Genomic DNA, 144,179 nt, shown 5'->3' on the forward strand with positions numbered 1-144,179 from the left:
GTCATCCTGTAAGTTGTGCAATATTTGTGTAAAAGCCGGTCTCATTTCTCTGCAGTCATACCTTGGGAATCATTTACTCTATTACTTTTTATAGCCGTGTTACCTTTTCTTTTTCTTCTCCTTTCCTCAATCCTACTAATAACTTTCAATGGCACACACACAAAAAAAAGAAACTGAGGAACAATGAGTTTTGTATTCAGTTTTAGAAGTAATCCTTTTTGGATTAGAGAGGAAAAGAGACTTAATTCTCTAAATTTTTAAGATATAATGACTTTTTAAAAAATTCTTTGGAATATCTTAAGTTCTGAAGTAGGAAAGAGCTTTAAAAACCTCAGATGTGACAAATAATGATACTTAATAAGCCCAGAGAAGTAAAGGAATCTGTTAAAAATCAAACAGGTGGGGACAGCTAGGTGGTTCAGTGGATAGAGCACCAGCTCTGAAGTCAGGAGGACTTGAGTTCAAATCTGACCTCAGATATTTAACACTTCCTAGCTGTGTCACCCTGGGCAAGTCACTTAACCCCAATTGCCTCAGCAAATAAAAATTAAACAGGTGATAAGTTGGAGAATGAGGCTATAAATCCATGTTCTCTGCTATCTTTGTCATCATATCCATCCCTGGATACTTAGGTAGGAATCATTTCAAGGAATCCTTATTTACATAAAATCATTATGGCTCTTCTTTAGGATTCTTTTCACCTCGGGAGCTCCTCTAGACTTTAGCTGCACCAAACCAAACCAAACAAACACAAAAACAAAACAAAAAACAAAATCGGACCCATGGAATCTTGGCAGCCCACAAGCTGCCTCGGGAGATCTTGGAGGCGTATCACAGTGCCAGCATTTCCCTGGCAAGAGGCAGCACGGTGAGTCAGAGTGCAGAGAACACCGTTCTTGGAGATGAGAAGACCTGAATTCAAAGGCTACCGCTCACCTGTGCTGGCTGGATAAGTAAATCTGACTGATTTGCATCTCTCTTACCCGTCTTCAAAAGTGGAAAAAGTCTCCATTGGGTGAGTTCCCGATGCTGATAAAACCAGGATCCTAATTAAAAACAAACACACACTCACAACATGTCACCCTCACTACTACCACAACAAAAATATTATAATTATTTAAGTAGTTTGCATTTACAAAAGTGTTATTATTCTACAGAAAGGGTTGCATAATATCCGACTCAAGGCTCTCCAGTTGGAAGGACCTCATTGAGATCTTTAAAACAATGAGAAGCTTTATATATACATATATATTGGGGGGGGTACCTTAATTCTTTCAAGGTCCTAGCACTTGCAAACCTCTCTCTTTGAACAAGAATTATGGCTCCATAAAGGCAGGACCCTGTCTTACTTAATGGAGAACTCTCCATAGACTTTGTCCCCTTTCCCGCAGATTCAGTATTCAGAGCATGCACTGAATGTATGTTTCTTGCCATAAGGACAATTCAGATGAAAGGAGCATTGGGCTGGATGTCAGGAGACCTGGGTTTGGCTGTTTAACTTGAGAAATCACTTATCCCTCTCATCTCAACTTCTTTATCTATTAAAAAACAGTTCTTTGGTTACCATTTCCTACTAGTTTCTGATGCTTTTTAAGACACTTTTTTTTTCCCTTAGAGAGAACTATCATTGTTTTTTATTGGATTCAGGCAAGAAATGATGGCTGATCTCCATCACATGGTATCCTGGGAATCTAAAACAGGTGAAGCAGCCTCCCAATGTGCCCAATCTAAAACTGGAAAAAACCTTATGCCTTAAGAAAATCTGATTTATTGAGAATTGTGAAGAACGTTACACAAATGCTATTTCTTTCTCTTTTCATATGTTTTTTCCATGTAAATTATATGTGTCCACATGGGTACATCTGGATGTGGCACACAACAAACTCCCAGGCTTTTGTTCCCTAATCTGTAAAGAGTATGAAGATGACCCCACTTTCTCCAGGTTCCCTCTTCCTGAGTTGGGACTGGTTCACTCAACTCAGCTATACCCAGGCTGGCAAGTTAGAAGAGTTCCCAGAGGTCCATGTAGTTACCATGGACTTCCAGCATCCTGGGGAAAACTATAGATCTAATCTACTACATATTATCATAAAAACTCCCAATCCCTCACCAGTAGATTTCCCAATTAAACAAATCAGCCAAGGTGACATTATTATCTGTAATTATTATACTGACAAAAGACAAAGTGATAATAATAACTGTCCACCAATAAATCTGTCATACTCTCCCCCAATATATACAATGAGAGAGCAAGCACAAACTTACAGAAACCTAGAATTAGTCAAATGAATAAGGAAACCTATATACTTAGAACACTCACAGTTCTAGGAACTTAATGGAGAACTTGGTCCCTTCAGCAATCCTACGAACTTTTAACAAGCACGAGGCTTAAGCCTGGGCTCCACATGCTCCCCAGATCAGCACTTTTGGCTCCCCACAGTAGCTGCATTATATTCTTGGCAGTTTCTTTAAGGTTGGGAGCAGCCATTTGAGTGTACTCTGACAGGGGTCCTCAAAGCGGGTCAGATATGGCAGCTGAGGACGATTATCCCCCTCACCCAGGGCTATGAAGTTTCTTTATTAAAGGCCCACAAAACAAAGTTTTTGTTTTTACGATAGTCCAGCCCTCCAACAGTCTGAGGGACAGTGAACTGGCCTCCTATTTAAAAAGTTTGAAGACCCCTGCTAAACTTTGAGGAAATTCCCCTTCTTGAATCATAGAAGGTAAAAAAGGGCAATGAAGGCAAGCCTCTGGATGGTTCCCCTACCTCAAATTGTGGACGACACTAGAGAAGCCAATCAGCTTCTCAAATGGCAGAGCATTGTTTTCTCAATGTTCCCAGAAACTGGACTTTCCTTCAGTCAGATCTCTGCTGTGCATCAACAATCAAACCTTGCTATCTTTAGTCACATAGCAACTCAACTAATAGCAGCCACTATCAACCTTTATCTTCTTCGTTTTCTGTTTTCTTTCTCTGTTTCTGTCAGCATTTGGCTTCTGCCTCATAATTCCCCTACTTTATAATTCTGTCTCTGAGCTCATGAGAGAAGGAAGAGACAAAAATAAAGACACAAACATCCTTATCACCAATTTTAAGGGAATTTTGGCTTGGACAAAAACATTCATCATAATGAGTTGGTGAGTCAAGAAACTGCCGGGTTAGGAAACAATCACCACAGAGAGATGTGATTTCCATTAGCGACAAAAATTTGAGTACAAAGTCATTTATTACCCATAAGACAAAAAAAAAAAAAAAGAGATTGACAGGAGACTATAAGCTATATTATCTCCCAAAATGTTAAAGAGTAGTGGAGGAGAAAATGAAAATATAGAGAAATTGGGGAAAGATTCAGCTATATTATCTCCCAAAACATTAAAAAGTAGTGGAGGAGAAAATGAAAATATAGAGAAATTGGGGAAAGATTCAGCTATATTATAATCACAAAACATTAAAGAGTAGTGGAGGAAAAAAATGAAAATATAGAGAAATTGGGGAAAGATTCAGCTAAGGCAAATCAATCTGGAAAGACAACAAATAACTCTAAAAGGACACAGATATTGCAGCATTTGTAAAATAATCTATTTCATTGTCAACATATGATGACATTGATACTCTTTCTCATTCGTGGTCTCTTAGTTTCTGCCATCTGAGTAGCCAGATTATTATTTGAGGAGGTAGCAACAATACTTGAAAAAAATAAAATAAGAACTAGTATCTAATACTTGAAGAAATTAATATTTTTTCAATATGTTAAACATTTTTATTTAAAGTTTTGACCTACAAATTCCCCGCCCTCCCTGAGACAGTAAGCAATCACGTTTAGGTTATGCATATACAATTATTTAAAACAATTCCCTATTAGTCATTTTGTACAAGAAGACTCAAAAGAAAATAAATGAAAGAAAGTGAAAAATAGTATCCTTCAGTCTGTATTCAATAAATATCAGGTCTTTCTCCAGAGGCAGATGGTTTGCGTCATACTTAGTTCTTTGGGATTGTCTTGAATCCTTACATTGCTTAGGATAGATATGTCACTCATAGTTCTTCATTGAACAATATTGCTTTCAGAGTGCAACATCTTCCTGGTTTTATGAACAGATTAATATTAAATCCTTGCCTGCCATGATCCAATTTTAAAGGGACTCAGGGATCAATTTTAAAACTATTTCAAAGAAGGAAAAAGTCTAGCATGAGAGAAAAAATCATTAATAGTTCTTTCTTTTCTCCTCCAAAACAGCAATGAAGATAACATTATTGTTATTGTTGTTCAGTCATGACTGACTCTTCATGATCCCATTTGAGCTTTTCTTGGCAAAAATACTGCAGTGTTTTGACATTTTCTTCTCCAACTCATTTTACAGATGAGAAAACTGAGGCAAACAGAACTAAATGACTTGTCCAAGGTCACATAGCAAGGAAGTATCTGAGGGCAGATTTGAACCCATGGAGACGAGTCTTCCTGACGCCAAGTCTGGTGCTCTCTCCACTGAGTCACTATTAGCAACTATCAATCCATACACACCTCTTGCTCATCTTCTACAATATCTTTACGAGAAAGATATATTCATACACTGAGGGTCTATATCAGAAGGTGGGAAGCAGGCTGCCTTTTTAAAATGACTCTAGACCACATCTTCACACACAGAAGATGGGAAATCCCCAAGATTTGTTGTCCATTTGTTTTATAAAGATAGCTAGAGCTGGATTTAATCAGGATTAAGATGCCTCTCTTTGGAGGAGGTGTCTCCTATGCATGTGTTAAAATACAAAAAAATTGTTTTGGGGTCACATGAAAAATAATTAAAAGACTAGATGTTTCCTTGCATCTCCATGACTCCTCAAATCTCTACAGAAATTCTGTGTCAAAAATAAAGTAAGTTCACCTGTTTTTATGGTCCAGGAAACCCAGAAATGTAGTCTAAAAAAGAAGTCTAAAAATTCATGAACTAACATTGAGCTCATTCAGCACCCTCATCCCACCTACAGCAAGGCTGCAGGAGTAATCACAAAGATAGGACATTCAGGCTTAGGCTTGCAATAAACTCACTCCCACCATGATCCTCCTTCCCTTTTTCTAGTGATTGTGAGTGCCCTGGAGCTAAGTCATGGAAATTTGCTCAGTTTCCAACAGAGCATCAGTGCAACCAACAAGTTGGTAGCACAAGTATGGCAAAACTCTGGGCTGCCAGCACTGGTTCAGAGAACTGAGCTGGTCACCAGAGTTCAGGACTCTGGCCATCTGGGGAGCTGGGCAGTGCTCTGAGGGAAAAACATAGTGTCTAGCTGGGGCCAAGTCTGGCCACTTTAAAAAAATTACCTGGGACAAAGATCGACTGGTGAACTACAAATTGCCCAATCTGGGAGAAAACAGATATGCTTTGTGATTTAGAACCTAAGGGAATCACCATCATAGAGAAGAGTCAGAAAATGAATAGGGGAAGTTGAGGGTTGGGAGCAAATTACCAAAGATCTCAGGGAGAAAACTCAAAGACTTTGAACATAGGAAGATACATCAAAAGGGAAGAATTAATGACAGAAGGAAATATGGCCTCCAAACCTAATAAAAGAGTTCAGGCATCTTTGAATAAATGTTGCAAGTCAAAGAAAAATGATCCAACAGTTAATGAAACAGAGGATCCTGAAGAATTTGAGAACACGGAACCATAATACACTATTCTTAAGCGGTCCAAAAGAAAAATTAGAATTTGAGAGCAGAATTTGTGTCCTACATAATCTTTGTCTTACCAAAGAAACAAAAGAGAGAACAATAGATTGGGAATGCAAGTACACAGAAGTGAAAAACTATTCAGAAGATGAGAAGCAAAAACTAGCAAATGTGCTTACTACACAAACCGTGTATATCAAAAGAGAGTTTATAGAGACAATCTAAAGATCATAAGTTCCCCAGAAGCATATAACAGAACTAAAAACCTTGAGAGTATAATGAAGGAAATAATAGAAAATTGCCCAGAACTTTTTAAATGTTGAAAATAAAATCACAAGCAAAAATACTTACATATTGCCTCCAGAAAAAAAAAAAAGAAAGAAAGAAAAAAGAAAAAAAGATCATGGCTATAAACTACAAAATTCATAATGGTTAAATTTAACAATTCAATTCACAAAATAATAAGTTCTACAAGCAATCATGAGAAAGACCTTTAAAACAAAGGAAAAAACATTAGAAAAATGCAAGACTGTTCTCCACTCACCAGAAAACACAGGAAGGAATGGAATCCTCTAAAGCTTAGAATATGGCCCAGGGTGACTTGTACTGAAAATCTTAGCTTAGCCATATAGCTAAGATGGGCCTTCATTAATTAAGAAAAGTATAAAACATCTCTAGAAAGAAAATTAGAACTGAAGAGCTTATTTGGTCCTCAAACACTCCAAATAAGAATGCAGGAGGATTGAATAGATCTGCAACAGCAACCGACAAAAGCAATACTGACACCAGAGAGAGCAGTAGGAAACTTTTCTAGCAACAAGCAGACAGTAGTGAATGCAGAAGGCAGCTGGAGGTAATGGTGAAGAGGGGTGTTTAAGATAATATTGACAGAACTGATAACATTCTGCCTGCAGGTAAATTAATAGTAAGTTTGTTTGGGGGAATTTTGGAGGGAAGTAATAACACATTACCACATAAGAAAGAAGGGAAGCAGGGAGAGAAATAAATGTGTCATATTCTAGAGTCAAATCAAGGACTGGTTATAAGAGAAAAATGTCCCTCATAGCCTTAGAAAGAGAACTACCTACACAGGGAATGAGTAAAGAAAAAAGAGGAAAGATTAAAAAGGAGAGGGGGATGAAACTTACTTTGGTGCTGGGAGGGCATTCCACTGATGACTATTCCTATGAAGGGAGAAAGGTGGTCTCTGAAGGGACCCTGTGTCAAATGTAGCCTGGAATATATATATATCCCAGACACTGGGCTAAAAACTGTGTATAAGGATTAAAAAAAAAAAAAAAAAAAAAAAAAAAAACTTCCACGATTTTGTTCTATTAGCTTATTTTTCTCCCTCCACAAGTAAGGTTTTTCTTACATATTTTCCAGATCTCATTAAAGAGAATGAGAATTCCCCCCAAAAAAAGTGAACCCCAAAAAAGAGGTAGTGAGGTCCCAAGATTCAAATCTCATTCAACATAAATATTCAGAATCCCATTTATTAGATTATCATTCTGTACCACCCCACCGTCACCCCCATTCTCTTTCTGATAGGGCTTTGAAACTTTCAGAGTCTTGTGGATCTGGGCCCTGGCTCTGTCAATAAGGAGGGACTGGTATGAAAAATGCAGGGACTGTATTTAGCAACAACTCCAATAAACGTTCCTCCAGCTGCCTGGGAGTAGCCAACCACCTTCTTAAATAGATGTGTCTGTCATCAGGTTTATGGGCTTCAGGTTGAAAGTGTCAGCTGTTGGTTTGGGGTGCAGGAATTTGAGTGGGTATAAAGGTTTTGTTTTTGTTTTTCTCAAAATGGATTTAAAAACAGACACACCCCGTAGCGTAGGCCTTTGTCACTGATAAGGAAAACCTTCTATGATTATGAATGTGTGAAACAATCAGAACACTCTTCTAGAGCCTGTTCTCATTTCTGAAGCCAGTTACCTGAGGGTCTTCAGGCTGCTGGAGCCCGTTGTACACACCATAAATGGCCCTCAGGAATGGCCCTCAGCAGGACTTGACATTTGATCCTGGCAAAGTTCCCAGTGACACAAGGATTTCTTAAACTAAAGTGCAAATGAAACCAGATCAACTTGGCATTGATACCAACTAAGGAAATATTACTTAATGTTTGATCCCAGGGGGAGGAAAAAAAAAAAAAAAACTTTAGGGCAAAAAAGGTGCCTTCTGGTAACATGCTGAATCCTGACAGTTTGCCGTTTGCTGGAGATGAGTTTTTTTCCTGACCAAAAGCAGGTATTTCCTTCTACCCAAGTAGAAACTTGGAGGTAGCTTCCTCCTCACCTGGCTTAAGATCCGGAGGTATCATCCAGAAGCTATTGAGCAAACAAAAGTTTATAAAACAGAGTCCTTATTCTGGGGGGGAGGGACCCCACTCACAGATAACTATAACAGAAAGCATTTATGATGGGTGTTGGGTGAGTAGTCCAAGAAAAATACTTAGGGTTTCAGAGAGGAGAGCTGAGTTCTCCTTCCTGGAGGAAGTGGAGTGCCGGGTCTGGGCCCAGAAGATGGCTGGATGTCAACTGATTGAGATTGGGGGTGGAGAGGGCGTCTTCGAAGGAAGGCACAATGTGAGCGAAGCTGTGGAGGTCCAGAGGTCTCAGCAGACCCTAGTGTAGTGGATCTCTGGGTTTGGTCTCCATCTAGATCCCATCTGACATCCTCAGTTCCTCGGGCTCTCTCATCCCCCATGTCCACTCAGTCAAGTCCTGTTTCTCCCTTTTTAACCACTCTTTGTTCCCTTTGCTTCTTTGTCATTGTCCCCACCCTGGGGCAGTTCACATCACCCCACACCTGGATCAATAGCCGGCTGATACAATTGCCTGTCTGATTTTATTGGACAGATATCGCTCGTGTCACTCCAAGAAAGTGCCCCACCCAAAGAGAATGAATATAAGAAAGAAGTTTGAGAGAGAAAAGAGGCAACCAAGTACTGAATCCAGCAATATGCATATAAACATCTACTATGTCCGAGGAACTAGCATAGGTTCCGAGCATGCAAAGACACGAGTGAATCCTGTTCCTGCCCTCCAGTAGCCTACTTTCAATAGGGGATGGCTATGCTTAAAGATATATGCAAAATAGATACAAACACATGTTATACACTCTATTAATCATTCTTTGGGATTTTTAAAAAACATAATCCAACATGATTTGAGCAATTTGGAAAGTGAAAAGGTTTTGGTTTTTTTTTAAAGAATTTTTATTTAAACAGAAAATGAGTCATTAAGGGAAACAATGAAAGCCTTATATCTAGCCTCCATACTCCCTGATTCATCTCCATGAGTGGGCATCAGGCAGTGCACAGCTCGGAGAGCTAGCCACAGTGCTGAGAGCCAATCCCTCTAAGCCCTGTGGGCTGAGGTGAAGTAATAACCAAAGAGTCATGGTGACTGATGCATGCCCATGGGCCCCATGACGAAATAACGATGGGATTCAAGGAGGCTCGGAACCACCAAACAAGCCACAGCTGCGAGGATGTTGCTGCTAGCACTTTCTCCTGTGGCTGCCCAGTGCAGGCGTTAAAACTTTTTGCGGCTCCAGGGGCAAGTCCCAGCACTCATTCTGTAGGCTGAGCTAGAGAGACTGTTTCAAAATCAAGAGAGGCTCTGATTTGGACTGCTCAGCTTAGATTGATTGTTCTTCTCATGATTAACCTAAGGAGGGACAGTGAAAAGAGCCTGGGGTTTGGAGATTGAATACTCGGCTTTGAATCTGCATCTGGCACTCATGAAGTCACTTCAGCCCTCTCAGACTTGATTTCTTGACCTGTCCAAAAGGGATAATAATATCTGTGCTACCCGCCTCTTATAGCGATGGGATAGATGGTGCGATGGAAATGGGGGCCATTTGTAGGAAAGGAGAATGAAAGTTCTACTAGCATCCCTAGAAATGACAAGGCTGTCAATGGAGTCAGTGCTCTGGGGCTACAATCCCAACTTCTAACAAATTGGGTCCTCAGAATATGGCTGTTATGTTTTCTCCAGGGTCTTAGTGTCATCCTTGGGACTTCAGGGGATGTCTGTAATGCTAAAGCTTGTAAGCTCCTACTGATGTATTTCCCACCATGACTATCAATTTATATCAATTAGTCAGCCAGAATCAATTTCAACAAATTGATTTCTCCCTTAATAATCAAAATAAAGTGATGGTGAAACACCATCATCTTGAGCAGCTTTTACTATGGCTAATTCCAGCTGATTCATATTTACTTTTTATTTTTTAATAAGGCAATTAGGGTTATTTGTTCCCAGATGATTGTGTCTTAATGCAGTTGGGGTTGCCTAGTGTCACACAGCTAGAAAGTGTTAAATGTCTGAGGCTAGATTTAGACTCAGATTCTTAGCCTGTCAGGCAAACCCCTCTGAGACATTCCTGGCTAGTTCCTCTATCTCGCTTGTACTTTCCTGTTTTGTACATTAGATATGGACGTTGCAAGAGAGATGGGTGAAGCTCAAATGAAACCAGTGGAGCGATACCTCATACGACTGACACATCTCTTTTTTCTCCTGGGACTCAGGTCTGTTTCCTTGTTTTCTATTATGGTTTTGAACACTGACCACAGTCAGTGCTCTATCCACTGCATCGTCTAGCTGCCCCTTGATTAACATTTACTAAAGGATAACATTGTACAAGATTTTGGGCTAAGAATGAGTCATATAAAGGCAGAAAAATGGGATGATCTACCATTTGAGGTAGGAGTGGGGATGGCATTTGACAGATTCCCTGATTACCAGCATAGCAAACAGGAAGTGAATGGAGTTAATGCAAAATCAGATGAAGTGCTCTAAAAAACTTGAGAATGGAGTATCCATCTTCAAGTGATGATGAAGGGAATATATAGGATAGTAGATAAGGTGAAAATAGAAGGTGCACAAGAAGAAGAAAGGAAGCTGGGAAGAAACAAACATGAGAAAAGAAGATAAAACAGAACTCGACACTCATTGCATCTTCAGCACTTGGGACAGTGCCTGGCACATAGTGGGCAGTTAAATGTTTATTGATGATTGAGTATCTGTAAAACAAAGGAGGTGAACTCTATTCAGCCAACCAACAGGTCTTTCTGTGTTTGTTATATATATGTATAGGGATGCTCAGGAAACACTGGCATCTTCAGAGTGAGGGCTGCTAAGCCACTTCCAGGTTTATTTTCCACCTTTAGTGTCCACTTGATTCACTAGCTCTCGCCTGTGGTTCTAAGAAACTGCAGCATGCACAGCAACCATACTCCAGTAAAACTGTCTCAGCAGATAGACTAAACCAGGTTGAGGGAAAGTGAGTTGCTGATTTAGAGGGATATCTACTCTAACCATGTGATGACTTTCTCTGGCAGAATGAGCAGATGGGAACATATTCTAACAGCCATAATGAGGGCTGAAGCAGGTCCTAGGGAGTTCATAGAGCATGGTCGGACATTAAAGAAGACAAGGTTATCTCCTGCATCCCAAGCCATCACCAGTTGTCTTGTCACTGAACTCTGATGGCTCTGGAAGGAAAAGGAGGTTGACAGCGTATCTCAACTACTCAGTACTGATAGGGGCACACTGGTTAGTGATAAGGCCATGATTCTGGAGAGATGGACTGAACACTTCCTTGGGGTTCTCAAGAGACGATGTTCTCAACAGACTATCATCAATCAACATAAAACCCTTGAATGTACATATACTACAGATTGAGGTTAATCCCTCTCTGGCTGAGCATCTTGTAGAGAAGGTTCTGAATGTCATTAAGGTCCTTTTCTGTAGCAAAACTCCATTCAAGCAGACACCTACAAGGCAGGGGGTTCACTGCTCATGCAAAAGCTCACAAAAATCTCTTAATTTATATTGCAAAAGAAGGTTATCCTTCAGGAATTATCTTCCTTCATTGTCTATTTCAATAAAGGTAAAGGGAACAGGTTGTTCCTTGACAATCACAGAAGAGTCTCTCTCTCTCTCTCTCTCTCTCTCTCTCTCTCTCTCTCTCTCTCTCTCTCTGTCTCTCTCTCTGTCACTGCTAAGATTTTTTGCCAGAGTCCTCCTTAATAGACTGATCCTTCATGTGGAAGATGATCACCTATCCAAGAGCTAGTATGGATTTAGAAAGGACTGAGAAAGATTCAGTATTGTGTTTGATGTCCAACAACTCCAGAATAAATGCCAGGAGCAGGGCAGGGGTCTGAATACAATATTCACCAACTTAACCAAGGTCCTGTCAGTCATGATGGCCCATAGAAGATCATGGGAAAATTTGGTTGTCCAGAGAAGTTTATCTGTATCATACATCAGTTTTATTAAGCTATGTTTGCATAGGTTCTGGATAATGAACAATGCTCTCACACTTTTCCAATCACTAATGGACTGAAACAAGACTGTGTGCTCACTCCCATAGTATTTAGGAAGATGTTTTCCATGACATGGTCAGATACTTTCAAGTAGGAAGAAAATGGCATCAAGGGCAGCTCCCTTGCTGAATGCAAATTATTTAACTTGAGAAGGCTAAAGCCCAAGACTAAAATAGAGGGAGAGCTGGTGCGTGGTTATTTTTTCACAGATGATCGTGTACTTAATGCAGTCTCTGAGACTGAGATACACAGAGTATGGATCAATTGTCTAGTGTTCATGCTAATTGTGACTTAACAATCAACACTAAGAAAACGCATGTTCTTTACCAGCTACCCTACACGGAACGAACAATTATAGCAAATGGAAAAACTTTGAATACTGTGGATAAGTTCATTTCTCTTGGCAGTATGCTTTCTAGGGATGATGATGTTGTTGTTGATGATGAAGTTGATACACACATTGCCAGAGCTAGCTCCGTGCTTGGGAGGCTCCAAAGGAAAGTTTGGGAGAGAAGAGTAGACTGCCTACCAAACTGCATGTCTACAGTCTCATGTTGATCTCATGTCATGTTGATCTCATGGTTGTATGCCTGTGAAACCTGGACTCTAGACCAGCTCCATGCCAGGAAACTCAATCACTTTCATTTGAATTATCTTCAGAAGATTCTGATGATCACCTAAAAAGATAAGATACTGAACACAGATCCTTTCTTGAACTGAACTGCCAAGTATTCAAACTCTACTGCAGAGAACACAACTCTGATGTGCTGGCCAAGTGGTTTGAATGACAAATGTAGCTTTGTCCAAAAAGACTATTTTACAGAAAATTCACACAAGGCAGGTGCTCACCTGGAGATCAAAAGAAGCATCATAAGGACCCCATCAATGTCTCTCTAAAGAATTTTTGTATCAATTGTGAGACATGGGAAATACTGGTATAGAACTGTCCAACATGACATATTTGAATCAAAGAAGATGCTATGCTCCAGGAGCAAAGCAGAATAAAAGTAGCTCCAGAGAAACGTGAGATGCAGATATTGAGACATTTTCATCTCGAATGCTCATGCAGACTATTTATGCTTGACCTGATCTGAGCAATCACAATTGTACACACTGAAGATTGATCTCAATAGCATGATGCCATTTTGGTTCTTTTCAAGCATGAAGGACAAATAACAATGTGCTAGGCATTATGCTAAGCATTGGGGAATAAAAAGAAAGGTAAATTTTTGTCCCTACTTTCAAGGAAATTACACTCTAATGGAGTGCATATAGGCGTATACAAAATGGATGGAAGATTGGAGAAGTCAAGATGGCAGAGTAACTAGAAACAGGGTATATAGAACACTCCAAATAAATCTAGAAATTCTGCCAGACTAAATCCTGATAGAGAAATCCAAGAAAAAGTCACAATGAAGAGTCCTTTTTTCCAATCCAGGTCAGCCCAGGAAAACAGTCAGAGGGTCTGTGGACACCAGGGACAAGAAGGCTCATCTGCCCCCAAACCTTTTTTTTTTTTTTTTTTTTTTTTTTAGCAATTCGTCCTAAATCTGGTTACTTTATGGGCATTTGACGTTCACAAGGAAAATGTTTGCATGAGGAAAACCAGAAAATTAAAACAATTTTGACCTTAAACGCCAAAGTCCTTTGCCCAAAATATGGAAATAGATTCAAGACCAAATCTGTTGTTAGTTTGAAATATGCTGGTAACTCTCCCCTAGAGAAAAGATTTTCATCATTCCCAAGCTTATCCATTCTATTGGCTTTCCTGCTCAATTTAGGAGCATCTGCCCTCTCATTACTGGCATTTTTCAGATAAAGCTCTCATTACGTTTTTGTTGTTGTTGTTGTTTGTTGTTTTGTTTGACTGGTGTCGAACTCCAGAACAACAAATGCAGTTACTCTGTAGATTGCTGAGCACATAACCCAAGTCAAAACCATTAATCAAGTAAGACCCTTTCCCCTCAGAGAAACAGTGTTGGTCATCAGTAAAGCAGATTAGAAGCAGTGTCTCAAAAATAACAATAATAAGTGGCATTTGTCCCAGATCCCTAGGATTTAGGGCTAGAAGGGGCATCAGATTCCTTTTAAGAGAAGCTATTCTACTACATTGAAAATATTATGAGATTTACAGAAATGTTGGAGCTTGAAGAGCTTGGGTGAGCTTTATCCATCAATTTTTTGATAGCGATTTCCTGCTACAGTTTCTGTGGCCTACCAAGTTTCTCCAGGCATGTGTAAAAATGTGGCTAGAGTTCACAAGACGTACTTGTCCAAGAATTGGAAGCAAACTAAATGCTTTCTAATGTCTACTGAAAAAGAACCTTTTTTTTTTTTTTTCTTTAAAAGCATATGGGAACTCCATCGAGCCTTTAAACAGGAAAACAAAACACTTCTAGAGTTTCAGACTTTACCAGGGAATTCCTTGCACTCTATCTCTGGAGGGAAGGGTGGGGAACTTACTGAGTTACAGGACACTCCACCCATAGCTATATCCCCTTGATTAATTATGTAACCAGAACTCCTTTACCATTATCAGCTTGCCAATCAGGTAATGGCGGATTATTCTGATGCTTGAGTAGGTTATCATACTTGAACCAAAAGGGGCCTATGAAAAGGAGGTTGCATTCAACCTGGTATTTTTCCTAAGAATTTCAGTACTATGATGTTAGATTTTTTTAGTCTCATTGAAATGTGATAATATCCCCCATAAGCCAAAGATTCTTAAGCAAAGGAGGAAATCAAGAAAAAATTCCCAGAGTCAAAAGCTCTGTCATAAACACTGCTGTTTGCCCATCTTCAGGAGAAATTCCAGCAAATTTATTGGATTATAACGTGTAAATGATCTCAGAAGATGAAGTAATGGTCAATAATTTTAGCCTGGTAAAGTTAAGATCTTTGCATTTGCAAGTATAATAATAGCCTGACAGCAACACAAAGGCTTTGGGTTTTAGCTTTGTTTTCAAATATCATGTGGACATTTTACTCTACATCCTTACAAACAAAATAAACACACACACACACACACACACACACACACACACAGACTCAAGAGACAGAAAGGGAGAGCCTGATCTCCTGTCTGCTTCCTATATTTTCAAATATTTGCCTTGTCAGGGATCTGGGTCAGTCAGTCACTCAATGAACATTTATTAAGCACCTCCTCAGTGCCAGACACTGGCTAACCACTGAATGCTTAATGAATCCATTACCTCTGCTTTTACTTTACAGTCAGTTTAAATATGATTCATACTCCCTTTTTTCATCCTTGGACAGAACATTTTTTTAAACTTAAGAGATGAGTTTCCCACCCCAACCCTTCATGTCTTCCTAGAATTCATTACTCTTTAAAGTTTGGCAAAACAGAAGATTAGTTTTTAGGACAAGATTTCATAATTATTTATATTTTCCTAAGCTTCACTTAGAGTATTGTTTTTGTCTTTTTCTACTCTCTGCATTTTTAGTTTAATAAACAGTCTAAGTTTATTTGGGAGTCTGCATTAATTTCTACCCTATAGTCTATATATAGACTATATTACACTAAAGTTGTATTTTCAACCTAACTAATTTTAAATGCCAAAGATTTTAAATGGAAAGATGCATTTGATTTTTGAGAAACTTTTTAATGGAGATGAGATATGAAGTCATCATATGCCGAGCATAAGAGTTTAGAATCTTCTTCATCAGATAACACTTCATGTCTCGATAGAACAGCTGACTGACTAGATATGTTGCTTGACTAAAACCCCAAGATTAGAAATAGGAACAAGTCTAATTATATCCTAGGAGGACCATCTCCAAGATCAGAATCTAACAGAAAAAAAAGGGGGGAAATATGCACGTCCACCTAACATATATATTTTTTTAAAATTTGCATTACTCAGTCCAATTCAATGAAACACGGTGATGATAGACTTCATTGACCACAGCGTGATAGGCTTTATGGGGCATATTGACTTTAGAGCTCATTTTGGGGCAGCTAGGTGGTGCAGTGGATGGAATGCTGAATTTGGAGTCAGAATGTTATTGGCGTTGTTCAATCATCTTAGTTGTGTCGACTCTTCACGAATTCATCTGTGTTTTTCTTGGCAAAAATACTAAAATGGATTTCTGTAATGGGCTGAGGCTCGAGTTGATGCACTGAGGTCCCAAGCACATGAAGCTAAATAGTAATTGGACCATACTCTATTAATATATAAGCTTGGAGAAAGAATGGCCCCCGTCCACTCTTTGTGCAAGTCCTGATGTGTTGTATAGGAAATGACGATTGTGGTGGGTGGAGGCAGGGGAGTAAAGAGGGAAGCGGAAAGGGAGACTGTTGGCTAGCATCTTGACACAGCTGCTGTCATTGCTATCACGACCACCCTTCACCTCCAATCCCCCTCTCCTAGCTGGCTTCCTGTCGCAGCTGTCCATATTGCTATCGCAATCCTTCTTCACCTCTTTAATAAAGATTGAAGATTTTCCCCTTAAATCAGAAACTTTATGAGCAAAACTACAAAACACTTTCCATACAAATTAAGTCTGATCTAACCAACTGGAAAAATATTAAATGCTCTTGGATTGGGCGAGCAAATATAATAAAGATGACCATACTACCTAAATTAATCTATTAATTTAGCGCTATACCAATCAGACTCCCAAAAAACTACTTTGATGAATTAGAAAAAATAACAACAAAGTTCATATGGAAAAACAAAAGGTCAAGAATTTCAAGGGAATTAATGAAAAAAAAATCAAATGAAGGTGGCCTAGCTGTACCAGATCTAAAATTATATTATAAAGCAACAGTTACCAAAACCATCTGGTATTGGCTAAGAAATAGACTAGTTGATCAATGGAATAGGTTAGGTTCAAAGGACAAAACAGCCAATATTTTAATAATCTAGTGTTTGACAAACCAACAGACCCCAGTTTTTGGGATAGAATGCATTATTTGACAAAAATTGCTGGGAAAATTGGAAATCAGTATGGCAGAAACTAGGCATTGACCCACACTTAACACCGTACACCAAGATAAGGTCAAAATGGGTTCATGACCTAGGCATAAAGAATGAGATTATAAATAAATTGGAAGAGCATAGGATAGTTTACCTCGCAGATCTGTGGAAGAGGGAGGAATTTACGACCAAAGAAGAACTAGAGATCATTATTGACCACAACATAGAAAATTTTGATTATATCGAATTGAAAAGTATTTGTACAAACAAAACAAATGCAGACAAGATTAGAAGGGAAACAATAAACTGGGAAAACATTTTTACAATCAAAGGTTCTGATAAAGGCCTCATTTCCAAAATATATAGAGAATTGACACTAATCTATAAGAAATCAAACCATTCTCCAATTGATAAATGGTCAAAGGATATGAACAGACAATTCTCAGACGAAGAAATTGAAACTATTTATAGACATATGAAAATATGCTCCAAATCATTATTAATCAGAGAAATGCAAATTAAGACAACTCTGAGATACCACTACACACCTGTCAGATGGGCTAGAATGACAGGGAAAGATAATGGGGAATGTTGGAGGGGATGTGGGAAAACAGGGACACTGATACATTGTTGGTGGAATTGTGAACACATCCAACCATTCTGGAGAACAATTTGGAACTATGCTCAAAAAGTTATCAAACTGTGCATCCCCTTTGATCCAGCAGTGTTTCTACTGGGCTTATACCCCAAAGAGATACTAAAGAAGGGAAAGGGATCTGTATGTGCCAAAATGTTTGTGGCAGCCCTGTTTGCAGTGGCTAGAATCTGGAAAATGAAAGGATGTCCATCCATTGGAGAATGGTTGAGTAAATTGTGGTATATGAATGTTATGGAATATTATTGTTCTGTAAGGAATGACCAGCAGGATGAATACAGAGTGGCTTGGAGAGACTTACATGAACTGATGCTAAGTGAAATGAGCAGAACCAGGAGATCATTATATACCTCAACAACGATACTGTTTGAGGATGTATTCTGATGGAAGTGGATCTCGTCGATAAAGAGAGCTTTAATTGATCAAAGATGGACAGAAGCAGCTACACCCAGAGAAAGAACACTGGGAAATGAATATAAACTGCTTGCATTTTTGTTTTTCTTCCCGGGTTATTTCTACCTTCTGAATTCAATTCTCCTCGTGCAACAAGAGAACTGTTCGGTTCTGCACACATATATTGTATCCAGGATATACTGTAACCTATTCAACATGTAAAGGACTGCTTGCCATCTGGGGGAAGGGGTGGAGGGAGGGAGGGGAAAATTCGCAACAGAAGTGAATGCAAGGGATAATGCTGTAAAAAATTACCCTGGCATGGGTTCTATCAATAAAAAGTTATTAAAAAAAAAAGAAGAAGAAGAAGAAGATTTTTCCCTTAACCTGAATTCCTGACTTTGGCTGGTTTTAAATACGCCATCATCACAGATTTCTATTTCCTTCTCCAGCTCACTTTATAGATGAAAAAATTGAAGCAAAAAGCCAAGGATCACATGGCTCTATTTGAACTCAGGTCTTCCTGACTCTAGTCCTGGCACTCATCAGGAAGACCCAAGTTCAAATCTCACTTCAAATAATTACTGGCTGTGTGGCTCTAGGCAAGTCACTTATAAACAATCTGCTTTGGTTTCTTCATCTGTAAAATGGGAGTAATAACAGCATCCTCCTCCTAGGGTTGTCGTGAAGATCCAATGAGATAATGGATGTGTGTTTTGCAAACTTTAGAGTCCTAAATAACGCTATCATCTTTTTTTTTTTTTTTGGGAAGAATAAACCAAAATCAATAACCTTCATGTCTCTGTCAAGGATACATAAGAAGCCGACTTAGAATTTAAACTCTATTATCTTACTTCAGCTCCACAGTTCTCTATGTTGCATCTTTTATTTTCTTCTTCCCTTGTATAAAGAAGCAAATAAAATGACCAAGTTTTGTTGTTAAATATTTTATTTTAACAATCAGGGAGTAAAAATACAGAATCACCCAAAGTTTGGATGCAAAATATGAAAACTAAAGTTTTTTTTTTTTAATCTTTTGAGTACATTCTTGCTAAAGTACAAAATATCTGCTAAGAAGAAAATGGGCTGGCTATGGAGGGAGGATGAGGGATTATTGCTGGATAGCCAGAATGCTCCACTACTATTCTTCCAATGATGGAAAAGATGAAGAAGGGCTTTAGAACGGTGGACACCCTTTGGTGAATTTTTGGGAGGACAAGGAAAAGAATCACTCAGTTTGATCAGTTGGCTTCATTGGTGGAAGAAACATGCAAATCTGTCTATGTGAATTCATTGGAAACTTCTCAAAATTACATTTGCCTAGGGAAAAAAAGAATAATTTAATAATCCCCTCCAGTAAGAAAAAAATTATTATATTCTATGAATTAATACATTAAATGTTTACTGTGTCAAAAATACATATATAGATAATGCACTTGTACAAATGGATGTTTGTTGGGATTTCTGAGCTTAGGTGGAGATTCTCCAATTTCTGTACAGATTTAAAACAGGTTAGTTTTTTCATATGCTTGGTGCAGTCAGTCAGCTAGTCAATAAACTCTAATTAAATGCCTTCTAGATACCAGATACTGGGAAGTGCTAGAGATACTAAGGGGCAAAGAGACAGTCCCTGTCCTGGAGGGGTTTACCTTTGGCTGAGTGGTGGGTCTACCTACAGAATCAGGTGACGTATAAAATCCCTTTTCCATTCAGAAGATTTGAATGTCTTCTCTCTTAGCCTTTGTAGCCGTTTCCATAAATATATCTTCACTACGTAAGCCTTGCCTGATCCCCTTAATTCTAATCCTTTCCCTCTGAGATTATTTCCCGTTTATCTCACATAGACCTTGTTTGTATGTAGTTGTTCTCATGCTGCGTTCCCTATTAGACTCTGGGCTTTATGAGGGCAGGGGGTGAGTCTGATCTTGCTTTGTATCCCCAGTGTTAGCACAGTGCCTAGCATATAGTAGGTGCTTAATAAATATCTGTGGATCAACTGATTTATCTGCATCTTGCTTTTAATTGTTTGAATATACAAAAGGAAATGGAGAAGTGGAGAAATTTTAAGACCGCTTCAGTTCACAATGCAGTTGCTTGAAGTAAAAGAGGACAATTTTTTCTTTGGGGGGGGGGAGGGCGGGCGCTGCACTATCGGACCTGATTTTTTTTACTTTACTATTTCAGAGATAATTCACCCCTGTGGAATCCCACCCACCTATGCAGATCTCCACCCCTCAGAACTTCATGAATAGTCTGCACATTGCTGGTCCTTAGACAACAGATACATCCTCCTCTCCACTTGGCCATGGAGTGGGTCCACTCTAAGCTACTCTGACACAAAAGATACTAAAAAATTCTCGATTGAGTAGTTGACCTGCACAGATGTCAGCAATCCAGGAACACCCGTGAACATTGGCTCCTCACTCCCCAGTTCTATTCTTTGAGTTCCAGCATTCTTTGGAATAGAACAAGAGTCTTTAGTTAGGGAGCCTTTGATGCTAACTCACCTGCTAAAACTAAATAAATCAAGCTACCAAGTCCCACTGGGGCCAGAGAACAGAACCAACCCACTGTGAGCTTCTCCTGGCCAGCCTGCCTCCTTCCTCCATTCTACCAGGAGCTTCCCCTTCCCCTGGAGCCCTGGATCCACTGAGGCTGTGGCCTCCAATCAGTCAATAGACATTGAACCAAAACTAAAATGGAAATCAGTGTGTGATATTTTGTTTGCAGATGATTGTGCACTCAATGCAGCCTCTGGAGCTGAACTATGGCAAAGTATGCTGCTTGTGCTGCATCAGCAGGTCTTTGGCCCATAAGTAACATCACGGATGCTCTTTGGATTATTGCTATCAGCATAAAACTGAATTTCATCTGCCTTTTTACTGAGCTAACAATCCTCTGTCCCTCTAAGTTTCAACTGAACTCTCCTTCTGATGGAATTGAATGCTGCTTTTTAGAGATGGATGCACTATCCTCTGGTACACCCAGAGTTCTCATTTTTCCATTTGGCAGTTTCTGAATTTCTTTATCATTTTTTATCAAACCAGTCTTGATGTTGTGTTTGACCCAGAAGAGCAAATGCAGGGCAGTAAATGAACCCCCTGAAAACTGCCCGTTGCTTTTCTGCTCCACTGTTGTCAACTGTGTCAACCGAGCCTCCAAGTTGACCACAAACTGATCCCTCTCAGAGAAGCTCTCGAATCTGTCGACATTAATTCTTCTGGTAGCCCTTTTGTCTCGGGGTCTCCGCTTTCCTGCAGAGTGAAACCCATTCATCAATGGAGTGAAACAAAGCTGTGTGCTTGCTCCCATGCTTTTCAGCCATGTTGTCAAAGGCCTTCAAAGGAAGACAAACATGGCATCAGAGTTAGTTACTGCGCTGATGGCAAAGTCTTCAATTTGACAAAGTTGTAAGTCACAACTAAAGCAGAGGGAGTGTTGGTGCGTGATGCATTTTTGGGGCAGATGACTGAGAACTCAATGCAGCCTCTGAAGCTGAGATGCAAACAAGCATAGGTTGGTTCTCTGCTGCTTGTGCCAGTTTTGGCCTAACAATTAACACTGAAAAAACCCAGTCCTCCATCAGCAGCCCCACACCATCCCTACGTAGTACCATCAGTTCCAGTAAATGGTGAAATTTCGACTTCCATGGCAGCACGCTTTCCAGACAGGTCCACGTTGATCATGAGGCTGACACACTCATTGCCAGAGCTGGCTCAGTGTTTGGGAGGCTCCGAAGGAAAGCGTGGGAGAGGAGAGTATCAGACTGACCACCACACAGAGGGTCTAAAGAGCGGTTGTGATGATCATTTGACTCTCCTCTATTTCTTCCAGATAACCAGTGACATCTTATTGTGGAAATAACCAAGACCACGGTTATTTGGCACTTCAGAGTTTGCAAAGTACTTTTTAATCATTATCTCATTTGATCCTTAAAGCAGACCCACAAGCTAAATGCTAACCTTCCTATTGTACAGATGAGAAAACTCAGACTGGGAAACATCCAACGAAATTGTGTAGAGAATAACTTGTGATTATCATTGTTGTCTGCCTGGAAATCTAGACATTTCCTGTACCACGCCAGGAAACTGAATCTCTTCCATCTGAATTGTCTTAGGAAGATTCTGAAGATCGCCTGGCAGGATGAGATACAAGACACTGAGGTTCCTTCTTGAAGGAAATCGCTCAGCATTTCCACTGTACTGCAGAGACCACAACTCCATTGGGCTGGTTACACTGTTAAAGTATGTTTTCCAAAAAGACCATTTTATGGAGAACTCACACAGGGCAAGCACTCTCAAGATGGTCAGAAAAAGTGATACAAGGACACTCTCAAGGTGTCTCTTAAGAACTTTAGAATTGGCTGTGTGACATGAAAGACACTGGGAAAGGGCCGCCCAGCATGACGTGCCCTCCTCAGAGAAGCAAAATTGAGCAAAGCAGAATTGATTTAGCCCAGAAGAAATGTGAACTGTGCAAAGCCAGAGAAGCCCCCCAACATTCATACGGACTATTTGTGTCCAGTCTGCGGCCGATCATTCTGAGCTCGTATCCGTTTGATCAGCCACATCGGGCACACTAATGACTCTAAGATGTCATTTTGGTCCTTTTCAAGAACAAAGGACAACAACTAAGTGCCAGACACTACGCCAAGTTCTGGGGAGACCATCTCTGTCCTCAGGGAGATTAGAATCTTGCCTCCATCCTCTGCAGTAGCCCTCAAAGTACTCAGGGACTCTCCTTTCTGCCCTGTCCCCTGAGTCTTCCACATGCGTCGTCCGTTCTAAGTGGGATGAATTCTGAATGGAATCCCAGAGAACAGATGTCTCCCCCTCCTGGTTCTGTCCCCATAACTCAGGGCTTTGCACACAGCGAGGCACTGAGGAATGCCTTCCTTCAGTCATGCAGTCATGTTTTCAGTTATCACGTTAATGGAGATATAACCGTCTTTCCTTGACCCTTTTTAACTTTGGTCCAGTTCAGTTTTAGGCAACACTCATACTCACATTTGGCTGCTTCAGATATTATTAGTGATATAGCCCTGGAAAATAATAACAGCTATTTTACACACACATACACACATAATACATGTATGTATGTGTATATATATATATATATATATATATATATATATATATACATATATATATATATTATTGTTAAGAGGATCAAATGAGATAATATTTTTAAAGTGACACTCCTGGAAAATAATAACAGCTATTTTACAATATGTATACATATGTAAAATATATATGTCTACACACATTTATGTAAAATAGCTGTTATTATTTTCCAGGACTGTCACACAACCCTGGCAGGTAGGTGCTATTGGTGTCCCCATTTTACAATCGAGAAAACTGAGGCAAACAGAGAATGAATAAGTTGCTCAGGGTCACAGCTCTCAGTGTCTCAGGCTGAATTTGAACTCATTTCTTCTTGACTCCAGACCAGACCCCACTATACAATTTCACTGGATATTTCTCAGAGTTTTCTCATCTGTACAATGGGAAGATTAGCACTTAGCTCTTGGGTCTGCTGTAAGCATCAAATGAGATAATTAGAAAGTGCTTTGCAAACTCTGAAGTGCCAAATAAATATGGTCTTGGGTATTTTCACAATAAGAGGATGTCCAGATTGCCTGGAAGGGATAGAGGAGAGTCAAGAGCCATGATGCTCCACCTGTTGTGAGCCTCATTTACCATTTAGATTCCCCTTTACATCTTAGAAGAAGAGATATTCTGCATTTCTGGTAACAAAATATTCTAATATGGACATTGGTGATCTTGAGAACCACAGATGAGCTGCCAGGCCTGGGGCTGGGCTTTAAAACTCTGGCTTTCTGGGCTTCAGATGTTTTGTCCGTTGTAATCCTGAGATCCCTCTTAGCACTTAGCACTTGAGGCTAATTAACAATTGGACAATACTCTATTAATATATGCTTGGAGAAAGAATGGCCCCACCCACTCTCTGTGCAAGTTTTGATGTGTCGTATAGGAAATGACGTAGAGACAATTTGGTGGGTGGAGCGTGAGAGGCAGAAGCTCTGCTGGCCAGATTCATGTCCTGACTGATCTCACTTCCTATTGCCATTCCCCCTTCACCTCCGCAAAGAATAAAGATCAAGCATTCTCCCTTATTCTGACTCTGGCTGATTCTAATATATCTGGGTGGTAAACATGGGCATCACAGTCCATGAGCCCCTTCAGTCTGCACTGGACTTGGGACTCCCATCTGGGAACCTCCCAGAGGTTCCTTCATCCACATCGTTGGTCACTACCATGTTTGCCAAGCCCAGCTCCCAGCTCCTGGTCCTTGCCCCCCTCCCTTTCTCCATTCGGACTCCCAGGCTACCATAGGTTGGTGACTCCCATTACCACACCATGATGTTCCACAGTCTGGCTATTTAAGTACCCTCCTCCTTCCCAGTTTGCTTAGTCATTTCCCTGCCATTGGAAGAGCAGGCAGCAAAGTCTAGGAGCAAGATCTGAAGTCAAAAGGCCTAAATTTGGGGCTTCTATGACTATAGAATATCACTTTACCTCTGGGAGGGTATTTCCTTAATTCTAACATGGAGCCTAGGCTTGGGCAAAGCATATGTGGGATTATGGGGGAGGGTCAAAGGAGACCAGGGGAGGCTATTTGGTGGTGGTGGGAGGGGTAGAAAGAGTTCCAACCAATGATTTAATTACTGTAGGAATTCCCAGTGTGGCAATGACTTTTGCCCCATCACTTGGAGCAAGTTATCCCAGGCTGCCCATGGCACTGAGGTTTCAGTGAGCCTGGGATGGTGGCACACTGGACTCGGAGGCCAGCTCTGCAAGAGCTTGGTGAGGGAGGATGGCACAAAGCCATTACTGCTCATTTCTTCTTCTTGCCAGAGATTTCCCCAGAGTAGCTTCACTCCTCAAACTCCCACTGCCACCTACCTTTCAGCTGACAATAGCAGCAGCCTGGGAGTCCTTGGACTTTTGCTCTTGCCTCTGGATTCCCCGGCACTTGGTCTAGCATAGGGGCGCAGAGAAGTTTGATGATGCATCTGCTGCTTCATGCAGAAAATGGTGGCTATCTCATGTGAATTCTCTTGACTTTTTACAATTTTTTACAACATCTGTCATCACACATCTTCGGCATCTCAAATTATTTCTAACTTTCTCGGTCTTTTCTTTCCTTCCTTTATTAAAGAATAAAATGTATTTTCTCATTTTCATGGTGAAACTCATCCTTTTATAAGCTTCTTGAGGGCAGAGACTGTATTTTGCCTCTGTGTTTGTCTCCAGTGTTTAGCACAGTGGCTGGCATATAGTAGACACTTAATAAATTTTTATTGATTGGTTGATCTCCTCTAGGATGATTCTATTGACTCCTTTCTCCTTGTCTCAAGCTGCAACTTATACAGGGTGAATAAAATTTAGGCTAAGAGAGGGAGGAAAAACATCCTTTTTTCCACTCCCAGGGTCACCTTTGTCCAAACTTTGTGGTTGGACTTGAACTCAGGTCTTCTTACCATCAGACCTAGGCAGTCTATCTACTGCACATCTAACTGGCCTGAGACATAGCTGCCTGACCACCACTCCCTTATAAGTGTTATGTGTCCAGAATGTGGACTTCTTAAGGACAGATATTTGCCTTCATTCAGCTTTTAGCAAAGTTTTTGGCCTATGGTAAATTCAAAATAAACATCTAATAAATATTTATCAGTAATAAACATATTACTAATATGTTAATGTTAATACTGATTAAATTTATTAAATTGATATTAATAATGAATACTTCTCCTGGGATCTTCAATTTTTCCTTTTCCCTTGAATCCTTCCTTTGAAGGCCTCCCCACTTCTTTCTCTTTTATAAAAGTTTAATAAGTTAATCCTTTCTCCCAATATCCTTCCTCCTCTCAGAAAGCTATTCCATATAACAAATGGCACTTATAGCTTTTTTTTTTTTGCAAATAGCAATTTTTAAATGCTAAAAAAGAAAAAGCAGAAAAAACAGCATAACTGATCAACAAATTGAGAGTCGGAAATAAGTGCAATGTACAACACTTTGAACCTCTCATCTCTTCAAAAAAGTCAGGTTTTTTTCTCATATTTCTTCCTTCAAGCCATGTTTATTCTGTAAAATGGCAAAAATTTGACTTTCGATTTTGTGTGTGGTTGTTCTTTCCATTTACATCGTTGTAGTTATCCCATCTGCTTTTTATTGACTCTGCTTAATTCATTTTGCATCAGTCTATATAGACCTGCTGATGCTTCTCTATATTTATCCCGTTTGTCCTTTCTTAGAGCACAGTCATCTTCCATTACATTCACGCACAACAATTTATTTAGCTATTCTCCAAGCAGTGGATGTTTATGAGCCTCCAACTCTTCAATGCAAAACAAAACAAAAAACAAAACATTGCTACAAATATTTTGGTGTCATTGGGGACTTACAACTCTATTGTTTTCTTATAAAAACAACCAAATAATAAGGAAACAAAAACCAAAAAAAAACCAACATCGGCCCCTGAAGCTCCTATCGTCTGTTTCTGTCACCACCAAAGTTTCCATAGAAGTAATCTCCATTTGTCTCAGCCACTCACATGCTTAGCTTTTAAAAAATCTAGCCACACACCACTTTACTCAACTTTACTCACTTTACTGGGAGGGTCACCAATCCCTGAACTGCCAGAGGCAGAATCATCAGAGGCCATCCAGCTTGTCCTACCTCCCACTGGACAAGTGGCTGGGAGCCCTCAGCCGAAGACAGCCATTGAGGGGGAGCCCCTGGGACTTCGGCTGGCTCAGGCAGGGAGCTAAATGGGCCTCTTAGAGACTCTCACCCTTTGCCCTTGGTTCCATTATTTGGCATCTTACAGAACGAGTTTAGTGTGTCTCTTCTGTGCCAGGCATTGTGCAAAGCACTCGAGATACAAAGAAAGGAAAAGGACAGTCTTTGTTCTTGAGGGTTTCACAATCTAACGGGGAGACACCATGCAAACCTCTGGGTACAAACTCCAGACGGGACCGATTCTTCCTCTGGGAAATACTTCAGAAGGGATGTCCGCTATCCGAAGCCCTCTCTTCCCTGGACTCTTCTCCGACTTGAGAGGAAGAACTTGGGCTACAAGGCAACAACCCGCCACTGGGTGGTTGTGAGACTTTGGGCGAGTCACTTCCCTCCTCTGTAAACTGAAGGTAAAACTAGAGACCTGGAAGTTTTCTTCACCGTTCTGGTGCCTCTGTTGGATGTTCGCCGGCTCATTAGCATCTATTCTAAAAAGCAGTGCGCAGTGACAGCTTGTTATTCCAATTCCCGAGTCCTCGTCTTCCTGCAGCGGATGACACCGCTGGGTCACTGTCCCCTTGGCCAGCTCCCTTTCCGGGCTCGCTGCGGTGGCTTCCTGCGGCTCTCCGATGGGTCCGGTTCCGAACCCTCCCTAAATGTGGTCGCTCCCGGGTCGTTTTCCTCTGCGTGTTCACCTGAAGCAGTCATCCACCTGTGACCCGGGGACTGCCCCGTGGAGCCCGTGTCTCTAGGGACCTGACAGGGGCCAACTCCGCAGCAGTGAGATGGGGGGATCTGGGCACGCCGGCTCTCCCGAAAAAAGCTGCAAGTTGCAGAAGAATTGGGATTTCTTGCTCTGATTTTAAAAGAAAAAATACACCACGGCCTCCTAGAATTGGGAGGTGACTGCCGTGGGCAGATCACGGCGGGATTACCATTCGGTCCTGAGTGGGACGCGTTAGGAAGCGGATGCCGAGCTGGGGACTTGTAGCTGACAGAGGGGATCCCCTTATTAAAATCCCCTCCGCGCCCGTTGGTGGGCCAGACGGCTCTGGCGGAGGGGGACTCCGCTCTCTGGCGGAGGGGGACTCCGCTCTCTGGCGGAGGGGGACTCCGCTCTCTTCTTTCAGCTTTAGCACGTGGCCCCCAATGATCAGATTCACAAATCAAAGACCCCCGGAGGACGCAGAGCTGAGGAGAGAGAAAATGTATTCCCACGCTCGCGGGAGACCCAGAAGGCAATGTCAGGGCCTACACGAGAGCCCGGGGCCAAGGCCAGAGCTCCCTCCCCTCCCCAGGATCCAGGAACCCTGGAGTCCCGCAGACTGCCCGGGAGCCCCCCCCACGGCCCCTGCATTCAGCTGTAGGGGACCGGAGCTCTAGAAAACAAGCTCTGTCTGCCTCTCTATGGGCACCGTCTCGGAGCTGAAGCGGGCATCGCGGGGTAGGGGGTCGGGCGGGCACCCGCCGTGCGTGGGCAGCTGGGCTCCCGCCCTCCAGGCTCTATGGGGGGTCTTTGCTGCGGGTGCCCTCCCGGAGAGGAAGCGCCCTGAGGGCAGGGACTGGAGCTTCCCACACTTGCGGGCTCCCCGCCCCATAGAGGCGGCCTCCGAGTTACTGAGGGGGAAATAGAGGCTTAGGGCCACCGGACCGAGGAAGTGGACTGAGCCGGGTGTGAGCCCACGTACCTCCCGCAGCCTAGGAGGGAAGCACACGTGCTTAGGATGCCTCAGGGGGGTGGGGCCACCGCATCTCCCCGACCTTACCAAGATGGCGCCGAAGGAGGGCCAGCAACCCGACGTGGTGACGCGAGCACGAGGGGGCGGACTCGGGCAGAGGATGGAGAGGGGGCGGGGCTCCCGAGGGCGGGGCTTGAGGGGGCGGGGCCGAAGGGCGCGGCTGTCAGGCTGCCTGGAGGTGGCCGGGCGGGGACGGAGTGCTTTGGGTGACTTGGTGGCGGCGGCGCCAGGAGTAACCTCGGCGGCGGCGGCCCTGAGATCCCGGACGGACGGACGGAGCCGGGGAAGCCCCTCGGGGCACCCACAGGCGCGGGCCCCCGCCGGACTCTCTGCCCCCAAAGTCCCGAGTGAAGCGGGGCTCGCGGGGGCTCCCGGGACTCGCGGGCCGAGGGAGCGGAGCCCTGTGCGCCTGCGCCCCGCTGTCCGCCCCCCCGCTGCGTGCACCCGCCCGCCCGCAGCCGCCGCCTCACCTGCGGCCGCGCGCCCGCCACCTGCGGCCGCCGGAGCCCGCGCGCAGCCCGCACCCTGCGGGACCGCGGCCATGAGCGGCGCGGGCGGGACCCACATCACCTACGCCAGCCGCAAGCGGAGGAAGCCGGTGCAGAAAACGTAAGAGCCCGCGCCCACCGGGACCCGAGCGGGGAAAGTCCGAACTCTCCCCGGCGCCGCCCGTGCTCGCTGCCCCTTCTAGGACTTCCGATCTCCGGCGCTGCCCGGGCTCGCCGCCCCCTTCCAGGACCCCTGGTCCCCACGCGCTGCCCGCGCTCGCCGCCCCCTTGTAGGACTCCCCGACAGGCGGTGCCCAAGCTCGCCGCCCCCTTCCAGGACACAAGCGCCGCCTGGGCTTGTTCCCTCTGGTGGGACACCCAGCCCCCGGGGCCGGGGAGAGTCTGACCCGCGACCGCTCTCCGGGCTTCGGGTTCTTCCTTGGAAAGCCACGGAGCGAGACGCCGGAGAGCGGCGGACTGGGGAGCGCTGGGAAGGGTCCGAGCCGAGGCTAGTGGTCGGTCCTGTAACCCGGGACCCGAGGGGAGTTGGCGGAGACTCCGGGAGTCCTCGACTTCCTCCCTGCCCCCTTCTGAGCCTCGTGGTCCCCTCCCTCAAGGGCCGGGAGAGAGGGTCTGCGGAATCCCTAGCTCGGGGCTGCCGGAACTTTTCCTGGAACTCTCCAGTCTCGGGCCTCCTCCCTCGTCTTTATCGTGGTTTCCCGGGGCGAGCAGAGCGGTGGGGCTGATGAGGACATGTTTCCGAGGCCGGGCCGGGCCGGGGGCGCTCAGAGCTGTCCAGCGGCGCTCCTTCGGAGCCGCAGTCCGTCCTGGGCACCCGGCTCGTTTTTTCCGCGACCGGTTTAACCTTTCGTGGTTGGGAAATAATGGTGCACCTTGGTGCAGGAGCCTCCCTCGAGCCTCCCTCGAGCCTCCCCTCAGTTTAGTTCTTTGGCACCGAAGTAAAAGCCAGAAAAAGACACCGGAGGCTCCCTATTCTTGCTGACTTTACACGGAAAGCTATAGCAAAGCTAGCGTCCCTCACCCCATTTCGTGGAAATTCTCTCATTGTTCAATCCCCAAACTTTGAACAAAGTTGGGCTATTTTTTTTCCCCGTTTCCTGAACTTGAGCATGTTCCAAGGGCTCTCTGTTCCTAGCACAAGAGGACAGATTTCTTTATGAACTTTTGAAAGTAGGGATTTTCGAGTGGTAAGGACTTCTCGGTATGAAATCTCCCTCCACCAGCGCAGATCTCTCACTCCTTGTCATTTTAGGCTGGGAGAGTTAGTTGGATTTCTGTGAAGTTGCTTAGGAGAGCTCAGCTGGTATTTATGAGAAGTGATTTGAAGCTGGCTCTTTCTGGGGCAAGCATTGCCCTCTCTCCACTCTCACACTGTGGGCGATTCAAATATACAGACAGATGAAGGTTATTTAAAAAGAAATCTCCTCGATCTAAAATTCACTCTTAGCATTAGCTGGATTCCTACATTTTCACTTGCTAATTTGCTTAGTTCACCTACATTTTCAGAGATCGATAAGCAGTGGATTTCACAACTGGACTCTAACATTGGAGGTGTCCCTTGTGCATAAACTTTCACAAAGAGTTACAGATGCATGGCAATTACATTGGAAGGAGCCAGAATGAACAGACTTTAAGGAAGTTTCTTTAAATATGCGATAGCTCATTTAAATTTTCATTTTTTCCTCTTTGCTCTCAGGGATCTTACTTAGAGTTAGCTCTGAAAAAATCCAAATTGACATTAACATATGAACTCCATAATAGTGCCATAAATAGACACTAATTAAAATAGCATGCACCAACTTTGACAGCAACATCTTTAGACAGTGTGCATTACATGAGGTTTTTAAGCTGAGTCTATGAATTTCCTGCCTGGATTAGGAGTATTGTGAGTTGGTGAATTGTTAAATGGATAACTTAGGAAAAAAAAAAAAAAAAAAAAGCAAACACTTTACATCTTACAAGCTATTTTATATTTGGGTTTCAAATTTTGCACATTTATGCCACTTAAAATATTGGTGTGTGCACAATCTCTGTTCATATGTTTATTAATAGAATAAATCCAAATCGTTGAAGTCTTTTAGATTTCCATAGATAATTTGGTTATTTTTGGATTTCAAATTTTGCTTATGCCATTTAAAATATTGGTGTGTGCACAATCTCTCTTCATCTGTTTATGAATAGAATAAGTCCAAATCGTGGAAGTCTTTTAGATTTCCATAGATGGTTTGATTATTTTTGAATTCCAAATTTTGTTTATGACACTTAAAATACTAGTGTGTGCACAATCTCTGCTCGTGTTTATTAATAGAATAAGTCGAAAGTGTTGAAGTCTTTTAGATTTCCGTAGATGCTTTGATTATTTTTTTTTCTAAATGTCAGATCAAAGGATTATGCACCTAAATAGTCTTTAATGAAATATTGATTCTTTTTAGGAAGGTTTTAAAAAATATATAATGTCTTATGTTTTTCATTGAATTCTGTAAGATGACTAGATTGCATAATCATTTTAGCAAAGTCATATTTTAATATTCTCTTTGTTATCCCCTCTGAGAAACAAAGTTAATTCTGAAGTTATAAGAAACTTTTGTTTAATCCTCAAAGAATAAGTATGAAAAATTCTATCATTTTTGTCCCATATAGCTCATGTTCTTTATTTTACATCTCAAATAGGACGAGTGATAAGCTATAAAAAAAAGAATGAATTGTTACTCTTTTCTCATTTCACCAACTTTTTTCCCAACTTCTTTGTTGTTAACTATGTGATGGTTTGCCACAATCCTTCAGTCTCTAAATAACACAAATACTTTCAGGCCTACCTTTAACACGTGATCTGCTTGGGTCCTGAAAAGTACACAGCCCTGGGATGCAGGGGATCCATTCAGTACAGACATGGGGTTTGGGCTCTGGTTATGTGTTCAGAAAAGCCATCAGTTGTCAGTCAAATTGTTCTTCACTGGCCAGTTCAAATTTTGAGGGGGGCTGGAGAGTGGGGGAGAAGGTAATCATAATTTCATTGACATTCTAATTTTAGGGATGAACATAAATCATCAGGTAATTAAAAACTAGAGAACTTTGGGGCTCACCCTAACTTCCAAATCTTTTCCCTGAGTTTTTCTTTCTCGTGGTATCAGAGTTTGTGCTTGGTGGGTTGATGGTTCTCTTAAGAGAACAATCTCTTCTTGGCTCTCTCAGTACCGTCTTGTAAGATCTCAGATCAAACCAGATTGAGGATATGAGTGAATTTCGCAACTTAACTTTTTTTTTTTGTAGAAGCTTAATAAGTTTAAATATATAGCACTTCTCATTTGAATATTCTTCTAGTGAAAATACTTTCTGAATGTGATTTTTGGCTACCTTTTTACTAGGAAAAAAAAAGCAAATAAAGTTCTTTGTTACATTGTATCTTAAAAAGTGTGGATTCAAACCCAGCCTTTCCCAGCCCTCTTGGTATATTTGAAAGATTTGGGATGGGTAGGGAAGGGCTGGAATTCTGGCCCTGTCCTTGCTCCTTGCCAGATCTCTGAGGACCCTCTTTCAGTTCCTAACTCCTGCCAGTGCCATGTGCTGCGGTCACTGCAGGCTTCAGCTCCCCCCAGTGGCCATCAAAGCACTTGTGACAACAGAAGCCTCATCCCGAGCCTCTGACTGACTCCAGTGAGTTGAGCAGAGTCCTGCCCAAATGGCTTGTTGTTTGGTTTCTCGGCGAGCCGGCCCTGGGATCCCAGCATCTCCCTCGGTGCAAAGGGACCTTGCAGAAGTGACTGCATCCCCTGCCTTCAGGATGAGTCCCTGCCTTGGCCATCTGGGCCCAATAAGAATCTATTTTTAGAGCTGGTCAGAGAAGGAGTTTCTACTACAGCCTGCCTTGACAACCCACTCCAGTGTTTAATAACAACATTTCTTCTTCTGAGTAGAAAAGACGTGCTTTTATGTAGCCAGCCCCAAATATTTGTGTGCAAACCCATTTTCTCTTTATTAGTGTTAGTGTATTTAATGCAGTGCTGCAAGCTTTACCTTGCACTGTCCTCCCTAGCTTTGAGCCCAAAGCACAAACTTTCTTGTGACATGACCCAATTTGGAAAGTTGATGGGGTCACAGGATTTGGCAAAGCATCTCCCTCCTGGACCTCATCCACCCTATCTATGGATCCCTGAGATGCTTTGGTGTTCCAAATCGGATCTGTGGGACTCGGCCGTGGAACTATCTTCTGCCTCCCTTATCCCACTGAGGAAACGGGCTTGGAGAGAGCCTGCGTGCCTTGCCCTGGATCACACAGCCAGGATTCTGTCTGAAGTCCAAACCAGTCCTGGTTCCACTTTCCATAGCCACTCGTGTTCTATCTTTAGGAGAGGAAGAAAAAGTGTTAGGGCTTTTTTCTTTCATTGAGGTTGTCATACTCACCATTATTATTATATTCCTGAATTTAGATTCTCCAGTCTTTTTCTTTCAGCAGTTCTTTTATATTATCTTTGTGTATTTGAGGTTTTGTGATTACAGAAGGATTTGAAGGACTCATTTGAGCCGATTATGAAAAAGATAAGACGCAGTGTTGAGATTCCTACATTTTTGCCATTTTTAGCATCAGAAAAAAGGCAAAATGTATTGGTGAATTACTTCATCTTCTACTTGCTTATATGTTTGCAAACCAGATTTAGTTGTATTCCCTTGTGGGTCTTCTGTGAACTCTGGATGAATGTTTATCTAGGGAGGATTCATTTTTGATCAGGTATTAAATTAGACAGTAAGGATTGAGTTGAAATCAGGATGTCGCCACCTGGCTTTTGGTGCAGTGTGATTACAGCTGCAGCATTTTCAACATGAACTTGAACTTGAGTTTCTTTGTCAGAACACTCCTTTGCTCAGACCCCCACTTTAGAAGTGGCATTGGAAGCATCAGCAATTCCAGGCACTTTAACAAGACTCTAACCTGAGCTGTTGCTTCTGCTTCCATCAATTTCCTTCCAAATGCTTTTGTTGAACAAGCCTACAAAGGGTATGGACGAACGAGTTCCTTAAGAAATTAGGCATATGAGGAAAAAAGTGCTATATAACTGTGAATTCACCCATCGGGGAAAAAAAAAATTCTATGAACAGATGAAAAATAATTATAATTTTTATCCTTTCATACTTGGAGCTTCTTGTCAGAAGAAGTAACTGCCCCTTACATCACCATTTGCCCTGTTCCTGCACACACGTAGGGTTTGCTGAAGTGAAGTGGTCTTCGTTCCGGGGCTTCTTTGAGCCATTGCTAGTTCCATCGGTTTGCAGCCAGAATGGATTTTAGACGTGGGACAGACGTCTGATCTCTTTATTTTGTAGATAAGGAAACTCGACACCTAGAAAGCTGAGGCATTTGCCCACACTGCCAGTAAGTAAACTGGCAGTGTGGAGATATGAATCCACATATACTCTCTCCAATTCCAAGGTTTTTTCACAAGTATGAAAAGGTGACACAGTGGATAAAGTGCTGGGCTTGGGGTCAGCTGACTCCTCTTCCTGAGCTCCATCTGGCCTCAGACACTTCCTGGCTGTATGAGCCTGGCCAAGTCACTTCCCTTTGCCTCAGTTTCCTCATCTGTAAAATGAGCTGGAGAAGGAAATGACCAACCACTGCAGTATCTTTATCACTATGTGACCCTAAGTGGGGTCACAAAAAATCAAACATGAATGAAAAATCACTAAAGAGCAGCAGCAACAAAATGTGGGGGGAAAGAAGCAAAAACTTTTCTTGGTGGTATTGTGTGTGTACAGAGTTCTTGGAAAGTATCAAAGTATTTTATTTTTAAATTTGTCAGAAGTTCACCAGAGTAATAGTACCAGAACCCCGGGTGCTTCTGAGGGTGGCCTTTTGTAGCTTTTACTGTTTGGAGAGGATTTCAGGGGAACTGACAGGCCGGCATACTTTGGGGGTGCTTTTCTTTTCTCTTAGATTGGAAACTCCTTGGGACCCACAGTCACGTCTTCTTATCCTTCCCCGGGCTTGGCAACCCGAGTTAGTTGGCGCTAACTCGTCCTTGTGCACAAATAGCTAACGGAGGCAAGTTTCCAGAGAAGGAGACTGATAGGGAGGTTTGGGCTTGGATAAAGCTACAGGCCTAGCAAAAGACTCTGTCTTCTATCTTTTAGACTGGTGTCTTCTCCACTATACTTCATACACTTTTGTTGAAAGTACTCGGCAAATATCTGTTAATGAAAAAATGACATAGAAAATCCTTTAGCTCATGTTAAATTGAGTGTTTTACCCTTTGCTCTCCCAGTTTCCTGGCATTCAGGAAAAGGAAACCTCTTGTGCCCTGGCAGACATGTGGAAAAGAAAGCTTAGCTTGGTGCAGGGCACAGGGCTTGGAGCCCCAAGCAGGGAGCCAGGTGCCTGATCTCGGGCTTACTCCTTGGGGCCCGGGCCAAGGGTCTTTACCTTTGGAGGACTTGGAGTCCTCATTAGTGAAATGAGGAGCTTGAATGTAACTATCCCTGAGGTCTCATTCCCCTTCAAATCCAAGACTCTGTGATACATAGCACGAGTCCCTAAAGAGACAGGCTTCTGGGACTAGGTGGGGCACAGGCAGTGGGGCCCATCCGAGGCAGAAGGTCTGTCGGGAACTTAATTCCAGTGACAGCATTGGACCTGCTCTTGCACGGGGCCACTCGTTAGGAAGCCGCCTCCACCCAGTGTCTCTCAGTTCATCTCCATTTCCAGTCTAGCATCTTTTGGCAAGCCAGTGGTTTCTAGGACTCAGGAAATCGAGGAAGCAGCAGGCTAGACTTGTCCCTGGAGACAGCCAGATGTTTGAGACAGTCCCCTGAGGCAGCTGGAGAAGCTGGCCCTGAGGTGGAAACAGGCTCCAGCCCTGCGCAGCCCACTGAGGAAATGAGCCTATAAGGGTCCTATTCCTCCTTTCTTCACTTATTATTGTAGAACTTATGAACATATACATATAGATACACACACACACACACACAAATTCAGTCTTCATGTCCCAAGATAAACAAACCAGAGACTCTACTTCCAGAATGTCAGGTTTATCTTTCATAGTTTAGAAATATGAAGTTTGGTCAGACTAGAGGTTTGCTTATAGGATATGTAGCTTTCTCTTTCACTGATTTTTTGGGAATGATTTAAATTTTTAGAGTTTTTAGAGCCTATTAGTAGGAAGAGTTTTTAGAGAGACCATCCTTAGCATATAAATAGGAGGAAAGATTTGGGTCCAAGTTCTGAAAATACTCTTTTGAGAGGAGAAAAACATGACAAAACTTATTACAAGCAGTGGAGAAGTTGTATTTAGATCGAGTATTTTGTTAGTTAGATTTCCACTTGTCTTATTGTTAACAAACAAACATATTAGAATTCAGTATCGTCTGGGGAAAATGCTCCTGAAGAGAGATTATAAAATTGTTTTAAGGTGAAATAATCATTTTCTAGAAAAGACTGGAGCCAGAAGTCCTGCCCTTCCCTGGAAGGCTAAGGGGTTGAGAAACTCGGAGGCCAGTCGCACACAGGCCGCACTTTGGTTCTGGGGCCTCCATTTGCACGAGCTGCTGTTGCTAGCTCGCTCTTGCCAATGGTATGTAGCCTGAGCGAGGGCTCCCAGCAGTTTTTTAAACTTACTTGTCTAACTTAATATATGTTGTGTATTAAAATCATCTTTGTGCTTGGGCCTCAGTGGGGGAAAGTCAGCATTGGTTTTTCCATAAACTGGTTCAATACTAAATGAATCCATCTTGTAGAATGTACACATAGAGGTCTATTTCCTTTTTTATTTAACATCTTTCTTCCCCCAAATCTTAAGGGTTTTTTTTTTTTTTATCAGAATCATTTTACAATCGATTGAGATTATGCATACAGAAGCACTTCATGATTTATAAAGTGTTATACAAATAAAAAAATGGTAGAATAATTCTAATTTTTTAGATTATTGATATCTTTTATTTCTAACATGATCTTTATTTCTGCATGCATTTGATTTTATTCCTTACCCAATCAGCCATTTTTTTAGCAAAGAATTATGAAAGAAAAAAAGTTCAGCCAAACTTAAGCAGCCCATGAGTTGAGTTTGGCTGTGGTGTTAGATGCCAACCTCTCTGCCCACGGATTCCCTCTTATTTCAGTGACATTTGTGGGAACTATTATTTTCCTTCATTTTACATCTTTAGAAAATGATAAACATAGAAGTCAAGTGGCTATAAATTCAGCTTTTATAAATCAGTGCTAGATCCTGGAATAAAGTCAAGACTTAATCTCCAGTCCCCACTCAGTCTGAATTCTGATTCCATTTTCCTAGGGAAAGAAGAGCTGCTTTTAGCACAAGCAGGACTCAACAGCCGTATTCAGAAAGTGCTTATTTCTTAGAAGCAGTGATGATAGAGCTGGAAGGGAGAATTTGTCTCTTTTCTAGTCCCCTTGTTTGTTTGTTTTGGTTTTTGTGTTCTTGAGAAGAGGAAACAAGCTAAAAGGATTTGTCTCACATCTAGAGGCATGTTGAAATCTGAAGCAGAACTGGGGTTAGAACTCTGGCCTTCATTTACAGATAGATTCTTTGATTATAAAATGCATTTTCCCCCACCCCACTGTCATTGTATCTTTTACAGTTTTGAAAGTTTTGAAAACTTACTTTTCTAAAATTATCTGAATGAAATTATCTTGTTTCAGAGATCAAATCTCTCCCTCTCTTCTCTGTTTGTGTGTGTGTGTGTGTGTGTGTGTGTGTGTGTGTGTGTGTGTGTGTCTTTGTCTCCCTCTCCCTTTTTCTATCTTTTATCAAGAAAGGCAATCTGCACTAGGCCTGTATTGAAGTTTGGTTTCCAAAATCTAAATAAGGGACCTTCACTGAGATTCTACTGTAGAGCTTAAGCTGTGAGTCTTGGAACACAAAACTACTACATCTTTGGGGGTTGGAGGAAAGCTAAAGAAAGCCTGTGCGAGCTCTTCTGAGCAGCCAGTTACACATTGAATAGAAGCACCTTGGATGCTGATGACTTCATGTTTCCATTCATCCAACCATCCTGAAATCCCTCCATCTGCTCATCTATCGTTCAGTCCTTCCTTCCATCTATCCCTCCACCCATCGTCCATCTTTTCATCCATATACCCTTCCATCCTTCTATCCATCCATCTATCCATTCTTCAACCCTTCTATCTACCCATCCGTCCATCTGTCTATCTGCCCATCCATTTCAATGAATCTGTGTCTCATCACTTCTTCCCAGGATGTAGATCACAACCTGACTGAGCTTCTCACCCTTTTTATTCCTTTTTTTTCTCTCAAATGCTTTATATGGAGGGCACCCAGCATAGTGGAGGGTTCCTTCAGAGCTCTTAGGGGAGGGGGGCAGTACTAGCAGGCCAGGGACTTTGCATATACTGCAGCAGGAATGAAATCAAAAGGAGAACAAGTGTGGGGCTCAGTAAACAGCCACACACCCTTAAGTAGCCCACAGTCATGCCCAGTACACGGGTGCACCTCCATGTCCATACACTCGGATGGGCATCTTTTTTTCCTCACCAGAGACAGACTCGAGAGAGACATTTCCTTTTGCCCACTTAGCATCTCAGCACATTAAACATTTATGCAGAGAGAATGTGTTGCAGCAACACTCTGTGACATTCAGAGTGTCTCGGGCTTTGTGGATTTTAGGGGACTTAGGGAGTGAGAGGTGATGAGGAATTGAGGGTGCTACAGGGACTGGGAGGGTGGCAGTGCCCAGGGCAGTACCAGGCAAGTGTGGAAGGGGGAAGTCTGGAGGGAAAGATGAATATGTTTTGGGACATCTGGTTGGAGAGATTGGAGGGCAGACAGATGGCATTAAATTCATGGGAGCTACTGAGATCCCCAAGTGACATAGTCTCGAGGGAGAAGAGAAGAGGGCCCAGGACAGAGCCCACCAGGAGACCTGTAGTTGGAGGATAAGATCTGCAAGGAGACAAGGAGAGATTGGGATGGTAGGAAGAAGAGGGGGAGGAGGAGGAGAAGGAGGAAGAAGAGGAGGAGGAGGAGGAAGAAAGAGAGAAAGAGAGAGAAACAAATAGAGAAGAAGAAGGAGGAGAGGAAGAAGAAAAGGGGAAGGAGGAGGAGGAACAAAGACCCAGAGACAGAAAGAGACAGAGAAGATGAAAACAGGAAAAAAAAAAAAAAAGGAGGAGGAGGACAGGGAAGAGGAGAAGTGGGAGGAGGAGAAAAGGAGAAAGAGAGAGAGGAGGAGGGACTAAGACCAGAGACAGAAAGAAAGAAGGCACAGAGAAATGTGTCCCAAAAACCTCAAAGAAAGGGAGCATCATGGAAAAGAGGGTGATGGGCAGTGTGGAAGGCTTCCAGGAACAATGGGGAGGATCCTTTTCCCTCCTGGTCTCCCCAGTCTTCTCATCTTCCTTCTAGTTCACTTTTTTATCTGAAGCACATGAAAAGCAGCCTCCAGGGTTTGGCTTTTAGAGGCTTTTCAGAGGGCTTTCCAAGGGCACTGAAGTAATTGTTAGAGCGATAGCTGTCCATCCAACCCCACAAGCCTTTAGTGGCCAGCAGCGAATCACTGTCCTTGACACTGGCCATGTCCAACTGAAAGGAGCTTCTTCTTTCCATTATCCTGAAGCGCTGGGATGGATAAACAGCCCATTTGTGTGGGGTGGTTGGAGAAGGGAGGATTCACTCAGGACTGAAGGGATCAGGGAACCTCCCAGAGGCACTGGGATGGGAGCTAATCACTGATGGTCGAGGTGGGGCTGGTGCAGACTTGCTGACCCTCAGCCTGATAGTCCAGAGTTTTGTGAGAAAGGAGGGTCCAGGGAAGTCTTAAAGCAAGGAGCAGTAAACTATGCATTATTAAAAAGTATACATTAAGTGGGGGAGAAGCTGAAGAAAGTATTTGTATGCTGGGGAGGTCCCTTCAGCTTCAGGATGACAGAAAGTAGCCCTGCTCCCAGCCGCAGCAGGCAGTCCAGCTGGGTTCATGCATGTGCATATAGGCTGGTTTTCTTCTTTCACAGCAAATCATTGTTTTAAAAAAATATTTTTGATACACATTGCTTTATGAATCATGTTGGGAGAGAAAAATCAGAGCAAAAGAGAAAAAAAAAGGAGAGGAAAAAAAAAACAAAATAAAGAAGTAAACATAGCATATATTGACTTACATTAAGTCTCCTTAGTTCTTTTTCTGGATGCAGTTGCCATTTTCTGTCCAAAATCTTTCAGGATTGCTTTGGATCACTGAACTGCCAAGAAGAACCAAGTCTTTCATAGTTGATCATCCCACAACCTTGCTGTTGTTGTGTATAATGTATTTCTGCTTCTACTTGTTTCGCTCAGCATCAGTTCATGTAAATCTTTCCAGGCCTTTCTAAAATCTGCTTGTTCATCATTTTTTATCAAACAATAATATTCCATTACCTTCATGTACCACAACTTGTTCAGCCATTCCCCAGCTGATGGGCATCTACTCATTTTCTAATGCTTCGCTACCACAAAAGGAACTGCTATAAACATTTTTACACATGTGGGTCCTTTTCCCTTCTTTATCACAGTGGATCATTTTAAAGGATAGTGATGTTTTCAGCAAACTCATTAATTGATGAGTCAGTAGTCAATCAATGGTCATTTTTAAAAATCCATGTGCTTACTTAAACATTTTCACACATGATTCCAATTCATTTTATTTTTCACTCCTCCCTCTTTTAAAGGTAAAAGGCTTGTTTTGGGTTGGGAAGAATCAGTTAATAGTTTAATTATTTGTGCCTAAGAAAAATATCTCAGCAAAAATTCTTTTTTTTTTAATTATAGCTTTTTATTTACAAGATATATGATGGGTAATTTTCCAATATTGACCCTTGCAAAACCTTCTGTTCCAACTTTTCCTCTTCTTTCCCCACCCCCTCCCCTAGATGGCAAGTAGACCCATACATGTTAAATATGTTAAAAAGTATATGTTAAATCCAATATATGTATACATATTTATACAGTTATTTCAGCAAAAATTCTAATGGAAAACTTCAGCAGAAATATTCATCGTGGAGACTTGGAGCTTTTTGTTTTTTAAGATACCTGTGTGTGTTTCTCCCCCAGAGTAAAGCCAGTGCCACCGGAAGGAGTCAAATCGAACCCATCCAAGAGACACAGAGACCGGCTGAATACAGAGCTAGACCGGCTGGCCAGCCTGCTGCCCTTCCCCCAGGATGTCATCTCCAAGCTGGACAAGCTGTCCGTGCTCAGACTCAGCGTCAGCTACCTGAGAGCCAAGAGCTTCTTTGATGGTGAGACATCAGGATTTCATTTCTCCAAGCCTGCCTGTAAAGTAAATGAAAATACATCAAATATGTGCATTGCATCTGCTTGGGCATTTAAAATTAGAAAAAAAATTTAACCATATGTGAGTAAAATCTCCAGTTATTATTCTCATTCGGAGTGTGGTGGCAAAGCCAAGTGCATATTGGCTTCTAAAATCAATTTTCCAGTTTCATTCATCAAACCAGATGTCGCCACTTAAATGAAATCTGTCAATGAGCCTTTAAAAGAAGAGATTGGAAAGTAATGTTCTCCTTCATGAATATTCCAGTCTCTTTAGCATTTCTCTCCCCTTCAGCTTTCTCAAGTGCTTCTTTTTTTTAACAAAATTCTCCCCATCCATCCCTCTCCACTCATAAATATACATAAATGTATAGATTATCTTGATAACATTATTGTCAGATTTGTAAAAGCGCCTTCAGCTGGATTGTCACTCATTTATTCTTTAGTCAGCAGCGTTTCTGCTTGGCATCCTTGAGTTTGGAGTAGGGTTTGTTTTGGGGAGGCTGAATGATGTAATGGATATAATGGAGACTAGGGGTTGAAACCATCCTCAGACACCTCCTAGCTGTGTGATCTGGGCAAGTCACAGTCTCAATCAGCCTCAGTTTCTTTCTTTTTTTTTTTTTCCTGTGGCAATTGGGGTTAAGTGTTTCGCCCAGTCACACAGCTAGGAAGAAGTGTCTGAGGCCAGATTTGAATGCAAGTCCTCCTGGCTTCAGGGCTGCCTTAGTTTCTTTCTCTTTAAAATGGGTATAGGAATAGCACTTGTGGAGTTGTTATGAAGTTCAGGTGAGATCATATATATAATAAAAATGCTTCGTCTGTACTATCAACAGTGGTTGTGTTTGCTTAAGTAGATCATGGGCATGCGGACATGTGTATGTTTACGTGTGTGTCCATGTGTGCTCTTCCCCAGGAGCTGAAAGACCCTGGGCTCCCGCGGCCCCGATTCTCTCCCTTGGCCCCAATTCTCTCCCTTGGCCTGTGTTCCCGGGACCTCAGGGGCTAGCTGCTGGGGGGGAGGGGCACTTATCTCCCATCATCCTCTTGTTTGAGCTGCAGGTGTCTCGTCCAGGTGGGGCAAATGATGCCCTTGCTCAGACTGGACTCCATTTTGCAGAAGCCCTGGCTTCCCATGGGCATGGGAGGAAGTGTTTTTTGGGGGTTCTAGCTGGCACCAAATGGACTTGGGCTTCAGTTTTATTCGTCACAAGCACATGGAGAATGGCTTTTCTCCGCATGACTTTGTTTCCAGGAGGTTTGGGAATCTTGCAAAATGCTCCCGACTCCTTGTGCTGTCGTTGGGCTGATGGGCATCCAGGTGTGCATGGGGGGCTGAGAGAGCCGGCCATGGCCTGAGCTCCCAGGCGCCGTAACCCTGAGCAGGCAGCTCTGGGGGGACAGTTCCGTGGTGGGTCTTTTGTTTCTTCCCTAATGGTACAATAGTACCTGCTCCGGGATGTCTGTGTGGGGAAGTGCCTGATTATAGGGGGATTGAAGCAGGGAAAAGCTCAGCCCTTCCGTGATAAGCTCGGTGGCCTCCAGCACCTGCTGGAAGGCCGGGCACCCTAGCATCGTTGGGGGGAAGATGTGGTTCCTGCTGCCCCGTAGCTGCTCATCCCCAAAGGAGAGCCTTCAGCCTGGCCTTGGGCCAGAGGCCCCTGGCTGCTGGCCTCTGATCCCAGGCCGGTCTCCCTCTTGGAGCCACAGAGGCCTGCGCTGCTAAGTGGGCATGGGCACCCTCGGTCTGCCTGCTTGGCACGGATGCTTTGCTTTGTCCCACCTACAAAGGCTTCTCAGGGAGACAAAGGCAGATGGAGAAGGAGAAGGGCGAGCCAAGGCTGCCCTCACCTGGGGGTGGAGGGCGCTGCCCCAAAGGTAAATGCTGAGAGGGCCGAGTGGTCAGCCGGTGGTCCCCGAAGGCCCGCGCGGGGAAGTGAGAGCCAGGAGGGGAGGGAAGCGCTAAGTGAATAACAGGATGCAAACAGGGGGCGTGGGAATTCCTGCGGAAAGAAAATATAAACGAGTAATCATATGATCTTCTTACAGAGGAAACCCAAGTTTTTGCTATAACAATAGATATTTTTCCAAGAAAATATATCCATTTATTCTTAGTTTAAATAATCCGACCTGAATGGGGCACCTCGCTTAGCGGCCCTAACACATACTGTTAAGGGGCTCTAAAAAGAAACGCTGTCATAAATTAACCAAATCCATTGGCCTTTCCTCACAGCTTCCCCGAAGACACTCTAAAATAGAACTTCAGCGTAGTTGGGGATACTTGGAACAAAACTGAGATAGGCCGATGACCAAAGAGATGGAGACATGATCTATTGGATTTGCAAACTGCTAGCTGCAGCTTATACTTTCATAACAGAAACCCCACAGAGGGATGTGGATATGCGCCTCTATGTCTACACTGGCATTTCTGCCACATTTTCCAAAAAGGAGGAAAAATCTATAACTTCCTTAATTGTTTTGATTCAATTTCTCAGAAAGAATTGCTCCTTGATTTGGGGTTTAAATCCTAAATTGATCCTATATTTCAATTCAAACAGGTGTATTTATTATTTACTGAAGAGCAGGGCGACCTAGTGGCTGGGGAGCTGGCCTTGGTGCTGAAGGAGCTGGGTTCGGGTCCTGCCTCTGACACTCGCTGGCTCAGGGCTCTGAGTGAGCCCCCATACCAGGGCAGATCCAGCCTCTGCCTCCCGGCCTCTGCCTGGGGTGATTCCGGGGATGGGGAGAGACCAAAAGTGCAGCCCTGCCCTAAGTGGGCTCAGCCAAGTCTGGAGGTGAAATTCTCCCTCCCTGTCTCCTCTCCCCCCCCAAAAAAAAAATCACTGGCTCACATTATTCCCCCAGTCCCAGCCATGGGATTTGTGTCTTTTCCAACGAAAGAAATCCCTCCTTGCATCCCGAGCCTGGCACATGGAGGGGGTTGGGGGGCACCAGACTCCATCCTGGGCGGGGGGGAGGGAGGGAAGGGAGCGGTACAAAACCAAGACAGTCTATGCCCTGAAGAAGCTTCTGTTTGGGGAGAGAAGGACAGAAAGGGGAGATCAGGAAATGCAGATTTATGCAAAAGAACCATGAAAGAGACGCTGGGAGGGTCAGTAAAGGCCCCTGGAAGGAGGCTTCCTGGAGGGGGAAGGGTGGGCCTGGCCTTCCCAGGTCAGCAGATGCTACAGGATGCAGATGGATGCTGAGCTCAGGGACTTTGAGCCCAAGGCAGCTCTAATGGTACAATCATTGGAGCACCAGGTCTACAGTCAAGAAGACCTGAGTTCAAATGCAGCCTCAGACACTGCTTAGCTGTGTGCCCCAAGCAAGTCCTTCTGCCTCAGTTTCCTTCTCTGTTAAATGGGTGGAATGAGAGCAGCCTCCCAGGCCTGTCCTGAGTGAGGACTTGGGATTGACCCCAGAGGCACAGGGAGCTTCTGGAGGAGGGCAGGGAATGGCATGGTCATGCCTGGACTTTAGAAACACCAGTCTGGCAGGCAGGTAGAGGCTGGACTGGAGAGGTCAGAGGTAAAGGCAGGGAGAGCCAGCAGTCCAGTGCAAGGTGTGAAGGTCTGAGCATCCTGTGACAGGGGCATAACAAGGGCTTTGTAGGAGAGAGAGAGATGCTGTATGTGTGGAATGGTCACTCCAAGGGGTGACAGGCTGGCTGGAAACCTCCTGTTCTGATCCCGAAATCTAAAGGCTGTTACTGCCTTGATTGAGCAGCTACCAGCTCAGGGGAGCTGCCCCATCAGACAGGTGGCCCAGGACCCTCCCGGAAGAAGCCCCCCATCCTGAGGCTGCTCCCAGAACATTTTAACCCCCGACCTGGTCCATTCCCACTTCTTTGTCTGACCCCTCATTTCTTATTCTCCAAACTTTTCTTCTGTTCCTTCCTCTTTGTAGCTTCCATTTGGTTCTATTTTCTTATTTTTAAAATCATTTCCTTTGTCCTTTATCTCTCAAGGTTCTCAGAAATCTGTGATTTCATCAGTTTGCATAATCTTCCACAGAAACAGATAACCACGTCCCTCCTCGCACCCCAAACTTTAGACAGTGGCTGTGAGTCACTGTAAGTGACCACGTGGTCCCTTGGTGCCCAGTCTTGCTCACTAAGCCTCTCGAAAGGGCTGGGCTGGCCCTTGAATGGCAGACCTGTCTCCATCCTGGAGACTCTGTAGTAATTCCATGGAGCCAGATCACCCTCCGGTCTTTGTAGGAAAGCGCCATTCAGGCCTTTCCACAAGAAAGATGGTACCCAAGTACAGAATAATCAGAAAGGGGCAGCCCAAGGGTTGAGGGGTTCCAGGAAGGACTGACCCCCAGCCAGACCCCACTGGAGGAGAAGCCAAGTCTGAGGAGGGTACGGAATATGTGCAGGAAAACCAAACCTTGACTTGCTCTGCCCCTGCTGTGTGTGGGAGGCTGTGTCTCACCCAGAAAAAACTGCTTGGCTCCTTTAAAGTGATCCAGGCCAGGAACAGAAGCAGATCCCCACACACTTGGGTGGAGAGAGTGGAGAGCAGCTGTGATTGCTGTTAAGGTAGACTCGGCTACTGGGGAAATGCATTTCCCATCTCCAGGTGGATGGCTCCCCCTGGGCTCTGCTCAGGAGCAAGTCACGTTAGCGTGGAACCACCGCTATGTTTTCATGTCAGGATAATGGAGAGAGAACGCGGATGATGTTCTCCTCTGAATTCCTTCCCCATTGCCTCAGAATAGCCTGAGAAAGGCTTGGGGTCCTCGGGGCCTCTGCGGCTTTGTGGCTTCTGGAAGCTGGAAAAGTTGGAGGTGCGGACCCGGGGAGGAATCCTGGGTCTGCCGTACAAAGTCCAGCGGTCGTCCCTTTGGAGGTTGGCTCCCCCTCCATCCTTTCTGAGGTGGGAGAATTCCCGTCTCCATAGGTCCCCAGGAGCCACGTAGCGGGGAGTACAGGAGAAACACAATATCTCATTAATAGGCAATGTCCACCCTGGTAGAATCTCGGCTTTCAAAAAAAAAAAAATGGATTTATCATCAACTTGAAATGGAATTCTTCATCTTTTCCTAAACTTTGGTTTAATTTTAAACACATCATGTTATAAGTTATGCCATCAACTTTAATTGGACTTTGCCAGTAAACAGAACAGCATCCAAGAACTGAGAAGGGCTAATCCATCTCTTCTAATTAACCACAGCTGGGCCCATTTTCTTGGTCCTTTAATTTCGACTGTTTGGGGGGAGGGGGAGGGACTTACAGGAAATCCTTTAAAGATTTCCAATGATTGGAATGTTTGCAACTGTTATTTTGAGCTGGAAATATTAGGTGTCTTCTAAATGGGCTTTGGAGTGGCCGGGCCTTTACGGGTGACTTCTTGCCTATTACCTTGAGACAATTCTGACAACTTCCTCATATAATCTTTTGCAGAATTAAGTCTCATTTTTACAATCTGAAGATCCCTTTGAAGCATTTGTCCATTAAGAATAGTTCTGACACATGCTGTTTGCTTCTTTTTTCTATTTTTTTTCCTCTCCTATGATATTTCCCTTTTGCTCTGTTTTTTCTCTCCCGACATGATTCATAAAGCAATGTGTATTAAACATAAATAAATTGAAAAGTAAGAATAGTTCTGATTTTCCTGAAATAGAGCAGAAATTGGGATATGTTTTGCACTTCTTGAATATCGATAGAATTGGTTCTGTAAAAAAAAAAAAAAAAAAAAAAAAAAAGTGCTATTTCCATAGTGCAGTTGCATCTCAGAAAAGTGAAAAGTTTCACGGCTCTCAGTATTTTATGTGGGGAGAGACTGAAAACGTTTCTTTTTGTTTCCCCTTGCTGTTCGGATGTCAGAACATCTGAAATAAAACCTGGCATTTCTTTCTCCTTTTTCTGGAGCTTTCGACCGCTGCTCTAACGCTTCGCTCCCGGTTCTTCAGATTTTTCAGAAGAGAACACCGTGTTCACCCTTCAGTTCCTCCTAGTGCAGCGCTGCCTCGGCATTCGAACCAAGGCTTATTTCTTGGTGACGTAGGGCCAGGCCCGGACCAAGCTCCAGCCAGCAAGGGAGAATGTATTCGGACATGGGCCTCTCATAGGCTTTTCTTCAGTTGATCGTTCTGCTGAAGATTATTCAGAGGGTGCCAGGCTCTGCCTCACTATAGGCCCTGAATTCTGGGGCCTCCTTGTTGATTAGTTCATAATTGTCCTGTCTCAATCTTATTTTTATTTAATGCATGGCCTGTCATCTCCCTATGAGACTGTAAGCTCCTTGAGGGCAGGGGCTGCCTTTTGCTTTCCTCTATGTGCCCGGTACTTCACGTGCTATGGAGGTTTCATAAATGCTTATCCACTGACTGACATTATGCAGTAGATTCTTAGGGAAGAGTGGAAAAGAAGCTGAGGGTCTCTGACCAGCAAGCCCCTCCCTGCCCTTCACCCCCAGGTCTCAGGTCACGTGACCCCGAGGGTCACTTCCAGTTCTATCCCAGGATCCTGGAGTTGCATTGACTACCACAGAAAGGCAGATGTGGCCCCCACAGTCCAGTGCATGGTCCAAAATGAACAACTTTAGAGATGCAAAAAAAGAAACACACCATGTATGCAGATGGAAGGTTGATCCGTACAAACTAGAGTAATGTCACTCATTTAGGAAACTTGTTATTAGTTACATCCATTTTTCAAAAAGTGTGGATCCCTTTTTTGCTCTAAGTCAGTTTTTCATTTCTAATTATATTTTGTTGGGATTAACTTTTTAGTCTGATGAACATTAAAAAATGTTCTATTTTATATATGTATATATGTGTGAATTCTTTATATGTGATATATAATAATATAATAATATATAATATATACATTATATATTAGTGTTTATATGTGTAAATGTGTATATATGTGTAGGTATATATCAAAATATAGCTATTTTTATAATTTTTTCTTTAGTGGGGTAATTGGGATTAAGTGACTTGCCTAAAATCACACAGCTAAGAAGTATTAAATGTCTGAGGCCTATTTTGAACTCAGGGCTTCCTGGCTTCTGGGCTGGTGCTCCATCTACTATGCCATCTAGATGCTCCTATAAAAATAATTTTTAAAATATTTGCATAAAACATAAAACAAGGCCCCAGTGAGACCAGATAAAAAAGTTGGGATTCAGGGACATCAGCCTCTGTTCTGTCACAGCTGTTTCAGGGATCTTGGGTCAGCTCCGCCATCTCCTGGGGCGTCAGCCAGCATCGCCACTCTCCTGGGGTATTTTGAGAGTGTTGACCCAGTTTGTAAATGTTTATTGAATTAACAAATTAGTCATGAATAGAATTATAAACAGAAACTGTGATTGTACGTGGTGTTAAACCGGAGGAGTTACATCAGTACATGTCCCAGAATCACTGGTCTAGTCAGAGTTTTTACAGAATTTGTAAAAGACACCGGGCCCGAGTCCTTCCTTTGAGAGATGAGGAAACTGAGACTCAGAGAAAGAATGTCTTGTTTGAGGATACATAGCTAATTAGCAATAAATTCAAAACATTTCAAACAGTGGATAGAGCACTTGGCCCCGAGTCCAAATCTAGGACCCGAGTTTAAATCTAACCTCCAACATTTACTAGCTGGATGACTCTGGGAGACTCAGCTCTTTTTTTTTTTTAATAGTATTTAATTTTTTCCCAATTGTATGCCAAGACAATTTTTAACATTTTTAAATTTTTATTTAGTATTCTATTTTTTCAAGTTATATATAATAACAATTTTTAACATTTGTTTTTAAAATTTTGAGTTCTAAGTTGCTTTCCAGAATGATTGGATCAATTCATCATACTATAGTGCATTGTTGTCCCAGTTTTTCTACATTCTCTCCAACTTTTATCATTTTTCTTTCTTTGGTCACATTAGCCAATCTGATAGGCACGAGGTGGTGCCACAGAGTTGTTTTAATTTGCGTTTCTCTAATGAAAAGTGATTTAAATGTCTTCATATGACTATAGATAGCTTTGATTTCTTCATCTGAAAACTTGGACCACTTATCCATTGGGGAATGACTTGTATTCTTATAAATTTGACTCAGTTCTCTATTTGAGGGATGAGGCCTTCATCTGAGCCACTTGCTCTAAAGATTGTTGCCCATCTCTCTGCTTTCCTTCTAGTCTTGGTTGCATTGGTTTTGTTTATGCAAAAGCTTTTTAATTTAACATTTTAACATTTATCTATTTTACATATCATAATACTCTCTATCTCTTGTTTGGTCATGAATTCTCCCCTTCTCCATAGATCTAACCGGTAGTCTCTTCTTTGTTCTTTCCTTACAGTGTCACCCTTTATGTGTACCCATTTTGATCTTATCTTGGTAAGCGGTACGAAGGGTCAGTCTAGGTCCAGTTTCTGCCAATACTTTTTGTTGGGTTGATCTTTGGGTTTGTCAAACATGAGCTTCTGATGGTCCTTAAGTACTGGGTTTTTTACCTATTCTATCTGCTCATTCACCGCTCCCTTCTTAGCCACTACTGGATAGTTTGGATGATAGTTGCTTTATAACGTAGCTTGAGACCTGCAAGTGCTAGCCCACCTTCCCTACCTCCTCCAATTACCTTGTATTTACTCGTTTCATATTCACACAGTCTTAGGTACGATCCTCCCCCATCAAAAGAGGGATTATTTCATTTTTATCTTTGCACCCTTAACCCTGACTCAGTCCTAGGCACAGAGCTAGAGTGGACTGATGGATTTTAGTCTAGCCACAGGGGAGTAATTGGATGGGAGCAAGATGAAGGGATTGTGTGCCTCCGTGACCTGACCTTGGTGATGGTGGGAGGGTTAAGCTGGCCCAGGAGGGATGTGCCAGCCCAGGAGGGACAAGCTGGCCCAGGTCAGTCCAGGAGGGACAAGCTGGCCCAGGAAGGACGAGCCGGCCCAGGAGGGGCAGGATCCACGAAACTTGACAGCTGATTGGGTGTGGAAGCCCAGGGGCATCAGTTGGATCTGTGGGAATCCCACAGGGAGAGACTGGACAGGAAGGGGGAGCGGCTTTGGGGGCATGGTGGGGAGGCACTGGCAGGGAATTTGTGTTGGGGTTACTTCTGGAAATTGGGATAACTTCACGAAGAAAGGGTCAAAGGGCAGCACTTTGGGAAGGTGGACATTACACATCGAGAGATGAAAGAGACGGTGATGGAGGGTCTCAGCGGTCTCCCATCCAAGGCCCTTCCCATGATGCCGTCCATCTCTAGGCCTCTCGGCTTTCTGGACTGTGTGAGCCAAGAGGCCGGCAGTAATTATGACAGAACTCCTGCCACCCCGGACTGGGGGCCATTCACCTAAAAAAGGGCAAACACCAACGTTGTTCTCCTGGGTAAAACTCGATCCATGATGGCCAGGGATGCTCTGATTGGTTCTGGTTCCCATAAATGGCAGTGGAATTTAGGTATGTCAGAGATGTAAACTTTGAAGTTTTAAAAATATCACTTATCCTCATCTTTGCCAGACTAAACTACTTTAGGGTGTATTTCTTTCACTTAAATGCATCATTCAGTGCTCTAAAGTTTATGTTAAGACTTAGATATTTTCATGGCTAGGTTTGCAAAGAAAAATCCCAGTAGTTTTGGTGACGCATGCGTACATCATAACAGAAACCAAACTTAGCATGGATTCTATCTGAATACTTGGTCACACTGTAACTAAATGCTTGTGTTTGCATTAAAACTTTAATTAGGCTTTTTAAAACCTGAGACCTCTCCATTTACTTTCTGGTTCAAATAAGATGTTATTTTGTTTTTGTTTTTGTTTTTTTTTACTCCTAGTTGGCTTGAGACTTAGGACTCCTCATGTGCTTTTAAAAGTTGAAAAAATAATACCAGAAACTGGTTAAGTCATGAAAGTTGCAGACTCTTTTAACTTGTGGACATGCTCGTCCCGTTTTGGCATTAGGGGAGCTGGAGCTTGAGGTGGCCGTGTACTTGGGAGCCAGCGCCGCAGTCCTGGCGGCTGGATCTGTGGCCGAGACGAGGCTGGGGGAATCGCCCAGGAGGGAGTGGTGAGGGCCTTCGGGATTGTGTTTGAAGGACGCTGCAGAGAGGGACTCGGCCGCCCTCAGCCTGCAGGGGGTGAGGGGTCCAGAAGAACTGACGGACCCCCACTCTGGGATTGGGGGGCCCTCCACAGGCATAGAGAGGTTAGGAAGGGGGGAGGGAGATCGCAGTCTCCCTGTGAGATGTTTATGGGACGTCCAGTTTGAGGGGTCCATAGGCCATTTGGAGAGGGGAAGTTAATGTCAGAAGAGAGCGTAGAGCCAGGCAAGGATTTGAGAAGCTCTTGCCTGAAAAGGGTCCAAGTCAGTGAGATTTCCGAGGATAGGAGTGGCGAGGGCCCCTGGCGGGGGAAGGAGTGGGGGGTAGGAGATGGCCTCGCCCCAGCCAGGGCCCAGCTCTCACTACAAGCTGGGGATGGAGCAAAGGCCTGTAACCTTTTGGGAGACTCCAGGTGCTGGTCAAGGAGGCCAGAGGCCAGACTGCGCTCCAGCCATCTTGCTGCTTTAAATCACCTGTGCAGACAGACACCAGTGTTCTGCCCACTGATGTCTTTCTTTATAGAAGAAGATGGCAAGCTGGCCCTCGATGGGCCAGTGAGGGCTCCAGCCTCTCATTATCTGCTTCCAGAGCTTCATTGCCACTTAAATCAGTTATTGTTCTCACGTGAACCCGGATTGATTTCTGGAAGCTGGGCTAATTCAGGCACTTAATTTACGTTTTGGAAACACTCCAGATTTTTGTGATTTACTCCAGTTCTTCATTAACTTAATGTGAATCCATTTGGGGTGCCTTTTTGTCTCATTTTACTTATTTTTATTTTCATTTCCTAAATATGGGATAAGCGCTGGATATGAGAGGATCTGCACCAGGATGAGCTGGGGAGAGTTTTACTCCCTGCCCGGTGATTTTTTTTTATTTGGACTTTCAAAGGCATCTATTTCCTGAGAGACAGTGTGGTGCAGTGGGCTGGGTAGGATAGAATCCGTCCTAAATTCAGTAAGACCAGGGTTTAAGCCTGGCCTCAGAGACATGCTGGCATTGACCCCTGCGCCCATGTGCCCAGGCTGCTTTCGAACGCTCTTCATGGCAGCAAAGTGAAGGATCTCCTCCTTGGCAACTCCCACACCGGGGAAGTCGCATGGAAAGGCTTCCTTTAAAGCTGCTCTGCAGCCTCACAGTGTGGGGCACCCCAAAGGCATCGGCTCTGTCATCCTCCCAAGCTGAAGGGGCTTTCGGCACCGGGGGTCCCCCACGGACGCCCATATGAGAGCTTATTAGCAGCGCTTCATGAAGGCCCTTGCCAAGGGAGCCCCAGGGATCCTGACATTGTGTGACTGCGGCCAGTTTTGTCAGCCATCCAGCAGGGCCCGGAAGGGCAGCTTGAGCCTGTCTGGCAAGGCCCCGAGGCAGAGTCCTGAGCAGTGCTCCAAGGACAGGGGTGGGTAGCAGTGACACGGGGCTGGCCATGGATAGTCTGGTCAGGTACCCAAAACTTGGACTGAGTCCAGCATCTGAGTCGCTGCATCCAAGAGGGGGAGCCACCGAGGTAACTGCATTCTGCGCATTTGCCCAGGAAATGTCTGGCTCAGGGGGCCGGCCGAGAGTCTGGGTCCGAATGTCATTTAGTATCTCTGGGTTCGTGGGCCAGCCCCTAAGCTTCTTTTGGACCTCCCTTGCCCAGTCTGAAAAGTGAAGCATTTGAATGAGAGGGTTCTAAAGTCTCTCCAGCGCCCGATCTTTGGTCCAGCAACCTCGTGTCCCTGCTGGCAAGCAGAGCCCTCAGCGACCTAGCAGGAGGGTAACGAACCGAATGTCCAGGGCCACAGCGGGGGGGTGGGTGAGGAAGGTGCTCAGGGAAGCCATTCTGGAGCTGTGGAGAGAGCCTGAGCCACCCTGCAGGGGAGGAGAGGCTGAAGTCCACAGCTCAGCTTCGGTGCTTCTGACCAGGCCTCTCGCCATCTCAGGAACCTGGGTAAATACTGGAAGTGACCTTCAAGGACTCTGAGCCGGTGACATTCGAAGGAGAAGCTGAACTTGGGATGGTTTCACTCCCCCTTAGTTTTCTTCCTTTGTTGGACTTGTTGTATGTTAAAAAGTCCATTGGTGTCCATAGAGAACCCAGAGGTGTTACTGATGATTGCCTTTGTCCTGAAGCTTGTAGCTTATGCCAGACCTAATGTGGAAAAGGGCCCTTTCTGCCTTTCTGCTGGAGGCTCAGCTGGTTGCTCCATCCCGGTCCCGTGAACCTGCCACGAGTCTCGCTGCCGTGCGTCTTGTCTCTGCCGTTCAGCGTCTCTCTCCCGCGGGAGAGCCGGGCCCTCGCTCACGCCTCGCATGTTGATTTCAGGAGGCCCAAAAGCAGCAATGGGTCTGAGCCAAGTTAACGGAGCTCGCGTTCCCCATCTCTCCACTGGCTCTTCTTCCCCCCCCCCCCCTCTCTCCACTGCTCCTGAATCTTCCTCTTCCTCCCACCATGATAGTTTGGGTGGGAGCAGACTGTATTTCTTTTAAATGATTCACTAGATTGGCTTTGCCAAAGCCTGACTCCATAAGGATTTCTCTTCCTGTTTTAATTCCCAGATTTTGTGTTTGGGATGGTCACTGGGAGGTGAGAGCTCAGAGGCGGGAGGCGGGAGGCCCCATGCAGGTGTGGGAGGCAGGCTGAGGTTGCCATGAGGCCGGCCTCCATATCCTCTGCAGAGACCGGGCTCCAGGGTGAGGGGGAGTCTGAGCCCGAGTTAGAAGGGGAGGGCAGGACCCAGGGAAAGCTCACCTTGGGGATGAGTGTCCTCCTGCCTTGGGCATCGGGCCTGATTCCTGTGCCCCTGGAATCCATATACGGCTGATTCACGTTCCAAGCCTGGGCATGTGGGATTCCAGGTGTTGTTCCTGAAAGCTCAGCTCATGGATCCGGGCCTGGTGGGGGAGGTGGCCAGGAAGATCAGTATCCTCAGAGCATCCTGTCTGTGCTCGTGTGATGTTGTTCTAGAAGGAGAAAACAAGGGGGCCCCCAGGGTGGGCTAGGGAGGCGGGCGTCCCCTTGGACTTCTGGATATGATGAGAATGTATCAGTGGAAGGGCCTCCAATCACATGGTGCGAATGTGAGTGACAAGAAAGGGACAGATTGAGAAGGGCAGCAGAATCCATCCAGCTCACTGGGCATTTATTAGGCTCCTTCTGTTTGCCAGGCATTGTGACAAAAGTGAAAACTGCCCTGCTTTCAGGGAATTCACGTTTTTCCAGGGTGGAGAGGGATGCGATTTCTACATGGATAAGTAAATAGAAATCTATATCCGTCATAAATAAATGGAGAGAGTGCTTCCGCCTTGGACTGGGGGAAGAGGCTGTAATAATTCATGAGAATTGATGAAGTCACCAAGACTGGAGAGAAAAAATAGGGGCACCCTGGATCGGGGGATTCCTCTGCCCACACATCACATCTGGACACAGCCTCTATTGCAGGAGCTACTTGTGGGCAGAGGAAGTAGGATGATAATGATAATAGTTAGCATTTATATAACTCTTATTATATGCCAGATACTTTGCTAAGCACTTTATAAATATTGTCTCATTTCATCCTCACAACAATCCCTCAGAAATAGATGGTGTTATTATCCCCATTTTACAGGTGAGAAAACTGAGGCAAATCCAAGTGACTTGCCCAGAGTCCCACAGGTAGTAGGTGACTGAGGCTATTTGACCGTAGCTTTTCCTGAGTGTCCTTAGTTGTACTGGGAGGTAAGGGGTGAATTAGTTGTCATGATGACTTAAAGGGAAGGCAGCATGGAAAAAGGTCATCTCCTTCCCTCCCCCCACCATCAGATCAAGTTCCTGAATATTCTTTTTTCCCCCCTTTTTACAGTTGCATTAAAATCTTGCCAGGATGACCGGAATGGAAGTCGAGAGAACAATGGAGCCAGACTCCAAGATAGCTTGTGCTTGCAGGAAGGGGAGCTCCTGCTGCAGGTAAAGGAGGAGAGGTGGGGGCAGGAATGGGGTTCATCTGATGCAGGAATGAGGTGATTCAGATTCCCTTTGGGCATAGTTATATATTATTCTCCGTGGTTGGATCAGTTCACCCTCCCAGCTCCACCAGCAGTGCATTCATGTCGATCTTTTTTTTCCAAATTCCCTCTACAGTTTATCATTTTTCTTTTCTGTCATATTTGTCAATCTATAAGGTGGAAGTGATAACAAAGTTGTTTTAAATTGAATTTCTCTAATCAATAGTGATTTAGAACATTATTTTATAGAAGTATAGGAAGCTTTGATTTCTTCTCTTGAAATCTACCCATTCATATCCTTTGACCATTTGTCATTTGGGGAATAATTGTATTTCTATACATTTGACTCAGTTTTTTCTATATTTGAGAAATAAGGACCCTGTCAGAAAAAAACTTGATCTAAAAATTTTTCCCAGTTTCCCACTTCCCTTTTAATCATGGCTGCATTGGTTTTGTTTGTGCAAAAGCTTTTAAAATTTGATCTAATCGGAATTGTCCGTTTCATATTCTATAATGCTCTCTCCCTCTTCTTTGATCATAAATTCTCCCTTAATCCATAAAAATGACAAGTAAAATATTCCATTCTCTCCTCAGTTACTCCTATCACCCTTTATGTCTAAATCTTGAACTCATTTTGGCCTTGTATCAATGTACACTGTAAGAAGTTGGTCTATACTTGCTTTCTGCCAAACTTCTTTCCAGCTTGCCCAGAAGTCTTTGTCATATAGGGATCTCTTGTTTCTAAATCTTAGATCTCCAGACCAAATCACTATGGTCATTTACTGCTGTGTATGTATGTGTACCTAATCTTCTCCACTGATCCACCACCAGAATTTTATGTTTTAATGATTACCACTTTGTAAAGCAATTTGAGATCTCGTACTGTCGAGACACCTTCGTTCACAATTTTTTCCCATCAATTCCCTTGATATTTTTGAACTTTTGTTCTTCCACGTGATTTCCCCTAGCTCTATAAAATAATGTTTTTGTAATTTGATATATAATTTAGGCAAATTTATGTTTTTGTTTTTGTTTTTTACTATATTAGCTAGACTTCCCCATGAGCAATTAGTCTTTCTCCAGTTATTTAGATCTGACTTTATTGGTGTGAAAAGTGTTTTGTAATTGTGTACATATAGTTCCTGGGTTTGTCTTGAGGCAGATAGACTCCCAAGTATTCTGTATTGTCCGCAGTTATTTTAAATGGAATTTCCCTTTCTATCTCTTGCTATTTGGACTTTGTTGGTAGTATATAGAAATGCTGATGATTCTCTAATTGTACTATCTTTTTTGTGCTATCAAGTGTCTGTAATTCAAATTTATCTTCAATTATCAAGAACCAGGGTGTGTTGGAATTTTATTTAATTAAATTGAAACTTTGGAACACCTTTTGCTCAGTATCTCCAATATAAAATTGACTTTCTTTCCTCTCTTCTGCATTTCTCTCTCTTGCTGAGGGTTCTCCTTTCCTCCCAGTTCCCCTGACATCCCTGATTGCCTGGACTAGTATAGGAGCCCTTTATGTGGGCCCAGCCCCTCCAGATGCCCAAGAGCTTCCCTGAGCCTGTAAAGTCCCTTTTACCCCAGCACCAAAGCAGATGGCCCCTTGGGTCTGAGAGCCTTTCCCAGTCATCCCATAGACTCACCCCATGTCTGTGGATCCCAGGATTCGGGACGCCTCCATCTCCTGACTGCATGTCTCTGACTCCTCTCCCCTCTTTTCCCTTCCAACCCCCCAAGCTTCTCTCAAAACCTGCTTTCCACGAGCCCATCAGCTGCCGCCGTCTTCCCTCTGCTCATTTTTTGTCTGTCCGTCCTCACAACTAGAGGGAGTTCCTTGAGACCGGGCACCTCCTGGGGCTTTGCTTCCTGTGTATACCCTTCTTTGGCTCAGGGCCTGGCATCCAGCAATGTCCGCCCACTTAATGCCCAATTTTTATTGTGTTCTAACTCAGGCTCCTAGGGATTTCCTTGTTTATAAGTCATCTGACCAAATAAAGACTTATTGTCAACTCTGAAGGGTGTGGATCAGGTAGGGAGCTTGTGAAATGCCCCAGGGTCTGCTCTAGCTGGATGGCTCACTGGTCAGAACTGTGACTCAGTGCTGACTGGCAAAGTCCGGATCCAGAAGGATCTCAGCCGGAGTGGAGGATAGGGCCTGGGCACGAGGGGAGATTTCTTGCCGCCCCACTCAGGACTGGAGTAGAGGCATTCAGGTGAAGGGAGCCATGATGGGGAAGGGCCCCGTGGCGGGCAGCAAGAGCTTGGCAGGCCTGCTTTGTGTTGGCAGGCTTAGACTTAGTCTACTAGGCCCAGATGCAGATCCAGGAGAGACCGAGGGGTAGGTCTAGGGTGAAGTCCAGCCCTGGGGCATGTCCAGTGAGGGAGCCCCTGCTCCCACCTGCAGGGGACCTCTGTGATTAGAAAAGATGGAGCCCAAGGACTGGCCTCTTTATCTTATCTCTGACATAGTTAAACAAAGAGTGACTCACTCCTGTGATCCTTTACCTCAGTCTCTGGATTGATTTCTGCCTCTCAACTTAGCAGGCCCCAAGCAGAAGTCATTACTTTTCACCCCAGATCAACCCCTGTTTCGAAGTGCCCAATTTCTGAGGAAAGTGCCTTCATCCTCCCAGCTTTGAGCTCCCAGGGTCATCCTTGACTTCTGTTTCACCTCCCACAGCCGAGCCTTGAACATTTAATTTCTTGGCTACTAAGCAGTACCCAAAGAAAGGAAAACATGACCCCTGCCCTCAAAGTGTTCCCATTCTCTTGGCCGAGACAACACACTCCTTATTATCTTTATGATAAAACGTAGAAAAATTGTCTACATACGATGTAGACGGTCTGAGGAAGAGAAAGTCTCAGAGGGAAGCCATAAGCAGTGGAGAGGAATGGGAAAGGCCTCTTGCAGAAGGTGGGATCTGAGTTGGGTGGTGAGGAAGCCAGGGGAGAGAGATGAGAAGGGAGAATATTTGGATGTGGATAGCCAGCCACAAGGTGCAGATTGGAGAGGTGGAAAACTCCATTGGAGTTAGGACAAAAAACTTCTGGGTTTGGGCATTTAATTTGGCACATGGGTCAGATAATATTTTTGTTTTATTTTTTCGGGATTTTTACTTTTGTACTAGTTTGTGAATTGTTCATTTATTGACCTTCTAGTGTTTTGTTTTTTAAATCCAATGTTTAATTAATTCTTTTACCTTTTTGGTGATAGGAATTTTTGAAATAGAAAAAGTTTCCCCTAATTCAATTTAACCAGAATTGTGCTTGTAAAATTTTCTGCAAGTTTCCTTTCAGTGTTCTTTCTTTTTTTTCGTTTCACTCCTGGGCCCAGCTCCCAAATACTGGAGCTGAATCATCCAAATGTTGACAAGATGTCTCATTAACACGAGTTGTCTCATAAACTTCCTGAAAATTCAAATGAATGAAATAGAAGCCAATAAAACAAAAACAACAACAACGAAAAAAAGTGAGAAGACTGGAAAAAAAAAAAAGATGATGAAAATGTAAGTTATTTCATAACAAAACAACTGGCATTAAAAACAGATAAGGAGGAAAAAATTAAGACTCTCTGAACTGTCTGAATGCTATGTCCCTAAAAGAACCTTGTCTATATTTCAAGAATTGTCCAGATTTCTTGGAACCAGAGGGCAAAGTGGAATAGAAAGTATGCACTGGTCCCTTTCTGAAAGAAACTCCAAAGTGAAAACTCCCAGGAACATGATGGCTAAGATCCTGCACTTCCAGTAAAAGTAAAAATGCTGCAAGCTTCTACAAAGACAGAATTCAAGTACAGTAGGATCATACACTCTGAAGGAGGGGGAGCTTACCATACGGAATTCCAGAAGGCAGAGATCAGCCTTAAACCCAAGAATAACTTTCAGGAAAAAAGTGGATCTTTGATGACAGAGAGGACTTGTCTATGCCTTCCCGAAGAAAAGACCAGAGCAGCCCCAAAACACAAAAAACAAAAAAAAAGATAAACTGCTCATCAAATGTGGCCAGAAGAGGTAGCAGTTGTAGGGGGAGTGCTCTTAAGCCAGGCGAGAGTGGTCCTGTCAGTGGTTCTGACTACACTGAGAGAACAGGAGGATTTATATGAACTGGTACAAAGTGACCTGAGCAGAACCAGGAGAACGATTTCTGCATGACAACAGCAAGGTAACGACTGACGTCTTGGGAAGAATGAGGGCCTTTGCTCGTTGTAAAGGACCAGCCATAACTCGAGGCTCGATGAAGGACCTACCTGCCCGTTTCCTGCCGCACTCGGCGCAGAATGAGATGTTTGGTTTGGTTTTGGATGCAGACGCTGCGGAGAAGTTTGGCTTAACTCGAAATACTTGGCATGGGGCTTTTGTTTTTCTTTCATTCTACATTGAGGAAGGGCAGATTGGAGGAAGAGAGTAAAAAAGGCAGATTTTTGCTCAATAAAAAAAATAAACAGACTTTTAAAAAATAAACTGTCACTGAGCGAAAAGGAGGCCTTTGATGGGTCTGAGTCAGCCACAATGTATTATCAACAAATACATTCATAAGAGGTCCAGCAAAAAGGACAATATAAAAAGGGAGGCGACCTGTCCTGTGATGACACCCAATGGACAGGCCCTGAGATCCGAAGAAAGCAGCGTGGATTTGATGCTAGAGTTTAAATGGGCTGACTCCACTGACCTGGAGGAGGAAGAGAAGGTGATGTAGAGATCTTGGCCAAGCTTGGTTCTGGCTGTTCCTTATCTGTGTTTTAGTGGGCACGTTTCAGTGTCCCCGGAGGGCTGAATTGGGGCCTTTCCCCAAGAGTCCTGAAAATAAATGGGTTTTTCCTTGCACTGCTTCTCTTTAGTTTATCAGCTAGCATGCACACCTTCCCCTCACCCCCCACTCCCTACACACACACTTGCAGTGCACACCTTGTAGCACGTGGGGGTCTGTCTGGCTCATGTGTGTTTCCACGTCTTCCCCCTCAGACGTTCTCTCAGCTCTTGCCCCTCTCACCATAACCAGTCCTCATCTGTGTTCCTTCCTGCTCTTTCGTCCCCATCCCATTTTATTTCATCGGCACCGTCTTTAAGCTGGCATTGCCTCCGTGGTGTGCCGTGTCTCTCCTAGTTGTCAGCCCTTGTAATGTGGTGTTCCTTTGGGGTCCTGCCCAGGCACATCGGTGATGGGACCCTGCAGAGACTTGATCCCACTGTCTGTTAACACAGATCCCTTTTTCTTTGGGGGCTGCTGCATCTGCCGCTCCTCGTTCTCCTGTCTCAGAGCGCTCCTGATGCTATGGGAGGGTCCGAGGGCCTGCACCCAAGTCTGTGCCTGAGGGCCTGCACCAGAGGGCTGCACCTGAAGGGCCAGGGGACTCTACCCGAGGGTCTGCACCTGTGCACCTGAGGGCTTGAAACTGAAAGCCGGCAACCAGGGGTCTGTTTGTGCTCTCAGTGTAGCGCTGGGCCTGACACTCAGTCTCTGTCTAGGAGCCGCCAGCTCGTAAGTTGAAGACGTTGTTCTGCAGGGTCTTTGGAGTCTCTTCCCATTCTTGGCCTGTGCTCTCCTGGGAAGGTGGCTGCCTCAGTGTCCCTTGGAAGCTTTTATGTCCTGTCTCCTCATTTCCCCCACACTCTCTCTCTTCTGCAGTGGACTTGGCTACATGAAGTCTGCTCATGCTCATTGCAGCCTGGTGCTCGGTGCTCACTGGGGCACCTGGCCGGAATCGGTTGTTCTTCTTGGGTAGTTACAAGACCAACCCAACTGGGCCAACTTCTGCGTGTCCCCCAGGGAGGTCGCCCTGGGCTGGTAGCCACCTCCTTCAAGCTTCTGGCATCGAGTACAGGGAGAGAATCAGGACTGAGGCATCTGATCATTGAACTCTGGACCAAGATCTCTCACTTAAAGCAGCAGAGGTTAAACCCGATGTCTGGGAAGGAGAGTCCACTGTCCCTCACACATCCAAGAGTGAGGGCCAAGGCCGAAGGATCCATCTCCTTGTGGTCAGCCTCTTGGCCATGAGCCTTTGTCCTGAGCCAACCCAGAGAGCTGTTTCCCGGGCCATTCTCAAAGCCTTTCAACATGACTAAAATCCGACTCTGTTCTAGGGACATGTCTTCACCAACTCCAGATCCCCTCCACTCCATGGAATCCCCAACTGAAGGGGGCTGTTGTTTATTATTTAGGAGCAGGTGACCTGGTTCCTTTGGTCTTCAAGTGCTGGCTTTCTTGGGGTCTTGGCTGGGCCAGCCCCCCGGGACTGGGAGCTATGGGCACGCTCAGCCCTTTGGCCCTCCCACTTCGCATCTACTAGGCTGCATCTCAGCAGTGGTTGTGGTCAGATCATCCCACGTAACAAAGGTACCTGTGATTCTTTGAGACCTGTAGGTATGAAGTACAAGCAGTTAGAAATCTCAGCTGGAAAGGGACTTAAGTGGTAAAGGGTTAGGGAGGTGGTTTTAAGAATTCTCATAAAATATTTGTCTAAAGGAATAGTTTACCTGTAGATATTTCATTTATAAGCAAAGATTACAAGCTGTTCAGGTATTTAGTGGAACTATTTTATTAATGTTTTAATATTATATTAATAACAATTTTTCCCCACCTAATAATATTTTCCCCCAATTACATGTAAAGAGTTTTCAACATTCGATTTTATAAGATTTTAAGTTCCAAATTCCCCCCCCCCTTTTCTCTTCCTCTCCCCAGCTCCTCTCCAAGACAGCAAGGAATCTGATATAGATTATATATGTAAAATGATATATTTCATATTTCCACATCAGTCATGTTGTTAAAAAAAAAAAAAGAATCAGAAAAAAAAGGGAAAAATCACAAGAAACAAAACCAAAAAAAAGTGCAAACAGTCTGCTTCAATCCACATTCAAACTCCATAGTTCTTTCTCTGGATGTAGATAGCATTTTCCATCATGAGACTTTTGGAATTGTGTTGGAGCATTATGTTGCTGAGAAAGATCAAGTCAATCCTCATTAATCATAATACAATGTTGCTGATACGGTATAAAATGTTTTTCTGATTCTGCTCACTTCCCTCAGCATCAGTTTGTGTTAAGTCTTTCTAAGCTCCATTTATTCCTCTGTTTTCCTGTTTTTTAATCAAAAGGGAGCTCTATTTTGTCACAGGATTTTTCTGCATCTATTAATATAATCATATTTCCTTTGGTTTTGTTATTGATAATGGCCAATTATACTGGTAGTTTCTCTAATATACTCGCCCCACATTCCTGGTATAAATCCCACCTGGTAATAGTGTATTATTCTGGTGGGAAATTGCTATAATCTCTTTACTAATATTTTACTTAAAATTTTTGCATCAATATTCATTAGGGAAATTGGTCTGTAATATTCTTTCTCTCTTCTGTCTCTTCCTGTTTTGAGTTTCAGCACCATATTTGTATCATGGAAGGAATTTGGCAGGACTCCTTCACCTATTTTTCCAAATAGTTTACATAGTATTAGAATCGATTGTTTTTTAAATGTTTGGTAGAATTCACTTGTGAATCCATCTGGCCCTGGAGATTTTTTCCCCTTAGGGAGTTCCATTGATGGCTTGTTTAATTTTTTCTCTTTTTTTTTTTTTTTCTAGAATGGGGTCATTTAAGTATTTTATTTCCTCTTCTGTTAATTTGGGCAATTTATATTTTTGTAAATATCCGTTTAATTCACCTAGATTATTGGATTTATTATCATACAGTTGAGCAAAAAAACTCCTAATTATTACTTTAATTTCTTCTTCATTGATAATGAATTCACCCATTTCAATTTTCATAGTGGTAATTTGGTTATCTTCTTTTTTTTAAATTAAATTAGCCAAAGTTTTATTTGACTGGAGTTCTTCACAAAACTGGCTCTTAGTTTTATTTATTAGTTCAATAGTTTTTATTTTTTTTTTTACTTTTAATTTTATTAATTTCCTTCTAATTTGGTATTTAATTGGGGATTTTAAAATTTGGTCCTTTTCTGACTTTTTTGTTGCATGTCCAATTCATTGAATTGTTTTTTTTTTTTTCCTCTACTTTATTCACGTAAGCATTTAGAAATATGAAATTTCCCTTAAGTACTGCTTTGGCAGCATCCCACAAATTTCGGTATGCTGTCTCATTATTGTCATTCTCTTTGATGAAATTGATTGTTTCTATGATTTGTTGTTTGACCTACTCATTTTTTAAGATTAAATTATTTAGTTTCCAATGAATTTTTAATCTGTCTTTACATGGTTCTTAATTATGTGCAATACTTATTACATCATAATCTGCAAAAGATGCATTTAATATTTTCTCTAGCGGTCTATCATACCTAACTTTTCTAAACTTCTTTCTTGTTTATTTTGTGGTTAGATTTATCTTTTTCTGAGAGGGGAAGGTTGAGGTCTCCCACTAATAGAGTTTTGTTTTCTATTTCTTCCTATAATTCACTTCACTTCTCTTCTAATTTTGGATGCTACATCACTTAGTTCATTTATATTACTTTATTGTCTGTGGTTCCTTTTAGCAAGATGTAGTTTCTTTCAGCTTTTTTAACTAGATCTATTTTTGTTTTTGATTTGAGATCAGGATTTCTACCCCTGTTTTTTGTTTTGTTTTGCTTTTGCTTTTGCTTTAGCTGAAGCATAATATTCTTCAGCCTTTTGCTTTTATTCTATGTGCATCTGTCTGCTTCAAACGTGTTTTTGGTAAACAGCATATATAGGATTCTGGTTTTCAATCCTCTCTGCTATCTGCTTTCATTTTATGGGAAAGTTCATCCCATTCATATTCACAGTAGTGATTATTAACTTGATTTCCTTTCATCCTGTTTTTCTACCTGTTTATATTTTTCTCTCTCCTTTCATCCTTTCCCTTCACACCAGTGTCTTGCTTCTGACCACCACATCCCTCAATCTCTCCTCTCTTCTATCAGCCCCCACTCCCTTTTCTTTCTCCTTTCACCTCCTACTATCCTCTAGGGTAAGATAAATTTCTATACCCAACGAGTGTATATGTTATTACCTCTTTGAACCAAATCTGATGAAGTAAGGTTCAAACAGTATTCATCCCCCCCACCTTTTTCCCCTCTACTGTAACACGTCTTTTGTAGCTCTTCATGTGATGTAATTGACCTCATTCTACCTCCTCCTTTCCTTTTCTCCCAATATAATCTTTTTTTTTTTTTTAATGTTTTTAATCATCATTTTAAGGTCAATTTGTACCCATACTTTCTATTTACGTACATCTTTTTTTAACTGTCCTAATAGTGAGTGATACAGTTCCCATGTAGGGTTACAAACAGTTTAAACTTATTGAATAACATGTTTTATTTAAATAAAAATATTTGAATAACATGTTTTAGTCTAATATTTGTAACAAATTTTCTGTTCAGCTCTGGTCTGTTTATTAGAAAAGTTTGAAATATCCCTATTTTCATTGAATGTTCATTTTTTTCTCCTGAAAAATTATACTCAGTTGTGTTGAATACTTGATTCTCAGTTGTAATCCAAGCTTCTTTGCCTTTTGGAATATCATATTCTAAGCGCTCTTATTCTTTAATGTAGATGTTACTAAGTCCTGTGTGATCCTCACTGTGGCTTCTTGATATTTGAATTGTTTCTTTCTGGTTGCTTACTATATTTTCTCTTGACCTGATAATTCTGGAATTTGGCTACAATATTCCTTGAAGTTTTTACTTTGGGATCTTTTTCAGGAGGTGATCAGCGAATTCTTTCAATTATGATTTGACCCTCTGATTTTAGGACATAAGGGCAGTTTTTTTTTTTTTTCTGATGCTCGCATCCATTTATTTAATATCTCAGCATGTGTGATTAGCTCCAAGCTTTTCCCCATCATGGCCTGCCCTCTGTAGCTTACCTTGCTCTTTCTTTTTTTTTTTTTTTTAATTTTTATTTAATAATTACTTTATATTGACAGAATCCATGCCAGGGTAATTTTTTTTTTTTTACAAAATTATCCTTTGCACTCGTTTCTGTTCCAATTTTTTTCCCTCCCTCCCTCCACCCCCTCCCCTAGATGGCAAGCAGTCCTTTATATGTTGGATATGTTGCAGTATATCCTAGATACAATATATGTTTGCAGAACCGAACAGTTCTCTTGTAGGGCAGTTTTTCTTGATAATTTCTTGAAAGATGTTATCCAGGCTTTTTTTTTTTTTTAATGACTTTCAGATAGTTCAATAATTCTTAAATTATTTCTCCTGGGTCTATTTTCCAGATTGGTTGTTTTTCCAATATTTTATATTTTCTTCTATCTTTTCATGCAGTTGATTTTGTGTGATTGATTCTTGATATTTCATAAAGTCATTAGCATCTGTTTGACCAATTCTAATTTTTCAGAGTTTTTTTTTTTTCAATTAACTTTTCTATGTCCTTTCTATTTCTTAAGGAAATTTTCTTTGGTGGAATTTTTTTTCCCATTTGATCAATTGTATTTTTTAAAGAATTATTTTCTTCAGTCAACTTTTGTCCTTTCTTTTTCAAGTTGTTGACTCTCTCTTGTATATCTCTCATTTCTTTTCTTCATTTTTCTTCTACTTCTCTTAATTAATTTTTAAAATCTTTTTAAGTTCTTCCAAGAAGGCTTTTGGGATTTGAGAACAATTCATATTTCCCTTTGAGGCTTCACATGTAGGCATTTTGACATTGTTGTTCTCTCCTAAGTTTGTATTTTGACCTTTCTTATTGCCATAGTAGCTTTCTATAGTCAGAATTTTTTTTCTTTTCTTTTTTTTTGGGGGGGGGGGGGGGTGGGGTGGGGAGAGAGAGATTGAAAGAGATAAGCATGTTCCTGGAACGTGGAGGGCACTGTCCCAGGCTTCTTGCCCTGGGAACCCAAGCCTGATCATTGGCTTTAAGTTCCAGACTTGGTCACATCTCTTGTGTCCTGGGTTCTGGGGCTGGAAGCCTCACAACAGTCTTGCCAAGCCTGAACCAGGGGGCCTCAGTGCTGATCTTTGAGAAGGACCTTTCCTGAAATCCCATATTCTTTGGGGCTAGAAAATTGTTTCACTCTGTCTTTTTGTGGATTCTTCTCTCCAGAATGCTTCCAGAGGCTTGGGTGAACATTGTTTTCAAGGGAAACTCAGGAGAGCTCAGGCATCTCCCTGACTTTTCCCTGCCTTCTTGACTCTGTCCTCTGGGACTGTCTTTTAAATACTTTTAAATTACTTACTTTAATTATTTAATTTAATTACTTAAATACCTTTTTAAAAATTAATCATTGTTTCTGAGTAGCCAGCCAGAATTTTATTGAGTGGAGAATGATTTTTTTGCTATATTTGAATTAGCCGAAACCAAATTCATATTTATTTAAGATTTGGCTTCCCCATCTACTTCCAAGATAACTTGAGACAGTCAACAACTTATGGAAAAAATTAAGTTAAATTGTACTTTATAAAACAATGATGAGTTAACAGAATCTGCCTAATCATCTTTTAAAATTTAATCAGTGAAGAGATGTAAGAGAGACTTACCCAATGTCCTCTCACTGATCAGAGGCAGCATGGTGTTTGGACTTCAGTCTGGTGGTATCAAATCCAGGGCTGTTTCCACCACCCTGAGGAAATTGCCAGCCCATATTCTCCTGTGGCTAGAAGAGCATCCCAGATGTGGATGCCCGGGGGCCTCCCTCCCTTGCAGACCTGGCCTCCAGGTTGCCCCAGCTCCCTTTGCTGGCAGCCTTTCAGGTGGGCCTTTCAGCCAGGGACTCCCAGACTTTCCATAGAATCTCCCCGAGGTCTCCTGTTAAACCTCGGCTGTCTCGGGTCTTCCTTCCTGCCTAGTCCTGGCCGGACTTCATGCCTCCAAGCCTCAGGGCTGCACTTACCCTCCCAGCAGGCCCTGCTCAGCTGGAGTCTCCTGCTGGCTAGTTTGGGTCTGGGTTTTTTTTTTTTTTTTAATGTTTGTTTATAATTTTGTGACTTCAAAAGCAAAGAGATGCTGGCTTTTTCTTCTGTCTGACCCAGGGTGTGCTTTCTCCTTTTAGGCCCTCAATGGCTTTGTGTTGGTCGTCACCACCGACGCGCTGGTCTTTTACGCCTCCTCGACGATCCAGGACTACTTGGGCTTCCAACAGGTAAGAGGCTTTGGTTCATACTCACCGGCAAATCTGCCGTCCTGATGCAGAGCGGCGCCATCCGAGTCCACCAGCAGGGCCAGAATTCTAGTCCCGCCTCTGACCCGTGCCCACAGAAGGAAGCTGTCAGGATCGCCAACCCCCGAGAGAGAGTTTTCCCATGCTAGTGAACACTCAAGTCTGCAACAGAATGTGTTTTGTGTTTGACCGTTTCATAAAAAGTTCTAGTTATTAATCATCAGTAATAATGAACTATTCCCTATCTACTGTTGTTGAGTCTGACTTAGGGTTTTCTTGGGGAAGATAGTGGAGCGTTTGCCATTTCTTCTCCACACAATGAGTAAATTGAGGCAGACAGGGTGAGGTGAGGTGCCTGGGGTCACACAGCTGGCCAGCATCTGAGGATGGATCTCGACTCAGACAGGTGGGCCTCCTGCCTCGGGCCCTGCCTCCAGCCACTCGTCCCCTTGCCGCCCTTCCCAGTACAGATGGTGAGGGAGCGTTTTGTGAATTTAGTGGAGTCTGGGCATTGAGTGAAGGTGGCTGCCCTGTGGCTTTGTGGCAGTCACATTCGTGTTTCTTTCTGGGAACTAAGAATTAAAAGACCCACTTTTGGCCACAGAAGCTGATTTGGTTCCAATACGAATGTGGTTCACAGGAAATGTTTTGTGTTCTGATCAGACCATACTACATTTTATTTGATTAGATCCTTCTATCAAGCAAATTATTCTATTAAGGAAAATTGGCCATGATTAAAAAAAAAAAAAAGACTTAAGGGGATTCAAATCCAGAAAATAGAGGCCATTGGGCTTCACTTGGAGTCCTGGCAAAATTCTAGGCTTCTTTCTTTCCTTTTTGACGGAGTCTTGGCTCAGCCCAAGGAAATTACTCTACCTGGATTTTGGCAGGTCGTGTAGCAAACTCTCTAATGGTTGTCACATGGCAGGGTGGGCGGCAGTGTTGATCCTCTGAGCCATGTAGGTGAATGCTGATTGTGTTGTACCCCAGCCCCAAAGAACAATCCCGAAAGAAGAAAGAGCAGAGGCACTCACCATGTGCTAGGCACTCTGCCAAGCCAGCTTTCCCTGACTCCCAAGACCTCATTTTCATCATGGGAGACAAGAAATCATGGAATTGTGGCCAGGGACCAATGTCGTGGGAGTGTGCTCATTTGGTTCCTTTTTCCAAAGAATAAATTACAGATTTTCAGGTAGAATGAGCAAGGAAAGCTGGGGAGGAGACAGCATGCATGACATGGTGGAAGTATTATTGAAGCTGCTCAGAAAGTGGGCTCAGAGGTTCTGGGTCTTGGTTTGGTGAATGCTCAGCCATCGGAAGCCCTGCGTCACAGACTGGGCCTAAAGATATGGGCAGAGCCTTCAAGGGGAGGCCATGGCCAGCCAACAGCGGCCCTGGGGAAAGAGAGCAGAGGTGGCAGCTTCCAGAAGCTCTTCAGCAGAGGGCCCTGCGTAGAAGGGAAGTGCTCCTCAAAGGGACAGGTACCCAAAGCCCAGAGAGAAGGCAGCAAGGTCTGGACAGGCTGGAACATTGGGATTTCAGTAATATGGAATTCAAGCAGCTTCTACAGCTCCAGAGAGCAGCTTAAAAAGTACGAATGGTCAACATGACAGTCCGGAGAGCGCATTGGGTCCCGGGCTCCAGATGTTCCTGGGCCGTGGCAGCTGACGAAGCTGATGGGATTCATCATCAGGATGTGTGGGTTCCCTGGACCTGGGTGGTGATCAACAAAGGCTCTGCTTTTCTCTGCTCAGCCTGGTCCGACTTCTAGGTGACTTTGGTCTGACCCCAAGGGGGGCAATTCAGATTTATGCAAGACTTGAATTGAGTGAAAGAATGAGGTTTCAAAGGGGGAAGAGGCCTTGCCTCTCTTGCTTGACTCTTTAAAAAGTAAATCGCCGTAGTCAGCGAGGGCACAGGGCTGGATTAATCTCGGGACAGAAGTCTAAGAGGGAACATGTTCTCAGGAAGCTTTTGAGGGTGGGTCATGTGCAAGAGGGTCTGGGCCATTTCTGCTGGGCCCTAAGGTCAGCGCAGGAGTGGAAGAGAGAAGGGAAGCAGAAAGGCCGTGAGGAGTGCCTGTAAGGCAGAGGGTACCCCCGAGACACAAAGCTGGTACCCCCGAGACACAAAGCTGGTCCCCCGACACCCTTTGTGGGGGAATCCTGCCAGCTGGGGCCGGGTAGCCAAGGGCTAGCCCACAGGAGGGATGGCATTCGCTTTCCCCAGGTCCAAGGGCTCCAGAGCCAGCACAGAAGCTCTCCCCTTTCCTGGAGGTTGGCGGGGGGAGGGGGGAAAGCTGGGTAGATCCCATCCCTGCTCCCTTGGGAGCTGGCCTCTGTGCCTTTGGCCTGCGCACCTGCCCCTCCTGCCCCTTCAATAAAGCTTCCAGGGAGCCATCTTTCTCCTTTGCTTCCCCAGTAGCTCCTGGTCTCAGGGAGGGACATAGCAGGCGGGGCTGATGATTCCTCTTGGTTTTCTCCTCAGTCTGACGTCATCCATCAGAGCGTGTATGAGCTCATCCACACCGAGGACAGAGCTGAGTTCCAGCGTCAGCTGCACTGGATGTTGAACCCCGGCCAGCCGGCAGACTCGGTGCCCCAAGGACAAGGTGACCTGGCTTCCCAAGCGCCGCTGTGGCTGCTCCTAGATAGGGGGTGGCTCCGGGCTGGCGGGAATTCCGCTTGAGCCCCGTTTTCTCAGGGGCCCCGAATCCCTGCTGGCTTGAAATGAGTTCTTAGGCCTGTTAATGAAATACAGCATTGTGATTGTCTCCGCCATGCTGACCTCCAGCCCCCAAACCCGGCCTACGTTGGGTGACTGCCCAAGGCTGGGCCTGAATGACTCCCTCCATGAGAAGCTTTGCTTGTTTGTCTCTTCAGTTAAGACCATCCATGTGACCCATGCTCATACCTGAAAACCTGAAAGGGTGGAGTGATAAGAAAGGCGGGAATAATGGGGTGGAGATTGTACCTTTAGCCAGTAGGAAAACAAAATAGCCTCAGGAGAGGCTTCTGGAGCAGGCAAGGGCTGCTTTCCTGGGTCATTGGGATGCCGAAGTCAAAATACTGTATAAATTTTAGCTGTTATGATTGTTAGTCATCATCCTTTTAATATGGGAGGATTTCGTGTGTGTGTGTGTGTATAACATATATTTATATAAATGACTATAAAAAGTCATTCTCCTATTTTAAAGTAGGAAGTTTTATTGTGAGTGGGTAATCCCCTATCTTCATCCTTTGTTTGATGGCTAAAAAGCCCTCTTGGCTGTCTCAGGGGCAAGATTTCCTGACACTGGTCCTTCAGACTGTTGATTCTGGCCAAGCTTTAATCTTCTGTATCTTCTGTCTTCTGATTTCTCCAGAAGGCCACGGGCTCCCCCAGCCCTCGGGCTTTTATAACCCGGAGCAGCTTCCTTCCGAAAACTCTCCTTTCCTGGAGAGATGCTTCATCTGCCGCCTGCGCTGTCTCCTAGATAATTCATCAGGCTTCTTGGTAAGATGAACGTCTGCAGATCATAGCATTAAAGCAGGAGAAAGGAAGGCCTTGGCCAAAATCATGGGGCTCACTGTGTGCCTGTGGTTTCGCCTTAGGGAAATGAGAGCCGGCAAAGGAGTTGGATAACAGAAGAGATGCTTTAAAATAACCATAACTGACAGCTTGGAAATTTGATTGTTTCATAGAATTGCTCCAAAGACCTTTCTGTCCAGGATGCAGCAGTTGCATGAAATAGGATCAGTTTTGTTGAATCGGCCCCCCTCGGGGCGACAAGCACACTTCCCTTCTCTGTCAGAGCACAGCGCTCGTGATGTGGGATGGCCCGCAGACTGGGAGGCCTCAGCTCACCCAAGAGAGAGCTCCCGCTGGCGAGGCTTTCCACCTTTGCAAACAAGATGGCTCTGGGGACCCTGCGGGGTGAGGAGAGCCCAGTCTTGGATAATTTAGCATCTTAGAACCTCAGTTCCTTCATTTGTTAAAAGAGAATTATCCTTCTTGTACTCCCTCCATTGTAGCGCTATTATGATGAAATTAGAAAGGGCCATATATGCAAATGTGATTGATTTGAATTCTTTGGAAAACAGTATGAACTTTCTGTTTATATCCTTATGTCTTTTATCCAAAAAGTCAGCCTCTGGAGAGGCAGTGATTTTTTTTCCCTTTCATTTTTGCATGTCCAGGGTCTGACCCAAGCTTTACCCCATGGCTTAATGCAGTGGTTCTCAAAGTATGGTCTAGAGAATCCTGGGGATCTCTGAAACCCTTTTAGAGGGTCTACAAATTCAAAAATAGTTTTATTTCCAATATGGTAAATGTCTATAAATATAATCCAGATAAACAAAAACACTTTGGAGAGAACCTCAATCATTTTTAATAGGATAAAGATACTGAAAAGAAAAGTTTGAGAACCACTGTCTTAATGAATGAACGTTCATTAAATTGAACTGGCTTGGTGTTGGGATATGTAAAGATAGTAACGTTCATAGTACTTTGCCCTCTGTTCTTTGCATAATGGTGTTTAAGTTCATTTCAGAGTAACTTTCAGTGCTGAATTATATTCTTTTTGGAAGGCCATGAACTTTCAAGGGCGTCTCAAATTCCTTCATGGTCAGAACAAGAAGGGCAAAGATGGAACCTCCCTGGCTCCTCAGCTGGCTCTGTTCGCCGTGGCTACGCCGTTGCAGCCTCCGTCCATCCTCGAAATCCGGACCAAGAACTTTATCTTCAGAACCAAACACAAACTGGACTTCACTCCCACAGGCTGTGATGCCAAGTAAGTGGGACTGCTGACACGGTGGCCCCCCATTGGCCTGTGGTGACCCCCATTGGCCTGGAAGCTCTCGCTGCAACCCCTTTAATGGATTCCTTCAGCCTGGGAGGGAAGGGCATGGTGCTTATGGATTTAAGAAGCTTCCTTACTCTCCACGCTCTTGGAGAACTTGCAGGATGTAACTGAATATTAACACCCAGGCATTCATTCAGCATAATGGTCCCTGAGACTCAACAGCTTCTTTGGGCTCTTGTAAAAGGTACTTAGCGTTGTTTGAAAGGTGACAAACTGGATCTGAGGAGGACCAGAAATTTGGGGCTGGAGTGTCCCACATAGTGAATCGGGGGCCTGCTCTGTATTTCTTAGTGCCCAGATCTGTCTCTCTCAAGGCTTTGTTGTCAACACACTAGCCTGGCTACACAGCCCGAAGGGTCTGTCAGGAAGCAGCAATTCTGGGGGGCAAGTCTGAGAAGCAGTTGCTTAGATGTGCTAGAAGTCAGGAAGCCCAGAGCCTGACATTTGGGGAAGAGGGCTGGTTTTCTGGTAGGGCAGGTTCTAACAGATTTGCTTGGGGGCCCTTCCCAATTCATTTGGCTATTTTATAATTTGAACTTACATTCAAGACAGAAGGAAGAACTAGAATAAAACTTTAATTTGCATTTCTGCTGGCCAGTGTAAGTCAGGAGAAAAGAGCTCTTTTCGGGTTATATATTGTCTTTGGAAATAGGTTCTAATAAAACTGGGTTGCTTCTCTGAATATAACTGTTTTGGTTTTCATGCTTTTTCTCTTACAGAGGAAAACTTGTTTTGGGGTACACTGAGGCAGAGCTGTGCATGAGGGGATCCGGGTATCAGTTTATCCATGCTGCTGACATGCTGTACTGTGCAGAAAGTCATATCCGGAGTAAGTAGATCTCACCAGAATGGCCCTTGCCCTTTGGAAAGTGGTACCTGCTGGACATGTGGGTGTTAGATTGTGTGAGGTGGTATTCCCAAGGATGCTCGCAAGCACTGTGGGTAGGGAGTACCCCCCGCCTCCCACCCCCATGGGGCTTCCAGGTCTGCCCCTCACACGAGCCTTGGGGAGTCAGTCAGGAGGCAGAGGGATGTCAGCCCCACATGGCTCCAGTTTCCAGGAACCTGTAAGAAGCCCAGGCAGAGCTGGGAACTGAATTAGAATTGGAAGGGTCTTAGAAACCTGCCCGATGCCGCCTTTGGGTCTTATGGCCAAGCAAAGGAACAGGCCTGATGGTTTCTGCCACTGTTACTTTTTGACAGATGGGAAACATGGTGCAAACTCACTTTTATTATTATTTTTTAATTAAAAATTTTAAATTTTTTTAATTAAAATTTTAAATTAAAAAATTTAAATTCTTTTTTAATTTTAAATTTAAATTAAATTTTTATTTACAAAGCAATGAGTATGGGTCATTTTTCAGCATTGACCCTTGCAAAACCTTCTGTTCCAATTTTTCCCCTTCTTCCCCCAGATGGCAGCAGTCCAACACATGCTACATATGTTAAAGTATGTGTCAAATCCAATATATGTATACATATTCATAATTATCTTGCTGCACAAAAAAAAAAAAAAATCAGATCAAGGAGGAAAAAGAAAAACTGAGAAAAAAAAAATGCAAGAAATACCAGAGAGAGTGAGGATGCTCTGTTGTGTTCCACACTCTGTTCCCATAGTTCTCTTTATGGATGTAGCTGATTCTCTTCATCACTGAACAAGTGGAACTGGTTTGAATCATTTCATTGTTGAAAGAGAGCCACATCCCTCAGAATTCATCATCCTATAATCTTGTTGTTGCCGGTACAGTGAGCTCCTGCTTCTGCTCATTTTGCTCAGCATCAGTTCCTGTAAGTCTCTCCAGGCCTCTCTGAAATCCTCCTGCTGTTGTTTCTTATAGAACAATAATATTTTATAACATTCATGTGCCGTCATTTATTCAGCCATTCCCCAGCTGATGGGCATCCATTCATTTTCCAGTTTGTTGCCACTACAAAAAGGGCTGATGCGAACATTTTTGCACATGTGGGTCCCTTTCCCTCCTTTAAGATCTCTGGGATATAAGCCCAATAGAAACACTGCTGGGTCAAAGGATATGTACAGTTTGATAGCTCTTTAGTCAGAGCTCCAAATTGCTCTCCAGAATATTTGATCAGTTTACAACTCCAGCAACAATGTATCAGTGTCCCACTTTTCCCACAACCCTCCAGTATTCGTCAATATCTTTTCCTGTCATTCATCTTAGCCAATCTGACAGGTGTGTAGTGGGATCTCAGTATTGTCTTAATTGCATTTCTCTGATCAATAGTGACTTGGAGCACCTTTTCATGTGATTACAAGTAGTGCAAACTCACTTTAAGCAAACCTTTTCCTAAGGTATCTTAACACAGATCTTTGAAAAACCTGGAGATGGGAGATGGGAACAGGCTGGTGACTGACAGATGCACGGGTGTGGTGGGGTTCTCGGCCTGCAGCCCCCAAGCCTGGTTTTCTGACTCACAAAATTATTGGACCCTTAGGTCAGCCCGGGCTTTGTGAGCATTGAGAGAGGGGGTCTCAGAGCCATGATGGCTTCATTGAGAACAGGCTGCCCGGGGGGAATTGATGAATGAGGAGATGGCTGAGACAGGGTAATGGGCATCAGTGGGAAAGGGGGCACATTTGGCCTCAGAAGGCTGAGCCTGATCCCACCTCTGTAAAGGAGGTGGGTCTAGACAATGTCTCAGATCCATGCCAGTTCCATCTATGACCCCACATCATGGAATATTTGAATTTCAGCAGGATTGATGTCTCTCAGAAGTCCCTTAGGATGCCCTTTTGGGGGTAAGCAGAGGCAGGGCTTAGATAAAAGACCACTGGGCCCTGCTTGGGGCTCCCTAATAGCAGAGGACCCCGGGCTTGTCCTTGACCCAACATTCTTCTCCGGCATTTGGATGCAGACTCCATCAGGCAGGAAAGGGTGGAATGCTCTTGGCCCTGGGAAGCAGAGCTCAAAGCATTGTGGGAAAGTAGAATTGAGGCAGAATCTACTTCATATGGATCAGGAAAAAAAAGTGTTTCTACTGTTTCAGGAGGTTCCCCATTGGTGACTGGGTTGGAGAGGAGGTGGCTGTATTTCGTGTCTCATAGGGAAGGAAAGGAGTGACTCCTCGGCTCTAGCTTGTCTGGAGTGGTCATTGAGGCCCTTCCAAAGACCCATGGACCTGGACGTTTTAAATATTCTAATAAAATCCCCCTACTTGCAGGCACAAGACAGATAACTTTAATTTCTAATATTCCATGTGTCCATTATCTCAATGATGAGGATTTTGCTTTAATAATTTACTGAAAATATCAGTTTCGTGTTAATAAGTAATTTTTTTCTTCTTTCAATTAAATCTTTATTGTGATTTTGTTTTATTTTCATTCTTTTCATGCTGTGGTTTTCTCAAAATAGTCAAACATAACTGAAATGCTTTTTAATATTATTTTTAAAATGAATAGAAAAATACAAAAATAATTTGCTATAAAAGATACTTAAGATACATTTGTACAATATATTTATCTGTAATATTAAGATAATAGTATCATGTTAATATGATATTAAATATTATTAAATTACAGATCTCACTTTACAAAATTTCACATTATACAAATTCTACTTTACATAAAGAAATCTGCATTCTAAAAAGCACTGATGTGAACTACCCTGGACAGTACAGTGTTCTCTTCCTCTACTCCCTCCCTCAACTCTTGTGACAACCACACATACACACACACACACACACACACACACATCAAAAATAGAAAAAAAAAGAAAAAAAAAGAAAGAAAAAGTCTAAAAGAAACAAACAAAAAAAAATCCAAATGAAAGCAGAACAGGGCAACTTAGAGAGCCGTCCATGATCTCTGCTGGACCAGAGCTTAACTTGAGATTTTCGGGTCTGACCATGGGCATGCAGTCCCCTTCTTCCCAACCCCCATCCCGGCACCGGATGCAGATTCACATGATGTAAAAATTGCTTTCCACAGAGGTCTGTAAACAAGCAAGAAGCTGTCCGTGTCTACAAGTAATAAAATGCTTAAAATGCAAAGTGAGAACTGAGGATGGGGTCCATTTCTTTTTAATATCTTTAATTTTCCACTGAATAATTAAGACTATTGCTTTTTTCTTTCCTTCTAGTGATTAAGACCGGAGAAAGCGGCATGACAGTGTTTAGGCTTCTCACCAAAGAGAATCGCTGGACCTGGGTTCAATCCAACGCCCGTTTAGTCTATAAGAATGGAAGGCCAGATTACATCATCGCCACGCAAAGACCACTCACGTGAGCACAGGATAGTCCCTGTCAATGAAATGATGCCCTTTTTACTGCGCCTGCTTTACAGATCAGCTTAGGGAAAGTAGTCATCCTCTCCAGCCAGAAAGGAACCAAAAGGAAAAGTGGGCGTTTGCCCACGTGGGAACCTTTTAGGGTGACCCGGCCCCTGTGTACCCTTCCACGTCCACGCAGATGGCAGCCATCCAAAGGGCAGTCAACAAGCATTTATTAATAAGCAGACTACCGTTAAAAACTAGGTATATACTAGCCGTGTGTGGGCGTACATTTGTATGTCCGTATACATAGAGATGGGAGTATACAATTATGCATGTAGGGATATAACGCGCACACACGTGCATACATGTGTGCATAATGGGTGTGTGTGTGTGGATATGCACACCGAGGGAAGAGCATCCCAGGCACAGGACGGCCCGAGGCCCAGAGGCGCCTTAGCGCCCCAGAACGTGCAGGATGGATTCCCGAGGGGGGCAGGGAGGGACAGAGCTGCTAACCCTAACCCAGGCTGCCGCTTCTGGGCGATTGGGGCGGGCGTGCCCTAAGAGGGAATGATGAGTCCAGGGTCTTGAGCCTCATGACTAGGGGAGGAGGTGGGAGGGGGGGTGAGTGGGGGCTGATGGTGCTTGGGAAGGTGCTAAAAACGGGCCCTGAGTGTGTGGTATCTCTCCCACGCGCGCCCCCCCCCCCATCCCGGGAAGAAGGGTTTGGGTCCAGGGGAGACGAGAGAAAAGGCTTCTCTTCCCCCGACCCCATTCCGTCCCTCCGTTCCCCAGGCCGCTCATGGCCGGAAGTGCGGAGGTCTGCGTTGGGGCCATCATGGTTTTTCGCAGGGGCGTGTTTAGGGCAGGTGGGTGTTGGCCGTGCCCCCAGTGAAGTAGGATTTCGGGAGCTCGCTGGCCACGTGAGATGCGCCAAGTTGGAGCCAATCTAATCCAAGCTTTCGTAGGAACCCTCGCGCCCCGCCCTCCACTGCGGAGGGTCCAAGCAGTATTGGCGTGATCCGCCGCGGTCTGATCCGCCGCGGTCAGATCCGCCGCGCTCCGACCCCCAGTAGGGCGGTCCTCTCGGTGCTGCGAGGGGGCCGGCGGGCGAGCCGCGGCAGCGCGGCCCCGGAGAAGCCCCCCCCGGCTCGGCCCGATCGGCGCCTGGCGGAGACTTCCCTCCAAGCAGAGGTAATCAGAGACGATAAGTCTTTTCTTGGGCTCGGTCGGTCCCGAGCATTGAGCTACCGCCACGGGCCATGGTCTAGCGGCGCCCGGCCGGACCTAAGCGGAGGCCCCGCCCCCCGGCGCGGCCCCGCCTCCTGACGCAGCCCCGCCTCCTAGCGCAGCTCCATCTCGTGTCCGCCCCCTGGCACCAACCCCGCCTCCCGGCGCCAGCCCCTGATCGGGCTCCGTCGGGCTCATGGCGTCCCTGGCGCATCTTCTCGAGGTCTCAGAGCCTTCTCCGCCTTCTTTGCAGGGATGAGGAGGGAATGGAACATTTGCGGAAGCGGGGTTCCAAGCTGCCGTTCATGTTCGCCACGGGAGAGGCCATACTCTACGAGGTCACCTTCTCTTTCCCCGTGTCCATGGACCCCCTGCTGGGCCGGCCGAAGGGGCCGGGGGCCGCCAAGGAGCCCTGCCATCCCAGCTCCCTGCTGGGCGCCATGCTGCAGCAAGACGAGTCCGTGTACCTCTGCCCGCCCGCGCCGCGGCCCCCGCCCCTAGAGAGGGGCTTTGCTTCGGGGCCGGGGGAGGAGCTGGACGGCCTGGGGAGCGGTGAGTGGCCCGAGAACCTGGCGGGGGAGGCCGAGCTGGGGCAGGGGCCCCAGGACCGCTGCGGCTCTTTTGCGGACGAGCTGCACAGCATCATGAAGGGCCTGGGCGTCAGCTTCGACGACCTGAGGCGCCTGCAGCAGGAGCAGTTCTTCCGAGGTGACGTGGCTGAGGAGGATGACATCGGGGACCTCGACCTGACTGATGAAATCCTGACCTATGTTCAGTCTTCTTTGAACAAGGGCCCCTTCTCCCCTTCGGCTGCCCAGCCCCCTCTGCAGCCTCAGCCCCCTCTGGAGCCCCAGCATTCTCTGCTGCAGCAGCCCCAGCATCACCTGGAACAGCAGCCCCAGCATTCTTTGCAGCCCCAGCATCACCTGGAACAGCAGCCCCAGCATCACCTGGAACAGCAGCCGCAGCATCACCTGGAACAGCAGGCCCAGCATTCTTTGCAGCCGCAGCATCACCTGGAACAGCAGGCCCAGCATTCTTTGCAGCCGCAGCATCACCTGGAACAGCAGGCCCAGCATTCTTTGCAGCCGCAGCATCACCTGGAACAGCAGGCCCAGCATTCTTTGCAGCCGCAGCATCACCTGGAACAGCAGGCCCAGCATTCTCTGCAGCCCCAGCATCACCTGGAACAGCAGGCCCAGCATTCTTTGCAGCCGCAGCATCACCTGGAACAGCAGGCCCAGCATTCTCTGCAGCCGCAGCATCACCTGGAACAGCAGGCCCAGCATCCTTTACAGCCGCAGCATCACCTGCAGCAGCAGCAGCCCCAGCATTCTCTGCAGCCGCAGCATCACCTGCAGCAGCAGCCCCAGCATTCTCTGCAGCCGCAGCATCACCTGCAGCAGCAGCCCCAGCATTCTCTGCAGCCGCAGCATCACCTGCAGCAGCAGCCCCAGCATCACCTGCAGCAGCAGCCCCAGCATCCTTTGCAGGAGCAGCACCACCTGCAGCAGCAGCCCCAGCATCCTTTGCAGGAGCAGCACCACCTGCAGCAGCAGCCCCAGCATTCTTTGCAGCCGCAGCATCATCTGCAGCAGCCCCAGCCTTCTTTGCAGCCGGAGCATCCTTTGCTGCAGCAGTCTGAGCATCCTTTGCTGCAGCAGCCCCAGCCTCCTCTGCAGGCCCAGCCTCCTCTGCAGCAGCCGCCAGTGCAGGAGATGCCTCACATCCCCAGCTCCAGCTGCATGGTCCAGGAACAGCTGGAACAGCAGTGGCGGCAGCAGCATCTCTGTCAGAAAATGAAGCACTTACAAGTGGATGGTTTGCTGGCCAGCTGGAGACCGGGCGAGCCCGAGCCCTTCCCCTGCGTCCAGCAGGAGCCCTGCGATGTCTTTCCAGACCCGGATTTCCAGTCTCTGCCCTACACCCAGAGCTTGATGTCCTGCTCCCAGGCGCTCTTCCCCCAGCCGGCTCCCCTGGATCACCTGGACTTTCCTGTAGGAAGTTTTGAACAGTCTCCGTTCCCGATGTCTCACTTAGGAGACTTTGTCAGCTGCTTGCAGCAAACCCCAGAAAGCACAGGCTATGGGGGCCAGCTGCAGCCCACGCTGGCGGCCCCTTCGGCCTGTTATGCGGGTGCTGTCTCCATGTTTCCGTGCCAGCCCGAAGACCAGGCTTCCAACATGGATCCGATGCAGTATAACCCCATGGCCTCCAATCAGCACACATTGTTAAACAAGGTAAGTTGTTTCCTAACTCAGTGAGTCGCCGCTTCGGGGTTTATAAGAAATCCAATATTTGTTGGAAAAGCAGGAAATTAAGGGGCAACATTGTGCAGGTACTCCCCAGTTCCTACAGAGCCTGCTCCTGTCCCAGAGTCTGACTGCTGGGACAGGCCTCAGGTCTTTGGAAATGGGGGTGGCAGGCAGCCTGAGAGGCCCTTCGTGGCCAAAAGGCCTTTGTTGGCAAATTGGGCCTGCAGCTTTTTAAATCATATGCATTATTTGGGAATTTGTGGGATGGTTTGAGGAAAAACCTGAGTTTAACTTAAGGGAGCAAAAACAGCTTGTTGAAGCCTTGCCTAAGTGAACTGGGCATTCACTTGCATTTTCATTATTATTATTATTATTATTATTATCATCATCATCATCACAAGCTCACCACAACAGAACCCTTGCCTGGGTAATTTTTTACAGCATTATCCCTTGCACTCACTTCTGTTCTGACTTTTCCCCTCCCTCCCTCTACCCTCTCCCCTAGATGGTAAACAGTCTCACACATGTTAAATATGTTATAATATAGCCCAGAATACATGTGTGTAGAACCGAACAGTTCTCTTGTTCACTCACATTTTCAGTGGGAGAAGGGGGATATTTTGCAAATACAGACTCAGTCTTTTCCTTGATTTCAAAATCAATTCCCTCATCTAGTTGGTCATTTTAAGCAACTGATCAATAAATGGTAAGCATTCAGTCACTAACCATTTATTAAGCACCTACTGTGTGCCTACTTTCCACTGGGAGTAGATCCTGCTCTCAGTAGATCAGCAGGTCCTACTCAAAGAGCTTTATATGGAAATCCACCAAAAAATCATTGTGGCCTGCCAATTGAGTGGAAATTTGCCATATGAAGAGGAAGCCTAAGACCTAAGGTTATCCAGGCCTCTCTTGTGGAGGATGGAGGGTGGGGATGTACAGCATGACACAGAATGTCAGACTCTGTGTCCTGCTGGTTAGTTTGATGGAACTTTAAAAAATATACACAAATGTGACCCTGGGCAAGTCATTTAGCCTCAATTGCCTCAGCAAAAAAAAAAAGAAAAAAAGAAAAAAAGAAAGAAAAGAAAAAGAGAAAGAGAGAGAAAGGAAGAAAAAATACAAAAGGTTGTTTTGAGGGAGAAGGGGTGATGCATCACTGGGAGGGCAGCAGGAAGATTTCACCCACAGGTGGCCCTTTAACAGCCTGACAGACCCCAGAGGCTCCAAAGAGGCGGCCACAGAGGATGGCCATTTGGCCTGAGGTGAGCTGGAGGGTCCCCTTGGCATCAGGGTGAGGGCCAATTCTGGTTGGACTGTGGAGTGTGGAAGAGGAGGCGCCCCCGGGTGGGAGGAGGATGTCTCTTCCTTCCCTCAGCTCCTCCTCTCCACTACTAAGCCGAAGGTACCCCGGCCTTGCTCTCTGAGCCCCCCGAGAGGACTGGGACCGGCCCTGTCAGCCCTCCCCGTCCCCTGGCCTGTGGCCCCCTTCCTCCGGCCCTGCTCAGCAGCTCCCTCAGCCAAGGACCTCGGCTGAAGCGCCCTCCCCCTTTTCCTTCATCCCCAGACCCTTGACAGCACCCCCTTCCTTCACTCTGAACTTGACAGTCAGTGAGGCGCCCTCTCCTTGCCCAGGCCAGCCCTCCCGAGGTGGTCTGGATGCCATGTCCTCCTGGCTTCCCCAGCAGATTGCGGCCTCTGCCATCCAGGCCTCTCATGAACCTTCCCTTCCCCCTCTAGCCATTCATTCCCTTTTTGGGGTGCCCAGAGAAGGGAATCCTTCTGCTTTGTTTACATTACATAAATTTGGAGGTTATTCCCATTTCATGACAGCCTCTTAAATAAATCTTAAATTAAAGCAGAAATCCCAGGCAGCCCAGCGCCCAGCCCCCACTCCACCCTTCCTGTCTGGCCGGCCACTTCGTGGCTTTATTCTCCACCCCACGTGGACCCTGAGCTCCCCTGGCAAGCTGGAGAACAATAAAAGGATGTCAAAGGCAGTCACTTAGGAGTGCATCTTGTCACAGTGACACTTAAAGTTAATTGTTCTTCAGGGAGGTATATGTTGGGGCTTTTTTCCAACTAAATGCTCCGGATTGTAGTGGCACAGTGGGTAGAATCATGAAGATCCGACTTCAGATCCAGCTGTTTTAAATCAGGGTGACTTAACTTGTCTGCCTCAGTTTCCTAGAATGGGAGCCTTCCTACACTTAGCTCTCAGGGTTGTTGTGAGCATCAAATGAGATCCTATCTAGTGCCACGTTGAAAGGTTGGTATCGTCATTCTTATTTATCCTTATTAAGGTCATGACTCTTTTTTCCATTTTCAGAATGGTTTAAATGGAGGCATTTTAAATGAAACCTACCCAGCTCAATTAAACGGCCTGAACAACCCTCAATCTGCCGCCTGTCTCCACCAAGCGGAGGCCAGACCCTTCCCAGATCTGCCCTCCAATGGGCTCCTCTGATGTGGCCGGAGGAGACGGCCTGGGGCAGGGGCCTCGCCAGGAAGAGCCCCTCGCCAAGAACTGCTAGAACAGGGTTCTGCTTTCCCAGCATCCTGTGCGTGGGAGTGAACTTTGGCGAGCAGACAGCTGGCAAGGAAGCCCCTCTCCTCCAAGGGGAGCCGCGAGCTTCCCCTGGCCCCTCCGCTTTTGGCCGTAAGCTGGATGGACAGTTTGCACCAGAGAGCGTCCAGTCTGGCAAATCCTGCACCGGTGCACGCCTCCTCCATGTCTACCCAAGTGCCTCTCTGGTCACGCAGGGATTTTGGACATTAAGGACTTGATTTCTTTTGACTAATGCATGGATTTCCTCTTCTCCCTACTTCATTATATCACCTGGATTTTTAAAGAAATATTCTGTGTTCAGTCCAGTTCTGTTTGTACCTGCAGTAGTCAGCCCTGCTTTTTGTTTTTGAGATATTAGAAGAGTAAAAGAAGATATTTATTTAAAAGAAATTAATTGATTATATTGCTGTTTACGTTGAGACTTTAAATGTTTGCAATGTGCCTTATCTTTTATTGAGAAGGAAACAAAATGAGTCTGTTCTGTCCCAGTCATTAGTCGTGAAATTAGTTGTGAAATTTATATTTTAAAAGGCAGTATTTCGATTTGTGGCCACTGTCTTCAGAAGCAAGCTTCGTGCTGAGGATGACCCTAAACCTCGCTGGGCTGTAGGGTCGCCTTTCCAGGTGGACTCCAGGAGGCTGGGCCTGTCCAGCCTCCTCCCCTCCCCCCGGGGAAGAGCCGCCTCTGGCCCAGCACTGCACTGGAGCTGACCCGGAGAAATCTCCATGTCCTTAGTGGGTTCAGATCACCTGGATCGTCTTGCTAGGTTTCAGTTTGAGAGCAGTGGGAACGATTTCTTTTTCTCGTCTCCGAGGAGCGTTAGAGTCGAAGCCGCCGACGTTCGGTGCCGAATCTCGTCCCAGGGGGAGCTCGGAATCGCGTCCGGCCTCGGTCGCCCAGATCGCAGGGCGTCGCGTCGATGGAATGAAGAAAACTGTCCTTTGTACAATAGTTAAAATATTCCATTTTGAAATAGTATGAGTCACACTTAAGAACATATAGCTATCGTAAATCCCAACTGTGTATGTGAGTTAATTGTGTCTTTAAAAAATAAAATCGTAAACCCAAATACACTTAGGTTGGTATCCTGTGTTAATAAGAGACAACTAGTCATTATTTGCAGTAATCAGATGTCAGGAAGGAACTTTTAGATCAACAGAGAAAAAGGCTCATTTGTTCCACAGCACCAGATCCACTGAAACAGTTTCAAAGTCAAGTGCCACTTAGTGTCTGGCCCATCATTATTTATTCTTTGAACCATGATCTTTGAAGGACAGAAACAGCTGTTGTCTCTATGGGATGACATCAGCTGGAATCGCAAATGGAGACATAATAGAAGACATTCTTTACAGTTGCTTTTACAGCACATTAAGACATACACAAAAGCCAAAAATAATTTTCAGTTTTCAGTCATTCATTTTCAGGGGGGAAAAAAATCTGCAGAATGTCATTCAAGTATTAAGCACAAAATTGGATTGTCTAAAACATTTCATCATTTTTCAGCTTGAGGTATCAGAATTCAGACCAGTGGTTTGAATGATTATTTTTGCCATTTTTTCCATCTAAAATTTACATGAACAATCTTCACACAACCACTTCCTGTAGAATCTTTCATTTGGGGTGGGGTGAGGGTGGGGGGGGGGGGGGGGGATGGGGGGGAGATGTTATTTAGTGGAAAAAACCATAGATTTTCAATGAAATTGTGAATGTGACAATCAGTTATTGTATAGATAATGTAAAATTAAAAGGTAAAAGGGATGTTGTGTATTTTTGTCAATAAAACTATTAAATTTATCTTGTTGAGAATATTAAAGTGTCGAACCAAGTACACCTTGTCTGTATTGCTAAAGTGCCAAAGAAAGCAGTAATCCCTTGTGCACTGCTTTAGAGAAGCTATATTTAGCATTTTTGCATTAGTTGAGCCTATGATCAATGCATAATTGTGTCAGTATATTTAATTTTCTTCTTTGCTTCACAGCGCTTCGCCGTCCCCCAGCTCCTGTTAGGAAGCTTCAGTGGCTACCTAAGCTAGCCTTGTGGACTATTACTGTTTTCTTGGTAATATCATGACCGCTCCTGTTGCTTTTGTCCCCAGTTCGCTATGGCTTATACCCACCATAGAGGAGCTTCGTATTTAATATATGGTTTGTTGTGTGCTTATTTTCCTTCAAGTAAAAGTTGTAAATGGTAATATATGGTAATAAAAGTGGTCAATCCCCTCCTGTTCTTTGGTGTGAGCTCTTGTTGGGGAACACCGGAGGGGGGAGGAGGGGAGGAGGGGGCTGGATCGCGGCTTTTGCTTATAAATGCATGTGTCCAAAAGTGGATCTGTGTAACTAGAGCAGGGAGACTGGGCTGCTGGGATGAGCAAGTTCTGACTTCACTAAGCGTAGGCCGCCGCGGTGGCTTTCAACACAGTTCCTCGAGTGGTTTTAAAGTGTGTTCGTGTTTCTGCGCCGTGCTCTTTTGGGGGATCCCTCCCCCAAGTTTTTTCCTGCCAGTTGGAAATAGCATCTGCCATTCAGGCTGTGATGAGATCTATTCCATCACTTCACTCCAGCAGTTGTTAAACAGTTATTAATATTGTTATTATTAGTAATAACTTACTAAGTTATTATTAAGCAGTTAGTAAGTTATAATAATTGTTATTGATATTAATAATAGTTATATTGTTAATATAAGTAATTTACATCCCCTCTGATGGACGAGCCTCCAGGCTCGGCTCTGGAACCTGAAAGGCTAAAATAGATTTGGCATAAAATGCATATTAATAAAGATGTAGAAGCTCATTTGGAGAAGAGGGCACTAGCAAGGTGAGGAAAGAGCCCGATTCTCAGAGGCGGAGGACGAAGGGCCTCCCGGGCCGGGCCACAGCCTGTGCAAGGGCAGAGCGGTGGGGAGGGGGCTGTCCTGAAGAGCAGCCGGGAAGCGGGCTGGCCGCAGAGCTGAGGGAGGGAGGGTGGGAGCCCGGTGGTGCAGACCAGGAAGCGCCAGGATAGAGCCACCTGAGGTCACTGAGCAGGGAAGGGCCACGGGCACCCCTGGGGGTAGCAATACTATTATATATATATAATGCATAATAATAAAAGCAGCTTTGGGACTGGGTGAGTGTGGATGGGGGAAGGGAAAGATTAGAAGTGAGTCCGGGTGGCCCCTTGCCCCCTCCGGGAGCTTTCAGGAGCTGGTCCCAAGCGGGACTTGGATCTCTTGGTCCAAGGACCGGCCGAGTTGATGCCATGTGGCAGAGCCCCCTGAGGGGGGCGCGGGACTCGGAAAGTGCCGGACCAGGGCACTTAGGGCCAAAGGAGCCTGTCTTCAGTGTGGGTCTCCAAGCCACGTTCCTGGTTGGAAGCTGGCTCCAGAAAGCTGGGGCCTAATGCATAAAGCGCCGGCCCCCCAAGGCCAAGAGCCATGACTGCCCCGGGAACACAAGGCCCCGTTCCTCAGTTCACTTTTCCCTGGAGCAAACGTTGAAATTGAGGTGCCGGGGGCGAGGGTCACCCAAGAAGGGCCTGGAGGGAGAACCTCCATGTAAGTCACCCATGTCAGCAGCCAGGAGTCAGTCTGGAACGATCCCTGGAAACCTGTAAGTGCAAAAGGGAAGCCTTGTTCATCCGCAGGCAGCAGGGAGCCAGCAAACCCCCTTGAGGGAGTGCAGGGCTCAGTCTGGGAGTTTGGCAGCCATGCAGAAGAGCAGCCGGGGTCTCGGCCTCCTCATCCTGGCACAGGCAAGCTCAGCTCTCTCCTACCCACAAGCGGCATTAAAACTATGAAAGCCCTTGGGGGTCACCAATGCGCCCCCGCAACCGTCTCCCCAACACCCCTCTCCATCAGGGTTTTCATTCTTTGTTGCCTTCCAGGGTTCCTCGGGCCTTTCCCACCAAATACCCCCCCCTTTCATGTTCCCAGTAAGTCTCTGGTCACTAGGGTGCTCCCTGGGACCCCCGGAGGGGGCTGCCTCTGACCCTTTAGGCCCAGAAAGCCCAAGCTCTGCCATCCACAAGCTCTAAAAGCTTGAGAAAATCGAGTGAAGGTCATGAGCCTCAGTTTCCTCATCTGTAACAGGGACATTGGTGGGAGGCAGGAGGTGTGGGCTGGGAGGGGAGGGTGCCCCCAACCCTCGGCGAGCCGCTTCCTCTTCCTCAGCCTGAATCAAGGCCGGTCTTTAAGGTCTGCAGGGTGACGTGTGTTTGGGTCAGGGCAGGGGGTGCAGGGCGTGGATTCGGTGGCGCCCACATCTCCCTCATCCCGGCCCGGGCTTTTCTGCACATCTCCCTTAATTGGGGCAGCCTCTGATAATGGGGAAGGGAGGAGGGGGAACTCACAGACCCAAAAACGGAGCCCGGCTTACCTAGAACGTGGCCTCTGCGGGCTGCTGCCAGTCTGGGTCTCCCTGGTCCTGCTGCTCCCTGATATTTGGGTAGAAATCTAGAATTTGAAAGAAGCCCCTGTGGGCTCTCATTGATCTTCCAAACATTAGTCCCATTGTACAGACGGGAAGAGTGAGACTGACAGAGGAGAGGCCAGTGGACTGGGCACCAGAGCCTGGACTCTGGGGCTCGCTTGGAGGAGATCTCAGTTGTTGTTCAGCCATTTTTCACATGTTTCATGATCCCAACTGGGGTTTTCTGGGCACAGATGCCGGAGCGTTTCCCCATGTCCTTCTCCAGCTCATTTTTACAGACCAGGAAACTGAGGCACAGAAAAGTCGGTCAAAGCAAGACCATGCAGCTGTGCTCTCTGACTCCGAGTCTCCCTTGGTGATCCAAGGGGCAACAGGGAAAGCAGAAGAGCGCCGGTGACCCAGCTGACCCAACGTTGATCTTTGACTCTGGACAGCCATTTGTAAAGCAGAATTGCCGGCAGCCGGCACCCAGACAGGAAGAAGGGTTTGGGGGCCACACTCCCCCTCCCCTTCCTCCAGAGCAGCTGCCCCCAAGACGGGCAGGCCCGGAAGGCCAGGTTGAAGCGGAGTCAAAGGACCTGGATTCAAATCCTACCTGCATGGCCTGGTGAGTCACTCTAACCAGGGGTCCTCAAACTATCGCCTGCAGGTCAGATGCAGCAGCTGAGGACCATTATCCCCTTCCCCCAGGGCTATGAGGTTTCTTTATTTAAAGGCCCACAAAACAAAGTTTTTGTTTTTACTATCATCCAGCCCTCCAACAGTCTGAGGGACAGTGAACTGGCCCCCTATTTAAAAAGTTTGAGGATCCCTGCAGCCCTGTCAACTTCCTTTTCTGTAAAATTAGGATGTGGACAAAATGGTGACTAGAATCCCATCTGCCGCTCAGTTCAAGACCTTGTTATCTGCCTGATTTTAGGCTTTCAATCTTGGGTTTTGAAGTCTCAGTTTCCCTATCTGTAAAGGGAGAAAGCTTGGTAAGATGCCTGTGTACTCAATGCTTGAGTTCCTATCCTTTTTAGGGCTTTCAGCACTACAGATCATACAGCCTCCTTGGCAGTCATAGTAGTGAAATCATAGCCTTTGGGGTCATAGTAGTGAAATCATGGTCTTTGGGGTCATAGTAGTGAAATCATGGTCTTTGGGATCATAGTAGTGAAATCATGGTCTTTGGGGTCATAGTAGTGAAATCATGGTCTTTGGGATCATAGTAGTGAAATCATGGTCTTTGGGGTCATAGTAGTGAAATCATACTCTTTGGGATCATAGTAGTGAAATCATGGTCTTTGGGGTCATAGTAGTGAAATCATGGTCTTTGGGATCATAGTAGTGAAATCATGGTCTTTGGGATCATAGTAATAAAAACATGGTCTTTGGGGAAATAGTAGTGAAATCATGGTCTTTGGGATCATAGTAATAAAAACATGGTCTTTGGAGTCCTAGTAGTGAAATCATGGTCTTTGGGATCATAGTAGTGAAATCATGGTCTTTGGGATCATAGTAATAAAAACATGGTCTTTGGGAAAATAGTAGTGAAATCATGGTCTTTGGGATCATAGTAATAAAAACATGGTCTTTGGATCCTAGTAGTGAAATCATGGTCTTTGGGATCATAGTAGTGAAATCATGGTCTTTGGGATCATAGTAATAAAAACATGGTCTTTGGAGTCCTAGTAGTGAAATCATGATCTTTGGGTTCATAGTAGTGAAATCATGGTCTTTGGGATCCTAGTAGTGAAATCATGCTCTTTGGGATCATAGTAATGAAATCATGCTCTTTGGGATCATAGTAATAAAAACATGGTCTTTGGGGTCATAGTAGTGAAATCATGGTCTTTGGGATCATAGTAATAAAAACATGGTCTTTGGGATCATAATAATAAAAACATGGTCTTTGGGATCCTAGTAGTGAAATCATGGTCTTTGGGATCCTAGTAGTGAAATCATGCTCTTTGGGGTCATAGTAATAAAAACATGGTCTTTGGGGTCATAGTAGTGAAATCATGGTCTTTGGGGAAATAGTAGTGAAATCATGGTCTTTGAGATCATAATAATAAAAACATGGTCTTTGGGAAAATAGTAGTTAAATCATGGTCTTTGGGATCATAGTAGTGAAATCATGGTCTTTGGGATCATAGTAATAAAATCATGGTCTTTGGAGTCCTAGTAGTGAAATTATGGTCTTTGGGACCATAGTAGTGAAATCATGGTCTTTGGGATCCTAGTAGTGAAATCATGGTCTTTGGGATCATAGTAATAAAAACATGGTCTTTGGGGAAATAGTAGTGAAATCATGGTCTTTGAGATCATCATAATAAAAACATGGTCTTTGGGATCTAGTAGTGAAATCATGGTCTTTGGGATCATAGTAATAAAAACATGGTCTTTAGGGAAATAGTAGTGAAATCATGGTCTTTGGGATCATAGTAATAAAAACATGGTCTTTGGGGTCCTAGTAGTGAAATCATGATCTTTGGAGTCATAGTAGTGAAATAATGATCTTTGGGATCAGAGTAGTGAAATCATGGTCTTTGGGATCATAGTAATAAAAACATGGTCTTTGGGGAAATAGTAGTGAAATCATGGTCTTTGAGATCATCATAATAAAAACATGGTCTTTGGGAAAATAGTAGTGAAATCATGGTCTTTGGGGAAATAGTAGTGAAATCATGGTCTTTGGGATCATAGTAATAAAAACATGGTCTTTAGGGAAATAGTAGTGAAATCATGGTCTTTGGGATCATAGTAATAAAAACATGGTCTTTGGGGTCTTAGTAATAAAATCATGGTCTTTGGAGTCATAGTAGTGAAATCATGATCTTTGGGATCATAGTAGTGAAATCATGGTCTTTGGGATCATAGTAATAAAACATGGTCTTTGGGGAAATAGTAGTGAAATCATGGTCTTTGAGTCATAGTAGTGAAATCATGGTCTTTGGAGTCCTAGTAGTGAAATCATGGTCTTTGGGATCATAGTAGTGAAATCATGGTCTTTGGGAGCATAGTAATATAAACATGGTCTTTGGGATCATAGTAGTGAAATCATGGTCTTTGGGATCATAGTAATAAAAACATGGTCTTTGGGATCATAGTAGTGAAATCATGGTCTTTGGGATCATAGTAATAAAATCATGGTCTTTGGAGTCCTAATAGTGAAATCATGATCTTTGGGATCATAGTAGTGAAATCATGGTCTTTGGGATCATAGTAGTGAAATCATGGTCTTTGGGATCATAGTAGTGAAATCATGGTCTTTGGGATCCTAGTAGTGAAATCATGGTCTTTGGGATCCTAGTAGTGAAATCATGGTCTTTGGGATCATAGTAATAAAAACATGGTCTTTGGGGAAATAGTAGTGAAATCATGGTCTTTGAGATCATCATAATAAAAACATGGTCTTTGGGAAAATAGTAGTGAAATCATGGTCTTTGGGATCATAGTAATAAAAACATGGTCTTTGGGGTCATAGTAGTGAAATCATGGTCTTTGGGATCATAGTAATAAAAACATGGTCTTTGGGGTCCTAGTAGTGAAATCATGATCTTTGGAGTCATAGTAGTGAAATAATGATCTTTGGGATCAGAGTAGTGAAATCATGGTCTTTGGGATCATAGTAATAAAACATGGTCTTTGGGGAAATAGTAGTGAAATCATGGTCTTTGAGATCATAATAATAAAAACATGGTCTTTGGGATTGTAGTAGTGAAATCATGGTCTTTGGGATCATAGTAATAAAAACATGGTCTTTAGGGAAATAGTAGTGAAATCATGGTCTTTGGGATCATAGTAATAAAAACATGGTCTTTGGGGTCCTAGTAGTGAAATCATGATCTTTGGAGTCATAGTAGTGAAATCATGATCTTTGGGATCAGAGTAGTGAAATCATGGTCTTTGGGATCATAGTAATAAAAACATGGTCTTTGGGGAAATAGTAGTGAAATCATGGTCTTTGGATCATAGTAATAAAAACATGGTCTTTGGAGTCCTAGTAGTGAAATCATGGTCTTTGGGATCATAGTAGTGAAATCATGGTCTTTGGGAGCATAGTAATATAAACATGGTCTTTGGGGTCATAGTAGTGAAATCATGGTCTTTGGGATCATAGTAATAAAAACATGGTCTTTGGGATCATAGTAGTGAAATCATGGTCTTTGGGATCATAGTAATGAAATCATGGTCTTTAGAGTCCTAATAGTGAAATCATGATCTTTGGGATCATAGTAGTGAAATCATGGTCTTTGGGATCATAGTAATGAAATCATGGTCTTTGGAGTCATAGTAGTGAAATCATGATCTTTGGGATCCTAGTAGTGAAATCATGGTCTTTGGGATCATAGTAATAAAAACATGGTCTTTGGGGTCATAGTAGTGAAATCATGGTCTTTGGGGAAATAGTAGTGAAATCATGGTCTTTGAGATCATCATAATAAAAACATGGTCTTTGGGAAAATAGTAGTGAAATCATGGTCTTTGGGATCATAGTAATAAAAAACATGGTCTTTAGGGAAATAGTAGTGAAATCATGGTCTTTGGGATCATAGTAATAAAAACATGGTCTTTGGGGTCCTAGTAGTGAAATCATGATCTTTGGAGTCATAGTAGTGAAATAATGATCTTTGGGATCAGAGTAGTGAAATCATGGTCTTTGGGATCATAGTAATAAAACATGGTCTTTGGGGAAATAGTAGTGAAATCATGGTCTTTGAGATCATAATAATAAAAACATGGTCTTTGGGATAGTAGTAGTGAAATCATGGTCTTTGGGATCATAGTAATAAAAACATGGTCTTTGGAGTAATAGTAGTGAAATCATGGTCTTTGGGATCATAGTAATAAAAACATGGTCTTTGGGGTCCTAGTAGTGAAATCATGATCTTTGGAGTCATAGTAGTGAAATCATGATCTTTGGGATCAGAGTAGTGAAATCATGGTCTTTGGGATCATAGTAATAAAAACATGGTCTTTGGGGAAATAGTAGTGAAATCATGGTCTTTGGGATCATAGTAATAAAAACATGGTCTTTGGAGTCCTAGTAGTGAAATCATGGTCTTTGGGATCATAGTAGTGAAATCATGGTCTTTGGGAGCATAGTAATATAAACATGGTCTTTGGGGTCATAGTAGTGAAATCATGGTCTTTGGGATCATAGTAATAAAAACATGGTCTTTGGGATCATAGTAGTGAAATCATGGTCTTTGGGATCATAGTAATGAAATCATGGTCTTTAGAGTCCTAATAGTGAAATCATGATCTTTGGGATCATAGTAGTGAAATCATGGTCTTTGGGATCATAGTAGTGAAATCATGGTCTTTGGGATCATAGTAGTGAAATCATGATCTTTGGGATCCTAGTAGTGAAATCATGGTCTTTGGGATCATAGTAATAAAAACATGGTCTTTGGGGGCATAGTAATAAAATCATGGTCTTTGGAGTCCTAATAGTGAAATCATGATCTTTGGGATCATAGTAGTGAAATCATGCTCTTTGGGATCATAGTAATAAAATCATGGTCTTTGGAGTCCTAATAGTGAAATCATGATCTTTGGGATCATAGTAGTGAAATCATGGTCTTTGGGATCATAGTAATAAAATCATGGTCTTTGGGATCATAATAGTGAAATCATGATCTTTGAGATCATAGTAGTGAAATCATGGCCTTTGGGGGCTGAGTCATAGATAGCACAGAGACACTTTGAAAAAAGGATCATTTACTCTTTCTGCACAATGACCTGGCCTGTCGGGGAGTCTTACAGATCCCTTCTCAGAATCGTGTTTGTGATTCCCCCCCCAGTAGAAAATGTGGGGTCATCTCTAGAAATGTAGTTAGCAACGGATTTTACCACACAAATCTCCAGACCCCAGCCCACCATCTTCCTTTCAGAGATCAGGTGGGTGTCCAGCTCCGCGCCGGCCGGGGTCCGTGCGTGGATCAGTGAACTGCCCCTCACCCCTTACCACTCCTTTCCAAACTTCACGAACAGAATTTATGACTAAAACTCATGATTATCTGACTCAAAGGTTTTGTTCTTGGAACTGCAGACCGGAATCAGCAGGAAAGACTCAAAGCCCACTGCTATTTGCTGCAGTTTTAATGATTCTCCTCCTGAGTCCAAATACAAAAGGGATTTTACTGAAGTGAATGTTCTCCCCACGGACTCCCCCCTTTCCCTCCCCAGAACCCATTGGCTGAGGGGCCCCTTTTGTTCTTTCATTTTGGGTATTCTCGAAAAGAAAACTTGGCTCCCTCGGGTCAAGCCGAGCCGCCTGAAGCCCCCACACATCACTCGGTCTGGGGTCGTCCCACGGCTGAGATCTGGCGGCGCCGGAGGCGAAGCAGCTCTTCCTGGTCATTTGTTTTTGTCTGTGTTGGATCGTTCCTAGGAGAAAGGCCGCCCCGATACTTCTGCTTTCTGACTGAGCTGAGAACAACACAGCGAGGTTACCAGGCAACGGCTCCACCGTGGGTCGCGGTGTCCAGGACCAGCCTGTCTCCTGGGAGGTGGCTGGCGGTGACTGCTGATTAATGTAAATGCTCAAGCGAGGAGCCGAAAGAATCAGCTTCTAACCCATACCTGGATGGTGGCTCTCTGGAAAAAACCAAGGGATTCTGGGGGCGTCTGAGTGCACATGTGTGCTGTGTATCACGCGTGTCTGTGCACATATATGAACATATATGTTATGGCTGGAGTGTAGCTTCATAAACACATAACTGGGCAGTGGCTCTTTGGGAAAAACCAAGGGATTCTGGGGGCTGTCTGAGTGCACATGTGTGCTGTATCACATGTGTCTGTGCACATATATGAACATATATGTTATGGCTGGAGTGTAGCTTCATAAACACATAACTGGGCAGTGGCTCTTTGGGAAAAACCAAGGGATTCTGGGGGCTGTCTGAGTGTACATGTGTGCTGTATCACGTGTGTCCTGCAACATAGAAGTATACTATGGCTGGGGCTCATGTGTTGTGCATAGTACATATGTCTGTGAGTACACATGTGTTGTATGTATCACCCGGTCTCTGTGTGCATGCATGTTGCCCCGTGTGCATGTGCACAGAATGCTGTGCCGGGGCCATCGTGCCCACTGGCAGAGGCCGCCTCCTGGCCCATACAGGAGGCCGGCACCCTCCAACAGAAGGATTTCTTTCAATGGCCCCTGCCTTCAGGAGGCCCAAATCAGGGGCCTCCAGCCTCGGGTCCTCGGGTCGGAATGAGGTTCGTCCCCCTCATCCCAGACGTCCTTTATTGAGAACGCTTTAACAGCTGCTTTAGGGTGGCTCCCAGAGACCCAGGAGTGAGGTAGAATAAACCCCTGGAGATGTGGCGTTCTCGCGTTAAGCTCGGGCCTCCTCCAGAGAGGAGCCATGGGCAAGGACTGCTGGTCGAACTATGACCTTCTCTCCTTAATTTCTCTTTTGGTGACACGGCTCACATGGAAATAGGTTTTATAGGATTTCAGACGCAGAGTTGATATCCCATTGTCTTCTCAGTGGGTGGGGAAGGGGCTGGAGGGAGGGAGAGAAATGGGAACTCAGAATTTTAAAAAAAGAATGGAAAAATAGGAAATTTATTTTAAAAATCTTTTGAGTATGAAAACTTTAAGATTTACAAAGTGCTTTACATATATGTCAATATATATACATATATAATAGTATATATAAAGTGTACACACACACACACACACACACATATAAATTTTCCCTGGAAAATTTATTTTATCAAAATTATTTATTATTATATTTATTATATGTCATATATTACATATTATTATATTATATTATATTATATGTTATATTTATTGTTCTCAATAAGTTATTTATTTATTTATTAGAATAAACACTATTATTGTCCCCACTCGATAGACAAGATCTCTGAGACTGAGATGAGGTTCATGATCCCAAGCTAAGATGGGATTCCATCTCAGGCCTTCCCACCTCCAAATTTTACATACTGTCCAGTCACTGGGTCTCCAGGATGGAAGTGCAGAAGAGCAGGGTAGTCTAATGGTTACAGCCCAGCCAGGCTCTGGCTTTGCTATGCAACTGGGTAAATGGCTGAGCCTTAGTCCCTTCATCTGTAAAATGGGGATGACAATGCCTGTGGCACCCACCTCCCATGGGTGGTTATTGTAAGCCTGAGATGAGATAAGGTGCGGACCGGACTTTGCAAACCAGAAAGGAAAATGTTACTTCTAATTGTTGGAGTTACTGTTATTGTTAGCTATCTGCCAGACTGAACATTGATAAAGTGCCTACTGTGTGCAAGGGCTGCACTGAGCACTGGGGGTACAAAAGTGGCCACAAGGAGCTCACGATGCAATGGGGGGACAATGTACAAATGAAAACCTATGGGGTGAATGGGGGATCCTCAGCAGAGGGAAGGAGCTGCAATGTTACTAGGCGGTCTGACAGTGACTGACAATGGTCCTTCCTGGGGTGACTGGAGTGTAAGAAGTGGCTTCAGAGACGTCCCAGAGGGCCCCCCCCCACAGGCTGGCTGCTCGGGAGCCCCTCCGGGCGGCCCGGCTGTGGGCCAGAATTCCTAGGATATGGAAGGAACAAGAAGCCTTCTGAGCAGGGGGAGGTCTCTGGGGGAGGGTGATGGGATCAGCCGGGAGACGACGGGCTTCCCATCTGCATTTGGAGGGGAGTGTGCACCTGAAAGGACCACGGAGCACCTTGTTCCAGAGCAGAAGTGGGGCTTCCCTCCCAGATCCCAGCCAGAGGCCACTGGCACTTAGAACCCTGCCTTCTAATCTAGTATAAACACAGCCTTCCCGGCATTTAAATGGAACAGCAGTGGGGACGTCAAATGGAAGGATTCCACTGTCAAGGCAACTCCGTGTGATTCACTTTGCCATGATCTGCAGTTGCCAAGTTTCATTTTCCCCGGCCCTTGCCCTTGACTTTCAGTCTCTGGCCCCCATTATCCCCTTATTGGACTTCTTGTCAACCACGTGATCCCAACCCAAATTTCTGGCCATTACGGCCAAGAGCCGGGGATGGGAGTCGAAGGGATGTGGATTTAAATGAACAGCAAGAGGTTGCAGTGACAGGGCAGCAATGGCTTCCAAGGTGCTCTTTCCTTGGCTTCCCTTTCAGATCTTGTTATCAGACTCAAGTGCAGAGCGACTGCTCCACTGGACAGAAATGGGCTGTGTCATGGGCCCATACCAGATACTAGATACTCTATGGAATTGAGGAGACTGATTAAATCTAGTTTAGCATTGATTTAATCCTACAACTAATAATGGTTTCCTAGGGATATAATGATCTGTTTTTACTCAGTGTGCAGCTTATAAGCTAGAAGCCTCAGCTAGGGAGATTCAGAGAGCTAAGTGGACAGAAGGCTGGAGGCTGGAGCAAAAACCCTTCTCCACTAAAACCAAGACTCCAGAAGGCCCCCCAGAAAACTAGCCGAGCCCCAAGTGAAGGAGATAGGACTTTGAAGGAGACAATAAAGGATCTGGACTTTAATACCTGGCTGTACTTGTGGTGATGACTGAACTGAAACAAAGGCTGCCTCCAGAGACGCCAAGGAAACCGAAACAGAAAACATTACATTTTAGAGAGAACATTACATTTTGGCGCCCAAGGTGGGGCTGAACCGTGCTAAATTAGATCACTATTGTCTCTATCAGTTCCACTGACTTAGTACCTTGTAAGAATCCTTTGTTTCAAGTTCAGAGTTCTGGCGCATAACAGGCTGAATCAGGGTACGGCTCCCTCTGGGGTCAATGTGAAGCAGAGGTGGGTTTGGGCAGTGGGTGCCCTCAGACCACCGCTGCTCTGCGGCCACACGAACGACCCAGGGACGACTTGGGCTAGACAGGCTACACTCACACTCTGGACACCAGTGGGTAGGCCCCTTTCCAGTCTGAGCAAGGGGAAAAGAGGATGTCTTTTGACAGTTCTGCCTTTGGGGCCAAAATACGGCAGCTTCGGGAGTGTCCTGTAGGCTTCCCTTTAATAAACGGGCCACCAAAACCCATCCTTATCCTCACCCAGAACAGTCAATGGCCAAAGATGGACCACATGGTCAAAGAGCCTGCTTTAGCTCAAGGGGAAGATTTCAGGCTGTGAGATTCCTGTGTGAAGGCAATCTTTTCTCTCCCCACTGCCTCCTCAATGGCAGGAGAAAGGGAGGAAAGAGCTGATCCCAGTCCTTTGAGCTGTAGTGAATTCTGGGGTTGATAATCTGCATCTTGTGTTTTGGTCTTTTGTTTGTTTGAGGTCTGTCTTTCCTTCACAGGATTACTGATTTGGAGCCAAAAGGGACCTCAGAAATCTTCCAATCTAGTGGCCCTTTCTACAGATGGGGAAGCAGAAACTCAGACATTATCACCTGCCCATCCTCCCACACTAGCAGCAGGAACTGGGTTTCCCATTCAGGCCTCTGGACAACAGAGCCAGCACTCATCCAGGGCCATGCTGGTGCCCAGCCCTAAATCCAGTATTAGCTCAAGGGGCCAGCACCTGGCACACAGGTATTGACTGAATAATGACCTCACTTCACCCACACACTCATAACATGTCTGAAGTTCCTTGGAGACGAGGTATATTTGCTTCTTTTTTGAATCTTTAAAGCCTAAAGCAAAATCCAGAACATAGCCAAACATGTGAAGGTCATGGTCTCATCATGGGGGAACTAGAGGTATGGGAACTGCCCCTCCCTCAGCTCCCCATCCCCAGTACCACTGCAGAAAACATCAAGGCACAGGTCAAGTGATTTGCCCAGGGTCACACAGCTAGGAAATATCTGAGGCTAGATTTGAACTCAGGACTTCCTGACTCAAGGCTCTGCTCTCTGTCCATGGTACCCCCAGCTGTCCTTGGTTCCTGTCATTTTAATCTCTTTGTCCCCAATCCAGCCTAAATTAATTAAGTAGCTACTTCCTAGGGAGTTACCTCTGACCTTTGCCCGATTTTAATTTCTTGGCCAAAGATAAGCCAGTTGACTATTTTTGTTGATTTTGTTGCTTTTTTTAAGCTTTGGTTCTGTTTGTAGCTTCTCAAAGGTCCATATTTGGGTCGGGCAGCAGGAAGTCGGGGCATTCTGGTTTGGGATTTGCATCTTGTTGTGGTTCAGGTTTTTCAGGGTGTGTTATCATTGTTGGTCCCATCGAATGGAATGAACTTGGCTCATTCTGCTGTGGGTTTGATTAGAAGCTCAGGCTGAGCAGAGTTGGAACCGATTTGTCGTTCTTGTGTTCCCAGTGTATAGACGCAGTCCCCTCTCGAGAGAGAGAGATTTCTTTGAATCAAATTTAGCAGAAAGTACCAAACCTTCCTTCTTATAGTGATTTGAGGGCTCCCACTCCAGGTTTTGGATACTTTTTTTTTTTTTACTCCTCAAATTCTGGCCAATCTTTAGTCCTAAAAAGGGGTGTGTGGGGATGTGTCTGAGGGATGAAAGGAATGAAAGGAAAGTGGAGCTGCCCGGATCGTCCAATCAGAAAGTGACTCGACAGCAGAAGGGACCCCCGAATGTCAGCCTGGCCTGGTTGAGGGCTAGTCTCCCAAAGCCTGGATCCCTCTGGCTCAGAGAAGAGTGTATTTTAACCTATAATAGAAACATTTGTAGAGATGGTCGGTGGCCAGACTGGACAAGGATGGGGGTATGAAAGAAACTGCTTTCGGACCTGGGTAATACCAGCTCCCGAATATATAACATTTTACACTGTTAGAAAACACTTTCCATCAGCAACCCCGTGAGTGTTGTTTACATAGAAGGCCCATTTTATAGGTGAGGAAATCGAGGCTCAAAGGCCTAGGGTCACCAGGCTTCCAAGGGTAGAGCTTCGATTGGAATCCTGGTCCTTGGACTACAAAGGACCTTTCACTGTTTTAATTCACTTTTCTTTTTTCTTTTTCTTGTTTAGCTCTTGACAAGCATGTGCTTTCTCTCTCTCTCCCCCCACCATGGATCTTTTTCATCACTTAGGCTTGTGTGGGACATGTTCTCACAGTTGGTTCCCAACTGGTTGGGTTTGGTTTTTTTCTTTTGTTTTAATTGAGTTTCATTTCCTTTGAAAGCCAAAAACAAAGGTACGAAACTTGAGAACTGTTTGAACAAGATGGCTTCTTTGGGTATCCGCAGTCTCACTGGGACGCTATTCTTTATTGAAACAAATGCCAAGTGAAAAGGCAGCTTCTTGGACCCTGGCCAAGGACCCCTTTGATGTCCTTGCTCCCAGGGTGATGGCTGCTCTGGAAAGTGCTGTGTGTGGTGTCATTTGTCCCCACACGAACCCTGTGAGGGAGGGGCATTGTTATCCCCACTTTACAGATGGGGAAAGTGAGTCTGGGAAAGGTTAAGTAACCTGTCCGTGCAACACCAAGTCCACCATGACAAAGTGGGGAAGCCCGTAGCGGATGGATGGGGGCTGTTACCTCCCTAGCTCGTTGACGTTGGTTCCCTTCCAACGATTCCGGTCTGAACCCATCTACGCCATCCCTCGCCCTGTACGTACAGATCTCGTTTGTGCCTGACCCAAAATCTCCCCAGGAGGCCCCTTCTCAGTGTGGGGGCCTCTGGGCCACTGACAGCATGTGGAGAGCATGGGAGTGATGGCTCATTACTGTCATCGTCCCTCCCCTCAGACAGTCCCCCATAGATTCCCCCGGAATCGGGGTCACTTCAGGGCAGAGGGTTGTACGTCATTGCTACCACGTCGGAGGCCTGGTTTCCATTGTGAGGGGCCCCGTGGGCCCCTTTGCCAGCTTGGAAATCATGATATCGAAATCACTTTTATTTTTATTCCCAAACACCAAAAGTTATTAAACAATATTAAGCACTGCAGGCTTGCCAAGATATTCCAACCAGGTTTTTTGTTATTATATAAGCACAAAAGCATCCAACAGTAATAAACTTCTATTTTTCTTTCAATGTTTGGATAAATTAAAGCAGTCAAGCCACTTTTTTTCGCCTTGGGGGTGAAAAAGTCTACAAGATTGCAGAGGTTGGCCCAGAGCTGACGGCCCTTCCCAAAGGACTCCCTGGTTCCCTCCAGTTATTGCCTATGTCTCTCCTCCTTCTGACAGCCAGACTCTTCTCACCTCCCCCCAGTTCTTCAGCCTCTGCTTCTCGGCCCTCCAGGACTGCTCACGTCTGGGGCCCCGGTGACTTCTCTGCTACTAGACCCAGAGGCCTTTTCTCGGGCCCTCTCTGAGCATTGTCACCTCTTCCTCCTGGGGACTCCCTGCCCTCTGAGTGTTTGGATCACTTCTCACTCTGGGTTCTTCTCCAACCCATTTCACTGATCTTGGTCCTCTTGATCCTGCTGCCATTTTTGTGGTACCCCAAGGCTCTGTCATCCTCAACCATTCTCCCTCTCTCACTCTCCAAACCTTTTTTTTTTTTATTAAAGCTTTTTATTTTTCAAAACATATGCAAGGATAATTCTTTAACATTAACCCTTGCCGAACCTCATGTTCAATTTTCCCCCTTCCTTCACCCTCTGATGGCAAGTAATCCAGTATATGTTAAATATGGTAGAAATATGTGTTAAATCCAATCTATGCATACATATTTATACAATTATCTTGCTGCACACGAAAAATCACATCAAACCAGAAAAAATGAGAAAGAAAAAAAATGCAAGAAATCACCCTCCATATCTTTATAAATTCTACTTCCTCAACATTTGTTGCCTTCTCCCATTTCTCTCATCATATAATATACACTGATCTAGTCTTGAGGGAAAGCCACATGGATATGAATTGTGAAAGACCATGGTCTCCAAAGAATCAAAGCAGCGGATGGCCCAAAGGGCCATGGAGAGAGGAGATGGTGGGACTCAGTGGGCTGCACCGCCGTCCAAATGATAACTTGTGACCACGTAGAACTGTGAAAACGACCAATTGGAAAGAAGATGAGTCAATCACATCATGTGAAGTAGGAATAACCCATCGATCTCCAAAGGTAAAAAGCTCTGAGGATGGTCTCCAGTGTGTTAGGAGGTCCTCCTCCTAGGGAAGCAGTGGCAGAGGGGAGAGGGGTTTTGTTAAGACATGATCTGCCTATGATCCGGTCCCAGAAGACCTGAATCCGAGTCCACGGCCAACCAACCAGCCACTACCGCTCCATCGCATTTCCCTTGGATGTTCCTGCTCATTAGAAAATCAAGATTACTGGAATAAACACAACCCGGCGCTTGCCAGAAATCTGGGGATTTTTATTTTCTTTGGGGTTTTTTTGTACTGTGTAAAAATAGAGAATGGGAATTGGGTTACCAGTGAGCACAGGGCCAAATTCTCCTATTTGATGCAGCCTGAGCTTGTAGAAGGCCGGAGCCAATTTAATGAAGAAATTTAAAAATAAGAACCATGTTTGTTTCTCCTTCCAAAACCTGCTTTTTGGCTTTCGAGCCTGGGTTTTCTTGAGGAGTAATTAAGGAATGCTGGGACTCTGGCTGTGCTAATAGTACAATGGTTGGTAATAGGAGAAACAGGCTAAGAGAATGGGAGGGGAAGGAGGCCCCTTGGAGCTCCGGGATCAGTGGCCTTGTTTGTACAAGCAGCATTCCAGGTTTGGCTTTGGCTTCCCGAGACCCCCCTGAAGCAGCTTTACCAAGAGTCCAGGTTCTGGTGCAGAGCAAAAATGGCAGCGGGCGAATGCGAAGCATTGCTGAATCCAAAGTATTTCTAGAAGTTAAAAGGTGAGGTTTCCATTATGTTTGGGGCAGGGTCGTTCAAAATATTTGTATTGATTCTACCCACAAGGTCCTGCAAACCAGCTCCTCTGAAGTGTCATGTGGAGACATGGCTTTGCAAGAGACCCCTGGGCTTTGGGGATGTAAACAGCCAAGTCAATGGCACATCAGATCAACTGGCGCTGCCTGAAGGGGGGAAATTTGTGTTCAGAACCATAGGATGTCAGGGATGGAAAGGTCATGAAGGGCTGGCGTCCAACCTGGACCTGTCTAGGAAAGTACTTGACTACATACTGGACACTGTTTGAAGATGGATCATGATGGGGCTCCCATCATCCCCCACGTGGCCCGTTTTATTTGGGGATGACTCTGATGATGAAGAATTGTTTTGCTAAATCAAGCCTCAACCTGTGACTTTTCTCCCCTGCTCTTCTCTGGCCAAGAAGCTCAGGCCCAATCTCTCTTCCAATGGATGGATCCTCTGAAATATTCAAAGATAAATGTTATGTTCTACTACATAACTCATGTTAAAGATGAGCATGTTGGCTGAACCAAAGTTGAAAATAAGCCAAAAGGCAATGATGAGGCACGTGGTGGGCACGGCCAGGCTGCCACAAGGAGAGATTTGTAGGGATTTCTTCAAAGAAGTAAAGGACTGGGAGAGGAAAAAACCAGAATCAGCAACTCCTACAACAAATGGGTCATGTACACACACATGATGAATGGGGCATCTGGTGAATGAATGAATGAATGAATGAATGAATGAAAAAATATGCTTGCTATGTGCCGGTGCTAGAGCTACAAGCACAATTAAGCCTGGTAGGCCCTGCCCTTGAGGGATTTATGTTCTGATACAGGAAGACAACAGAGAGCCACAGAGAGGAAAGTTGGCCCTCCCCATCTCCATAATTGGGAGATGTCTGGGAAATGGCATGGAGGTCTGCTTCCAGACAAGAAACAGAAGAATTCATTTCTCAGAGCCCAGGTGGTTTCATGGGCAGGTGGTTCTTGTAGGAGGGGGACGAGGGGAAGAGCTGGAGGGGCAAAGTTTAGAAATGGCTAAGAAATCCCTGGACTGGCAGAAAATAAGAGCCAAGAATAGCGAAGAGAGAGTGAAGGGCACGGTCGGTGGGCCCCCCATCCCTTCCATTTCATCCGTACAATGTACAGTGGAAAAAAGCCTTCTACAGATCTACTCAAGGAACAGAGGAGGTAAAGGAGAGTCTGACCTTGAGTGGAAGATAACATCTTCAGATCATGTGGTTAGCTTCTGAGAGGGCCCCGAACTCTGAAGATTTGACAGTTTTTTCAGGAGAGTTTAACAGCCATTTTCCTCAGCCCCTTGAACCAGATCTCTCAGTGTAGACACGCTATCTCTGACATCCCAGCCGAATTACAGATGCTCACTCTCATTTTCATCGGTGGTCCTGAAAGTCACAGTTGAAAGATTCTAGGAGTTATCTGCTGGAAAAGTCTCCACATCTGATGGATTACTTTGTCACAGGGTAAACATACCCTGAGTTCATTTCCCCAGTCTTGGGAGGAAAAAACATAATTTGAAAGTGAGAACTAAGAAAAGAAAATAAGTCAGACCATTTTTGGTTTTTGTTTTGTTCTGAGTGTTTTTGAGAGTTTAAGATCAATGATTTTTTTTTCTTTTCTACTCATTGCAATTTTCTTGTGACCATCATGAACAACATTCTAAATGTTTCTTCAATTTATTTAACACACATTTATTAAGCCCCTACTGTGTGCTAGGGACTGTGCTTAGTAATGGACATGGAAAGTTAAAAAACAAACAAAAGACAAAATGCAGTAATAGACTCTAAATCTTCTACAGATTTCCAATATTAATTTCCTCTGTGAGGTTCATGGGAGCCATCCACATTGACAGCAGATAAATCAGCTTTGCTCTTGATAGGCCCAATTCCTTGAAGGGAGCTTTTATTCATTGTTTTCAGATAAAAATGGAATTTCATCACCACCTTTTTCTCCCTTAGAGTCGTTAAGTGCTGTTGTCAAGGCAAACTGGTTGTGGGGGCGGTTATCTCCCAGTGTGACTTTGCTTCCTGTTAGTGTCTTATGCATCCCTCACCCACAGGTTCTGCCAGAACCAGCTGGTCATTTGAAAAGCCCATTTGCTGAATGAAAGCTGCCACATAGTAGACACTGAAAAGTATTTCTTGATTAATTAATTGACTTACAGAGTTGTAGTTTCTCTTTTTTATATTATAGTATCACTGACATTACCACCACTATCACAACTACTACTACGACTAGCACTATTATTACTCTTATTACTACTCCTTCTACTATTACTTGCCACTATTACTACTACTCCTACTACCACAATGTCACTACCAATAATAATAATAATAATCAGGATAATCAAACAATCTTTCCATCAAGGAGCTGATCTGTGGAATCATTGACTCTTCAAGATCTAAAGGCAGGACACCACTTCCTGATTCCCCCACTGATCATTCACTTTCTTTTCCATCTAGATTGGGATGACAGCAGCCTTAACAGCCACCTGCAGTCATTCCTGCAAAAGGGAAGTCCAACTGCAGTCCTGGAGAAGCCAAGTTTGGAAGCTGGGAAATAAGAAACTGAGAAGCAGAGGTCCTTGTGACCTCGGAGGCCCCAGGAGCCAAACCTGAGGCAAGTTCAGGCCATCGTTTCATGGAATGATAATATTCATAGATGATGCCATTAAATAAATTAGTTTAAGTTTAAATAGTCCTTCAGCTCAGTTTTCTATTAGTAAAAGTGTTCCTTGTTAATATTGAATAATTAATAATGAATGCTATAATCCGCAATCCAACTCTTAAAACAGAGCATGCTCTCCTCTCAGGTTCAGGAACTCCTCCTCCGCCCCTCCCCTCCCCCCACTCCCATCCCCCACACCTGCATCTCCTTCCCTGGACAATGGAAGAGAAATGAATCCCACTTTCTAACCTTGCTAAACACAATATCTTGTGTCATCACAAGGAAACTCTAACTTCTCACAGCTCTTTAGTCACCTTCTTCTCACAAGAAGCCCTAAGATCATTGTCAAGAAGAGATGTTGTGTTTTTTGCTTTAATTTTTCCCCCAAAGGGTAGCTATGGAAACATCTCAGTGGCTGTTCTGTGGTGACACTTTAGGGATCTGGAATGGCTTGGGATTCTCTCCTGTCCTTAAATGACATACCCAAGAAAGAACCCAGCAGCCCAGATGTACTTGTTTTAGTGCACAGAGGGACCACCCCTTTCCTCCTTGCTTTGGGAAGCAACCCCACATTCCATTAACTTTTGTTGGCTTCCTTTTCCTTATAAAGTTGATACTTTGGGCCCCGGCATTTTAATATTTCATCTCAATCCCTAATATATTTTCTCCTGATTTGAGTTGATCCAACATTCTCATCTACTGGAAACTTTTGGAATATTTTCTGTGTCCGCCAGTGTGTTAGCCATCCCTCAACACTTGAGTCACTTGCTAATTGCAAAAACATGAGAATTGTTCCTCTATCAGGCGCAGGGCCACATTTGAGAAAGGCTACTGTTAAGAAAAGCAAATTAAAGGCCAGTGGTTCAAACTTCAGTGATTTAGTGCAGTCCAGGGAGCGCTGGAAAGTACTTGGGATGGGAATCAGAGATGGTGCTGGTGGGTGTTTCAGTCTGGCTCTCCAGGACTCTATTTGTGGTTTCTTGGCAGAGATGTTGGAGTACTTGGCCATCTCCTTCTCTAGCTCATTTTACAAATGAGGAAACTGAGGCTAACGGGGAGGGACTTGCTCAGAGTCACATAATAACTCAGTGTCTGAATCCAGATTCGAACTCCAGGGCCGTGCTCTACCCTCTGTATCATCTAGGTGCCCAGAGTCAGAAGACCCAGCTTCAGATTTGGGCTCTTCTGCTTCCTAGTTGTGTGATTCTGGCTTCAGTCACTACACCTGTAATAAGAGGAAATTAGAAAAATTGTCTATCTGTCCATCCATGACCCTCATCTGTGAGCTTTCCTTCCTGTGACCTCCCTTGATCTTCCTGGAAGATTAAATAAGCCTCTCTAGCTCTCACTGTGTCCAAGCCAAGCACATGCATGACCACATAAGCCCTTAGACTCAGAAGTAGAAAGGAAGAGGAGAGGGCGGCGATCATAAAACGAGAAGTGCTCTGGCAGAGGCAGAGTGCACCTGCCCATGTAACCATGAACTGAGACCGGGCAGGAGCAGAGTCTGGAGCACAGCAAAGGCTTCCTGCGTGGTCTGAAGGGACAGAGGATGAACAAAGATGCAGGAGAAAAGTTCTCGTATCCCCTGAAATGGGTAACCGCCCAACACAAACTCTACCACCTCGGGAAACTCATTAAAAGGCAAGGGCGAGCCTCTAACAAAAGGGCCTTGTTTGGGGTGTTGGAAACTGGAAACCTATCAAATCAAGGTTAGCGCTTAGACGTGTACTGTTCATTACCCAAAAGGCTGGGGAGATGGAAGATAATTAGGGACAGATGCCTCAGACAGGGTGTTGGGAATCAGCTTTCCTATGTGTGGAAAGAAAAATGGAGGGAGGGCCAGCGCGGGATTGATTTTTAAATCCTATATTTAAAAGCGTGTGTTTTGGGTTCAGATTGTGTTGAACACTTTTGACTCACTGAGAAAATTCCATTAAAATGAAGGAGCCATTTGAATTTCCATCAGACAGTTCATATTTTTTTGGATACAAATGGCTTGTTTAGACTTTTTATTGTTGTTAATCTTAGTCTTTTTGAATTCTCACATTGTCGATTTTTTTCAGAGAGTTTGCTCAGGCCTCTCTGACCACTGAACATGATGTTGGGATAGTTTGACAATAACGAAAGATTCTGGAAGAACATTGTAGGCCAAATAATATCCCTTGGGGTGGGAAGTACGTGCTAAGATTCGCTCCACTTTAATGATGGAGAAACTGAGTCTCATAAAAGCAAAGGGATTTTCTCTTGGTCACATAACAGTAAGAACTTGCATCTGAACCTTCCTGTCTTTAAGGCAGGTTCTATTAGAACACAGGACTTATAATAAAATACACAAATAGATTTTGACACTTTTTGTGACCAAAATATGAATTGCCAGTTTGATCAAAAGCTTCTGAGATATGTAATGGTAAATAAAGGAAATAGAATATTATTTTTCCATAAAAAAATGATAAACAGAATGATTTTAGAAAGGCCTGGAAAGACTTACATAAACTGATGCTGATTGAAACAAGCAGAACCAGGAAAACATTGCACACAACAATAGCAAAATTGTGCAATGACCAACTATGACAGACTTGGTTCTTCTCAGCAGGTCAGTGATCCAAGACAATACTAATAAACTTTGGATGGAAAACACCATTCACATCCAGAGAGAGAATTACGGAGACCAAAGGTTAATCAACACATGCTATTTCACTTTTTGTCCCCTTTTTTTTTTTCCATTTTTTTTCCTCGCGTGGTTTTTCCCCTTTGTTCTGACTTTTCTCTCTCAAAATGATTCATGAGGTTTTTAAAATGAATAAATGTAAAACAAAAAAAAAAGTTGTCTTTATATGTAGCTGGGGAAAATAATAATTAAAAAAAAACTTCCAGGAATCTTTGCTGGATGAAGAGTCTATCTCTGGATCTGAATTTAAAAAAAAATTTTTATTAAAGCTTTTTATTTACAAAACATATGCATGGGTAATTTTTCCAACATTGGCCCTTGCAAAACCTTTTGTTCCAAATTTTCCCTTCTTTCCCCCTATCCCCCACCTGGCAGACAGTCCTATACATGTTAAATATATTAAAATACATTTTAAATCCAATATATGTATACATATTTATACAGTTATCTTGCAGCACAAGAAAAATCAAATCAAGAAGGAAGAAAAAGAAAAACAGAAAAAAATGCAATCAAAAAACAACAGAGAGAATGAGAATACTATGTTGTGGTCCACACTCAGTTCCCACAATCCTCTCTCTGGGTACAGATGGTTCTCTTCATCACTGAACAAGTAGAACTGATTTGAATCATTTCATTGTTGAAGAGAGTCACGTCCATTAGAAGTGATCCTCATATAATATTGTTGTTACTATATACAATGATCTTCTGGTTCTGCTCATTTCACTTAGCGTCAGTTCATGTAAGTCTCTCCAAGCTTCTCTGTACTCATATTTCTTACAGAACAATAATATTCCATAACATTCATATACCATCACTTTGCTGTTTTCCAACTGATGGGCATCTACTCAGTTTCCAGTTCCTTGGCACTCCAAACAGGGCTGCCACAAACATTTGCCTTTCCTTCCTTTAAGATCTCTTTGGGATATAAGCCTAGGAGAAAGACTGCTGGATCAAAGGGTATGCACAGTTTGATAACTTTTTGAGCATAGTTCCAAATTGCTCTCCAGAATGGTTGGATCCATTCACAGTGGACCTGAATTTTTTTTTAATTTCCGGAGAGATGGGACTTAGTAGAGTTTTTAGCCCTCTGACACAGCCTTCAAGAGTACAAAGTCAATACCACGATGAATGTAGAGGTATCATCATAAGAGGAACGAAAAATTCTTATCAATATACCTGTGTGTTGATATTAAAAGCATTTTATATTTTTAAAAATTCTTGTTGCTAGTTTTAAATGTTCAGCTATGACTTTCATAAAACCTTGATTTTCAGATACATCCCCGTCCATCACTTACTGAGCAAGTTAGAAAACAAAGAATTTTTAAAGGAGAAAAAATATTTGCGTAAGACATCAATTAAATTTGATGGTATGTACAATGTTCCTCTGGGTCCATACCTCTGCAAAGAAGGAGGAATGTGCCTCTTTAATGAAGTTAACTTTGCTGATTTAAAATCACACAATTTAAAATTTCTTTTTTTAATTCTTTATATTTTATTAGTTGTTGTGCATATCGTTTTCCTAGTTCTTCATGCATTTATTTACATTGCTTCATGCTTTTCCATTTTTTCTGATTTTTTTCACCATCATTTTATCTTATATCTATATACTCTACTTTGTTTAGACTTCCTTGATCATAAGCATCTTCTTTGTTCCTAGGTCTTTGCTACCACAAAAAGAGCTACTATCCATATTTTGGTACATAGGATTCATTTCTCTTTAACTTCCATAGAACATATGCATCATGGCAGGATCTCTAGTTCTAGATATTTTAATTACATTTTTTTAATAATTGCCATTTTTTTTAATCCAGAACACTTCCTAGCTCCACCAGTAGTATGTCAGTATACCTGCTTTTCCCCAGCCCTTCTGACACAGACTATTTCTATCCTTTGCCATCTTTGCCAATTTCCTGGCTAGAAGGTGAAACTGTAGAATATTTTAAATTTGCATTTCTCTCTTTGATTCAGAGTAATCTTTCATATGACTATTACTGTAGAAAACATCTTCTGGGGGATATTTGAGGAGGCCAATGGCATGGCCGACTGGTTAGAACTGTAGTGGTTACTTGGAAAACCTTGACAACAGTTAAAGACCCAGGAATTACTATAAAGAAGATCCACTTAAATCCCTTTTATTTAATAAATAGAATCAGAGCCCTGTTTAACACACAAACACATGAAAGATCCATGATTGAGAACTCCCATCATGGATATTTCCATCACCAATGCAGATCATAGCTACATATATCTTTGAAAAAGCCCAAAGGTATAGGTTGAGACACGTAGGGGTTATGGAACCTTTCCAAGGTCACACAGCTAGGAAGGATCAGAAATAGAATTGAACCAAGGAATTCCTAACTCTGAGTCTGATTGTCCATTTATAATGAGCAGGTAGGAGTACCATCGTGGACAGAGTACTGAACCGAAGTCAGAAAAATTCGCCTTCCTATGTTTAGATCTGACCTCAGATCTTTACTAGTTGTGGGACCCTGGGCAAGTCGCTTAATCCTGTTTGACTCAGTTTCCTTATCAGTAAAAATGAGCTGGAGAAGGAAATGGCAGTATCTTCGCCAAGGAAACCTCAATGGGTCACATGGAATTGGACATGAATGAACAACAATTCAACAACCACAGCTGTCTCTGTGTAACAGGACAACAGCAACAATAGTTAACATTTACATTGTGCCTAAGGTTTGCAAGGCACTTTACAAAGATTATTTCATTGATCATCATAGATCAAAAATGCTTTGAGATGGTATAATTCTTAGTTTCATTTTACAAATGAGGAAACTAAGCCGGATTTATTTTGCTCAGAGTTCACACAACCAATAAGTACCTCAAGGAGAATTTTCACTCAGATTTTCCTGATTCTAAGTGCACCATTCTGTCTACTAATGAACACTCCCTTTTCTATATATTTAATAGAGATTTTTGTATTTAATGTTAAAATCTAGTATATCAATAAAACATCTCATATTGGCATTAAATGACTTGACTTTTACATATCAGAGAAGTTGTTGTTGTTTTTTAAATAAGCAAAACAAAGGCTTAAAAATATATTCCTAGAGTTTGCATAGTGTGGGTTTAAATGAAACATATGAGAGAAGAGTGGAGAATATATCAATTCAGTCTGACTCGTTCTTTTGACTGAGTACCAGAGTCTAAGAAAAGGGACCTTTTCTAAGATATATTTGCAGGCAAGGAGGAGATCACCTATTTATATCTTTTCTTTAGTCAAACAGTCCCCAGTCCTTTGTTCACCTCTTCCTAAAAATGGTTTATGGTAACAATTAGGAGAGCAGGTTCTAATGCAGTTGGAGGAACGTCTGATCTGAATCCAGATTTTCAGATTTCACATTAAGAGGGTGGCTAAGCACACAAGCCTCTTCTTAGCTTCCCCACAAGGCATGTGGACCCTGAAATTTCTTTCTTTCTCCTTCCTCTCCAAATTGAAGATTTAAAAGGAGGTTAAAACCAGAATCCAGAACATCAAACCCACAAAAATGTTATGGCTTTACGGAAATTTAACCTAATGAACCATTAGGAAGACCTCTAGTTTCTGTTTGGGACAAACAGTAGATTTCAAGCTAGAAAAAAGGCATTTAGAAGTTCCACAGACACTTCCAATATATGATGGCTTCAAGAGGATAAAAAGCCAAGTTGTCTTTTTTTTCTCCCCTTTAAATGAAAGATGAAGTGTGATAAAGAATTCTGGAAGAAGAAAAGAAAAGGAAAAAGAATCTCCCATTCCTAAAATCTTTGCTGATTTCTAGAGTTGATCCAATTCTGAACTTCAAAAACATCCAATTGCCTTTTAGTTTCATCCCGGCTAACTTACTCCATGTGAAATAAACAGCGTAATCAGTTTTTGCTTTTAAAAGAATTTGTATTCATCTTCATGTTGTTCTTTTTGCCTCCACTGACTCCATTTTGCCTCGAGGAGAGGCAATTATATTTCTATAACTACATTATATAATGTGTGCATCTTTAAACATAATTATATAGTTTTTGACATCTTACACGGTGGCCAAATGGTTCAGGAGAATCTGAAAGTCTGTAGTTCAAATCCAGCCTCAGATACTTGCTAGTTTCCTCACCTGTAAAATGGAGACATCAATACCACCTACCTTCAAGGAGCCATGAGGTTCAAATGAGATATCTGTAAATCATTTTGCAAACCTTAGGACACTGTATAAATGCTAGCTTCATTTGCTCCTGAAAACAACCCCATGAATTAGCTCCTGTGGGTAACGTTAGCTGTAATTTCCAAATGAAGAAACTGAGGCACACAGAGATGAGCTGACGTGCTCAGGATCACAGTTCTTGGTGTTGGACCTTGTAACAGGTTCTGATTAAGTAAGTGTCAGGGGGCAGATTCACTCTATTCCGCCGATTCCCATTTGTCCTGAGCTTCTCAATGTCCACAGGGCCGGTTGGAGTTCTAACCATAAAGTGTCCCAAAGGGCTGACTTTTGGTGGTTTTTTATAGTCAGGCTCTACCACAGTCCAGGAACTTCAGATGCCATTGCTTGTTTGAGAAGCTTCCCCCAGTATCAGTCCTGCAGGGCAGAAGGCAGATTTTACAGGCATTCTTCCTCGGCCCTCGGGCGGGTGGCCAAGCAGGGGATCTCTTGGTGCGTTCTCAGTCTGCTGCTGTAGGGGGAATATTGGAGAACAGCAAGAAAAGTGTCCAGGAGGAACCTTTGTGGAACCAATTTGAAGCCGCCGTTCCCCCGGCATAAATCCAGAATCGTGCCCATATCGAGAAGGAGAGCGGTCAAGGCCTTGTTTGGGTGTAAATGTGCCTTTCTCCACTCATTGTGGCGACCTCTCCCTCAAGTCCAGCCTCTTGGCTTTTCCACCCAAATTCTTCCATCTGCTTCTGAATAGGACAGAGATTCCTCTCCAGCTCCTCTCTTGTTGACTTGTTTGTCGAGCTTAACAATATACCATGAAATGGTTCTTTCTTGCATTGGAAGTGACATGGATGAGGTGGCTGGTCTACTAGAACATTGAGTCAGTGACCCAGACCACATTTCTTTGGCTTCAGGACATATATGGATGTGCTTTGTTTTGGTTTTTAATTTGTCAAGAACTTAAATTTTTGCTTATGAGATTATAAACTCATTTTCATCCAATTTAAGCATCTAAAAAAGTTAAAAAGTGTTAAACCTCGTTTTTCTGTCCCCTTCTTATTTTCCTTGTGTTTCCTTTTGATTTTGTTTGTTTGTTTTGACCGATGCTTTTTGTCCCTTGGTGTTGGAACTAGAAACAGATTCTCAGAAACCTAACATACCCACATGTTGGCTGCATCTGAGAACATCCCATACCTTGAGTCTATTAGATCTCTGCCAAAGGCAGGAGGAAGCTTCACCATGGATCTTCTGAAGCCATGATTAGTTGATCACTCCTATGACTAGTGTTCTGAAGTTATTCTTTAATCAGTCCAGCAAAAATTCAGTTGATGACATTTATGAACTACTTACCAACTTCACTCTTCATCAGTTCATCTAAGTCTTTCCAAAGTTTTCCTAATTTTTTTCCTAATCACCATTTATAATTATATTCCATTTTATTCCTATGTTAGAATCTATTCAACTATTCCCCTTAGATGGACACCAATTTTGTTTCCTGTTTTTTTTGTTTGTTTCTTTTTGGTTTTGTTTTGCTAAAGCTTTTTGATACAAAACCTATTCCCTTTGGATGATGGAAATGGTCTTTGAAGGACAAAAGGCTCTTGGAACAAGGGCTAGTGAGAACTCACTGTGAGGTAGACTCATGATTTTTTTTTTTTGGTTTGTTTCTTGTTCCTCATGAAAGGGTTTATGATAAACTGGGGTGAGGGCCACCAGAACTTTTGCCCCAAAATTTGTGTGAGTCATCCTCCCTCTGAAAACAGGCAGTCCACTAGTGTTCTGGTCCCACCAGCCTTCCTCTCTCAAGGAAAACTTGTGGATGCCACGGTACTCCTTTAGCCATGAGAACCTGGCCATTGGATCCAGGTTTTGATGTTGGTCATTGCGTCCAACTTTGCCTATATCATGAAAAGAGATTTCCCTGGTACTGAACCTCTTGATGGCCTCCTAGACCTCAGTCTGTGAAAGGCAGTGGTTTCCCATAATTCATGAAAAAATGTTGAAAACCAAACAAAGATGGTTTTTATGACATTTCTCAAAATCTCCTTTGTCTGGTTTTCAGCTTCTCTCATGAACTTTGCCTTATCCGTTTCCTAAGAAGTCTGCCATTGATCAATGGAAGGGGGTAGAATGATGGCAAGAAAAGTCTGCTGGATTTATCATCAGAGCTTGTGACCTGGACCAGTTATTTAAATCTCCGTGGGCCTCCATTTCCTCATCTGTAGAATGAGGGCATTGCCCTTTTAGAGACCAGATGCTCTTTAAGGTACCCATCCCCAAGAAGAGATTCCTATGTCCCAAGCAGAGCGGCCACAAAAGTCCCGGCCATTTCCTCATGAGAGTTTCTGGGACAGCCTCATTCTGGACAATTGAAGGGGGAAGGAGCATGATGTGACAGAGGGAATGAGAAGCCTGATGTCTTAGGAGCTGTGACAGAAGGGTCCGTGCTAGCTACATTGGTCCTGGGCTTCTAAGCCAGGCCCAGGAGCCCACCTGCTATGGACCCTGCACTGCTTGGGTTATCCCTTTGGTCCAGAAATCACCCTCTTGACACGATGCAGTTCTTTGACAGAAGAAACAAGGATGTGAGTGCTGATCATCAGCATCAACTCAATCTAGCTGGCTCTTACTTGTTTTGTGCTAAAACCCAAAATCCTTTCAAGGAAAAATTCTGAGGCTGTCCTTATGAGGAATAATCCCAAACTTCACTGCTTCCCCATGTACGAAGGGCCCTCCCAGACACACAAGCAAGGGCAAGCAAGGATGGACTCCTCCATCCATCTTCTGTTCCCCTTCTCATCTCTTCCCAAAGGCAAGGTCTCTAGAAACCTTATATGGCATGAAAAAAAGGCAGTAGATTAATTCAAGATAGTATTGGAGGGGGGAAAGGAAGGAGCAGGGCATCCCAGCTGGGACCAAAGTCAGGGGAAAACTTGCTAGCAATTGCAGGGGGAAGGCCTAAGATGGAATGGGCGGCCTTGCGAAGGAATGGCTGGCCTTGCGAGGGAATTGCTTTCCTTTACTTTCTGGAGTGAATATCCCATTGGAGGCTGGATGCTCCTTTATTTTAGGGGGGAAGGGCATGTTGTCAAGGGGTCCTTTTTCAGTTGTGCGTAGATGCCTGCTCAGGTGCCCAAGCACTCTGGGATTTGTTGTGTCCAGGACACAAAAGCTGGTGCCCCTTGAGCTGCCCCTCAGGGCTCCCAGTGCTCTGCACACTTGAATTCTTCGGGAGGCTCCCCATAAAAGTTCTGCCTTTGTTCTGACAGACTTGAACATTTTTCTCTCTCATCAATTAAAGTCAAGTAAAGGTTCCACCCCTCTCCTTGCTCATTTTCAGGCCTAGGGCATTGGGTCTAAGCCAGGAAAAGAAAATAATTCTGAGAAGCCCAAGTTTCCTGCTATCAGCATCCTGGCCCCTGAGCTTAGCACGGGGCAGACTGCAGAAGGAGCCTCAAGTCTGCCTCTATAAAATCTAGCCTGGGGGGTGCAAGAACAAAGGCCCTCCCTAGCTCTGACACCTCCCTCTGTGTCATCCCAATCACTCCCTCAACTGGGCCTCAGGTTCCCATGTTCTAAAATCAGGTTATTGGATACAGTGTGGCCCACGGGCCAGAGAACTTAAAAAATCTTCTGATATCACCCCATGATTTTACAGATCAGACGTGATTTGTCCAAAGTCACGTGGATAGCCAGCACCAAAAGGGGGATTTATATAGAGATTCCCACCTTGATTCCTGCTGTAAACAATTATTGATTATGTGATTGTGGGCAAGTCAATAGAGCCTCCATTTCCCCATCTGTAAAGCTGGGATAATGAATTCTTCCGTTACCTCCTCCCCAGAGATGTTATGAGGAAATCACAAATCTCCCCAAATCTGTTATCCTTGTAATTATTTTTGTCTAATTCTAAGCCATATTCTTCAGTCCAGCCTTTTCTTGCTATGTCAATATTGAGCCGTCTCTCCCAGAACTTGTTAATGTCCCAGAAAGAGATCCCTCTGCTTCCTTCTTTCTCTCAGGCCTTTCTCTGCCCCTCTTGCTTATCTAGTCCCCCTGGGGAGGGAGACCTCCTCAAAGGCCATTGCCTTCCCGCTCCTGCTTCCTGCCCATTCAGTGCTTCCCTCCTATTCGTTCTCGCTGATTCCTAGTCAGAAGAACAAAAGTAAGTGCTCAGGGAGGCATCAGCAACTTTTCCAACAGAGCATTTTTCGGAGCAAACTGGCCAAAATGGCCCCATGTCTCAGTACGGTGGGAAGATCGCAGATTCTAGAATCAGAGGACCTAGATTCAAATCCTACTGATGGTTACTACTTGTGTGACCTTTGGCAGGTCACATGAGCTCTATCTGCCCTCGGTTTACTCATCTATAAAGTAGGGAGAAAGATCATCTTTCGGGCTTATTGTGAGGCTCAAATAAGATGATTATAAAATGCTTAGTGCAATGCCTGACACATAGTAGGCACTATGTAAATGCCAGTTATTATCGTTATTATTTTGTACAATGGGGGCATTGACCCAGGTGGTCCCTGCCCTCAAGAAGCTTATATTCTACATTGCATCTGTATCTGTCTATCATGTTGATATGTTAGATTAGATTACCAAAAAAAGAAAAAATCATTAAGTGCTTATTATGTTCCAGCCACTGAATTAAGTCCTGAGATTATAAATACAGTCCCTGCTCTCAAGTAGCTCATGATCTACTGGGAGAGACAATACGCAAAGAGATATAACAAAGTAAGTTACATGGAGGATAAAGAGGAGATAAATAGATGGCCTTCAAGGTCTTTCCCAGATCCAGCTTTATAATACTAGATCCTCTGAATGACAAGGAAAAACAAGAACGATAATCCTACCACCAGAACCGGGGTCCATTGGTCAAAGGTCACATGCTCCATGAGCATCTGGGCAACGTCAAGAGAAGCTGAGAGTGGCTCTATTAAGTGCCTCTTCCCCGGGAGAACTCAGGAGAGTAGACCCGGATCTCCCAGGAGGAGTCCTGGAGGAACTTGATCTCCATCAATCAGATCCCTGATGCAAAATCTGCCTGGAAATGTCAGGAGGTGTACGATTTACTTGAGAAATAGTCGAATGGTACCGTTCCCCAGCATCCACAAAAGCATGTCGAACATGTCTCAGGGAAGACACTGGCCAGACAGGTGTGAGATGATTTACCAAGACAGAACAAAAGCCCATCACCCTCGCTTCTTTTGTAGCTCGTCTTTCTCATTCCGAGAGTTCCCGGGGGTCTTCCTCACGGTTGCTAATCTAAGCCAACATCCCTGTGAGTCTGCTAAGGGAAGCAGATTCGGATGTCAGCTGTTTGTGCAAAGGAAAATTCTAAGGCCCAGGGCAGTGGAGCGGTCAGTCCTTTGACCAACCATGATGGGCATGGGGTTAGAATCTGCCCCTTCCAACTAAAAGCTCCCGGGCATCTATTCAACGTCCTGCAGACGCATGAAAAATCTGTGTTCACACGAACATAATGAACTCAAATGAATGACATTTCCTTTACTATTGTATCTTCCACTAATGTTCCCTAGTGCCCCATTTTCCTCCAGGAAATGGCTAACCACTGCTTCCTCTTCAAGGACTTCAAAAGGCAGGGCAAGAAAACTGACTTGGATGTCCACCAAACAATCATGGCAGGGGATTAAATCAGCCCTTGTAGAAGTCCCTAAGGTGGAATTATAGTGGATATGGTATAGTCACATCAGGTTCTGCTGCATGAGAGACCCCGTTTCTTTTTTCATATTCCATGTTAAACAAAAGCAGAGGTCTAGGGGTCTCCAAAAAGCTGCTATTATGATGATTATTATATTTTAATACATATAATAATATTAGTAATAATAATTTCCCTTCAGTCATTCTGGTTCTAGGTTCAGTATTTCCCAAGAAAATGTTCTATGATCATCATATATGGTAACAAGAGCTCATTGATGTATTATTTGATTTTGTGAAATTTTTTTTTCTTTTCTTGTTCCTTTTTTATTTTTAGTAAAATCTTTAGCATAATGGTTGGCTTTCTAAGAAAAGAAGGGGAAGGAATATAGGAAGGAATCTAGGTGATAAGAAAAGATAATAAATATCTGTTAAAATAAAATATATATATTTGCAAAAGGCACTTGATAGAGCCATTCTCAGCTTCTCTTGCACTTTCCAGTTTAATATACATCTTCATAAATCTAGACAATCAATAAACCAAAAAACCAAGTCTTGACTTTAGCATTTGCCAATCTGGGGGTAGCTGCTCACCATGAAAATGCCCCAATTGTGGTAATCCCATGTGGGTGTAGACATAGGATACTAAACTGGATACAAAGTGACAATAATGTGGAAGTGGTTCTACTTGGGGAAGTAGGGGAAAGGCAACTTAAAAAGCAACATTTGAACTGTGATTGGAAGGAAAATGGGTCCAGCATCTCCTGCTACCAGGATCTTGGATTTGGGACCAGCATCCTCCTGCTGCCAGGATCTTGGGTTCAGGACCCTGTTCCTACTTTAATCCCCCAAATAAATAATTTTTCCCTTTTATTTTTTATTTGTATCAGTTCTGTTTAGTAATAAGCATTACACTTTTCCTGGTGCTATCACATTTAAGAAATGTTAGAGCCATCTTCATCCTGACCTTCTTTTGCTCTCTCTAAATTATGAAGTCTCAGCCATTAGTCTTCAGCATCTTTAACTGGTAGTGCTTGTTACCCCTTCCCCCTCCTTCTTTTCCATTGCCTAGTTATTTAAACTTTCCATTCCTGGATTGATTGCATGGCCAAACTCAAGCTTGGGGCAGATTTTCTCCAGCTTCCCGAACCAGGCTGGTGGTGTTTTCTTAGATTGCTTGGACCAAAACCACGCTGTTGCTTTCCAAATGTGACATCCCTTTCCCTTATTCCCCATCTCCCTAGAAACCTTGCGTTTGGACTCTTGCTTGCAAAGGACCAAAGCTTTACAAAGGGACCTCAATGATCCTCTGGTCCAGAATTTTGTGTCAAGGATCACAGATGGAGATCTGAGAGTGACCTCAGAGGTCATCGAGTCAAACTTCATCTTTTTTACAGATAGGGAAACTGAGGCCCTTCGCCATCTCTCTTGAAAGCCAGTTTTCATAGTCTCCCTCTCTTGTCAGATTGCCTCTGTCGAAGGTACCCTTAGAAGATGTTTTTGTTCTGGGTGACCCGTCTCTGTTCTGGTACCCCATCATTCTGTCTCTTCCTTCCCAGAAGCACACCAATGGCCTGTCTTTATCTGAGAAGGTCACTGACCTTTTCTTCCCTTCTTTCTTGAAGATGGATTATATGTGACAGCTTCAGAAACAGCAGAGAATCAGGGTTCAAGTTGAGCCAGGTCCTGTGCTTAGCCTCCTAACCTCTGGATCCCCGAGGTTCTCAGTCTAGTGGACTCTAGGGCTGCAAGGAGCTTCAGGAAGGAGTTCCATACTGGGGTGGTTGACCAGGAAGCCGCTTTTGCCCCTACTTCCATTGTTACTTAACTAAGCTACAGAATGATTCTGCCAGAGGCCGGGCTCTCTACTCTTCCACCCTGGACAGTAAACCAACCACACCAGGCGAGAGCAGAAACTTCCTGTCATCCCATCGGCAAAGCCTTTCTAGTCAGGATCTGGTCTGTACCTCTCAAGTCTTGCAGCGGGCTGGACAACAGGCCAGGATTTCTGGCTCCGGCAGGCCCCAGTGCAGGTTCTGAGGCATGATGTCCTCTTTCTTCCAGGCCCACGCGGTTCTTTGCTCTTGCTCCAGCATCTCCGGCTGCCACCAGGAGACATGTGTCTCAAGTCAACCCCTTTTTTATAGGAATCTGTAGTCTCAGCATAATGAGTTTTTATGAAATCTAATTACAAGGTTTCGTTCCTGTCCAAAGAGAAGAACATGGACTCGTAAATGATTAAATGAGGTCATTATTTTCATCTGGAAGTTCCCTCCAAACGAAGGTGTGGGGGTTGTTTCTTGTTTATTTGACATTTTTCTCAGAGCACATTTCAGCTCACCTGAGGCCATACTCCCTGCTCCCCAATCCTTAACAATTGTGTAAAGAGATCCCGCTTCCATGACCTCTGAATCACGCCATTTATCTGCATTTATTTATTCCTGGGTTGGAAGCAAATTGTTTTATAGTCTTATAATTTATGATGTTATTAACCTAATGATGAGCTTGCAGATTTTCCTCACAGCTGGCTCTGATTTTGCTTTAAATATGCACATGAATGAGTGGGAGATGCCTGTGGGCTATAGGGGGAAGGTCCTGGGGGGGGGAGTTTCCGACTTGGGGCTCTGAGTGCCCTTGAGACATCTCTTGAGTATGTTTTAGTGGAAATCCCTTCATGTACAGCTTGGACTAGAAACCTCTGGGGTCCCTTCCAACTCCTGCATGCTATGATTTTCTGAAATTTCTTTCCCTCTCTAGACTTTCTCGGGAAACTGAGGGAGAGGATCAATGCTGGTCTGGGTTCACCAGGAAGGAAATGAGAGACAGAATTGGGACTCAGTTCTTCCTGATTCTAAGCTCGGCACTCTATCTCCATGAAGAGATTGGACCAAATGATCCCAAAGGTCTTTCTGCTTCTGATGTGATGGAAGGTCTCCAAATGGGCTCTAGCTTTTGAAGTGGATGCCGAAGATTTGTTATTAGACAATAGGTCTTAGTTAGCCATTAATGAGATCCCTCCTAAGAGGGCCTATATCTATGGCCCTAGGGGCGACATTTGGAGATAAAGCTCCCACCAGCATATTGCTGATTTGGGGCTCCAGTTACTGGTTTCCTTGAGATAAAATCCCCCTAAAAGTGGGCGTGGGGCTCTTTGGGGCAAAGTCTGAAGGATTATGGCTTTCAGATAGTCCTGAATACTGCACTGAATTTCTTCATCCCAATCACAAGGAATAGGTAGGAGACATTTCCCCCCACAGAGTTAATAATTAGCCCTGAGGCTGAGCTGAGAGCGCTGGATCCTGTTGCTGCTGAATTGGTCCTTTTGTTAGGTAGCAGAGCAGCCCAACCTCAGGACAGCCCCCAGCAGAGCAGCCAATTAGCCGCAGCCCCACCCTGCTTAACTGCACACCCAGCAGAGTTGGTTTCTGCCTTCCATGTGGTATTTGTTCTCAGTCCCAAAGGTCAGACCTTCTTTCTCTGGACCAGACCAGAGAAAGGTTGTGGGGGGGTTGGTTAGCCTGCAGCCCATCGTCTCTCTTGCAAAATGGCTGAACATATAAAGCTGAGATCTTTAAGAGTCTGTCTGGATGCATGTATATGTGTGTGCGTGTGTGTGTGTGTGTGTGTGTGTACGTATGTATATGTGTGAGTGCCAGAATATCCATCGCTAGGGCTAGGGCAGGGGTACCCCATGGGCGCTAATCCCAAAGAGTATGAGCAGCCAGGAAAGGGCTACACCCTAACAACTCTAGCTTCCACCCAGTTCTTCCATCTTAGATAACTGATGAAGCCCTGGGTTTGCAGAAATAATGACTGATAAAATCGTCTTGACTCGAAAGGGCAGACTTTTGTGGAGCCATCATAGATACCGAGGATCTTTGCAGCTGTGAAGTTCTCCTAAGGAAACTGAGGCCCAGGGACATGGGGGTGACTGACCCAATTTGCCTCAGTTTCCTCAGTCATGAAATGAGGATGACAATAGCATCTGGTGTGAAATATCAAATGAAGTAAATGGATAGAGGGCTAAATACAGTGCCTGACACACAGTAGGTGCTTAATAAATGTTATATATTATTATTAGAAATGAGTCCTTTGCAATTGAACTCTTGCATCTCAAAAGTAGCAAACAGACCTAACTAAAGTGAAGACAAAAATCTAAATTCTGGCTTAAAAAATCATATTAAAACTCGACTTTTATTGAGTTGGAAAAGTGTGTCGAAAGACAGTTAAACTTAGTTTTATTGCGTTAATGGGCAGACAAAAGCAATAAAATCACCTTAACTGCCGTGGACAGGTATCTGCCAAGTGTATACAGCTGTTCCTACATGCAGAAGATTCCAGAGTCCCAGCGAAAATTTCCAAGGGTGAGATTTTAAAATTGCTTTTAATTTGAAAAAGAGTTCTCAATCCAAAATCAGCATTTTAATAAAATTGGTGATTTCACATTTTAATTTTAAAAACACTTGAGATACACCTTCAAGGATGGGCCTTCCAGGGGGCTGTTGGGTCATCTGAAACATCATTTTAAATAAGCCTTTCACAACAAAGGAGATGATTCCCAGAGATGAAAGAAGTTCAGGGGCAGCCACTGCTTTTCAGCCCAGCTGGGACTGTTTCCCATTTGGGGTTCCCAGCTTACAAGCACTCTGGGAGATTTAGCCATAAAAGGGAGAAATGAAGATGATTAAAGGCTTGGTTTGGTTGCCCTGGAGAAGAGAAGGTTGAGGGTGATGGTCACAAACCTCATACACCTCAAGAATTCCTATAAAGGCATCGGTGGCTGTACTGGTAACAAGATGGAAGAGCAGTCAGGCTGGTTCTGAGCCCAGACGGTTGTGAAAGTCAACGAGGAAGTGGAAGGGCCCCGCTCATGTTAAAAACACAACAAAGGGATCACTAGGGAGGTGGTATTCTTTAAAAATTAAAGCACCATCCATATTGAAAGGAGGTCCACGGGGCAGGCAGGGCTCTTCCTCCCTCTGTAGAGAACTGGCCATTTTCAGAATGCAGAAAGACAAAACCTGGAAATCAGAGCAACCTTTTAAAACAGTAGTAGGTAGATGGGAACTCTCCTGTGTAATTTTGAAAGGAGCCAGAGCTTCCAAGAGGCAATGACTGTCTTAGTAGTGGGCCTGCCACTTAGTAAATGGTTATTGATTTTCTGAAGAGACTAATGTGGCTGCAGAGGAAATCATCAATGAGTTCAGATTTCAATCAGAAAATGAAAGCCAGGATAGGAGAGGAGGATGCTCGAGTCTTATAAAAATAATATACAGAAGGCTGAAGTTCAGCCATCCTGAGACTGCCAAGGTTTAAAAAAGGAACCTTTTAAAGATGTTTGTCGGATGCCAGAAGTTACAGAACACCTGCCGACCAACACTGATCCGTGGGGTTTCCTCATCAGTTCATTATACCAATAAAATCCTGTGGTAGGTCTTTAAAAACAAAAGTTAAACTAAATCAGAGAAAAGTAAATGTGATAATGATTGCATTGAATCCCAGAATGCTCCAGAGCCTCTTCAGTGAGATCAGTGAGATGAAGCTGACAATCCACACAATAAAATTTAAGTGGATGAAAAATGTGTTTCCCAGATACCAGCATGTCACAACCTTTGACCTTAGTTGTCCTTATATGGGTAAGGACACCCCCCCCCCCCCCCGACAACTTATTCAATAAGTGATTGTCTAGTAAAGACCTTCAGGAAAAGGGAATCTCCTCTCTGGGCAAAAAATAAAAAAAAATAAGAAATTGAAGGAATGCCCATCAATTGAGGAATGGCTCAATAAACTGAGGTATGTGTTTATGATGGAATATTATTGTTCTAAGGGAAAGGATGAGCAGGTTGTTCTCAGGAAGGAAAAAACCTGGAAAATCCTCAAAGCAAAATGAAATGTGCTGTGTACAAAGTACTAGCAATGTTCTGGGATGACCAGCTGTGAATGACTTTGCTATTCTCAGTAGTACAATCATTCACAAGTATTCTGAAGGTCTTAGGATGAAAAATTGTTTCCATAGCTACAGAAGGAACTGATTATGTCTGCATATATACACTGAATCATTCTCGCTCTCTCTCCTCTCTCTTTCTCCTTCCCCACCCCCCTCTTCTCCATTGTTTTCTGGGTCTCTGCTTCTGTTTCTTTCTCTATTTCTCTGTTTCTCTCTCTCATTTTCACTCTCTCTTTTTTTTCTCTTTCTTTTTTACTTTCTAGTTCTCTCTGTCTTGCTCTCTGATTCTCTTTCTCCTTCTCTTGTTTGTCTTCATCTCTCTTCCTCTATTTCTCTCTTTTCCCTGTTTCTTTTTTTCATTCTCTCTCACCCTCTGACTTTATTTGTTTCTCTGTCTCTGTTTCTCTTTCTTTCTGTTTCTTTCTTTTTCTCTTTACCTGTCTTTGTCTCTTTCTCTGCCCTTCTCTCTCTCTCTCTCTCTCTCTCTCTCTCTCTCTCTCTCTCTCTCTCTCTCTCTCTCTCTCTGTTGCTTTCATGTTCTGGTTCTCTCTGTCTTGGTCTCTGGCTCTCTCTTTCCCTTTACCTGTCTTTGTCTCTTTCTCTGCTCTTCTCTCTCTCTCTCTCTCTCTCTCTCTCTCTCTCTCTCTCTCTCTCTCTCTCTCTTTCTCTCTCTGTTGTTTTCATGTTCTGGTTCTCTCTGTCTTGTTCTCTGGCTCTCTCTTTCCCTTTACCTGTCTGTCTCTCTCTCTCTGTCTCTCTCTGTCTCTCTCTCTCTCTCTCTCTCTCTCTCTCTGTCTCTCTCTGTTGCTTTCATGTTCTGATTCTCTCTGTCTCGGTCTCTGGCTCTCTCTTTCCCTTTACCTGTCTCTCTCTTTCTCTCTCTCTCTCTCTCTCTCTCCTCTCTCTCTCTCTCTCTCTCTCTCTCTCTCTCTCTCTCTCTCTCTCTCTGTTGCTTTCATGTTCTGATTCTCTCTGTCTTGGTCTCTGGCTCTCTCTTTCCCTTTTTCTTTTCTGTTTGTATCTCTCTTTCTCTGTGTTTGTTTTTGTTTATTCTCTCTTACCTTCTGACTATTTCTGTTTCTCTGTCTCTGATTCTTTATCCTTTTGTATGGTCTCTCTCTCTCTCTCTCTCTCTCTCTCTCTCTCTGTCTGTCTGTCTCTCTCTTGTCTCCCTCTTTCTCTTAATTTTTCTTGAGGGTTTTTATTTTCATTAGAGAGGGAAATTCTTTTTTTTTCTACAACTTGACTTTTATGGAAATGTTTTGCATAACTTCACAAGCAGTTTCTTAATCATGTGTGGAGGATAAGGGAGAGAACCTATAACTCAAAAAATTTTAGAAATAAATTTTGTTGTTGTTGTTGTTGTTGTTTTGAATGTAACTGGGGGAAATATTAAATAAATAAAAGAAACAAAAAAAAAGAAGAAAGGGAATCTTCTATCTCTATAGGCATTCCATTTTTCTGGGTAGCTTGAATTCTAAGGAGGAAGTATTTTGCCTTATTCCCTCCCTACAGATATTTGGGCCAAGTACCAAGAAGCCAGGATTACCTGGAGAAATCATATGGGCTATTCAGTGATCTCTGGAATCAGGAAGATTTGAGTTTAAAACCTTCTTTAGCCACTTACTAGTTATGTGATCTTGAACAAGTTCCTTAACCTCAGTTTCCCCAAATGGAAAAATAGATATAATAGTCTCTGCCTTCCAGGGTAGTTCTAAAGATCAAGTGAGATAATACTGGTAAAGGTAATAGTGTCTAGCATACAGTAAACACTTAATAAAGGCTTGTTGCCCCATTCCTTCCTTTACTTTCTCTTCTCCCATGGTTCTCTCTCTTTTTCCTTCCTCCTTCCCCAAGCCAGGTTTGGAAGGTCATTCTGTAGGTCACCAAAGTCCTTCAAACATTGGGAGATGGGGGCACGACCCAGCGCGCAGATCCGAAGCGTTTCCGTGAACTCGCCGCCTTCCCCATTCATGGGGCAGAAACAAGCTGGCAGATAGTCCCGAGCAGAGACAGTTGTCTCTGCAGAGACTTGCTCTCTCGGGCTTCCAGCCATTTGAATGATGACTAATGGACTTAAGCTGAATTTGGGTCAGGTTTCGACTATTGTTTTTCTCTTTCATTAAACATGTCTTTGTCTTTGTCTGTGGGTTTATGAGAGTGAGGTCACAGCTGCACGGCAAGTCTTCTGTAGGTGTGGCTTTTTGTTTTTTAGTTTCCCTCCCCCCACCAGTCCCCTTACCAAGCCACCATGGGCCAGCAACGGTGAGCTTCACTGCCCCGCTTACCTTCCCTCCCGTGTCTTTTTTGGCAGCCGCCCTGTGAACTCTCTCTGTGTTGTCAAAAATCCCCTTGAAGTTTTAAAATCCAGAAATGGAAATGTTGCTTTGAGAAGAGGCAGACTAGAGGTTCTTAACTTGGGCTCCTCAGACCAGCAGTGGGTCCATGGAAGGATCTCAGGGAGGCTTTGACTCTGGATGGGAAAACCTTTTATTTTTACCAACTTTTAGCTGAAATTATTGAGCATTTCTTTCAATTACGAATTAATTTTTTAAACTCCACTATTGGGTTTAAGTGGGCAATTGGGGCTGGTGAAAACTCCATGATTGTGAGAAATGGTCCGGCTTCTCTAGAACTCCCAAAGTGTCCATAACACCAAAAAGATGAAGATCTTCCGGCCTAGAAATAGGATCCTTCTTAATAGGGATGAATTTTAAAAATTCTTATATTAGGAAGTTGAGATCAAGAACAAGTAAGGGGGGAGGGGGAAGATAGGTGGTACAGTGGGTGGAAGACCAGTCCTGAAGTCAGGAGGACCTGAGTTCAAATTTGACCTCAGACACTTAACACTTCCTAGCTGTGTGACCCTGGGCAAGTCACTTAACCTCAGTTGCTTCAGCAAAACAAAACACACCAAAAAAAACAAAAACAAAAAAAACAAAAACACATAAGGGGAGCCAAGACTGTGCTATGATTTGGATTTTAATAGACAGCAAAGTGAATGGGAATACTGAAATATGGCAACCCCAAAAAGGGAATTATTCTAGACTTCTTTGAGAAGCAGAAAGTTCCAAAGAAGACGAGTTCTGCAGCAGTCTGCTGCTCTGTTCCAATCTCATCTGGAGAAGTCAGAGTTCAAAGGTTCAGTGGCTCAGAGGCCACCGATTCCAATCCTTCCCTGAACAAGGATCCTTGTTTTGTTATCACTGACTAGCAGACATTCAGCCTCAGCCTGAAGACCTCTAGTCAGGGCCAATCCACCCAAAGCATTGGGGGCTGATTCAAGATATTTTAATTTTTCAAAAAGAAGACTTGCACCAAGGATGTCAGGCACTGAAGGGCTCTTATGTGGAAAGGGGGATCAGCCACATTTGGCTCGGCCCCAGAGTGAGGAAGATATGGACAAAAGGTGGAGGTTTAATTCCATGTCACCAAAAACTTCCTCCCAATGAGCATTGCTCCAGAGCAGGCAAGAGGGGCCCAGGGAGCTGGGGCTTCCCTTCACTGGCCATCAGCAAACAGTACCTAATGAGCCTTTGTGGGATGGGCTGGAGAGGATTCTTGTTTGGGGCTGAGGGGCACCAGATGGCCGCTGACCTTCCTTCCAGCTTTGCTGTTCTTTGATTCTGAAACGGTGCTTTCTTGCCCAGAGTTCCCTGTGTACCTGTGGGAACAAACCCTTAGTCATCGAGAGAAGCGGTTCTTAACCCTTTTTGTGCCATGGACCCCAAGGGCTTTGGCAGGCTGCTGAAGCCCGGGTACCCCGTCTCAAAATCATGCTTTTAAATGCATAAAAGAAAATAGGATTCCCTGGGAAACCAATATAAAAATGCTATATACACATAAACCTCATGGGCTATGATACTGCCACTGTGCAGAGCTGTAGGGAGGACTTTTGAAAGGAATAATTGCCATAATGGAAAGATGTGAGAGAGGGAGGGAGGAGAGGGAGAGGGAGGAAGGGAGGGAGGGAGGGAAGGAAGGAGAAACAAAGGAAGAAAAAAGAAAGGGAAAGGACAGGAGAAGAAAAGGCAGAGGAAGAAAGAAGAGGGAAGGAAGAAGAGGGGAGGGGAAAAGAGAGAGATGAATAGGAAGTGGGAGGAAATGAAAGAAGCATTAAAGAAAGAAGGAGAAAAGAAAGAAGAGAGTAAGGAAGAGAAATGGGGAAGAATGGGAAGGAAGAAAGAGAGAAGAGAAAGAAGGAAGAGTGGGAAAGAAGGCAGGGAACAAAAGAGAACAGAGAGAGTTCTGTGAGCCAGCAGAACCCAACAATTAATTATGGGAGGCACAGTTTTCAGGAAAATGTGAAAATCAGTGTAAGAAATATGGGACAACGCAGTCAAGAGTAGAAGAAAAGCAGAAAGTTGGAAAAAACATTTTTACAGTCAATATTTCTGATAAAGGTCTCATTTTGAAAATATACAGATGAACAGATAATTTTCAAATGAAGAAATGAAAGCTATTTATAGCCATATTAAAAATGCTCTAAATCACTATTGATTAGAAAAGTACAAATTAAAAGAACCCTGAGGTACCACCTCATATCTATCTGATTGGATTAGCTGACAAGAAAAGATCATGATAAATACTGGAGGGGATGTGGGAAAACAGGAACACTAATGCATTGTTGGTGGAGTTGTGAACTGATCCAACCATTCTAGAGAACAATTTGGAACTATGGCCGAAGGGCTATCAAACTGTGCACACCAGCTCTATTGGCCCTAACAAAAAATTGGAAGTTGAATGGATGTCCACCGAGGGGGGAATGGTTGAGTAAGTGGTGACATGAAAGCAATGGAACATCATTATTCTCTAAGAAATGTCGAACAGGCGGACTTCAGAAAAGCCAGGAAAGACTTACATGAACTGATGCCGAGTGAATTGAGCAGAACCAGAAAAACATTGTACAAGGAAACGGCAAGATCGTGTGAGGATCAACTCTAGGAGCTTTGGCAATTCCGTGACTCAGTGATCCAAGACAACTTCATTAAACTTGGGATGGAAAATGCCATCTGCATCCAAAAAAAAAAAAGAATTATGGAGACTCTGTAGACGGAAACATATTATTTTCACCTGTTTCTTTTCTTCAGATTTTTCTTCTTTCCAATGGTTTCTTCCTTTTGTTCTGATTTTTCTCTCCCAATATGACTCATATAGAAATATGTAAAAAAAAATGTATATGCATAACCTTAAATTTTTTTCCCCTAATATCCAAGAATCATTTTATCAGGATGGTTTCTTTGGGTTGTCTCCTTAAGCCTGAAGGGCTCAGCCTTGCGAACTCTTGTCTCTGCTCCTTCCTCAAAGCTTAGACATAGGAAATTGAGGCAAGAGTGAAGTTAGTTTCCATTCAATCCATCAATAAGTCAATCAGCGCGTATTAAGCTCCTACTGTGCACTAGACACAGAGGGATACAAAGATAAAAATAAGGGAATCCTTGCTCTGGAAAGCTTACATTGTAGCATAGGAGAAGGGTGTGCAGAACATGTATACATTGTATATCAATTTGGAGAAGAGTAACTATAAGGTGGAAGTGAATGCACCTAAAAGTTGGGGGAGGGAATTTAAGAAGCAACATTTGAACTGAGGTTTGAAGGAAAATTCTGATTGGACGAGTTATAGGGAGGGAGGGGGGCATTCTGGGTATAAGAAAAAAATATGCAAAGGTATGGAGAGAGAAGATAAAATGATGTGTGGGAAAACTGCAAGGTCACTTGGTTCAGGCCATAGAGAGTGTGAAGGGGAGAAATGTATATATAATAAGCTGGGAAATACAGATGAGAGGTTTCAACGCCAAATGGGAAAGTCAGCCCTTGATCCTAGAGGTAATAGGGAGCTAGTGATAGCTACTAAGTAGAGTGATGGCGTAGCCAGCTCATGACCCCAGAGAGGAAACTGGTCATGGATATTTATGAGAATGGCCACTCTGTACAAAAGAAGGCAACTGAGCCCAATGGGAACTAAAAACCAGGCCTTCACAATACATGGAGAGGAGTCCAATCCCATTGATATCCAAGCAGTCTAGAGAGAAGATGGGACCATCCTCATTTTATCATCTTAGATGTGGTCGGGTCTCTGATTTTCCTCAAATTTCTGGGGAGGGGGAAAAGGTTTTATTTAGGATCTTATCTATTATTAGATTGTAAACTTCATGAAAGTTTTGGTCTTGGGCAGCTAGGTGGCCCAGTGGTTAGAGGACCAGCCCTGAAGTCAGGAGGACATGAGTTCAAATCTTATCTCAGACCCTTAATGCCTCCTAGCTGTGTGACCCTAGGCAAGTCACTTAACCCCAATTGCCTCAGCAAAAAAGAAAAAGTTTTGGACTTTCTTAGTGTCCCCAGTGCTTAGAACAGACCACAGTAGGTGCTTCATAATGCGCCTTTGGCTTGACTTGATTCCTTGACCTAACTGGCCAAGATTTTGTGGCTCCTTTTGGAAAGTCAAAAGTCATGGGCAAAGTCACATGTTCAGGAGAGTGGTGAGGGGCTGTGGCTCCGCCTTGCCCTGATGATTGACATGCATCAGCTCCAATCCCCCTTCTTTGTTCCCAACACAGAAGTACTAGGAAACATTTCCTTCAAGTTGTGTGTGCTTTTCAATCCATTTCTAAACACTCTAATCCCCTGGCTTTTGAGGTCAGATTAAATCATCAGGCTAGAAAGGAGAGCCTGTCTAGCTCGTTGTCTTCGGAAGGAGAAAGCTTTGAGGAAGGAGCAGAGACAAGAGTTTGCAAGGCTGAGCGCCCCGGGCTTAAGGAGACAACCCAAGAAACCATCCTGATGGATTGATTCCTGGATATTAGCTTTTTTAGTGGAGAGGCCGGTGCCAAACGCGCTTAATTACCGTCGGGGAAGGAAGCCTGGGAAAGCGGTGACTGTGGGCAAGAAAAGGGCTTCCCCTTTCATTCCCTTGGAGGGCCCAGTGGGGAGCGGGGAGCTTTGCAACAAAGTAGAACCGATATTTAGAACGATGCTGAAATGCAAGTTTCCATCACTTTCACTTCAGAGTCTGCCCTGTTCTGGCCAACCAGCCAGTCAAGTACCCATGAGCACTAGCACCGTGCTAAACTCCCAGGACGCCTGGGCAAAGACTAGCCTTTCCCACTCGCCAGGAGATTGCCTTCCAATGGAGAGGGAGATGAGGATGCAAGGAAATACAGACCAAATAAAAGTTGGTTGAAGGCAATGAAAGGACAGATGATGAAACAGACTCCCCTTCTCTCCTTTCCAGAGCTGAGACATTATGGCACCATATTCTGGCCACGACACTGTTGGGTGATTTTTTCTTTTTTTTTGGGGGGGGGGGAGGGGAATAAAGAGGCTTCTTGGAGGAAATGATATTGAATAATATCTGCAGTGTAAAAACCCAGGTCATCAATAAAATAAAGATGTGAGTAGGCTGAAAATAGGATGTCCCTTTAGCCGGATGCTGGTCACTATGGTGATAGCAGGGGTGGGAGTGGGGAAGTCACACTCGAGTGTCCTTTTATCCTGGAGTGAAACGTTGCCCCGGGAAGCACAGCCCTTTCTTTTTTCCTAAGCCGTCCATTTCTTCCCAGCCCAAGGCGCGCCTCCCCTCTGCTGCTTTGGTGTCTCTTCCCCAATGGGAGCAGGTTTTGAGAGCCCCCGTTCATTTCCCTTTCAGGGGAACACCACCTTCCCCTCCCCCTCTCCCAGCTCTTGTCTTCGTTACCCAGAGCTCTCCATGCCTGGGGGGGAGGGGAATTTGTGGGGGAGTCCATGCTTGAGCTCTGGGCGGCCCTCATGGCAGGACCCTGGCTGAATGGCCTTGGCCACTTCGGGATTTCAGCGGAGGCTCATGCGCCCCGCAGTGCGCGGCCTGGGGAGCTGCCCAGGGTCCTCAGAGGGAAAGGGGGTCTGCAGAGACAGCCTTCGGACCCCCAGCGTCCTGACTCTCACACTGGCTCACTGCGTGGTGGCCGAGATGCCCAGCTGGGAGAGGACGCGGGGGCCGCACTACCTGGGAGCCCCCGCTTCGGGAAGCAAAGAATCAAAGGAGTAAGGGGTTCGGGGACAAGTGCGGACCGCGGCTGGCAAGGACCGGAGCCTTGGCTCTGGCCCAGCTGCCCTGGAGGGAAAGGTTCCGCACTGCTGGGAAGACCTGTTCTTTGCTACCACCCCACCCCACCCCCACCCCCCGCACTGCTATAGAGACCAGCTCCCCTCCTCCCCGCACTGCGGCAGATCCGCTCCCCCTCTGTCCCCGCCCCGCACTGCGGCAGACCCGCTCCCCCTCTGTCCCCGCCCCTCACTGCGGCAAACCTCCCCCCCCCCCCCCCGCTCTGTCCCCGCCCCGCACTGCGTCAGACCCGCCACCCCTCGCTCCCCTCCCCGCACTGCGGCAGACCCGCTCCCCCTCTCTCCCCGCCCCGCACTGCGTCAGACATGCCCCCCCTCGCTCCCCTCCCCGCACTGCGTCAGACTTGCCCCCCCTCGCTCCCCTCCCCGCACTGCTGCAGAACCACTCCCCTTCACTTCCTCCCTTTCCCCCAGCCCCGCACTGCGGCAGACCCGCTCCCCCTTCCTCCCCCCAGCCCCGCACTGCTGCAGAACCACTCCCCGTCTCTTCCTCCCCTTCCCCCCAGCTCCGCACTGCTGCAGCCCTGCTCCCCCTCTCTCCCCGCCCCGCACTGCTGCAGACCGGCTCTCCTCAGCCCGGGCCCTGCAGAACCAGGACAGCCTCTGGGAGCCAGATTAGCCCAGAGAAGCCAAACGTTCTTTGGAGCTGTAGGAGGGCCGCGCTTCCAGCTCGGACTTCCATAGCCTTCCGGGGAGCCGGGGAGCCGGGGAGCTGGGGAACCGGGGAGCCGGGGAGCTGGGGAGCCGGGCTGCTGGGGAGCGGGTCCCAGACGCAGAGCCACATTTGCCGCACCCTCCCCCCTCCCCCCCACTGCTGCATCCAGGGGGAATGTCCATTCCACATCAGGCCTTCCCTTGGGGACAGAAGTCTCACCTTAATGACCTTTTCTAAATTAAACAAATGGAATAATACAAAAAACCAAAACACAACTTGGAAATTCAGTGCAAATGGGGGCTGGGTGTCAGGGTAGAAAGACAGAGATAGAGGCAGAGACAGAGACAGCGAGACAGAAGGTGGAGGGAGAGACACGCAGCCCCAATCACTGTAAGGAGAAGCAGATGGCTAATTAAAAATATGTTTTCCATGGCTATCTCCTCGAAAGGCTGAAAATAGACGAATCACCAATTATTAGCCTTGGGGCACTAGAATCTGCTTTTCTGTAGGATACAGAGACTTTGGTTTTCTCACCTGTTGCTCCGATTAATCCATCAGGGCTCCAAGGTGTTAACCTGGCCCGGGAACTCCCGGCATTCTCTGAGGCTGGAGGGCATGGGGACAGCATCAGAGGCCACTGCAATGTCCCTGGAAGAGCGCTCCCATGAACTGTCTCTTGGGCCGCACCATTGTGGAGCAGCCAACAAAGCCACTTTGGTCCCCAATGCATTGGTTCATGTTCAGAGAACCTAAAAGAGAATTTGGTAGTGTATGGCCTTGGGCAGGTTGTTTGATATTCCTATTTCCACATCTGTAAAGTGGGCAGGTTGGGACTGACTAGGAAAAAAATATCAAAGTTTGCGGCCCATCCATCCCACACCTTGTAGGACTCCCTCTCTAATTTGTCTGTCTCCATGCTGTGACAAATGGATGGGGGGGATGGACACGTGGGCCTCCAGCTAAACAAGCAGGCTGGATTGGGGGATTATGAAGTTCCTTTCAGAACCCCAAACTTCCCATGGACACCCAAGTGCCTCCTTAATATCATCATCTCCCCAGTGTTGTTCTGGGGTAATGAGATAGATGGGGAAGGCAACAGTGATGGGAAGATGGCCCTGCCCCTCAGGGCCGGGCATAGGGGAGAGCAGCACACTGGAGGAGAAGCCCAAAGGCCAGGAGGAGAGGTCATCGCCATCGTAGCATCAATGGGGCAAGAGCCACAGTGACAAGGGGACGGCCAGAGCTCCGGTAGCTTCCTACTTTTTAGAATAAGGACAGAAGGCTTCTGCTAAGTGCTTTATACAGAGCATAGTCAGTCAGCATGTATTCATTAAGAGGCAGGCACTGTGCAGAGCGCTGGGGATTAGAAGAAAGTCAAAGATCCCATTCTAGTTCCCAACGAGCTCGCAGCTAAGGAGGAGAAAGATGAGCTGCAAGAAACAATGGGAATCATGGAGGGCGTGTGACCTAAGAGGGAGCCCTGCGGGCCTTCAGGGCCAGGCCAAGCGATTTTCATTAGACCCAGCAGGCCACAGGGAGCCACTGTATATTTTTGTGGGAAGAGTTGCCCAATCCACTCCAAAGATGACGCTTTAAGGTGGGTATCGAGCTGGCACTCCTTCCAGGCTCTGGAAATCTCCCCTCATCTGCAGAAGCCAAAGGCCAACCCTCCCTCCTTTTCCCCGAAGGAAAAGGAGCTGATTCTCCATCAGAGTCTCCTCTCTTGGCAAGCTGACAGCCTCTTCAGAGCAACAGGCCAAAGGGAGTCTGTAAATGGGAGCTGAGCACGAGAGGAGCCTCGGCATTAAAGGCTTGCTGACGGGCATGGGAGCTTTGATCTCGGGATGGAAAACTCCAAAGCTGCAAAGGCAGCCCTTTTTCCTTTCTTTCTTTCTTTTTTTTTTTTTTTTTTTTTTTGGAGAAAGGATCCGGGGCATTTTGAGTCTGATTAACTCTGCGGTTTCTCAGTGTAGTCATTCTACGGGCTGAAATTACTGGCCCAGAAATGGGGCTCCAAGCCCCCGGCTGCATTGCCATGAACATCCAGTGGAAGCCAGGAGAGTGGCCAGAGGAGAAGCGGCCTTTGCTGGACTCCCCCCGGGGCCTTTCGAGGAGGCCAGAAGTCAGTCGGGATGGATTCTTTGCATCCTCCCAAGGAAAGGATTGGAGTGTGTGATGCTCATCACTGCTTCTGGCTCTCGGATTCTGTGGCTCCAATCAAAGATGGCGGCTGGAATTCTGCTGGACGTTGCGGTAGGTGGGAGAAGCAGCAGGGGAGACAGCCAGGGAGGTCTGCTGGGTGACCTTCGCCACTTAGACCACTAGGATTTACCCGTTACACCCTAGGCGGGCTGACCTTGATTTTGGCGGAGTCAGGTGATGTGCTGGAAGTTCTCTGTCCTGAAAAGTCAGAGATCCTTCATTTTTTTGCACAGTGGGAGATAGTTTGGGGTTTTTCCAAAGGAGATCTGTTTCCCTAAGTGGGAGCCCTGGAAAGACCAATGGAGAATTCCACCTGATTTTAGGCCAAAGGCATGAGAACACGTTCACTGGCTTCAGCTAAGCTACTGCTTTCGAAGGATTGGCAAGGGGCAATACCAGAAGTGCCTCGCTCTCCGAACTTACATAGATTTTACAGAAGGATACGTAAAGGTAGAAACTGAGTACCTGAACTTGGCCTAAGAAGGAACCGCTCTGGGCTGCCGGCTCCCCTTGTGCCTGGGCTGGGATTGGTGGCTGCTTCAGGAATCTGCTCCACAGATATGGGGCCTTTTGTTAGAAGGAGTTGGCCCTCAGAGCAGGTCTCCTGGAAAGGGGTCACATGCAAAAAGGACTTGGATTGAATTCAGCCCAGACCAGACAATGGTTACCCAACAGTGGAGTCAAGGACTGGGCATGTTCCCAGGTCTGATACTCTACCCCCTGGGGTACCTATAACGGTCTATCCCATAGTCCTGGGGCCTAGATCTACTTCCACATTATCCATGGGTGTCTATTTCTTGCTTCCATATATTCAGTTCCTCCCCCCAAATAAAACAAACTATGCTCATCCAGAAGGCGTCTTTATCTCCTTTACAGATTGGGAAATTGAGGTAAACAGAGGTTAGGTAATTTGCTTTAAGGATAACAAATATCTGAGATTGGATGGACGCAGGCTTTTCTGAGCTATGATCATCTTAGGGCCAAATCATAAAAGCAGTTTTCATGAAGTTTTAATTTACCACAATTATCCCAACAGGAGAAGATCTCTCACTTCAAATGAGACTGGAGTAAATTCATTCACCTCGGGAGCTGTGTGTATAAATGGTATCATGGTAGAATCTGTTCTTTCAAGAGTCACCTACTGCCAGCTTTGCACATTACAGGGCCCACTATTTTGTCAGTCTTCTGCCAAAGATAATTGATGAAAAGAAGGGATGGTCTTGCAGTCACATCCCTGTTTTTTGGTTCTATTTTTTAATTGTTTTATTTTTTCTGGATATATATATATATATATATACATATATATATGGAGAGAGAGAGAGAGAAAGAGAGAGAGAGAGAGAGAGAGAGAGAGAGAGAGAGAGAGAGAGAGAGAGAGAGATGTGTTTGGAGTCAGGTGCTCTATGCACTGAGCCACCAAACTGCCTCAAGTCATCCCAACATGTCACGTATGATCGCCCCATCATATCATCGGTGGTGGATTAATCTCAGAGAGATTATTTGAGGACCATATCTTGGCTCTGCAGAACTTCCTATAGGGGACAGGGGGTGGGGGGGAGGCTTTCCTGGAACTGCAAAGATGTTCCCATATCTTAGCAAAGCTAAGGGGAGGGAGAAAGGGGGAAGGGAAAGGGAGGGGAAGGGGAGGCAGTCACAGTCTAATTCTCGATGATGTGAAACATTTATTGATTTGTTATAAAAAAAAACAGACAATTTTTTAAAATTAGGAGGCCTGTTTTTAATTTTTTCTGCTCCTAGACCACTTGACCCGTCCTTTAACATTGTACAAATTTTAGAGTTTGGAATCTGGTGGAAGCCTTGAGTGGCACGTTCCTCGGGACCAGGTCGGCACCAGGGAGGCACTCCTCAGGTCCCGACTCTTCAGGACTCCAAGGATCTGTTGGACTTGGTCCGGTCGATGCTCTCTTTGCCCATCTGGATGCCCTCTGCCCTAGCAGATTCTCTGAGAGCTGCCAGGATCCGGGGCGGGGGGTGGGGGCTGCTGTGCCCAGGGAAGGAGCCTCTCTGGCCAGGGGAATCCCAGGGTTTGCTCCTATGAAGACCAATCTTGAAAGATTTTGGTAAAAGGGGGACAAGAAGGCACCGGGCACAGCCCCCGAGCGTGGGATCCACGGGCAGAGGCCACGGGCTCTGCTTTGTGACCTTCACACAATTTCTCCTGTGAAACACACGCAGCCGGTCTGGGCGACCTCGGGTTCCAGATGCTCCCACGTTAGGTTCAGAAACGCTTTCCAGGCCTCTGTGTTTCTGGGGTCCGGGTGTTCAGATGAAAATCTGCTAAGAAGTTTGTCTGCTTTCAAAAAGCATCTGGTCACTGAGCCCCTACTGGGTGTGAGGTGGAACCAGGGACGAGGCCGCAAGGACCAAAATGGGAGGCCCGGGACCCAGAGAGCGCGTTCCCCACTTCCTGAAGGCCTCGCACCGTGGGCTGGACAGCGAGCTAAGCGTGCTGGGGAGTCCGCGGGGACTGGACAGGAGCTAAGCGTGCTGGGGAGTCCTTGGGGCGGACTGGAGCTAAGTGTGCTGGGGAGTCCTTGGGGCGGACTGGAGCTAAGTGTGCTGGGGAGTCCTTGGGGCGGACTGGAGCTAAGTGTGCTGGGGAGTCCTTGGGGCGGACTGGAGCTAAGTGTGCTGGGGAGTCCTTGGGGCGGACTGGAGCTAAGTGTGCTGGGGAGTCCTTGGGGCGGACTGGAGCTAAGCGTGCTGGGGAGTCCGCGGGGACCGGACTGGAGCTAAGTGTGCTGGGGAGTCCTTGGGGCGGACTGGACGAGGGAGGAGGGAGTCCTTCCTAAGCTTGGCTTCTGTAACTCCACGACTCTGTAGTTCAGGAAGCTTCCCTTCTATAGGAGGGAAAGTAGCACCTGCCCGGATAAGGAAACACTGCCCACACGTGTCCTTGCTCTAGTTCAGATCATCACAAATCTGTATAACAATATAGTGTGCTATGGAGTGTATATATTCGTTTATAGACATATATATACACATAACATCACACACACACACTCACTAATATTTCTGTTAATCAGTTCTGTCTGACTTTATGTCCCTGTTTGGGATTTTCTTGGCAGAGACGCTGGAATGGTTTCTGCCATGTTCTTCTCTGCTCAATCTACGGATGAGGAAACCGAGGCACTCAGGCTTAAATGGCTTGCCCAGGGCCGCACGGGTATTAAACATACGGGGCCTGGGACCCCGTGCTGAGCCAGCACCACGTATCTTGCAGCCACTAACTACTGCTGCAATTCCCTTATGTCTGCGTGGTCCCTTAGGATTTGGAAGCATTTTACCTGGATCAGCTCGGTGAATCTCCCCGGCCACTAGAACTGAGGGATGTTACAAGCCGTGGAGAGCGGAGGGAGCTCCAGGTAGGAGCTGATCTTTGAACTGAGCCGGGAGCTCCTGCGGGTCATGTGCAGGACTCTCCGGACACAGAGACAAAATGAAGGGAGGGAGGGGGCTCTCTCTTGTTCCTCTCTGCATCCCTATGGCTCAGCACAGGTCCTGCCACACAGCAGATGCCCATAAATGTTGTGCTAGAGCTAGAAGGAACCTCGGAGGTCACATGTCCAATCCCTTCATTTTACAGATTAGGAAACTGAGGCACAGAGACATTGACTGGCTTGTGAAAGGTCCCCGAGCTGGTCCATGGCGGAGCCCCCATTCTGACTCAGCCCCACAATCCCAAGATCGGTACGAACACTCCGTGGGCTCTCGCCTACAGATCGGGCCAGCTCTCTGAGGTACAAGAACGTGGCTAAGTTAATGGACAGCCCTCGCCATAAGGGATTATGGGAAAGGCACTGGGTCAGACCGACTTCTGGCTCAGAGAACATTAAAGAGGAGTGATCAGAGAGGGAGGAGAAAAACCAAACCAGAGGGATACAGCAGAAGCTGGGGGAGGCGGCGATTAAAAGTGGCCAAAGACACGGGGGAGAAAAAGATTAAGAAGGAGAGAACTGGGAAAAGCTGATATACTGGAAAGGTCATTGAGTGGGGAGTCCAAGAAGCCCGCTTGAGTTCCTTCTCCATCTTGGGCTCTCTTAGCCTCTGCAGGTCTCAGTTTTCTCATCTGTAAGATGGACGGGCTGAGCTGGATGAACTCTCAGGTCTGTTATCATGGGTTCCCATGACTTAGTAGGAAGCAAAGAAGGAACTGGCATTAAACGTTGCCTACTATGCACCAGGCCCTATGGGAAGCATTTTACCATCAGGCTCTCCCTTGTTCTTTACAACAACCCCGGGAGGTAGGGGCTATTGTTACCCTGACTCGGGACTGGGGGAGACCAAGGCTGGCCCCATGTTCCATCTTCTGCACCAGCCGCTGCTTGGGAAACTCAGAACGAATACTTTCCGCTGGTCTCTCTTAATCATAATTACGTGTCCTTCCAGCAGAGCATGAAATCTGCCTGTTGCGTCTCCTTTCCAGGCCTTAATGCCTCGTGATGGTTCATGGAAACCCCTACCTGGAGAGCCAAGCTGCTGACAGCTGTGCTTTGAAGCCAGGACATTAGAACTGGGAGCCAACATGGTGGGAATTATCCTATTTAGAGAGTAATTCCCAGAGGGGGAGATTATGGACCCATGAACCCACTCTCCAGGGTAACAGTTTGGTTTCTTTCAGAGGTCGTGTCCCATTAGACCACAGTCGGGAATCGGGCTCTTTTTCTAACACTGAGCTTGGCCAATGACTACAAGTTGAAAACAAACTCTTCCAATAGGCTTCTTTTCAATTAATCCCAGAGCGGAGATGCTGCCTCGGGATGGTTTTCCATTGTAGACTTCGGCCTTGGGCTCCCTTCTCAATCTCTTCTCACGGTCCTGTTTAAGTGTGGTTCAATCCAACACTTTGGGTTTTTGTTTGTTTTGTCTCCTCTAGACACTGAGGAGACAAAAGCAAAAGTGAAACGTGTTCGAGAAGCTTCCGTTCGGGAGAGCCGGTACCCAGAAAATCCCCTCGCAGTTCATTCAAAGCAAGTTGAGAGAGGATGGAGGCTTTCAGCTAGGAGAGGGAGAAGAAAGGCCTCCTGGGAGAGACGGTACCCAGAAAATCCCCTCGGAGTTCATTCAAAGCAAGTTGAGAGAGGATGGAGGCTTTCAGCTGAGGAGAGGGAGGAGAAAGGCCTCCTGGGAGAGTTCAGCTCGAGGGGAAGCCAAGGACGCCTTCGATGGGCAGCGGGGAGGAGACACCCCGTTCCAGACACACCAGAGAGTAGCTAGAGGTCAAAGATGAAATGCCATGGCCGGGGGAGAGCTGGCGATCTGGCCTGTCCGGAGCCAAAGTGAGAAAAAGGGGAGAAAATACAAATAGGGCCAGTGAGGTAGATGGGAGACAGATGGTGTGGGCTGAGGGGTTTTATCACTGAGGTCTTTAACAAAGGAGAGAAGGGAGCAGGTCTAGGTTTTAGATATCAGCTGGACAAGGGTATGGGAGTTGGATCGGAGAGGGCAGAGACCAGAGGCAGGGAGACCGACTTGGAGGCCAGAGGGAATGGATCCTGAACTAGGGGAGAGGTTATATTCAAATCTTCTCTCTTCTCTCCCGGTAAAGAAATTAGAAATGGAATTTGGCAGCATCTTTCATAATCCTGCCCACAGGTAAAATGAATTCCACTCTCTTCTTTCCGGGCAGAGAGGCTCCCCGGTCTCACTGGCCAATCCAATCATCAGACGGCAAATGAGTCAGACACAGGAAGCTCCGAGCTCTCATCCAAGGGGGCATTTAAAGAGAGTCATTTTCTGACCATCATCCCCATCAGAGACTGAGTTAATCTGTCCTGGAAAAAAACTGGAAGACACGATCGTTCCAACATGCTGGGAATCCCACAGACCGCTTGAAAGCGTTAGCCATAGGCTGCAAGTGCAGCCACACTGTTGCTGCTACTTCAATTACATCAATTCAGACCGGCTTAATTCATTTTCCCAAATGGATGCTATTGATTTTCCCAAGGAAGAAATGTCCTGATCTAGCGTATGAGTGATTGGACAATAGATCTTGGAGATCAGAGACATTTTCTCACAAAATCACACGCTTAGAGGGCCAGAGAGCTCGGAGCCATCCATTGGGATCAGTCACCTCTTTTTACAGGTGAGGAAACCAAGGCAGGCTAGATGGAGTTACTTGCCTAGAGTCACGTAGTTAGAAAGAATCAAGGCCGGATTTTAACTCCCCTCACTCCAAGCCCAACACACCACGGATCCAGCTATTTTTAATCGAATCCTCTCATTTTACAGAGAAAGGGAGGAAGGGGAAGGGACTTGGCCAACTGCGCCCAACCTGCTCCAGGGTCTGAAGAATATACCACAAAAATAGTGGAACCTGAACTCACTTCCCACCTTGGCCCCTTAGTGATGGAGAGAATGCCCCTGAGTCGTTCTGAGATGTGGGATCTGTCCCACTGCGCTCCCCCGGTTACTGGGAAGCTCAGTGGAGACCATGTTTGCCGCAGGCTTGACGTTTCCATGTGAGTGACAATGGTCCCTGTAGTGAGCAAGTCCATCGCTCTTCCTATGAAACCATCCTACCGGCCAGACCGAGAAGTCACAAGGTGAGTCAGTGAAAGTCCGAGCAGCCTCTGAGGATGCCCGGATGCCCAGGGGATCAGGATGCCCAGATGCCCAGGTGATCAGGACACCAGGTGCCCAGGTGATCAGGATGCCGGGTGCCCAGGGGATCAGGATGCCCAGGCAATCAGGATGCCCAGATGCCCAGGTGATTGGGATGCCCGGGTGCCCAGGCAATCAGGATGCCTAAGGATCAGGATGCCCAGGGGATCAGGAAGCCCAGGTGCCCAGGGGATCAGCCTGGAGACTGGCCATTGCCGCCCCGGCCCCTTCCTGCTGGCTTGGCACACCTCAGTTACGTTTCCTGCGTTCTCCACTCCTTTTTGAGCAGTGACCCCTGGTCACTTTGCCCTTTGCCCCTTGATTATGATGGAGCAGCCTTCTCCTAGTGCCTCTCCACGGGGAGGTGCAGTTAGCCTCCGTCTCCCCTCCCTGTGAGCAGTGATGGCGTTTCGCTGGCGCTCTGCTAGTCTTGGCTAAGCTCTCCTGCCCCGCACGTGGAAGTCGGGGCTTTCTGGGGTTCCTGTCAGTCAGACAAGGGGAGGCTCAAGCTTCGAAAAGCAGAAATCCCTGCACAAAGCTCCCTGCGATGCCTTACCTGTTTCTCTCTCAGCTCTGGCAAACGCCCTCTTCCTTTTGATGCCTCTTTTGGCTCTTGCATCCAGTGCTTGTTTGTGTCTCTGTGCCCCAGCTTTCCCTTGGGGAGCCGTTAGTGGCCTGCCAGAAGGGGCTTCGACTGGAAGCCAGAGACGCCGAATTTGAATTCTGCCTCTGCTACTTGCGAGTGCAATGACATTGGTCGAGTCTAACTAAAAGTCCCTCCCTTTCGGGGCCTCAGAGACTGGGGTTCCACGTCTTCCTGTGGGCACGAAACAGTTGGGCCTCTGCTGCTGGGAAGAGCCTGGAAACTCTCAAGGAATGGGGCAAGTTTTTTCTTGGCTGAGTAAGATCGTCCAATTTTGGCTCCTCAGACAGATCTGAAGCGATCACGATGACAAAGCTTTTTCCTTAGTGAGCCCTGAGGTCCCGACTCCCATCCCAGACCCGCCGCAGAGTCAGAGCCGCTTTGGGGATGACATGACCCCCATGGATGTGAGAAATCTTTTATTTATGGATTCTCTTTTGTATACACGATTTTGAAACATTTCAGGTCTCTTTCCCTCAGGGAAGAACTGTGTCTGCTTGATCCCGACCAAAGTTTATGGCTTGTAGAAACATGTCTGTGCTGCTGTTGGGATGGATGACCCCTGAATAATGAACATTCCTTCCATGGAGACCCAAAACCTCATTTTTGGTCTCCAGTCAGTGTTTAATATTTACACTTAATGACGTTTAGAGGTGGGTGGACTTTGGGTGTGTTTGTTTTTCAAACAGTGGATTATAGAAGGACAGTGTATGCCGGCTCTGATGGCAGCTTCCCCTGTGGTCTTGGGTCTTTAGCTCCAAGATCTAATCTGAAAAATCATGGCATCCTAGACTTTGAGCTGCAATCAGTTCAACCCACTCATTTCACAGATGAGGAAACTGAGGCCTCAAGAAATAAATGATATGCCCGGGGCATATAATTAAATGTGCACCCCAACATGTGTATACTTTACAAACTATATTCCTGGTCTTCTGGACTAATAATTATGTACAACAAAATGTATAAAATCATGTACATTATAAGATTATAAAATTATGTATACTATAAAATGTATAAAATTATGTACATTATAAGATCCATAAAATTATGTGCATTCAAATATTATAAAATCATGTCCATTATAAAATGTATAAAATTATGTATATTATAATATCTATAAAATTATGTGCATTCAAATATAAAATTATGTACATTATAAAATATATAAAATTATGTACACTGTAGGATTATAAAATTATGTATGTTATAAAATGTATTAAATTCTTATAAAATTATAAGAAAGACATTTTAAAAGGATAAGATAAAAATGAATTTAAGAGACCAGTGGGTGTTTATGGAGTTAGGAATGAGAGAGTCAGGCCTATGTTTCAGAGTGACCTAGAACACATGATCTAGCCTAAATGAGGGGTCTAGGTCTATGTCTTTCACCTATTTTACAACCAGAGTAGTTCACATGGTTGCTTAGATACAGGACTCAACCTTCATTTTTGAGATTTAAAATCAACCACTCGGCCAACAAGCAGGTATTAAGAGCTTCCTGCATGCCAGACACCATGCTAGCTATCTGAAGCTTGCTGTTTGTCCTTTGTTTCCAAAGAGTTGATGTGTTAACTTGTGCTGAATTGGATTGAAGTGAAACCAAGTTGCACAAAGTCATCCATTTCACTTTCTCTCCCAGAATCATTGATATCGAGTGCCGGTGGCCAAAGTCAAGATGCTTGGGATACAGTGGATGATTTTGGTATCTCTCATGTCTGCTCCATCTGGAGCTCGAAGTGCTCCAGCACCAGCTTCTGCTGCCTTCATGGCCATTAAGTTCTCATTCTTCAGTCTTCAGATGTTTGGGGTTGACCCCCCCAAGTCACTGAGGGGTTTGGGGTCTGTCAGTTATCCTCAACCTGCTGGGATGTGGCTGAGGCCCCAGGACAGACTGGATACTTCAAGAATGGAAAGAGCTCTCATGGGAAGTCAGCCTTCCCATTTTCTGCTCTTCAGTGCCCTAAGCAGACCAAAATTATTGTGTTTATGATCTTAAGTTATCTCAAAATAAAGTGGAGTTTTAAGCTTCCAGAGTAAATGGATAAAATCTGTTGGATGCTGGAAGCAAAATATGTTCAAAATTTAAAAAAAAAAAAGCTTCTCTTCAGAAGCATCAAATATGAAAAAATATTCTTGGCGACTTCTTTAGGAATTAGAGAATGATTACCCTTTTACTAGAAGCACAACATGTGTGAGCCCCAAATACATCTGTCTTTTTTATGAGCAGGAGATAGAAAGACAGAAAAAACAAAATGGTACCCAAAATTGCCACAAGCAGCAGAGGCAGATGACACTTTGCTCCAGGCACTGCTTTCCAGGGCAATAGCTTGCACCTCACAATAATCCCTTTTTCTGAACTTCTAACACACCCTCTGGGTCCTCAGTTTTCAGCCTGAGCATCCTCAAGGTTCCATTGTCAGGATGCCCTTTTCCTGGGACCATTTTTCCAATCCTCACCCATGGGACCGAGTTTGAGTTCTCCCTACCACGCAAGACTCCAAAGGACTGGATTGAGATCACTGGTTAAGAAAGCATGGAGGAGAAAAGGAGATCAACTGGTCACAAGGTAAGATAGACTGCAGGGGCCCCATGTCTAAATGAACCTTAGGAGACCTGGAAGGAGGCTGCCTCCGACACACACTGGGGTGGCCTTTTGTGAGGGATTTTTGGACGAAGTGGCAAATGTCATATTAGATGAGCAGCTATGGGGGGATTTTTGAGCTATATCCCCAAAGAGAATATTCACAATAGTGTGGTCACAGAATTATCAAGGTAATAATAATAATAATAATAATAACCATTACATAGATATAAGTATATAAGTTCCTGACTACAAAGCACTCATCAAATGTTATCCCATTTCATTCTCATAACAACCTTGGGAAATAGGGACACAATTATTCCGGTTTTACAGATGGGGAAACTTGCCCAGAGTCACATCAGGATCTGAGGTCGTTCTGTATTCGCATCCTCCTGCTGCCAGACCCCGAGCTCTACCCTCCATGCACCGGCCATAGCATTTGTGTGTGCTTTATAATGTCCACAGCAAGAAAAAGAACTGATGTCAATGGACACTCAACACAATCCCAGGTACAGAAGTTATCAGGACTTCTGATTAGAGTGGATTGGATTAGAGTCAAGGAGAATGAATAGATGAAATTAAGGAGAGAATCAGAGTAGATTTATTGGAGAGAGTGGCAAACCCTGACCTGAACAACCCAATCTATTCCCTTTTGTTATATATATATAACAGGTTTTTTTTGAGAAAAACTGGAATATAAAGA

General features: G+C 44.6%; 1 protein-coding gene across 1 annotated transcript; it reads left to right on the forward strand.

Annotated features, from left to right (window-relative positions):
• Window positions 1-28,998: 28,998 nt before the first annotated feature.
• Window positions 28,999-84,708, forward strand: AHR (aryl hydrocarbon receptor). Its single transcript, XM_051963057.1, has 11 exons — window positions 28,999-29,109; window positions 41,057-41,244; window positions 55,141-55,244; window positions 67,252-67,341; window positions 69,847-69,970; window positions 70,724-70,854; window positions 71,928-72,130; window positions 72,922-73,031; window positions 76,303-76,444; window positions 77,918-79,904; window positions 82,249-84,708. Exons 1-11 carry the CDS (start codon window positions 29,042-29,044, stop codon window positions 82,384-82,386), a joined length of 3,285 nt encoding a protein of 1,094 aa, XP_051819017.1. The 5' UTR covers window positions 28,999-29,041; the 3' UTR covers window positions 82,387-84,708.
• The last annotated feature ends 59,471 nt before the right edge of the window (window positions 84,709-144,179 follow it).

The sequence above is a fragment of the Antechinus flavipes genome, chromosome 5 (assembly GCF_016432865.1).
Source record: "Antechinus flavipes isolate AdamAnt ecotype Samford, QLD, Australia chromosome 5, AdamAnt_v2, whole genome shotgun sequence".
Taxonomy (NCBI): domain Eukaryota; kingdom Metazoa; phylum Chordata; class Mammalia; order Dasyuromorphia; family Dasyuridae; genus Antechinus; species Antechinus flavipes.

Bases quoted from the DNA above. Each gene is read 5' to 3' on its own strand.
- AHR (XM_051963057.1), top strand. From the start codon at position 29,042: ATGAGCGGCGCGGGCGGGACCCACATCACCTACGCCAGCCGCAAGCGG. The intron at 29,110-41,056 runs GTAAGAGCCCGC...TTTCTCCCCCAG, and splicing joins AGGAAGCCGGTGCAGAAAAC to AGTAAAGCCAGTGCCACCGG. The intron at 70,855-71,927 runs GTAAGATGAACG...TCTTTTTGGAAG, and splicing joins ATAATTCATCAGGCTTCTTG to GCCATGAACTTTCAAGGGCG.